The sequence below is a fragment of the Cololabis saira genome, chromosome 18, assembly GCF_033807715.1.
Source record: "Cololabis saira isolate AMF1-May2022 chromosome 18, fColSai1.1, whole genome shotgun sequence".
Lineage (NCBI taxonomy): Eukaryota > Metazoa > Chordata > Actinopteri > Beloniformes > Belonidae > Cololabis > Cololabis saira.
The window spans coordinates 9,248,545-9,392,723 of record NC_084604.1 but is presented as its reverse complement, the minus strand read 5'-3'; the positions used below and the strand labels follow the sequence as shown (position 1 = coordinate 9,392,723).

At 41.7% G+C, this 144,179-nt stretch overlaps 4 protein-coding genes across 5 annotated transcripts; 1 reads left to right on the top strand and 3 right to left on the bottom strand.

Annotated features, from left to right (window-relative positions):
• Positions 1-167: 167 nt before the first annotated feature.
• LOC133418322 (nischarin-like) lies at positions 168-1,740 on the bottom strand. The gene is made up of 3 exons (XM_061706905.1): positions 1,706-1,740; positions 1,415-1,473; positions 168-1,205 (listed from the first exon to the last, which is right to left on the bottom strand). The coding sequence occupies exon 3, from the start codon at positions 1,179-1,181 to the stop codon at positions 306-308; it is 876 nt and encodes a 291-aa protein (XP_061562889.1). The 5' UTR covers positions 1,182-1,205; positions 1,415-1,473; positions 1,706-1,740; the 3' UTR covers positions 168-305.
• A 3,798-nt stretch (positions 1,741-5,538) lies between these two features.
• On the bottom strand, positions 5,539-18,902 carry LOC133418498 (retinal cone rhodopsin-sensitive cGMP 3',5'-cyclic phosphodiesterase subunit gamma-like). Of its 2 annotated transcripts, XM_061707215.1 has the most exons (6): positions 18,623-18,902; positions 17,201-17,301; positions 13,502-13,635; positions 8,036-8,150; positions 7,922-7,956; positions 5,539-7,828 (listed from the first exon to the last, which is right to left on the bottom strand). In XM_061707215.1, the coding sequence occupies exons 4-6, from the start codon at positions 8,146-8,148 to the stop codon at positions 7,752-7,754; spliced, it is 225 nt and encodes a 74-aa protein (XP_061563199.1). In that variant the 5' UTR covers positions 8,149-8,150; positions 13,502-13,635; positions 17,201-17,301; positions 18,623-18,902; the 3' UTR covers positions 5,539-7,751. The 2 variants fall into 2 exon arrangements, with proteins under 2 accessions (XP_061563199.1, XP_061563200.1); XM_061707216.1 differs by lacking the exon at positions 13,502-13,635.
• A 21,051-nt stretch (positions 18,903-39,953) lies between these two features.
• gtf3c2 (general transcription factor IIIC, polypeptide 2, beta) lies at positions 39,954-108,343 on the top strand. Its single transcript, XM_061706909.1, has 20 exons — positions 39,954-40,217; positions 43,475-43,563; positions 52,002-52,572; positions 54,690-54,817; positions 56,052-56,236; positions 60,082-60,167; positions 61,981-62,058; positions 64,640-64,741; positions 64,919-65,146; positions 66,836-66,947; positions 67,999-68,113; positions 74,671-74,702; positions 84,355-84,484; positions 85,576-85,720; positions 99,840-100,001; positions 100,359-100,437; positions 101,503-101,631; positions 101,886-102,146; positions 103,505-103,612; positions 106,880-108,343. Exons 2-20 carry the CDS (start codon positions 43,539-43,541, stop codon positions 107,078-107,080), a joined length of 2,877 nt encoding a protein of 958 aa, XP_061562893.1. The 5' UTR covers positions 39,954-40,217; positions 43,475-43,538; the 3' UTR covers positions 107,081-108,343.
• A 6,260-nt stretch (positions 108,344-114,603) lies between these two features.
• Positions 114,604-142,447, bottom strand: slc30a2 (solute carrier family 30 member 2). The gene is made up of 8 exons (XM_061747061.1): positions 142,204-142,447; positions 129,263-129,471; positions 127,534-127,680; positions 127,125-127,278; positions 120,267-120,486; positions 117,579-117,684; positions 115,475-115,609; positions 114,604-114,992 (listed from the first exon to the last, which is right to left on the bottom strand). The coding sequence occupies exons 1-8, from the start codon at positions 142,284-142,286 to the stop codon at positions 114,847-114,849; spliced, it is 1,200 nt and encodes a 399-aa protein (XP_061603045.1). The 5' UTR covers positions 142,287-142,447; the 3' UTR covers positions 114,604-114,846.
• Positions 142,448-144,179: the final 1,732 nt, after the last annotated feature.

Genomic DNA, 144,179 nt, shown 5'->3' with positions numbered 1-144,179 from the left:
AAAAAGGCAACAGTCAGTATAACCACTTGCAGTACTGCATCTAATAGCATTAATATTCAGATTGTTACCTCATTAGAATTTCTTGTGCCCTTTAGATCCAGACCCTTTCTGGTCATCAATAGGAATGTGGTCAAAAGTATCTGTGGTATATTTAGCATTAACCTGGACGTCCCTTGCTCTGTGGTAGCCATTGCTGGAGTGAACAGTGTGGGAAGAAGGGTATAGAGGGCGCTTCTCAATGATGCCGAAGGGAACGTGGTCACTGGTCCAGACAAAGTCTGGGAAGGGACGTTTAGGCCCGAGGCTCAGCAGCTCCTCAATGATACTGGAGATCCCTGCATCCTGGTCCCCCTCAAGGTCACTTCCTGCACCGTATCCTGTGCCGGCTCCCGCGCCGCCATAGCCGTCTCCCGCGCTGCCATAGCCGGCTCCCGCGCCGCCATAGCTGGCTCCCGCGCCGCCATAGCCTGCTCCCGCGCCGCCATAGCCTGCTCCCGCGCCGCCATAGCCGGCTCCGTGGCCGCCATAGCCAGCTCCGTGGCCGCCATAGCCAGCTCCCGCGCCGCCAGCGCCCGCGCCAAAGCCAGCGCCGGAGCCAGCGCCGGATCCCGCGCCGCGGCCAGGGCCGGATCCTGCGCCGCCATAGCCGGCTCCCACGCCGCCAGTGCCGGATCCCGCGCCATAGCCGGCTCCCGCGCCGCCAGATCCCGCGCCGCCAGATCCCGCGCCGCCAGATCCCGCGCCGCCAGATCCCGCGCCGGAGCCAGCACCGGATCCCGCGCCGCGGCCAGGGCCGGATCCCGCGCCGCCATAGCCGGCTCCCTTGCCGCCATAGCCGGCTCCCGCGCCGCCAGCGCCGGATCCCGCGCCAAAGCCAGCGCCGGAGCCAGCGCTGGAGCCAGCGCCGCCGCCATAGCCGGCTCCCGCGCCGCCAGCGCCGGATCCCGCGCCGGATCCCGCGCCATAGCCGGCTCCCGCGCCGCCATAGCCGGCTCCCGCGCCGCCAGCGCCAGATCCCGCGCCATAGCCGGCTCCCGCGCCGCCATAGCCGGCTCCCGCGCCGCCAGCGCCGCCAGCGCCAAAGCCAGCTCCCGCGCCGCCAGTGCCGGCTCCCGCGCCGCCAGCGCCAAAGCCAGCTCCCGCGCCGCCAGCTCCTTCACCATGACCCGATCCTGTGCCATAGCCGGATCCCACACCAGTTTGACCTGAATACAGATTTATTAGCACGTCTTTAGTGTGTGCTGCTGTCACAGCCAGCTAAATACATCTGACAAGACTGTTCCTGAATGTGATCAAATATAACCTTATTGCAGTTAAAATGCTGAGAACGTGATCCTTTATCCACTTCCCAGTATTACTTATTTGCCCACCCAATTACATCCTACTGATAAGGTCCAAGGACATATTTACCTACTTTTTTTAGTGGGGAAACAGCCTCCAAAGCCAAAGAGCAGGAAACAGAGCCAGAAAGTCCTGTTCACATGGACAACATCAATCATTTGAAATACCAAAACAAATAAACTTAAAAACTCACCTCAAAACACACCTATACACCATATTTAAATGAAAATTAACAAGCTAAACACAAATAGTTCTGCAAAAGTCATACGAGGAATGACCAAAGCCTTGTGCTTGAAGTATTTAGTCATACCAGATCATTTTATACTGATGCTTCACCTGCTCTAATTTAGGTCATTAATCACACCTGGTGGGCCACATTTTCTCCTCTGCCAGCCTTCTGCCCCACAGCTGAGTTAGTAAATGGTAAATGGCTTACACTTATATAGCACTTTTCTAGCTGTACTCTTACAGCTAGACACACACACATTCACACAGCGGTTGTTGGCAGAGCTGGCCTGATATTACACACGCAGATCACGCTTACAGATCACGCTGACAGATCACGCTGACAGGTCACGCTGACAGGTCACGCGCAGCAGAAAGGACGCCAAACATTTGTCATGTACGCTAAGCTGCGGAGCTCCCGCTGCACCAACAACACCAAAACAAGGCACTTTAGGCTGTCCGTCATCGGCCTAAAGTGGACTTAACTTCCAAGTGTTGGTTAGCTGAGAACCGAGCTACACCAACGATAAGAGCTGAATCACCGCAACCGGGCCCTCTGGGCCCGTTGCCGGTAAGTTTCTGTTTGAAATCATCTTTGAAATTAACAAGCTAAACACAAATAGTTCTGCAAAAGTCATACGAAGAATGACCAAAGCCTTGTGCTTGAAGTATTTAGTCATACCAGATCATTTTATACTGACGCTTCACCTGCTCTAATTTAGGTCATTAATCACACCTGGTGGGCCACATTTTCTCCTCTGCCAGCCTTCTGCACCACAGCTGAGTTAGTAAATGGTAAATGGCTTACACTTATATAGCACTTTTCTAGCTATACTCCTACAGCCCCAAAGCACTTTACACTGTAGACATTCACCCACACACACACACATTCACACAGCGGTTGTTGGCGGAGCTGGCCTGATATTACACACGCAGATCACGCTGACAGATCACACTGACAGATCACGCTGACAGATCACACTGACAGATCACGCTGACCAGGGTCGGCGCCAGAGCAAATATGGGGGGCACAAGGCTTATTAGGGCGGGCACCAAATCAGTCGTGTAGGACAGCATTTTAAGGAAAAAAGTGCATTCTCACTGCCTTCCTATTAATAATCTATCTAAAACATGTGGAGAAATCAAATCACCTAGGTGTAAATAATGCAAGGAAGCGCACATTTTACTTTCACTGAAAACGTTTTACTCGTAACACAGAACGAGGTCACATACATGTTTTCAATATATCAAGTTGATCCGTTCATGCCCCGACAGAGCGGGGGAACGGCAGAGCCGGCTGTCAGAGCTGACAGCCGGCCTGCAGCGCCGGGTGAGGCGCTGGGCGAGGCACAAAGTGGGGCACAGGTTTTTGCGCAGAGCGAAGCGACCGTTGTACAGAGCGAGATGGCAGAGTCTAGAAGTCAGGGCTCTGTTGAAGGGGCTGACTGGACAGACTGCCACCAGGATGGCTGAGTCTGTGTTGGATGGAGAGGAGGATAGTGTAATGGAGGAGGATTTGTTTAAACTTGCTGCAAAGAGGAAAACACCAGAATCCGCAGTTGACAGTGAAAATGTGAACAAAATGTCTAAAAAAGACTCAGTGTTCCCCCTCTGAGTTAGAGGAAAACACACAGGAAACACTCAGCTCACGTTCGCACCTCTCTTTCGTTCGCAAACTCTCCTTCGCAATAGTTCACTTTCGGGAAATTTGTTTACCGCCAAAGAAGAAAAGTGAGGGGGCACAGTGACTGAAGTAAGCGGGCACTGCCCCCTGGTGCCCGCCCATAGCGCCGACACTGACGCTGACATCATCATATCATATATCACACATATCACGCGCAGCAGAAAGGACGCCAAACATTTGTCGTGGATGCTAAGCTGTGGAGCTCCCGCTGCACCAACAACACCAAAACAAGGCACTTTAGGCTGTCCGTCATCGGCCTAAAGTGGACTTAACTTCAAAGTTTTGGTTAGCTGAGAACGAGCTAGACCAACGATAAGAGCTGAATCACCGCAACCGGGCCCTCTGGGCCCGTTGCCGGTAAGTTTCTGTTTGAAATCACCTTGTTTCTACAGTTCCTGCTGTCCCTGGTAGTGAACCACAACACATGTTTATGGTGGTTGTTTCATAACAACACATTCAGCAATAGAACCATCTCGTTCAATTCAACCCTGCTGCCGAAGTTTTCTTTCTGTTTCTCCTACCAGTTCAATCACCAATCACCTCATCTGCTGACTGTGTGCAACACACTACAGCATATCCATCTCTCGCTAACTCACAGTGAACTATACGAACAGTTTACTACTAGAGGTAACAGATATAAACGCTGAGTTAAAATCCATCGAGTCTCTTATCATGGGTCTTCTCCAGCGCCAGGCAGAGCTCTCCTCCCGGCTGGCCAGCTTGGAAAACCCGGAGCATGAAGCTCCCGGTTGCTCCTCCTGGGCATCGGTGGTGAAGGGCAAGAAGAAACTTTCCCTTCCCCGCTACGACCCAGATGGAGAAGGTGTCCAGCTTCAGCTCTTCAACCACTTCGCTCCTCTTACTGCTGACGACCCAACTTCTCCACTGTCTCCTACTCCCGCAGCTACAAGAATTACAGCGTCAACGAAAAGACGCTGGTCTTCGTGTAACTCCAACTCCAGAGAAAGCTCTCCCATCAGCAAACATCCCCGTATCTCGGCTTCATCATCCACAGGTAGTGTTAGCCCCGATGTAAACAATTCTACTGCTCCGGGTCACGCTGCTGATTCAACCAACGCCCCCTCCTCCACACAGCTGACTGGTAACGAAGCCGCCTCCTCTCGCGGTGCTAATGTGGCTAACACCACTAGCCAGGTGAAGTGCCCGTTCCCAGCTAAGCTCTCCATGTTGGGGTGACTTCCATCACCCCAGCATGATCCTAACAACCGCACTATGTTTCCATGTTCACCATTTATGTATAGTGAGGGTTTTGCTGGCTCATCACATCCTTTAACATCTGTTCAGCCTTATCTTTCTTCATCCTCACTTAGTGAGGCTCACTGTAATTCACCTATCCCTACTAGCTCCCCCTGGCGGTCACGTATTCAAAACAGTACCTACAATCATGGGCGTGGTAGTGGGGGGAAAAGTGGACCTGACTACCCAGGCCCGAGTAGAGAGTGGCCCATGAAAATCCAGATTTTTTTTTTTTTTGTGATGTTTTTATTTCGAATGAATTGGGCCCACCAATTAATTGGTGTCATAATTTATTTCAAATATATTGATATCAAATGAGAGAATGAACTTAATGTCACAGTTCTCCCAACATATTAGACATTCTGGGGCCCCCCTCTTGGAGATGCAAAATGGTTTAGTCCACCCAACAGCGACCGGCAACAAAGGTGAGACAGTGCGCCCAGATCAGAGACCTGTGTGCAGGACATCATGCTGCCCAAAAAACATAAATCGGGCTATCAGAAAAAGAAAGAGAGGAAACAAAAAGAAAAACGGCAGAACGAGGGGAGGCAGCTGCTGACTGCTTTCTTTCCCAAAGGTGAACCAAGTTAGCTTGTCATGCAAAGTCATGTCACAGTTGCAGGGGGTGAACGGGCTTTCAGCAAGTTGAAGCTGGTTAAAAACTACCTTAGATCAACAATGGGCCAGGATAGACTGAACAACCTTGCCATTCTGTCGATTGAAAGCCAATTAGCCAAACAATTGGACTTTACAGATCTTATTAATGACTTTGCAAACAAAAAGACCCTTCAGTGGGCATTTAGTGGGACGTAAATTACATCTTTACATGTCATGTCAGCAAGCCTTTATTTCTTTTTCTGCAAGATGAAAAACAATTTGACAGTTGACATTTTGTACTATTGCAGGCTCTATTGATAAGATGACATAGGCCTTTGATGTAAACCAGTCACAACTTTTTTTCCACATTGAAACTTAATATTTTTCTGTTCATTTCTACTGTACCTTCTCATTACAAAAGGAATGTAGCTTATTTGATTTGATTCTGATGCAGTTGTCTCCTGTTCTCCTGTTCAAGAATGAATGTTTTACATAAAAATTTGCACGAGTGTCATGGATCAAAATGTTAGTACACAAACCAGATGTTGTTGTGATTGGTTAGATGAGGACCCAAACGCAGGAGAGAGAGTAGGAGGCCGGAGGCAGGAGTTCTCAACAAAAAGGGTTTATTTACAAAAAACAAGAACTAAAAGCGCTGCAGAGCAGGATCAACAAAAACCAGGATCAGGAAAAACTACGAGGAGACATGTAGGAAGAAACAGTACGGACCGACAGGGAACAAAGGAATGACAAGACAAGATATACACAGGGGATAACGAGACACGACGAGACACAGGTGCAGACACAATCAGGGCAAATGGGAAACAGGAGGGACAGAACTGAAACTCAAAAACTGGGGGGGAAGTGTCAAACCCTGACAGATGTAGCCTAATGTTTTAGGTATTTGAGGTATTTGAGCACAAGTAGGCCAAATGCATCAATTCAGAACCACTCATCAATATAATCTGATCTGATTGTAGTTGATTGTATAAATACTCCTCCTGGCAACACAAACAAACCCTGATATTATTGTTCTATCTGAAACTTGGTTAAACTGTTCTGTGAATGACTCTGAGATTGCCTTGTACGATTTTAATGTTTTTAGATGTGATAGAAACTCTAGGGGAGGTGGTGTGGCTATTTATACAAGAGTTTCTCTTACCTGCACTGTTCTGAATGCTGTCACAATTGAAAAATGTTTTGAATTTCTTGTTTTGAAAGTGACTATTGCACATAACAATGCAATCATTGTGGTTGCTGTGTACAGACCTCCCTCTGCCCCCTACTCAGCTATTGATGAGATAGCTGGGGCCTCATTTAAAATGGACTGCGTAGGAGTCATACTAAAAGTGCGCTGTGGCAAAGTGCGTGCCACGGGGGCCCGACCGAAGGACGGAGAGGACACGGAGTTTCGTTCAGACCCTTTTATTTCTCACCCAAAACGTGCAGAAACACACACAGCTCCTCAGCAGCAGCCCCTCCGACCCCTTTTCTGCTCTCCAGCTCTGCGTTATAAAGGCAGGCCGGTTGGAGGCGTGGCAGCCACTCAGGTGGATGGGACACAGGTGCGTGTCCCGTCAACCTCTCCACCCGGCCACATGCGCGTACACCAAAAAGCCGAAAATGCCGGGCGCAAAAATCTGGATCAATAAAACCATGTGCACGCACACTTGCACGCAATGTTCGCTTTGTAAATCACAGTCCAGCTGGAAGGCTGCGCAGCTGAATACGCCTCATATCCTGCCCTCTACACGCCCACTTTTTACCTTAAAAGCGTAATGCAAAGTAGTATTTGCATATGGATGAGCCTGCTGAGCATGCGCAGCAGCTTCCTGCAGCCTGTTTGGCGTCAGTATGAATGAGAGGGTGACCAGCCACCGTGCCACTAAATTTGACTGAGATCTGAGATCTAGATGTTGTGGATGAGGTGGAGGACAGGAAAACGACATTATTTGGTGGTCACAGTAAAAGTAGAAAGAGTATATAAATAGTATAAAATAATTAAAGCGAGTGAGTGGCAGCACGCCGTTGCTGCACTAAACGCTGTGAGTACCTTGTGTGCATTGAATTCAAAACATTCAGTAGGTGAGGATAAACTTGACCCTTACTTTTTAAACCTGGCCAGCCCAATTATAGCATATTATATAACTTATATTTTTAACCGTTCTATTTTATCAGGTACAGTTCCTAGGGCTTGGAAAACTGCTTTCGTGACCCCATTGCATAAAAATGGTGATAAAACTTTATTAAATAATTATAGGCCCATCTCTAAACTGTCATGTCTGGCAAAAATACTAGAATCACTAGTGAATGCCCAACTTAAATCATTCCTTTCAGCTCATTCTATTTTAAATACCCACCAATCTGGTTTTAGAGAAAAGCACAGCACTATCACTGCCACCACTCTCATTTTAAATGATATTGTTTTAGCTCTGGATAATAAGAAACATTGTGCAGCTCTTTTTATTGATCTTTCAAAGGCATTTGACACTGTTGATCATCCTAGAAATCTATTATGAGTCCATATAGAAAGAGAAAAAGACCATAGGAGTTGGACCAAACTGTCCACAGAAACTGGGCCACACTGGTCCACAAGGCCGCCACTGCTCCCACTTGCCAGAACCAGTGCTTTCTTTTGGCGTAAGATCTAGACGATGCCGAACTGCGCCAAATCACTCAGCTCCATGTCGCCAAACGCCTCCCAGGGGCAGATGACGATCGCATCTGCAGAAAAGCAACCCCCCGTCAATCAGAACTGCTTCTTCCAGGATTTACTGAACATTTACTGAATCATTTAAGGTTTGGGTCGGCAGTCACCTCCGTCTCCGTCCATCCCGGGCACGTCGTCGGATCTGAGGGAGGAACAGAAAAGATGATGAAAGTAAGAGCCAACTGTGAGCCGTGGTTTCCTGATGACTCCTGTAGACTCACCCCTTCTGTCCGGGTTTGGGAGCTTTGCTCTTGAACTGCCGGGTCTCCTTCTGCTTGAACTTGGGGGGAGCCGGCTTTTTGCCTTCGGAAGCCATCGCTGCTGCCATGATCATTTCTATACAAACAACAAACGCTTTCAGATGACATGTTTTGCTACGATGACCCTTGAGTCGGGACTTCTGAAGCCCTCACCCCGCCTCACCTCAGAGCCTCCGCTCCTAGCTGGTCCATACCTCAAGTTTTGGATTTAAAAGTGCGGCCAGCCCAACCCGAGGTCCAGTATCTTACATTTTAATTAAATAACTACCTGTCAACCACTTACAAACTACCATTATGTGCTCAGAATCTGATAGGATGACCTTTGTTGATAATGAGATGCTGTGGACATTCCTATGTATGTAATTCTTATAATAGAGCCTAAATGAAAACACAAAAGGGAATTAAAGCTGCAAGCAGCGATGAACGGGCCCTCGCGCGTAAAATTTTCACCCATAAAAGTCAAGGACTCAAAACTAAAGGCTGAAATATGGTTCTGCGTCAAAACGGCGCCGTGCCTACGCCGTGTGTTTTTGTACACGCAGACCACACGCCGTCATCTGCGCCGTCACTGACGTGCACCTCCTGAAAATTGTAACCACACGCAGCTTGGAACCAACGCATTTCCGGTTTCCTGTTTGAAGCAGTAGTGAACTTTCAGGGCTCTTTTCTTCGTTTATGTGTGATTTTTTTTGTTTTGTTTTTTTGCACAATGGTTGTCCTTATCTCTTTGATTTACTGTGACCGGAAAAAGTCGGATAAACCATTCAGAAAAAGATCGCTAACTAGTGGCCGCGGGGGGTACTGCACCGCGACCAAATGGAGAGACGGAGAGGTCCGAAGGGTTCATGACGGCGTCACGGCTGCGGCGTGTGCTCTGCGTTGGTGTGACGCAGAAGCTTAATTCAGCCTTAAGTCCGATGACACCACCCATGACTCTTTATGTCAAACCATTCAAAAGTTATGGCAGAAAGTAGGAACTATCAAATATGGACCAATCAGATGAAGGGTGGGCGCGCTTTTTGGTGTCTATCGTCGCCACGGTAACGCTTTTGACTGAGAAGTAATGCTCATCGCCGCAGGATCGGGATGCACATTTTGATGTATAACACACGTGAAGAAGCGGCCGAAGAAATGGCATAAATTGCGCCAAATTTACACGATTATTTCAAAATGGCCGACTTCCTGTTCGGTTTCGGCCATGGCGCCAAGAGACTTTTCTTTAAGTTGCGACATGATACAGGTGTGTACCGATTTTCGTGCATGTACGTCAAACCGTATTTTGGGGCTTGAGGCACAAAGTTTTCTAGGGGGCGCTGTTGAGCCATGAGGCCACGCCCATTAATTCAAACCATTAAATATCACATTTTTCGCCAGGTCTGGCTTGCGTGCAAAATTTGGTGACTTTTAGGGCATGTTTAGGGGGGCAAAAAGGCCCTCCTTTCGTCGGAAAAATTTAAATAAAAAAAAAAGAGAAAAAAACCCCGTCTCCTACAGATACAATAGGGCCCTAATTATAGCAGATTTATCCATTTTAAATATTTTCAGTTTGTGTACACATTGATTGTATTCAAGTGAAACATTTACTTTTTTTTTATTTGTCATTTTCACTCATGTGCCTCTCTAGTGCTGCAGACTGACATCGGTCCTTCCCCGTGAGAGACACTAAAATCTTAGTTACACATCTTTCAGAACGGGTATCTGAGCCCCTCCTGCTCCTCTTTAGGAAAGTAAATTCGGTTTCCCATTTTTAGAGATATTTACACGAAGTCTACGCTTTTTTTGGCAGAAATGTCTTCTCTCCTGTTACATCAATCCATCTCCAATTTGTTTTTCCGAGTTTGCTCCCGTTGTCGCCTCTAACTGTAAATTTCCCGTTTTATGATATAATAATTTTTAAACTGCAAACTGAATTGTCATTAATCTCGCGAGAACTGGCCCTAGCTGTAGCCTGGGTGGCAGTTCTCGCGAGATTAGTGACAATTCAGTTTGCTGCTAAAAAATGATTTATGGGAAATTTACGGGAAAATACTAATACGGGAGGACGGCAGGAAAGAGGGGTGAATAGTTTCTCAGCCAAAACAGGAGACTTGACAGGTCTGAGCTGGTCACGATTAGGCAAACACATCTTCTGACCCTCCAGCTACGTCAGTAATGTGATCGGTTCCAGATCAGCAGATCAAGTAACCGCATAAGCGTGGGTTTTTCGTTTCATGAGTGTCATGGCCGACGCCGGATCCATCGAGTCACCGATGCTGTTCTCAGTTGCTCAGTTGCCTTTTGTTACTGATGTCAATGGGAGAGGAAATAAATGGAGATCGCCTCCAAAAGAGTCCTGCTGGTCTGAGTCCCGTATTACATCTTTGGTCTTGCAAGCAACCGACAGAAGAAGATAAAGCAAATGTCTACGTGCAGGACAGATGCTTGGTAGAGCAGTAGCTCTGAACTGCGAACACGCCGGAGAATTAGTGTTACCGTTACCAACTTATCAAAGTTGTTTTGGCGCCAAAACCTCACAGTACCTCAGCCAAATCAAAAAATATAAGGTCAAACTACTAACAGTGAATTTCCCAGGCCTGGAACCGCCCGTTGGTTAAACAATAATATCTGATATACTCAGTACTGGAGTTGAGGGGGGATGAGGGGGGATGAGGGGGGATGGAATCCTCCCTGAAATAAAAACGGTCCAAATCATCCCCCCTGTAAAACTGCCATCCCCCCTTTCCATCCCTTATGTAATTTCATCAATGAATGTGGTTTTACTGCTATTTCAACATTTAGGGCCCGATTTACTAAAGGTTTGCGTGTGTAAAAACGTGTGCAAACTTGACAGCACCCGCAAACCAAAGTGCCAGCTGATCTACTAACAGCGTGCAAAGAGGACTGCGTCTCTCAAATGCGCAAAATAGCACACGCTGTTCATTTAGTACTTTTGCCCTGATGAATAATCAATATGGGGCGTACCCAGCAGAAATCGCTAAATACTGGGAGGGAAAGATGCAAATTGGTCCATTTACCACGCGCAATGAGATTTACCAAGCCTGAAAGTTTTTGCGGGGATTGTGATTGCGTCTGTATTTAATACGTTCGAAAGGAAGGTGCTAATCTCCCTATGCAAAAGGAGAAATATTTTATTTGAATGTTAAATCGAGTATTATTCAGCAAAAGGTTGCCACAGGAGGCACATTCATTTTTTTATTTGTGATAATAAATAAATCATGTGTTTTCATGGAGAAAAAAAGTGTTTCTCATTGTGCGCCTATACTTGTTCTGCAGTCATACCCCGGTGTTGTGTCGTATTCAGCACCCCTGCCGTGAAAAGCACCCCCTCGTCTGACAAAAATTATATTCTCATTCCGTGTTCTGTTCATGTTCTGTTGTCCATGTTCTGTTTAGCGTCCAGTTTTGTGTTAATGATTCATGTTTAAATGCGCTCATGGATTCGGGTAAAAAAAAAAAAATCGGGTAAATGGTTATTGATGTCATTAATTAATAGCCTGCTTACTGTGTTGTCTTCCATAATATTTGTAAATATATATAATATAAACTCCTAAGTATGTGTTTGTGTGAGTGTGTATATATAAATATATTGAAGTGTCATTGTGTTGTTTTTTTTCTTGGTCTACTTATCATTGAATATACGAGGGGGTGCTTTTCACGGCAGGGGTGCTGAATACGGCACAACAATTTGCCTCTTCCACTAATATCTCTAACTCCAACTCGTCAAATTTCATTTTGCGCTTGCAACTATATCCTGCTTTCCATCCACTCTCCATGGCGCAAAGTTTGCGCCACAAACCGTAAGACACGCAACACCTCATTTAAATACTGAGGTTTGCACCTGTTATCAATCTTAGTTGATCACCCGCAAAACACACAACAACAGCACGCGCAAACTTTTTCAGTGCACACGCAATTTAGTACTCTTTATTTAGGATCTTAGTAAATTGGGCCCTTAGAGTCATCACCAGAAAAATAACACCAGAAAAATAACTTATTTGACAATTTTCACCTGTTTCAAGTAAATTTTCACTTGAAATAAGTAGAAAAATCTGCCAGTGGGACAAGATTTATCTTCTTATTGCAAGCAACAAAATCTTGTTCCACTGGCAGATTTTTCTACTTATTTCAAGTGAAAATCTACTTCAAACAGGTGAAAATTGTTGTTTTTTCCAGTGATGAGTCTTGTTTTAAGTGTAATGAAATTTTTTTACTAAAATGAGACATTTTAACTAGAAATAAGATAAATATTCTTGTTAAGATTTTGAGTTTTTGCAGTGATCCATTTTACTTATCCTGTGAAGGACAGAGTCATATTGATAAGTTCAGAAAACTGTTTTTTATTGTTGTGTTTTGATGTATTTGATGTAAGCCCAGTGGATTTTTAAAGCTTACAGAAGGCTGCATTTAACTGCTGCTATGTCATTCCTGCAGTATTTCTGCAGGTGTTTTGGTCACTGCTATTATTTGTAATATATTATATTATTTGTAATCAGCACAAATTATCTGTCCCCATGTGATAAAATCCACCATCCCCCCTGATTTTTTTTTACAACTCGAGTACTGGATATCATCACCAGAACGGCAACTCAGCACCCCTCCAGCAGAAATCGGAGGTCCCAGCAAACATACTGTATGGGTGACATCACAGGGGACTTGTCCGGATCTTCTCGTACGGTCTGTGGTTGTTGATAAGGTACCATTTGGGCCAAGGTCAAATGTGGCTTTAAGCCCAAAACATAACTAAGTCAAACAGCCGACTCTGATGAAACAGCTCCGTCTGACCCCCACGTCGGGTTCATGGTGACAGGTTCATCTGATAAAAGGTTTAGTGAGAGCACACAGTTGTTATCTTCTGTTCATTTGAACCCTTACGCCCTGACTGATCTCAGGTTTATGTTCTTATATGGCATTTCCCCCTGCAGCGGGGGCTTCGGGGTAAAATGAGTTTTAAAGGGACTTCCTGCAGCAGTTTCTCAGGCCCCGCTTAAACAACTCTGCAGAAAAACCGACGGACCTCTCCACTTACATGTCCACCACTGTGCAAAAGTTTTAAAGACAAGTCTTATTCATAAAGATCCAAACGGAAAACGCAGTGATTATATTACAGGTACACGGATCAATTGACTGGTCATTTTAAATAATAAGCATGAGCTGCCAAAAAAAAGCATCCGCACAAGATTCAGAGCAAAATGACGACAGATTTGACTGTTACGGGCGACGTTCCGTGCAAATGTTTGACACGAGTTTATTACTTTTATCAAAAAACAGCCGCTTTCCTGCGGTTTGTGTTTGCATCAAGAACCTGGACGATACTGTAAATGTGGATGTCAGGATAACTTTGATCAAACAGCAAAACTGTTTGTCTTTATAGACTGAGTGACCTTTGAGAGGAGCATCAACAAAACCAACAGTCAGAGAGTTTCTCACCTGCTGGGGTTTGAATCTCCTGAGCAAAGGAAGACGAGCAAAACAAGGAGAAAGTTCTCGATCTTTTTGCAGTCTCTCTGTCGTCTCGTCTCCCCGAGGGCTGGCCTTTATATACCTGCTGGAGGGCCCCAAAGCTGTAGGTGAAGATGCGATTGAGATTGGTTATTTTCAGGGATAATCTTGAGACCCTGACAGCAGTCAGTTGTTACAAGCTGTGCCTTAACGCCAGCTGCAAACGCCAGCTCCTCCGTCTGATAGAGTCATCACAGGTCATTGTGAGAGCTTTAACAAGATTCCTAGTGAAGCCACTGACCACAGACAGCTCTGCTCGGGTCGCTGGCTGGACGAAGGACGGTCTGCAAACAAGCCGAGTCTAACAACAACGAGGTGTGTCGCCTATTGGAATTAGATTGAAATGTTTTCAGCTTTTGCTTTTGTCTCAACGACAGTGACGTTGGGCTAAAGGAAAATATGGGAAAATGCTGCGTGGTGATGCCTTGTGCCTTCTGATTTAATCCAATTTGTCAGGACTGGATCTGCAGTTAGACGAGTCTGCTGTAGATTACGAGACGCGGCTCAACGAGGGACTTACAGCTAGGTGACTGTTTTCCTTATCGATAATGGGCTTAATTGTCTGTCAGACAGGTCATCAGCGCGTAAACAACATGTAAACACCGATCTGTGAAGTGGTGATGACTTTAATAAAAATGTGCTTGCGGAGTCTGTAAGAGACGTGGGCGGGGCCGGTTCCCGGTTCCCGGCATCACCTGGGACTCGGTTCCATTTATTTAACACAAACGTATTCCACAAAATCCTTCTCTCATGAAAGTTCATTCAAATAACTTTTTTTTTACATTTTCGAATAAAGAAAGAGAATTTAAGCGGATAATTGGAACATGCTTCTGTTCACTCAGCAGTAAAGCAGCGTGTGTGATTTGGTGTTTGCACTTTGGGGGGTTTTTGAGGCCAGAGACAAAATCTTGTTAAGGGCCACCAAAGTCCCAGGACCGGCCCTGGGCCTGGGGACCAAAAGGTTTGACCCGTACAAAACGTATATTCTCTAAAGCATCAACGACATGCAATATTTTTATCTGCTCATCAGACGAATAATCTTTTTCTGGTAGAGAAACAACAGCAGTTTTATTTACTTTTATTGCAAATAAGTGAAAATCATGGACCCCTGGCTCCACATGCTCTCCAGTCCCTGCTGCCATCCAGCAGGCGGCACGGGGACCTGAGGGCCAAGACCAGACTGCAAAACAGTTGGGGTTTTTATCCCACAAGCGTTGCAGAACTGTACAACCACAATATATATTATATCTGATTCTTATGTTAGTCTTCTGTGAAGTTTTAACCTGTAATTGTAAGGTTCTTCTGACTTTCTGACCTCAGACGACTATAGAACCCTTGCAACTGGTCTAAATCTGGTCCAGTGTTCCCCGGCCGGGACGGGAACCCTGCTGTTCCTGAATCCAAAGTTTGACCACTGATCTTCTCCAACAACCCTGCTCAGATCTCATCAGTTGAGAAGAGATTCATGTGTAATACACTTGTTCTGTGTTTATAAATGAACAGATTGTTTTTAGGTATACTGTTCATAGTTATAACACTAGAGGTTCCAGTCCGCTCAAATTACCAATTCCAAGGACCATTCATCTTAAGAGATCTTTTATTTATAGATCATAGACTTTTTGGAATAACCTGCCTCAAAACCTCTTCTGCATATACAGCAAATTAACTTTTTAAAAGAATCTTAAAGTCTACTTAACATTGTAAAGTTTTTGTTGTTTGTTTGTTCTTTTTGCACTCTGTATTATTTAATAGTTTTCTTTTCTTTAATGTAATTTTATCTAGTATCAAACTTGTCATTGTGCATTGAGTTAAATGATGTAATCACTTTGTATTTGCAATTGTATAATTCTGTATGTTTCTTTTCTTTTTTTTGTGGACCCCAGGAAGACTAGCTGGTTGCTATGGCACCAGCTACTGGGGATCCTTAATAAAATCATCATTATCAAATCAGGGAGGATCAGGTGTTAGCCTGGTACACCCAGTTCCTTCTTCGGTACTTAAAGGTATAGTCTGTAATCGTATTCAAAAACATTTATTGTTATACTGGGTGAAATGGTCCTTCCATCCTGAGAGTAGCCAGTGAATAATGTGTTCAGAAAAAGGAAAGAAAAAAATCCGACCTCTCTGACAGCTTTAATCCTGTAAAAACTCTGACCAATCTGTTTTTTGTGCACCGAATGAAACGGATTGGTCAGAGCACCAGAGGATTGGCAAGGGGGAAAGAACCAATCAGGTGCCTTCATTTTAAGTCCCGCCCACGCCCCCCCCCCCTGTCCCATGCGCGCACTCGTCACGTCAAAAATCTTGCAGGAAAACTTCACACACTCGAGTCACGTTTGCTGAAGAATGGCGCAGAAAACGAGAAACGAGGGGTCTCCATCCCGGCGAGGGCGGGTGGCGGTGTGCTGCGGTGCCGTGCAGGCTCTGTTGCCACGGCTACGTCGTAAGGTACGGCGTAGCCTATGGCGTAGGGTACGCGGTGACACACACCATTCTGCATTGGTGTAACGCGGAACCATAAATCAGCCTTCAGTGTGTGCTGTTCTGAACTTCTCTGTTGTGAGACACAACTTTTGCGGTATGCGTTCATTGTTGTGTCTAAAAATGATGCGCAGTGCCCACCCAATCAGAAACGGTACAGATATTCTGTGATATTTTTTTATATTTATAAAAAAATAAAATTATAAATAAATAAAGGATCCCCATAACTTTGATTGGGTGGGCAGGACGCAGGTTTGGGTGGGCACAGCCCACCCCTACCCCCCCTAAAACCGGCCTCACTTACAGGTGAATGAGACAGGGGGTAGTTTTGTTGAAAATGTGCTGTCCAAAATGTCCTGGAAAACTCGACTCCTGCAAATGCGCGTTCCGCAAAGTTTGTGGGGCTTTGGACGGAGCGCTGACGGGAGGGGGAGGAGGGGGCGGGGCTTAGAGGAGGTGCCACTTTCAAATCTTGCTAGCTCTCCAACATTACAGACTATACCTTTAATTGTGGTAAAAGTGTCAGGTTTTAGTTGTTCGTGTGCTCCACTGGCAGGATGTCTGCCGTCAGATATGGTCCGCTGATGTTTCCACAAGATCTCTCGTTGCATATTTGAATATCTGATACTGAATGATGAGTCTAGAGCATTAAGGCCATGCAGGAGAATGCAGGAGAAAAAATATTTGAGAGGGGAAGATTTTTTTTATTGTGCACTTCGAGAAAAAAGTCGAAATGTCGAGAAAAAAGTTGAAATGTCGAGATTAATGTTGAAATACAATTTCAAGAATAAAGTCGAAATTTCGTGAATAAAGTTGAAATACAATTTGGTGAATAAAGTGGAAATGTCTCCTCTGGCCCATCAAATCCAGTTAGCAGAGCGACTGACAGCAATGCAGCAGCAGCTGTAACTAAATAACTAACTTACATCCTTGGAGTGGAATGTTAAGGCTATGTTTCTGAAGTTATGCAACTGCATATGAGTGATATGTGTTTCAAATCAATATCGTCATCAAATTTGGACTTTTTTCTCAACATTTCGACTTTTTTCTTGAAGTGCATAATGAAATGAAAATATTATTTGTATTTTTCTCCTGCCTGGTCCTAATACTCTTCCGTATTAAAGTCACTGAGCCTGGTAAACAAACCTTTTTAGGTGGACGACTCTGCAGGCAGTAGCCCCGTGAACTGTGCACCCGAGTGTAATGAGGAGCCCCAGCAGCCCGGCATACGAGGCCCCAGCTCAGACCTGAGGAGAGAGACATTATCAACGTTACAGTCTTTGACTCATCTCGTTTATTTAGCCATGACATTTCTTCTTCAAAAAGATATCGAGTTTACAGTTTAAAAGCACACTTTTCAACCGCAGCTTTACGTTTCTGTTCAGAGCATGGTGTGAATGACATTTCTACAAACAGAATACTATTTATACATTGTTTGCTCTTAAATCAGCACAACGCTGACTATAATCTTCAGAAACGCTGTTGGAGGGAAAAAAGTCCATCTTGTGTTGAAGAGTGAACATGGCGCGTTGATACCAGCCTCATGTTGCACGTGGAAGATATCGTGTGGTGCTTTTTAAATTTTTTATATCTCTAAAGCTATAAAGATTATATTCACATATCTTAATTTACCTTATTAATGTAGAAAGATATTTTTTTTCCTTTTATTAAAATACAGTACAAACAACAACAAAAGATGACATCGAGTCACAATGATATGTATGTGTGTAATGATATGTGTATGTGTGTATATATATATATATATATATATATATATATATATATATATATACATATATATATATATATACACATATAAGTATGTATGGGTGTATGTATATATATATATATATATATATATATATATATATATATATATATATATATATATATATATATATAGGTATATATGGGTGTATGCGTATAAGTATATATATATGTGCGTGTGTGAGTAAGTATATTTATATAAATATTAACATGGGCATGTGTGTACAAATATATAGAAATATTCAACTATGTGTTTGTATGTATAGGTATGTGTGTGAGTATAATTACAGTATATAATAATATAATAATAATAATAATACTGTTATTTAGCAATGTGAGTACAGTGTGTGAGTATTTATAAATACGGGTTAAATGATTAGTGAATGGGGGTAGGATTAAATAAATTTACACTTCTTCCTACTCCTTTTTGCACATGTAAATTAAGATATCAAGTGGTAAAGTATGAAATTCTTTGTTTTGTTTTCTCATCATCTCTTGAATTGTTGTTTTTTACATGTACAAAATAAATCAAATCAAATAAAAAAAGTCCTTAATCAGTGTTTCTGGGTTGTGATGGGTGTTTAGTCTCGCATGCTTCTGGTTCATGTGCAGTTTGGTTTCTCTCATCTTTATGGTTTCTTTCATGACCAAGTCCGTGTTTTCTTCTGTTTTGACGGAGGTTTTAGGGAGTTGTTTGCTCTAACTTCTGGATGTAGTTGTGGGGTAATCCAGGCTTCTTTTATTTCCTCATGAAGTGTTAGCAGTAAGTCCAGTGTTGTGTTTATAATGCAGTAAACTGACCTCGACTTCTGTCATGATTCCAGATCATCTGTGTGTGTGGATGAAGGTTTTTCTCCGTGTGTTTGGGTCGGTGATTCCTGCGGGTTGTTGTCCATATTCAGCTGTTGTAGGAGTGATCGATATATTCCTCTAGGTCTGCTAACTGCTCCAGTATGTGGGGAAACCATTCCGGTTAGTGATCCACGTATGGGGTTGGAGTTTGTGTTAGAAAAAAGTCAAAACAAAAGTCAAAACAATAGTTTTCCTCAGTGACCGGGCGCCGCCATGATGGATCTCCCCGTCCGCGTGACGTCATCACATCCGCATGCGTCACGTTGACGTATTTAGATCAGCGAGATCAAAGGTTACCATGACAACCACAACCACAACATTCTATTGTGACGTTAATGGACCGTTGCCTATAAATTCCCTGAAACTCCGCACAGAATCATAGTGTATTGAACCTTCAACACGCTACCTGTTGCAAGACTCTCTGGTGGAAACCCCGTCTACGACTCGGAAAAAACCTCAGAAAACGCTTCAGAACTTCAAACCTACAGTACATTACCTGACACCTTTTAAAACCGTAGTATATCAAAACACGACCTGTTGCAAGACTCTCTGGTGGAAACCAAGTCTACGACTTGGAAAAAACCTCAGAAAACGTTTCAGAACTTCAAACCTACATTACCTGACACATTTTAAAACCGTAGTATCTTGAATCCTTCAAGACACGACCTGTTGCGAGCCTCTCTGGTGGAAACCACGTCTACGACTCGGAAAACACCTCAGAAAACGCTTCAGAACTTCAAACCTACATTTACTGACACATTTTAAAACCGTAGTATCTTGAATCCTTCAAGACACAACCTGTTGCGAGCCTCTCTGGTGGAAACCACGTCTACGACTCGGAAAACACCTCAGAAAACGCTTCAGAACTTCAAACCTACATTTACTGACACATTAGCTACCGTGTTGATCGTAGAAATGCCTTCTAGACGACGTCCAAGGCCCAGACAGGGATTTGTGAGCTCTCCCAGGGATGGAGCTCCTAATGAACATCCAAGACCCAGACAGGGATTTGTGAGCTCTCCCAGGGATGGAGCTCCTAACGGAGGTCCAAAACCCAGACAAGGACTTGTGAGCTCTCCCAGCGATGGAGCTCCTAACGGAGGTCCAAGCCCCACACAGGGATCTGTGAGCTCTCCCAGGGATGGAGCTCCTAACGGAGGTCCAAAACCCAGACAAGGACTTGTGAGCTCTCCCAGGGATGGAGCTCCTGACGAAGGTCCAAGCCCCACACAGGGATCTGTGAGCTCTCCCAGCGATGCAGCTCCTAACAGAGGTCCAAGCCCCACACAGGGATCTGTGAGCTCTCCCAGCGATGGAGCTCAGTCCCGGGTCTCAGATGATTTCCGCCAACTCCAAATGGAGATTGAAGACTGCAAAAAAAAAAATGCTTTCCTGACCGACTGCAGCGATAAACTGGAGTGGGAAATAGTAGATCGTGAAGAGGAAATGGAAAGAATGATGTTGATCCACAAGAACTTGGACTCAAACAGAGCTGAACTGAGAGAGCAACTCCAGCAGCAGCGGAAGGAGAATAAAGCCCTCTTAGAGAAAAAACAAAAACTGGAAGAGAACAAGATGGAGATCCATCTCCAGCAAAAGCAGGAACAGGAAAAATCCTGGTTCCGGCTGAAGGAGGCTGTAACCGAACTGAAAAATGAAAAGCAAAGGTTCAAGGAAAGAGAGATCGAAGTTGCAAATGAGAAAATGATCCTGGAAGAGCTCAAAAGACAGACTGAAGAAATAAAACAAGAAAACCAGAAGGAAAAGAGGGATCCTAAAGAGCAGAAGGAAAGCTTGCAAAGAGAAGAAAAGATAGTGATGAAGGGCAAGAAAAAACAGGAGATGGAGATGGAAGTGTTGCAAGCAGGAAAGGAACTGCAACTGTTGCAGTGCAACATTGATGTGGAGAAAGCTGAGATGACGCAAATGAAGGTACGAGAAGAGGAACATGTTGCAAACCTCCAGAATGAGAAGAACACACTGCAGGGAGAGATCAAGATTTTAATGGAGAACAAGAAAGAAGGAGTGGAAAGAGGTCGGAAGGACCTGGAAATGGAAAAGACACAAATCTGTGATACCGAACTAGAAACAGACAAAGACTGTGCAGGACTCAAGAGAGAGGTGGAAAGTGTGGAGGAAAAGGAAGATGAGGCAGCACAGGAGAAAGAATTGGAAGAGGAGGATGAAAAACTGCAGCTGGAGACACAATTAGAAGAGAAAGAGAGAATCCTGGAGGAGGAGGAGATTGTTGATTGTAACTGTTGTGAAAAAAAGGAGAAAAAGAAGAGATGGTTCTCAAAGATCTTCAAGAAACAAAGGGGAGATGAGGAAAGAAGAGGTGAAAAAGTACAAAACGAATTGAATGACATCAAAGAAAAAGATGAAGAGCATCCTAAAGAAATAGAAAGGGGAGAGAACAAAAATAAGGAAACGGTGGTGAAAAAGAAAAGTTGGTTCAGCCGGATTTTCAAAAAGTCCAGCAGAGAGAAGGCTGCTGGGAACCAGTAGCTCAGCGACTTCACCTTCTCTCCTCCTCCTCCCCAAACTCTTCTCCCCAACATCTCTTCTATTCCCCTCTTCATCCTCTCTTTTCCAGAGCATCTCAGCTGCAGGAGAACAATAAAGCACTCCAGGAGAAAAAACAAGTCAACAGACAAGAAAGGGAGCAGCTGAACTTCACCTTCAGAGGCTTTTCTGATGCTCGTCGTCGCATTTGGTGACGAAGCTTCAGCTGCAAGATGCAAGAAAAAGCACGACAAGTGCATAGAGCAACAGCAGAGCTATGTCCGGATGCTCTTCGTGGACTACAGTTCTGCATTTAAGACAATAATCCCAGACATCCTCATTACAAAACTGACCGCCATCGGCCTGCCCCCTCTCACATGTGCCTGGATTTAAAACTTTCCAACCGACCCCAGACTGTGAGACATGGCCCCCACCTGTCCTCCACCCGCATGCTGAGCACTGGCTCTCCACAGGGCCGTGTGCTGAGCCCCCTCCTGTACAGCCTCTACACCAATGACTGCAGTCCGACCCACAACAACAACCTCATAGTGAAGTTCGCTGACGACACGACGAGGAGCCTACAGAGAGGAGGTCCTGAAGTTAACGACCTGGTGCTCAGAGAACAATCTCACTCTGAACACCGGAAAAACCAAGGAAATCATCGTCAACTTCAGGAAACAGAACACCGACCCAGCCCCCCTCTACATCAACGGCCAGCGAGTGGAAAGGGTCCACACCTTCCGGTTTCTTGGCCTCCTCATCTCCGACAGCATCTCCTGGTCGGAGAACGTCGCCGCCATCACCAAAAAGGCTCAGCAGCAGCTGCACTTCCTGAGAGTCCTCAGGAGATACAAGCTGGACTCCAACCTGCTGCTGGCCTTCTACCGTTCTGCTATCAGGCACCATTACTATGGAACCAACTTCCAATCTGGGATAAGGAGGCTGACACCACCTCCACCTTTAAAACCAAACTTTCTGATTAGTAAAGCCTATAGTTAGTGTTAAATAAACCTCTAGTTGGTGTAAACTCTAGTGTATTAGAGTCAGTAGTCATAGCTGCAGCTATGTGTGGATGTCTGCTGCGTGGTTGCTGACGTCCCCAACCACCCCAGTCTGGCCTTCGGCAGGAGGGTCCCCCCTTATGAGCCAGGTCCTGCTCAAGGTTTCTTCCCTCCTAAAGGGGAGTTTTTCCTTGCCACTGTTCGGCTTAAGGTTTTTCTCCCACTATGGGAGTTTTTACCTGCCATTGTTTATGTAATAATTGCTCGGGGGTCATGTTCTGGGTCTCTGGAAACTTTTGTTGTATTAGACGCTATACAAATACCGTGTGAATGTCTTCAATGACTGTTTTTACCGTGCAATTTTTTGCACATGTAAATTAAGATATCAAGTGTTAAAGTATGAAATTCTTTGTTTTGTTGTTTTGTTTGAATTCTGTTGTTGTTTTGTTTGAATTCTGTTTGACTTTGTTTGAATTCTGTTTGACTTTGTTTGAATTCTGTTTGAATTTGTTTGAATTCTGTTTGACTTTGAATTCTGTTTGAATTTGTTTGAATTCTGTTGTTGTTTTGTTTGAATTCTGTTTGACTTTATTTGAATTGTTATTTTTTTGTTTTTTACATCCATCCATCCATCCATCGTCCGTTGCTTATCCGTTCCCGGGTCATGGGGGCAGCAGCCTCAGCAGAGATGCCCAGACTTCCTTCACCCCAGACACTTCCTCCAGCTCTTCCGAGGGGAGTCCGAGGCGTTCCCAGGCCAGCCGAGAGACATAATCTCTCCAGCGTGTCCTGGGTCTTCCCCGGGGTCTCCTCCCGGTGGGACATGTCTGGAACACCTCCCTAGGGAGGCGTCCAGGAGGCATCCGGTACAGATGCCCAAGCCACCTCAGCTGACTTTTACATGTACAAAATAAATCAAATCAAATTTTTTTTAAATCAAATACTTTTTCCCGGCCTATCTGTGCAATATTCCACCACATGTGTAGTTATATGTTATTATCTGTAGATAGGATCTCAGGTCTTGATTTGACTATTTAAAAATGCACCATAACCTTTTTATATTATTTATATTTCTTGTATCTGTTTGCACTGTCTTGCAGTGGAAAGGCGATGCTGCTTTTAATCTCACTGTACCCATGTATAATGACAATACACACTGATGCTTAAGGTGTGTTTAAGAGAAGCACTGAGTGGCTTCAGTGGATAAGAGACAGACAAAAAAATAAAGAAATGCCTGCAAAAAAATAAAAATCGGTTGAATTACCATATTGTTATAAATGTATTACATGAATCTTAAAGCTGCCTTGCATTGTTTTTCTAGTGCAGGAACACTAATTACATTCACATACATTATATCAGGCAGTATTTAAAAAAAAAAACTCCACCATGTATAATCATAAAAAACAAATCCCACTCCAGGGAAAAAAGGAAGATAACTCTGAAATTAATTTGTTCACAGGTATTGTTGGAGTCACAATAAAAGTGCTCTACTCTCAATATGCAAGGTGATGGTGCCTAACACACAGTTGCAAGAAAAATATGTCAAACGTTTGGAATGAACTGGTTTTCTTCACTAATTTATAATCAAATGTAATCTGTTTTTCATCTGAGTCTCAATATTAGACAATCACAATGTGCATTACATGATAGCACACAAAAACAATTGAGCACCCGTTAAACATTCACAGTGCTGTTGGAAAAAGTAAGCGAACCCTTTGAGGCAGAAACCTGTGGTCACTGCACAGCAGTAACAGGGAAAAACACTTAAAGGAGCATGAGGCTCCTTTTAAGAAATGAGACTCTCTAGCGCCACCCTTCGCCACGACCGTCGGGGGTACTGCAGGCAACAGCGAAGCCGGCACGGGAGAACGGGGAGAACGCGCATGCAGCGTCATGTGACGTCACATCCGCAGGACAGCGCGGGAAATTCCGGTCACAATTGCAGCACATTTTGCAGCACACAGCCTGTTCAAGGCAACGGAGAGATACACTAGAGGGCTCATTCTTTTTGGTTTGGAACGCTTCATCTGACATTATTATTAGAAAACTTAAAGAGCATATTGCAGGTTGGAGACCCCTGTGAATCAATGTGTAGGAAAATAATGTAGGAACTGAATTTTCATTGAAATACGCATAAATATATACTACAGTGACCTCCGGAGTTGTTTTTGTGAGAGTATTTTACTTCCGCATCTGAAAAAGTTGAACCGGAAGTGACGTGGCACCAGGGAGCGTGGTGAATTCAACAATAGGAAAAATAGTGGATCTTAATGTTATTTGTGACACTGAAGAGGTTGTGAATGTGTATTCACACCAATATGATGGGCCACAGCCTTATAATTATGAACCCGTTAGGCCCCCCACGTTCTTTTGATTGACAGCTGAAACTCGCTTTTTAAAAGGCTGATTTATGGGTCCGCGTTACACCAACGCAGACCCTACGGCGTAGGTTACGCGGCGACGACCATAAATCCGCCTTTATTCACTGCAGCACCCGTGCTCCTGAAAGAAACTCCGAAAATAACTCCTTAAAAACGGGTGAGTACTTGTAATCTGTCTATGTTTGTACTTTCTAAACAGAAAACAGGCTTATTATCTTCTCTTTTTTTTTAAAAGCATCCGAAATAGCCGGGTATTTTTAAAACCGAATACTTCCCCCCCTTCGTTTATAAAATAATTTGTATCCACATTACATCGTTGTTAAAAAAAAAAAAACCTTCCACACAGAACCGAAGATCTGCGTTTTCGACCACTTTCATAAGCACAGACCTGTAGATCATCTGGTCTTCCGGACTCCGGGCCGCCTCCGCGGCGCAGTTACCCCGGGATCCGCGCCTCCTCCTCGGATAACGAGCTGGAGTTTCCCCGTGTCCGCCACGGAGCTGCCGCGTTAATCGACGCAGCCCTGCTGCAGCCCTGCTGCGCAGCTTTCCCGGGAGCCGCGTCTCATTCTCGGGTAACGAGCTTGACTCCCCCCGTGTCAGATCCATGGTCCCACCACGGAGCTGCCGCGTTAATCGACGCAGCCCAGCTGCAGCCCTGCTGCGCGTCGCCGCGTACCCTACGGCGTAGGCTCCGCGTCGGTGTAACGGTGTCAAGAGCAGAGACCATTTATTTAATAAATAGCTTGAAGAACAGATAGTGGATCATCTGCAGTTCTGTAGTAAACAAAGGTTGCACGTTAAACGTCAGACTCAGAGCAGATTTGTTGTTGTTTTGGAGCATAATGTGACGTTCGAAAACGCTAAACTCCGGTTGTCTCTGTTTACACCAGGTCTACACGCATCTACATAAACTGAGTTTTCAAAAATCTTCCCTTTGCCCGGAGTTTTTTTAAACATTCGTTTATTTGTGTTTTCATGTGGATGACAGGTCCAAACGTAGGAAAATATCTTGGGTTTAGCAGATACCCGGCTACGTGTGTACGGGGTCTGGGCATACAGATGGGGCAGAGCTGTGGAGACTGTTCCCTGGTGTGACGTCATATGACGCTGTGTTCGAAAAAAGAAGCGTTTGTACGAGCTTGGCTGAAATCAGCCACTTTTTCCTCTGAATAAGTGCCCTTATGTCTTGTAAAACATATTAAATCCTACATTAACTTCTCACATAGTCATTTTCACATAAGGTCAGGTATCATTTTTTTTTTAATTCAAGATCTTTTTATTAAAATTTTCACAAAGTAAAAAAGGTGAAATGCTGCATGTCAATTACAAACATTTTGATTAGGCATGGGCATGTTAATCATAGCATACACCAGTGTACAGAATATAAAAAACAATTAAACAGTATGAAAAAATATAAAATAGTAACAAAAACAAACTACAGACCAAACTAATCCCTCCCCTGTCACTGCCAGATTACTAATCACAATATGAGGTCACTCTAACATCAAAAGCCTGCACTAGGAATATAAAAGAAATATGAAGTATAGTTCACAGGGTCTGGAATGCTTCTAGAAAAGGTCCCCACACTTTCTGGAACTTATTTGATTGCTGAAGCGAGTATCTAATTTTCTCCAGTTTTAAGCAGGACATGATGTCTTCCAGCCATTGCGCACGAGTAGGAGGGAAGGGATCCTTCCACCTGAACAGAATTGCCCGACGAGCCAAAAGGGAGGCAAAAGACAAAGTGTGCCCCTGTGCAGTGGTTAACTTCCTTCCTCCCTCCATGACCCCAAACAGGGCAGTCAGTGGGTTTGGTTCTAATCTGATTTTAAGCACCAGAGAGAGAGTATGAAATACTTCCATCCAGTACTTGTTTAGACATGGGCAGGACCAGTACATGTGGATGAGAGAGGCTTCTGCTACTTTACATCTTACACAGTATGGACTAATATCTGGGTACATGGAGGATAACTTTGCTTTGGAAATATGAGCCCTGTGTACCACTTTAAACTGAATTAAGCAGTGACGTGCGCACAGGGAGGTTGTATTAACCAGTTTGAGTATGGACTCCCAGGTATCCTCTGATAAGGGAAGCCCTAAGTCCTGCTCCCATGCTGCTTTGAGTTTATCTGTAGGGGCACTCTTAAGATCCAGCAACATGCCATAGAAAGACGAAATGAGCCCCTTTTTGAATGGGTCTGTGGCAAGAACTTTGTCAACTGTGGTCGAGCCTATCGATGCACCAGGGCTGGGTGTCTGGGAAAGAACAAAATGTCTAGCCTGAAGATACCTAAAGAAATGTGATTTTGGAAGGCTGAATTTACTACTTAACTGCTCAAAAGATGCCACGGTGCCGTCTATGAACATATCTCTAAAACGAATCATACCCCTCCTGTGCCATTCCTGGAAGGTGGGGTCCTCAAGGGATGGTTTGAAAGAGTGATTTGATGCGATGGGGCTAAGAAGAGAGAAGCTGTGAAAACCAAAAAACTTCCTAAATTGGGCCCAAATTCTAAGAGAATGTTTAACCACTGGGTTTTTGATTGATTTAAGTGAAGGAAGTGGAAGTGAGGAGCCGAGTAGGGCAGGAATTGACAGGTCATCAGTTGGATGTAACTCCATCGCCACCCAGTCAGGGCGGTCAGCGCCGTCGCAGTAGAAGGACCAGAATGCAAGGCAGCGCAGGTTAGCAGCCCAATAATAATAACGAAAGTTTGGGAGGGCCAGACCACCTGCAGACTTAATTTTTTGAAGGTGAGTTTTGTTCAAACGTGGCCGTTTACCCCGCCATAGGTATGAAGATATAACTGAGTCAAGGGACTGAAAAAAAGAACCAGGAATAAAGAGTGGTAAGGTCTGGAAAAGGTACAAAAATTTAGGTAAAATGGTGATTTTAACTGAATTGATGCGACCCACAAGAGACATTGACAGGGGTGACCATTGTGTAAGGGTTTGTTTGGTCTCATTTAACAATGAGATAAGATTCTCTTGGAGCAGGTCTTTGTGTTTCCTTGTCACAGATATGCCTAAATAGGAGAATTTGTCATTTGCGATTTTAAAGGGAAAATTGGAAAGGTCTAAAGCATGCGATTCGAGATTGGTAGGGAAAAGCTCACTTTTGCTGAGATTCAGTTTATAGCCTGAGAGTTTCCCAAACTGACTGAGAAGTGACAGCGCAGGGGGTAATGAGGCCAGAGGGTGAGAGATGAAAAGCAAGAGGTCATCGGCATAAAGCGAGACCTTATGTTCCCTGCCACCTCTCCAGATACCGGACACATCCTCACAAGATCGGAGCGCTGTGGCAAGCGGTTCGATAGCCATGTCAAAAAGCATGGGACTAAGGGGGCACCCCTGACGGGTTCCACGATGCAGATTAAATGGTTTTGACCGTTGAGAGTTAGTACGAATTGAGGCTGTTGGGTGTAAATAGAGAAGTTTAATCCACAGAGCAAAGTTCAGACCAAAACCAAACCTGTCCAGCACAGCAAAGAGATAATCCCATTGGACGCGATCAAATGCTTTCTCCGCATCCAGAGAGACAACGCATTCAGGGATAGCCTCAGAGGCAGAGTAGATAATATTGAACAGTCGCCTTGTGTTGAAGTAAGACTGCCTACCTTTAATGAAGCCAGTTTGGTCTTCAGATATAATTGTGGGGAGGGCATTCTCCAGCCTATGGGCTAGGACTTTAGCTAGGATTTTAGCATCTGTGTTTAAGAGGGAGATGGGCCTGTAGGAGGCGCATTCAGTAGGATCCTTCCCTTTTTTAGCTATGAGGGTGATGCAGGCCTCCGAAAAAGAAGGAGGGAGGGAACCGTGGCTGAAGGATTCTGAAAGAACTGTAGATAGCAGTGGGGAAAGCAGAGTAGAAAATTTCTTTAGAAATTCCGCCGGGAAGCCATCAGGGCCAGGACATTTACCCGACTGCAGTGAAGAAATGGCTCGAGTAATTTCCATCAGGGATATCGGTTCTTCTAATGTCTTCCTTAGATCTGGTGAAAGACTGGGAATACTAAGACTATTTAAAAAGTCCGCAATCTCATCTCGATCAGTCTGAGATTCCGAGGTGTATAGCTGGGTATAAAAGTCCCTGAATGCTTCATTTATGAGTAAGTGGTCTGTAGTTACATGGCCATTTGGTAATCGAATCTTAGAAATATTTTGTTTAGCCTTAGAGCCTTTAAGTTGGTTGGCTAATAATTTGTCAGATTTGTCTCCATAAACATAAAACCTGGTTTTACTTTTCAGAAGTGACTGTTCAATTGGGTGAGTGGTAAGCAGGTCAAATTTAGTTTTAAGTTCTAGCCGCTTTTTGTAAAGATCTGGGGATTTAGTCCGAGAATATTCTTCATCGACCTCTTTGATTTGGCGGGCAAGGTCTGATCGCTCCCTATAAGATTTTTGCCTCACCCTAGCAGTGTAGGATATAATCTGTCCCCGGAGATAAGCCTTGAGGGAGTCCCAGACAGTTAGACTAGACATTCCTGGAGTCATATTCGTGGATAGGAAAAAGGCTATTTCCGTTTCCATAGATTTAACAAAATTTGTGTCCGACAGCAGAGTTGAATTGAATCGCCACTGTCTGTCTCTCTGAGGTAGGTCAGGAAGGGACATGGTTAGAACCACAGGAGCGTGGTCGGAAATGACAATGCTCTGATAAGCACAGGAATGAACCAGGGGAATCAGTTGATTATCAATAAAAAAATAATCAATCCTCGAGTATGTGTGGTGCACTTGTGAGAAAAAGGAGTATTCTCTGTCACATGGATGTAAAGAACGCCACACATCACAAACACCGTAGTCAGAAAGGAACGCCTGAATAAGACGGGCTGACTTACTTGCTGTGCCGGGGTTGGTAGAGGATCGGTCTAGGACTGGGTCGAGCCAGCAATTAAAATCACCACCCAGTATGAGAGAATATGTATTAAGGTCAGGGAGCAGTGAAAACAGTCGTTCAAAAAAGACTGCATCATCTGAATTAGGGGCATAAACGTTCACAAGTACGACCAATGTATTGAATAATTTCCCAGAAACGATCACGTAGCGACCAAACTTGTCAGAAATCACATTGTGCTGCTCAAATGAAACATCCTGACTGATCAGAACTGAAACTCCTCGGGCCTTAGCTTGAAAGGAGGAGTGAAATCTCTGCCCTGACCACCTCGGGAACAGGCGGCTATTATCAGAACTGCGAATATGAGTTTCTTGTAGAAAGGCTATTTCTGTTTTAAGGTGTTTTAGATGTGAGAAGATCCTCTTCCTTTTAACAGGGTGATTCAGACCCTTAACATTCCAGCTCACCAACTTCAAGTATCTACTCATAATATCTAAGAAGAAAAATTAGGTGTGCACAATGACCTAGGCAGAAAAAAAGAAAACGGAAAGGAGGTTGAATGTGACCCACATTAAGTAATGAGTTGAAAAGAGTTAATGCAAAGTTTCTGGCAGTGACATATCCCCCCGACCCACCCCCCCCAACTAAGACAGCTGCTATAGAAAAATAAAAAAAAAGCAGCAAGCTCTTCAAAACAAACAAAGTGCAATAACGCATCTTCCAATCCTACACACTAATAGCTTTTGCTCCCGTATCATGGGTGTATACATATTAGCACCTTAAAACGTGTAGATATAAATAAAAAAAAGAAATACCCTCTCAAATCTTGACCTGGAAGTCCCGATATGAGCCCAGAAATATTTGTACAAAAATATAAAATATAAAACGTCCGACTTAAGCAGCGTAAAAGTAAGGTTAACAGCTTACAATTATTACAAAACTTATAGGTAAATCGGAAAAGCTTTTTTTTTTTTTTTTTTTTTTTCTTTTTTTTTTTTTTTTCTTCTCTCCCTCTTCACCACTTATTTTCCCCCTTCCCTCAAATAGCCAAAAAGAACTGCAAATTAATAATATTTGCAAAAGGGCAGTCAAACTAACAACAGAGAAAATACTGGTTGTCGCGGGGTTACTCACCCTCCCCTCAGGAATGATGTGGCTCACGTAAAAAAAAAAACAAAAAGAGAGAGAAAAAAAAAGTCAGTCCGTGAGCGTCAGTGAGCCGCACCGGGCTGCAGGCGGAGCCGTGACAGCCTCCAACGGTCCCGTTACGGCGGGTTTGAAGTTTTGCTGCGACTCGTGATGAATTTGCGCGCCTCATCCACGGAGCCGATCCACTTCCTGGCCCCCCCGGACAGCGTGAGCCGGAGCCGGGCGGGGAAGAGCAGAGCCGGCCTCAGACCCAGCTGGTAGAGCTCCGACATGACTCCGCTGTATTCCGCTCGTTGGCTGGCAACTTCGGGGCTGTAATCCTCCACTATCCGGATGGGGTGGCCGCGATATTCCACTTTTCCTCTCCGGCGCGCCTCCCTGATGAGGATATCTTTCGTCTGGTACCGGTGAAGGCGGAGGATGACCGGACGCGGTCTCTGTCCCGGGGCCGGCTTGGCGGCGAGCGAGCGGTGCGCTCTGTCTATCTCTGGCGGTGACGGCAGCGTATCGTTCCCGAACACCTCACACAGCAGCTTGGAGAAGAAAGCCGTTGGAGACCCGCTCTCGGTAGACTCCGGTAAGCCCAGGATACGGATGTTCTGCCTTCTGCTTCGGCTTTCCAAATCCACCACCTTAGCCTTCAGCCGAGCATTATCATCCCGTAGAGTCGAGCAGATGCCTTCAAGGTCCGTAACTCGCTGGCTGAGGTCTTCTGTGGCGAGTTCAAGGGACGAAACCCGTTGGCCATGGTCCTCGACCGCGAGCCGCGTTTGGTCGAGTTTGGAGTCGAGCTGACTGAAAGTATTTTTGAACTCGGCGGCCAGGGCAGCGCGGTGTTCCTCCAGCAACGTGGTAATGGCCGCCAGGGTTAAGACAGCGCCAGCCTCGTCCTTTTTTCCCGACTTGCCGCTCTTCGAAGCCATCTCGGAGGTAAGTGGGCTCGTTCGAGACAAAAAAAAAGAAAAACAGCAACAGGGAATCCCTTTTAAAGGAAAAAGTTTGAAAGTTTGAGGGCTTGGTGGTTTAAAAAGTTTGGCACTCACGGGAGCACTCACGAAACACGTCTACTCCATCTGCTCACCAACCGGAAGCCCAGGTATCATTTTTGAAAAAATTCTAACCTGCAATATGCTCTTTAAAATGTATACACATTTTTTTCATAAATCCTGCCTCAAGCTCCTTTAACGCATTTAGCAGCTAGTTGTAGGGGGTGGAGTTAACATCCTAAACCCACCCCCTTCTCCTGCTGGGTGTCCCTCATTTGAAATTTGTGTTACAGCTTTGTGTTAACTTAAACCCTTAAAGTAAAATGCTTTGAATGACGTGTGTGTTTTCATATGTCACCTTTAAAGAGCTCATCTTACCTCAGTTTCGTTGGATCTGCTTTGTTGTGTAAAAATGCTGAAGTCACCGTGTTTATATATAAACAATAACCAGCCACGTCTGATATTCCTGTTGGAGGAGAAATACAACATACAGGAACCACTACTGGTGCTTTCACACTAGTACCTACTCAGCGCGACTCGACTCGTCTTGCCTCCACTCGCCATCCATCCATCTCTGATTTGTTGTTCCGAGTTTGCTCCCGTTGTCGCCTCTAACCTCGTGAGAACACACCTGCTGAGCCTGGGTGGCAGATATCACGACGCCAGTAACAATTCAGTTAGGAGAGGCGCAGGAATGCTTTTTAAAAATTATTAGATTATAAAACGGGAAATTTATGGGAAAATATTAATAGGGGAGGACGGCGGGAAAGAGGGGTAAAATACGATAGTTTCCCGGCCAAAACGGCAGACTTGCCAGGTAATGGGACGGTGACGTCACCATAGGCGCAGAATCTAAACGGCTCGTAGAAATCACATGACACTGGAAGATTCAGGAGGCCGGGGGGTACAGACCTTGCAGATTTTCATGGGATTTCATCTTCCCTGTGTTGGCAGGGTGAGGGGAGACCACTTTATATATGTTAAAACAAGAAAAAACTTGTTTTTCATAATAGGTCCCCTTTAAGTGACATTTTCAAAGAACTTTTACTTGGAGAATTTTCACAGTGGGGTTATACCCATTTTACAAAAGTAGGGGTTGTGAATACTTCTCCCACCTCTTAGGCAGATCCACCAAGGCAAGGTTTGATAATACATTACAGAAATTTAAATATTTTCAAGTATCTCATTTCTTAGTAGTGAATACAGTTCTGCTGCAGCATCTGCATCCAAAGGAGCATCCCAGCCATTTTCATCCATAAGGAGAACACAAAGCTCAAAAACAGTTTCATCACAGGGGTACTGCCCTTTTGGGGTGCATTCCTCCTTGCAAACATACAGCTGCATACAGCTGTGGCATGCAGAACATGAGAACAGGGCGTCCTCCACGCATCCCATGTGCAGGCCTTGGTCTGATTTGGTGGGTATTCCATGTTCTTACAGCCTCATCCAGTTCATCCTGCATGACAATAAATATTCAATTAAAACTCCAATTAAAAAGGATAGTATATTTTAACAATCTAGACTGGTATGCACTGGAGAAGCCAGCCTTATATCACAGTGGGTTTTTGGACTTTTACATCAACAATATGTTTGAAGACACTGCTAGTGGAAACTTTTTGTGCACACCTAAATAGTGTGATGGGCCTCTAACTGTGTAGGCATAGATGATCTGACAAGCAGTAGGTGTCGCTGATAAGACCGGTGTGTACACATTGCCATGACAATACAAAATAGTTTAATTTTCTTTTTCTGTTTTGTTCATGTTTGTTCTTTTTTTATGATGTTGCTGCTGAACGAAATAAACAATCATTCAAAACAATTTTGATTTTCAGCAGCATGCGGATTTTCTGATTGTATGAATGTTTGTTATTTTGATTCATAAACAGAATACCTAAAATAATCATGTCTTTTATTTAGCAATTACCTGGATTGAGGTTGAGGAAGCAGAACCGCATCAAGTTTTTGTCCAATAAGTCACCTGTGAAATATCCATCATCTCTGAGGGCCTGAAAAATGTCCATCCAAAATTGCACACTCTGTTTACGCAAGATCACCCACCATGACTCTATCCGCTGATTGGCCGTGCTGCATCCGTAAATAAAGCTTCCTTCTCCCGCATAATGGTCTTGGTGATTCCTCCGCAGGAACAGCTGCATTTCTCTGACATGCCCATTTTCCGTACCTGGTTCCGCTCGCACCCTCTGTGGACAGCCTCCAATGTGTGTCACTGTGTTTATAAAGTAGTCTGCTATTACGTTTGGGTCACTGTTTGTGTAATATGCTTCCATCCACATTATGTGACGGCTAAATCCGTCAATGCAGCCATTAATTGCAATGCCATACGGCTTCAGTTTATCGTAAGAATCCATATGCCACAGTGCGTTGGGCCCCCTGCTGTTGTACTGCCGACGTCGGAGACGCCGTGCTGGCCGGAGCTCCACTCCCTCTGGATCCAAAATCTTCATGATCATCCTCATTGTTTCATGAGAAACAACAAAACCTCTTTGAATGGCACGCAGATGTAACCACCGAAAGCCTTGCAGCAGTGTCGGCGCCATGGGCGGGCACCAGGGGGCAGTGCCCGCTTACTTCAGTCACTGTGCCCCCTCACTTTTCTTCTTTGGCGGTAAACAAATTTCCCGAAAGCGCTCCTCCATTACACTATCCTCCTCTCCAGCCAACACAGACTCAGCCATCCTGGTGGCAGTCTGTCCAGTCAGCCCCTTCAACAGAGCCTGACTTCTAGACTCTGCCATCTCGCTCTGTACACCGGTCGCTTCGCTCTGCGCAAAAACCTGCGCCCCACTTTGCGCCTCGCCTCGTTTCACATAGAACACGGCAACAGCGCCGGGGTGGCGCAGAGTCGTCGCAGAGCCTGGCGCGCCTGCGCGGATGGGTCTCCAACTCAGGTCCTGGAGAGCACCTATCCAGCAGGTTTTAGATCTTTCCCTGCTTCAGCACACCATGATACAAGGAGCTGTGTCCACAACAGAGTTGTCCAGACCTTGATGACAAGTTAATGACGACCATTGATTAGAATCAGGTGTGTTCATGCAGGGAGACACCTAAAACATGCTGGATAGGTGGATCCAGGAGCAGGGTTGGAGACCCCTGTACATATTTGTTGCAGGTTGCTTGGCAACCGAAAAAAAAGTTTCATAACCATATATTGATAAATGATTCAATTGATCCTGATATGAGGCATGGAAATGCTATATTTTATTTTAAATTAACATTTTATTGTTAAAAGAGCAAAAGAATATCACATTTTTACCACTTTTAAACACACAGGTATGTCCACATTCTAGGAGATTTCTCTCCACTTTTGTCCCTTTTTATTGATGTCCCGATAGGCCTGCAGTCTCGCATCCCACAGCTCCTCACAGAGACTCACAGAGACGCCCATCCCGGCGTGCGCGGCGCAAACCTCGTTCTAGGTGAAAGCCGCTTTGCGCCTTGCTGCCGCGGCAACCCAGCGGCGTGCGTCCACTTGCGCCCTTTGCCGCTGCGTAAACTCAGCGGCGTGCGCCGTGATGCGCGCCGCCGACCTCGGCTGCAGACCCTGCGCCCTTGCGCGGAGCCGCAGCACATACACAAAGCCAGAAAGGGCTCAAAACGTTTTCAGTCAAAGTAAAATGTGCGCTTCCTTGCATTATTTCCACCTAAGTGATTTGATTTCTCCAAATGTTTTAGACAGATTATTAATAGGAAAGTAGTGAGAATGCACTTTTTTCCTTAAAATGCTGTCCTACACCACTGATTTGGTGCCCGCCCTAATAAGCCTCGTGCCCCCTCTGAATATTTGCTCTGGCGCCGACCCTGCCTTGCAGTCGACCACTACCAGACAGCTCCTCTTCCACAAAAGACGCAATTCCTTATTTGTGAAACCGATACCAAAATATAACTTCACAAGATGCTCAATATTCCTCATTTTAACACAGGGAGAAGAAGCTCTTCCTGTTAGAGTTCTCATAAATTACGACTTTATTCTCGTAATATTACGGCTTTATTCTCGTAATTTTACGACTTTTTCCCGTAATTTTACGACTTTATTCTCGTAATATTACGACTTTATTCTCGTAATTTTACGACTTTATTCTCGTAATATTACGACTTTACGACTTTATTCTCGTAATTTTACGACTTTATTCTCGTAATATTACGACTTCATCCCATGTGCAGGCCTTGGTCTGACTTGGTGGGTATTCCATGTTCTTACAGCCTCATCCAGTTCATCCTGCATGACAATAAATATTCAATTAAAAGGATAGTATATTTTAACAATCTAGACTGGTATGCACTTGAGAAGCCAGCCTTTTTTCACAGTGGGTTTTTGGACTGCTCTTTTTAGAATTCTCAAAAATTACGACTTTATTCTCGTAATATTACGACTTTACATCATAATATTACGACTTTATTCTCGTAATATTACGACTTTATTCTCGTAATTTTACGACTTTATTCTCGTAATATTACGACTTTATTCTCGTAATTTCCAATTGTTTTTGTCTTAGTTTGGCCCTAATACTCATCCTGCATGACAATAAATATTCAATTAAAACTCCACTTAAAAAGGATAGTATATTTTAACAATCTAGACTGGTATGCACTGGAGAAGCCAGCCTTATGTCACCAAAGAAGAAATCAAAGCAAATGCAGTTTGTGTCATGAATCACTTTTTTTTTCATTTTATTTCTATTTTTTTAATTTTTTTTAATCTGATATTTTTGATAACAAATGTGATGAAGTTCAAATCTTATAAAAAATATTTTACACTGACTAATTTGGTGTCACCAAATCATGTTTTTGGGTCGGAGTCGGAGGAAGCCCGGAGTGACCGGAAGCAACCCACGCAGACGCAGCAAGACTCCAGCCCTGAACTCAGGCCACGTTTACTAAAAAAACGTCAAGGCACCCAGAGCGCTTTACAGAGATCATTATTCATTCATACATATTCTCACCGGTGGTGGTAGCTACGTTTGTAGCCACAGCTGCCCTGGGGCAGACTGATGTCATATTGTGCCAAATGGCCACTCTGACCACCACCAAACATTCATACACATTCACAAGGGGCAAGGTGATGGTGCCGGTGTCTTGCCCAAGGACACTACGACAGCAAACTGGGACGGAGCGGGATATATATGAAAAGAAGCTAAATGATTTTGAATGATGTAATGTATTGACCATATGAGGGAGGGAAGGGGAGAGGGGTGTGTTGTTGTATTTATTTATTTATATATACGGTATTTCTTTTTTTTTTTCTTATTCTTATTATTATTTATTTATTTTTATTGTTATGAAAAGTTTTTAAAAAAAGGGGAAAATATTGATATTTCTATAGTTATTATAAATCTTTTTTCTTTTTATTGCCCTCAATAAATATATCTAAAAAAAAAAAAAAGATTGAATTCAACAGGTAAATTAAACACTTTTGTTTAATTTACACACAGGGCTACTAGACTAGTAGTGCTAGACTAGTGCCAGGTTACTGGTAGTCAGAGGTGTATAGTAATGAAGTAGATGTACTTCGTTACACTACTTAAGTAGTTTTTTTGAGGATTTGTACTTTACTTTTGTTTTGTTTTTTATCAGGACTTTTACTTTTACTTCACTACATTTAAAAGTTAAAAAATATACTTTTACTTCGTTACTTTGACATTTTCCACATCGTTACTCGTTACAAATTAAAATAATCAAAGAATTATATTTTGCAAGAAAGAGTTTATTTTTGGTGTTGTATTCTATACCACATTCCATTCACCTGAAAGTAAAATTAAAAAAAAAAACAAGGGAAGGATAATTTTTGGTTGTGTTGCTTCTTTTCATGCGTACTATAAAATACTTGTACTTTTACTTTTGATACTTGAGAATATTTTTTCACAAGATACTTTTGATACTTTGATACTTTGATACTCAACACTTTTACTCAAGTAATTTTCTTATGGGTGACTTTAACTTTTACCAAAGTCTTTTTCAGTTAAGCCGGAGTACCCGGAGAGACAGTCCCACAGTCCAAAAACATGCATATTAGGTTAATTGGTGATTCTAAAATTGCCCATAGGTGTGAGCGTGAGTGTGCATGTGTGCATGGTTTGTGTGTTTATATGTGGCCCTGTGATGGACTGGTGACCTGTCCAGGGTGTAACCCCTGCCTCTCACCTGGAATGAGCTGGGATAGACTCCAGCAGACCGTGACCCTGCAAAGGATAAAGCGGGTATAGATAATGGATGGATGGATTTTTCAGTTAAGGTATTTCTACTTTTACTTAGTTACTTTTTTCAAGTACTTTATAAACCTCTGATGGTAGTTGGGAAAACTCTGGTATTAAGATTATGGAGAGAAAAAAACGTTTGAACGGCTTGCCATACAAAAATGCAAGTGAAAAAAATGCACAATCAATTGTCGTGGATGAGAGTCGGTGAGAGACTAGTTTGTAGCATTATTATATTTTTGAAAAACATTTATATGTCACGTAAACCTACTAGTCTCTCTTCTCAGCTGTTGCTCGCTAGTGATAGTCACAACTATGGCACTAAACAAGCCTTGAGAGGTGTTTTCACCTCGCCTAAACCTAAAACTGATGCCTTCAAAGAAACTGTGATGGACAGGGCGATCACATACTGGAATAGACTTCCACAACATTTAGTTTTAATTTCCAATACAGTTGATTTTCAGAAAATACTTAGAAGAGCTGTAATGCAGAAAGAGGTTGTTGTAGAATGTGACTAATGTTTTTGTCAGTTAATTGTAATCTGTTAGCAGTTATGAATGTTAGATTTTCTTTATACTTTTTTTGGTTTAATCAAATTAGTGTGCTCAGTGAGGTTATCATTACTATATTCAGAGGTGTCTTCAGTATTCACATTCATTACTCAGGTAGAAGTATAGATACTAGAGTTTAAAAATACTCCTGTAGAAGTTGAAGTATCAACTCAAGTTTTTTACTCAAGTAAAAGTATAAAAATATTGGTTTCAAAACTACTTAAAGTATAAAAGTAAAAGTAATGTAAGGGGGGAAAAAGCCATTAAGGACAAAAGCCATTGAAATGAATGCATCTTAGTATAATGCAAATATATTAAAGAACCATATATGTGTACTACAAGTCATCTGATCACATCACCCCCGTCCTCATCCAACTCCACTGGCTCCCAGTCCAATACCGTATCATTTACAAAAACCTCCTCCTCACCCACAAAGCCCTTCACAACCTAGCCCCCACTTACCTCTGTGACCTATTGCAAGATTACACCCCCTCCCGCACCCTCCGCTCAACCTCTGCTGGACTTCTTTTCACTCCCACCTCACACCTTAGCACCATGGGTGCCCGAGCTTTCAGCTGCTCGGCACCCAGACTCTGGAACTCCCTCCCCCCACACATAAAACAAATAGACTCCATCACCACATTCAAAACACAACTCAAAACCCACCTGTTCAAACTTGCCCATTCACTATAACCGGACATCACGCACTACTTCCCACCAGTTTGTTTGTCTACTGTTATATTATTTGTCTTGTTGCTTGTATGGATGTTTATTGTATTTTTAATTGTATTTCTTGTGTTTTTATTCTGTAAGGTGACCTTGGGTGTCGTGAAAGGCGCCTCCAAATAAAATGAATTATTATTATTATTATTACTATTGAGCATTAACATGTGTTTCAGAGAGCAGGAGATATGATGACTAGTTGCCTATAAGTATTGTAATGGTGCAAAAAGTCAAACTTCAGAGGCATGTTATCATTTATCCTAACCTTTATTGGAATGTACATCCAAGTTTAGTTGCAGGAATCTGAGGGAACGGATGTAAGAACAAAACTGGACAAGAACATCTGAAACAACCACAACCAAATTCACTCTATCCGGATGGAGCAATTTAACTGGATAGTTTTTATTTAAAGGCCGAAATGAAATAGAGTAACGTGGCTGTTTTTAAAATGTAAGGAGTAAAAAGTAAAGATAATTGCGTGAAAATGTAAGGAGTAAAAGTAAAAAGTCGTCTGAAAAATAATTACTCCAGTGAAGTATAGATAACCAAAATTTCTACTTAAGTAAGGTAACGAAGTATTTGTACTTCGTTACTTGACACCTCTGACTATATTGATATACGTTTTATCTTTGTTTACTTTTGTATGTATTTTGTCTGTTATATTTTAATTTATCATTATTTGTCATGTAGGATAGTTCTGTTTTTCCTTTTCCTTTGGTAGATGTGTGAATGTATATATTATATTTGTTCTTTAATAGTTTTTTTTTTTGTATTTTTTAATTGCATTGTAATCTTTAATTGGCCCCAGGAAGAATAGTCGCTGCTGAGACAGTAACTAATGGGCATCTACAATAAATAAATAAATAAAATACAGGAGGTGGGCGTTACACTATTAAACCGCTAGGGGGCGATGTAGACCACGGGAACTACACGGCAACATGGCGGTCCGGGGAAGCGCTATGTTACTTTAAACTCCCAGAATCAGCGGAAACAATAATGGCTGTTTGGAGGTTTTCATCTCTATAAGCAGGCAAGCGAGTGGATTTATATTGCTGTCCTGGCTCAACGCGACCTGAGAGTTTTTAAAGAATCCTATTGAGCGGGTGTGATCGGGACTCGATCCCTGCTCTCCGCGTCGAGGACGAGGTGGTTCAACCGTCGCCACCAGGGAAGGAGGTCCAGCCGCTGCATTAGTGAGGGTATAATGCTGGCCGCCGCTCAGACAAGGCTGATTTATGGTTCCGCGTTACACCAACCCACAGCCTACGCCGTAGGATACGCGGCGATACACACCGCAACACCGTAGATTTAACGCAGAACCATAAATCAGCCTTAACACGACACATTACTGCCACTGTAGCACTTAGCCTAGCCGTGTGTGCTAGCCACAGGCTTTGCTAGGAAGTGGGGAGACACTCCAGTACAGTAGAATTCTGTCTCTGTATGTATGTATGTATATATGTACATACATATATATATATATATATATATATATGTGTGTACACACACACACACACAGACAGAATTCTACTGTACTCATTGGTTTCATACATGCATCAAAGCCATTTGATCGCATAAATACTTCTAAATTGTTTTTAAAGTTACATCAGAGAGGAGTGCCTGACACTTTTCTAAGGATCCTGTCCTATTGGTTCTCCAACCAGAGCTCTAACCAGCTCTAACTCTAACCAGAGCATGCAGATCAAATGGGGAAATGCTGTCTCTGCTACATTTGGGACAAGTAATGGCTTTAGACAGGGGGGGGGGGGGCTTTTATCACCGTGCCTTTTTAATATTTACATGAATGATCTCTCAGACCAGTTAAGAAACTGTAAAACAGGTTACATAGTTGGCAATGAACTTATTAATCATTTTATGTACAGGACTGTCTCAGAAAATTAGAATATTGTGATAAAGTTCTTTATTTTCTGTAATGCAATTTAAAAAAAAAAAAAAAAAAAAAAAAAAAAAAAAATGTTATACATTCTGCATTCATTACAAATCAACTGAAATATTGCAAGCCTTTTATTATTTTAATATTGCTGATTATGGCTTACAGATTAAGATTCACAGAATATGCAAATTTTTTGAGATATTTGAGTTTTCTTAAGCTGTAAACCATGATCGGCAATATTAAAATAATAAAAGGCTTGCAATATTTCAGTTGATTTGTAATGAATCCAGAACGTATGACATTTTAGTTTTTGTAATTGCATTACAGAAAATCCCAACATTCTAATTTTCTGAGACAGTCCTGTATGCCGATGATCTGGCAATTGTGTCACCTAGCAGTGCTGGGTTTCAAGAGCTTCTCAATATATGTTCTAATTATGGTGTAAAATGTGATGTGAATTATAATGCTTAAAAAGAGTTCTGTTCTTATTTGCAAAGTAAAAGTAGATAAGGACCTCACTTTTCCATAATTTTACCTGTCAGGAGAACTGCTTCCTGCTTGCTCTAAAACTAAATACCTGGGACACATCATCACTGATGACATGACAGATGATCAGAATCAGAATCATCTTTATTGGCCAGGTTCAAACAGTGTCCGACAAGGAATTTGACTCCGGTAATTTCGCTCTTTAGGCAGTAAATAAACAAATAAACAAATGTGGTATTTCTTGACATATGTACAGAATAAACATCTGAAGTGCAGAAGTTTGAGGTAGAGAAAAAGAAAGAAAAAGGACAGCTCTGAATAAAATAAAATAACCTATTTACAATTTTACAATTTTACAAAACAAATGATACAAAAAATTATACAAAAGAAATACAAAAAGTGAGAGGTGCAGCAGAGTGAGGCAGACATGATTATTACCGAAGGTCCTAATGATTATTATTGCACGTGATTGGTTACTCTGAGACTGTTATTTGTGGGAGTTCATCAGAGCAACCGCTTGCGGGAAGAAACTGTCCCTGTCCCTGATGAAGATATGAATAGACAGCGTCGTATTTTATATATGCAGGCTAATTTGTTGACCAGAAGATTTTCCTGGTGTTCAGAGAGGGTGAAAGTGGGTCTTTTTAGGGCTTACTGTACCCCTTTTTATACTTCACCCTTATGGATTAAATTTAAGAAGGCCAGCATCCATAAATTACAGGTTGCGTACAACGATTGTCTGCGTATTTTGCTTGGGAAACCAAGAGGGTCTAGTGCAAGTGAACTCTTTTGTAAAGTACAAGTTATCACTTTTCATGCTCTTTTGAGGCGATTGATGTTCAAATTCATATGTCGACTTAATAGCTCTTGTAATGCCATTATTATGATGTTAACCAACCCAGTCCTCAGTGCTGTAAGATACCAGTCTGCTATGTGGAAACACTGGTATGACTGTCTTTTTTAAATATTGTTGTATGTTTGTTTGTCTTTTTTAATGGACCTGAGTCTAAATAATATAATATACACACACACATAAGTGTGTGTGTGTGTGTGTGTGTGTGTGTGTGTGTGTGTGTGTGTGTGTGTGTGTGTGTGTGTGTGTGTGTGTGTGTGTGTGTGTGTGTGTGTGTGTGTGTGTGTGTGTGTGTGTGTGTGTGTGTGTGTGTGTGAGAAGGTATCAAACTACCTAGTATCCAACATGCAGCTTAATTTGTTTCAATCTAAGAAACTACTTGTGAAGCAAATTATGGATGTAAAATAGTAAAGACATCCTTTCGTTTTATTTTCCGTCCTCAGGATTTTGCCACTAGTGTTGCCAACCGTCCCTTGAAAAACGTAATCGTCCCTTATTTTTAAACTAAAGTACGTCCCTATATTAAGCTGAAAAAGGACGCACTTTGTCCAGTATTACTGTGAGTCAGAAAATAGTCATAAAATGCCAATGGAAAATGGCATTGAGTTGTTGAGTTTTTTTCAGTTATGTTTTTCTGTTTTACTACAACTGTATTCTACAGTCATGGCATTTGACGCACAAATATGTTTACAAGTTTTCTTCAGACTTTCTGTTTGCACTTTTGTTATTGCACTAACAATGTGCACTATTACAGAATGGATGTTCTGCTTTCTTTCTATTGTTTTATATTAATTGATACAATTTTAACTTAAGCAGGACAGATTTCTGTTTAAGAGAGATACTTGATTTATTCAGTTCATTTTGTTATTTTGTATTAAAGTGAATTGCTGGATAATTTGTTTTCCATGTATTCATGGCATTCAAAAATATGCATCTAATTCAATTCAGGTTCGAGTCAAATAGTTAAAAAATCGTTTCACTCACAAAAAAAAGGGGCTAAAAAAATTCACCACGCCAGGAAGGGTGAAGGCAGTCAGGTTGGCCGGCCCTGCAGATGAGGTGGCCCTTATTTATTTTACAGCCCTAGTTGCCACAATGGGACAACATTATCGGGAAATGAAATATGACAGTGTTCACATTTTTTTCAATTCTACATATTTTATATAACCTGTATAAGACTATATTTTTATATCATGAAAATGTTTATGAATTGTGTGTTTCAGATATAAGTGAACTCTGCACACGAAGAGGCGTTTTACAGGACAACTTTAACCCTAACGCCGAGATATGGATCCCAGTGACTCTTTGCAAGGTTTGAAGGCACTTTTCTTGCTCTTGTGGCGCGACTTTTGTGTCTACTTTCCTTCGTTCGTTCGTTCGTTAGTTTTTGTTTATTTTGAACATGTATAGAAAAACAACAAAAAAGATAAGAAAACAAATACAGGTGGGCATTCCACCACATAGAGGAAAAAAACATCATCATCAAAACACATATTTTGAGTTATGCGGCGTTCCATTTACCTCGGAAATCGGAACTGGGAACTGGGAATGGCAGCCATCTTGGAATGGTAACTCGGGGGCGGTGAAGCTTCTCCCACTTTCCCAGTAGGAAATTCCACTTCGAGGGGCGTTCCAGTTGAAAATTCCGACTGGGAACTGGGAAATTCTGACTTCCGAGGACAAATGGAACGCAGCATTACATGTTCGAAAAGGAGTGGGGGGAAGTATACATTTATTTAATCCCACCCTCTTTCCACAACTAAACATAAATTATATGTCTCTATTTATTTTTTATACTATACACTAATTTGCATAAATATATCATTTTTACAAAAATAACTGTTTTTAATACAAGATGTAAGCTCTATCATAAATATAATATAACTATGATATAAATATAATACATATATCTAAGTATATAAACATACAAAGACAACATGACAAAATAGCAGAACACACAGAGCTGGTGATCTTTAAACACAGTCTTCACTTTTTACCTCAATTAAACCATTTCTTTATATTTCTTCTTAAATTGTTTTATGTTTGTACATTCTTTTAACTCTTTCAACCTCACAGTTCTACCAGCTGACTGCATCCTAAGGATCTCAGAGCCCTCATTGGTCTACAAGATCAGATATGCATTCTGGCCTCATACTGTTTGTTTATTTGTAAACTAACAACACTACTTTAAATCTATTCTATTCAGAAGGTAACTTGTGGCCCATCTAAGGATTTCAAAACAGGAGGAATATGTTCATATTTCCTGGTTCTTGTTAGAACCCTTGGAGCACTGTTTTGGATGAGTGGAAGTTGTCTAATTGTTCTGTTTGGGAATACCTGGCAGAAGAATGTTACAGTCAAGTCTGCTAGAGATGAAGGGAGACCCTCCTGCCAAAGCCCAGCCAGGTAGAGCTGAGAAAGAGAGAATGAAGAACTGAGAGAGAGGAGACACAGACACACTGTCAAAGGTACAAAAGACAAGATTAACTACCTGTGAGACGGAGAACCAAGAGTTCTATGTACATATGACTGATACATGGTTAGTTGGTGTAGTACAGGAATGACTATATAAACAGGTGTAGCCAGCAGGTCAGCGTGCAGCTCCTGAAACTCTGGCCTGCAAACATGCACAGTAGAGAAAAGGAGGGGGGGTTGCAGACCAGCACAGCCAACTACAAGAACAATGGAGAACAATTATGGTGATGAGATACTTATTAATAACTGACAAAGGAAAGAGAAGGAGAGGTTATGGGCACCGCTCAGTGGATCATGTTGGAGTCCCCCTGCAGCGTAGCTCTATAGCAGCATATCTAGGATGAAGCTGTGTTTCAGACCAGCTGCTCTAGTCTCGTTCTGCAGCTGCAGCTATTGGCCCTTTTGCACTAGTACTTACTCGGTCCGACTCGGCTCATCACGCCTCCACCCGTTTTGTCCCCGTTTGTTTTTCCACAGCCAGGTGAGAAGTGGGCAGGTTGGGGTGAAGCTGCTGTGACGTACTCGATTGCGCAACACCTTTGTTTGTGTCGGCGCTGATCAGAAATCAGCTGGAGCCGCGAGCGGCTGAGAAGAAAACAGCCCGTCTACATCCCTTTTTTAATTTTCTCGACAGCCACCAGGTTTATGAACATCTGCACCTCAGAGTTGGATCACCAAACAGACGTTTGCGCTGTATAATAAAATCGCCGCGAGCCGTGGGTCGCTCTCGCGCTGACTCCCGCTTCCTGATTCAAACATCTGCCGGCCCCGCCCCCCGACCAATCAGTGGCGAGGAGGGTGATGACGCCCCCGCCCCCCGACCAATCAGCTGCCTGTAATGTGATGACGTCGGAAATAGTCCCGGCTCAGCCCGGTTAGAACCTAGGTAGAATGGTTACAGAAAAAGTATCTGCTTGGAGCGGCTCTACCCGCCTCAGCCCCTAGTGCAAAAGCGCAAGACGGGGCCGTGGCGGGTAGAACCGAGCTGAGGTGGGACTAGTGCAAAAGGGCCATATGACTACTGGCCCTAACACACTAGAGTTTACACTAACTAGAGGCTTTACTAAACAGAAACGTTTGGCATTTGGTTTTAAAGATGGAGGTGGTGTCACCCTCCTTAACCCAGATTGGATACTCTAGGAACTACGAGTAAACCTGCCCTCTGAGAACAGAGAGCTCTGTTAGGAACATAAGGAACTATCGGGTCTTGCAAATATCGCGGAGCTAGGCCATTGTGGGCTTTAAATAATGATCTTTTGATTTGGTGAACCCTCTTTCCATCGGCAAATGATTACCGTATTTTCGCGACCATAAGGCGCAACTTTTTTTTTTTTTTTTTTTTTTAAATGTGCCGGGCGCCTTAAGAAACGGTGCGCCGTGTCTATTACCTGAATTACGGTAATGTAAGGCCTTCCATGAGAACGGTAAAGGGAGAAGGGGGCGGGTGAAGCTGAATGAGACCATCCACTGAGCTGTTTAATGCGAAACAGAAGATGAAAACTTTTAAGGATTTGCTTGATGTGTAAAGTGAAATAAAATACAATCAAACTAAGTTTTGCTCCCGCTCTATTTAAATAAGCACACTTGTTCTGCAGCGCGCGTGTGTTTTGCATGTCGGAAGCGGTCACTTTCCCCGGTTAAAGCAGCGGCTGGAGCAGCGCGGTGATGGGCGCTGCTGCAACCCGACTTCCTGGTTCCCCAAGCGGTCCAATCGACCTGGTTCCCGGCCGCTTTGCGAGCAGAGATTTCTGGGGTCTGTCTCAGGTCTGATCAGCTTCACCCTCCGAAATTTGCAGCCAAATCTGTCGGTTACAAACCCGGTACCGGACCCCGACATGCGCGGGTGTGTATTCGCGGCGCGACACACAGATTCTCATTTATGTAGCGCTTGACTGGCGCAGCTGATGGACAGAAACCTATGGTGATTTTTAAAAGAAAAACTTTGCATAAGACGTTTCCAGCCGGAGTCATTATAAGGACGAATGGAAAGGGGGGGGGGGCTGGATGAAGGGATGATGATGATCAGGTGGCTGAGACAGGTCTGGAAATTCGGACTGGAGCTCCTGTCGGATACAAACCCCGGTACCGGCTCCCCGACAGCGCGTGTGTGAGCGGGTCCAGCGCGGGGGAGCAGACGGGGAGCGGACCCGGGACCAGCGCGGAGCGGGACCCGGGACGCGGGACCCGGGACGCGGGACCCGGGACGCGGGACCCGGGACGCGGGACCCGGGACGCGGGACGCGGGACGCGGGACCCGGGACGCGGGACCCGGGACGCGGGACCCGGGACGCGGGACGCGGGACCCGGGACCGCCGCGGTCGAGATCCGCAGCACAACGCAGCACAACGGGGTATGAAATGTTTATTTTCTTACCTTTATTTATTCAGGGGTCTGTCCCAGGTCGGAACAACTTCACCCTGCGAGATTTTCAGGCAAATCTGTCGGTTTGATCTCTGGTAGCCTAACCAAGATGCAGAGGATGCGCTCAGGAGCCGCCAGGCTCCCGCCGCGGGTTTGCCGGGCCAGGGCGCACCATCCCCGGGGCAGATCCGGCCGAAATGCCGCTGGTCTTTCCCCGGGAGCCCCTACTCCCATACAGGTGGGTGGCTTCGGTCCCAGCCGGTCCGAACAGGTCACATTCCCGGTTAAAGCCGCTGTGACGCGCGCTGCTCCACCCCGCTGGGGAGAGACGGGCTCTGCGCGGTGGAGGATCCGCACAACGGGGTATGAAAAGTTTATTTACTGTTGTGCAGAAAGTGACTGACACCGAGGAAATTCGGACTGGCGCAGCTGAATTAGCGGAGCTCTTTAATGCAGAAACAGAGGTTTTTCTCCCGCTCTATTTTTTAAATAAGCGCTTGTGTGCTTGTGTGTGCGTTCTGCATGTGTGTGCGTTCTGCAGCGGGTGTGTGTGTTTTCCGGCCGGCGTGTTTTGCGGCACGCGTGTGTGCAGTTCTGCTCTGTAGACTGCGCCTTTTGGGTCGGTGCGCCATATGTTTGTTTTAAATCTAAAAATGACACACAAAAATGAGGGTGCGCCCAGGGCTCCAGACTAACTTTTTCACAGGTAGCACTGGTGCCACCTAGCTTTTCATTTAGTAGCACCAAAACAAATTAGGTAGCACCATATTTTTCATTGCTAACATTAGTTACATTATTAAGCATTAATTAACTGTTTACAGATTAACAATCATTATGTATAGGAAACACATATAGCCTACAGTTAGGCTAATTAATGTTTACTAGTCAGAGTTAGTTAATAAATTAAAAGTTGGATAATATAATTTATATAAATGCTTAGTAATGTTAATGTACTAACTAATGTTAGGCTAATTAAGGTGACTATGGTAAAGTGTTACCTCTGTGTTTTTATAAGATACCTGATCATTTACCTACAGAAATGAAAATGCTACATTTAGTCTGGGCTATCTCGCCCATCAGACAATCTAGCAACAGAAAATAAAACAGCAACAAAAATAAATATTACCATAAATATACAGGACTGTCTCAGAAAATTAGAATATTGTGATAAAGTCCTTTATTTTCTGTAATGCAAAAAAGTCATAAATTCTGGATTCATTACAAATCAACTGAAATATTGCAAGCCTTTTATTATTTTAATATTGCTGATCATGGTTTACAGTTTAAGAAAACTCAAATATCCTATCTCAAAAAATTTGAATATTCTGGGAATCTTAATCTTAAACTGTGAGCCATAATCAGCAATATTAAAATAATAAAAGGCTTGCAATATTTCAGTTGATTTGTAATGAATCCAGAATGTATGACTTTTTTGTTTTTTTAAATTGCATTACAGAAAATAAAGAACTTTATCACAATATTCTAATTTTCTGAGACAGTCCTGTAAACTTGTTTGCGTCGTTGTGCTTGAACCACTTCTGAATATCCATGTTACTTTGTGTTAACGGAGCAGCAGAGAGCAGCGTCTTGCAGATCAGTGACGTACACTGGCTGATTTATGGTTCCGCGTTGCACCAACGCAGATCTTACGGCGTAGGATACGCGGGGACGTGAACGTACGGTGCGCGTCGCCGCGTACCCTACACCGTAGGCTACGCCGTCGATTTAACGCGGAACCATAAATGAGGCTTAACGCGGGCGCATTTATCAGTTTTCTTTTCGTTTTTTCAACTGAGCAAACACATAAACTGAGGGTGCAATGCTTATGCACCCTCGTAGAACCGGGCCTGGGCCTGTCCCTCGTATCTTAATCACGGGAACCGTGCCATTGTTGTTGAAAGCTGTACTTTTTTTTCTTCTCCCCACTCTCCCCCGCCTCTTTCGCCAACCTGTCACTCGCTTCATCAGAAGAAGAATCCATGATTATTGTCGCTCCCTCTGCTGACCCTTCTTCTCCTCCTCCTCCACCACCAGCCCATTTTTCTTCTTAAAATAATCGACTATAGACCGCTTCATACTGCATCTGCTTTGTTTACCTTTTTGAGCGCGCTGCGTGTACGCGCGCGTGCACTGCTGTGCACGTAACGTGCGCAGACCAGTCAGACAGAGAGAGAGGAGAAATAGGACTCGCAGGAATGAGCCAGAAAGTAAGATTGTATTATCAACCACTCCATTAATGCACTAACACAGCCGAGTGAAAAAAAATAAAATATTTTTTTTTTCCACTAGTCCTCTTGCAAGTCGCACCGGAGCGACCTCATTAAATTTTAACTCGCACCTTAATAAATTAGGTCGCATATGCGACCTAATAGGTCGCACTCTGGAGCCCTGGGTGCGCCTTTCCACACGGTGCGCCGAATGGTCGCGAAAATACGGTACCCCTCCATTTAAGCGACAAACTCTCATCCCGTTATCAGCTTTCCTTGGCTCATCGCTCTCCTGTCGGTGAAGGACCAGAGCCAGTAAGGGACAAACACACCATAGAGTAACAGTAACTGGGTTACTTTAGTTAAAGAGTAAAGCCTTAAGATATTACTTACTCACAAAAGTAACGGCATTACAGTAATGCACTACTACCGACCTATGCCCACCACTCCCAGGTGCCACCACTTTCCCACACCTTTCTGCTAAGTCAAATATGCCTGAACTACATTTATTAGGTCCTATGAAAACGCCATGACAGCCATGCCCCTAAATGTTACCTCTCAAAATACTTGACATGTCTGATCATTCTGAGAGGTACGGCACATCTTACAGTTAAGCAACTTTCCTCCTTTCACCACATGATGGCACTATGACTTTGAGCAAATGTGAGCGTATGAATCTGTTCAAAGTTTCCTGTTGCCAACAGGTGGCGCTACAACCTTTCCTAAATATAACACAGTAGATGTGTTCCATAGAGTATCTTCAGTCAGAGGCGTCTTCAAATCTGCTGCAACACAGACCTTTTACGGGAGATCCTTCTTGCCCACAGCAATAACCATCTAATCTTAGAAGAGACTTAAACCGTGACTAATGCAACAATTAATTTCACTTCGAGGATAAATGAAGTATTTTTAAAATTTAATTGAATAACACGGACACCATTGGACAGCCACACAAAAAAACTCAATGTGGTGTATGAAAAATAGTTGTGATTATTTTATGTGTGAATTCCGGCCTGATTTGATAAAGCACAAAGTAAATACAAGACATCTGCAGCGTCTTGCTGGTGTATCAGCTCATCATTTGGATCAGGGGTGCATAATAGAAAACATAACATTTCCTGCTGCCAACAGGTGGTGCTACAACTGTTTTTGAATATTGTCATGTAGACGTGTTCAGGCTCAGACCACAATCATAAACATCAATTCTACACTAGATTGAGCAACAGGCAACTTCTCTCTGGTCTGGTTTCTCTGGTCTGAAACTCTTCATTTTGGATACTCTTCTCAGGACGGTGAATTGTCAAAACTGTTCCTAGCAGGGATGCATTTATTGACTGGCCAGGACCTGTATTTACAATTTTCAGTGTGTCTGGCGCAACCGTTAACCAGCAGGTCGACCTCACTTATTACTGATTCCACCCCACTCTGTCTTGCCTGGGTGTCGTATGCACGGCAGTAAAGTGTTGGTGTATTGTGAGTGATTCATAGCCTGAAACATAATTGGACGGATGAACTACAACAAGGTTTCTAAAGAGTGGTTTTGTAGCATCTTGTGGCAATGTTTGTTGCCATGTTGTAAATTAGTTAAAAGGCCTGGGAAGCCAGCTGCAAACATGTCCACTTCAACTCAGTCAACCCACTGCAGCTACCAGCTCTTTCAGCTGATCAACACTGAAATAGCTGTGGTGCTTTTGGCTGTTTGCAGTGGAATATCCCAACTCGGATGTTTTTGTGGGGAAATCACAAATGGGGGGCTTTGTTTAGCTGACATTGGGTTAATGCAAACTTGTTAGGATTTTATGAAATTTTTAAAAGTATGAGGGGTTTTTCTATAAGATTGTACTCTGATGGTTGCTCTCATTTAGAACCACCTCCTGTTTTTATGACCAGACTGATTAGCTGAGTTCTTCTTTAGGTGAGAACGGTGAACAGGAACGGATGGTTAAGATTGATGGTTCCCCTCCTGTTTTTCTCTGGGTTTTGGTTGTCGTAGATCTTTGCTGGTTTGGCATGTCGGATTAGAGATAGACTACAGAAAATATATGGCTGAAAGTGTGACATGTTTAAGTTTCTTTCACTGCAGTTGGCCTCCTAGATAAGGTTCAACAGATAAGGTTCAACATCGACTCCTACAACGCGCAAAACACCTCCCTTTTTCAGTATAAATATGACTGGATTGATGACGACAGTGTGCATTTCTCTCCCACCTATGTGGTTTGAGAAAAGTGAACCTCCGGCTGGAAAACATTGTGCATGATATAATAAAAGCTTGTATTAACTTTGATTCTTTTCCCTGGTTTTCTTATGGTACACCAGACAAACGAACACAAGGATCTTTCTAACTGCTGACTGCTTAGCTCAGCTTCATGGCATGATGATGACTGATGAAGAAAAGAAGCAAAACGATTTCCTTTTGGGGATTAATAAAGTAAATGAATTAAAGCAAGGTTCGGTTTTTGGGTGAATAAATGAATTTAGTTTCTTATTTCCCTTCCACAACTGATTACGTTAAAGCACTTAATGGACATCTAAATATTGGTTTCTTGTTTTGAATATGCGCACTAGCATACACAGTTCTTCTTCGGGTGGATTTCTTTTGGCTTTTAAAGATCTTTATATCATCAGTTTTCTTGTCTTTTTTTTAAAGCTTATTTTGTAATGTTGTTTAATGCATTCATATGAAATAACAAAATGACTCTCCTTGCAGGACAAGAGAAGCCATCAGAGCAGTGTCTTTATCTGACACCGAGCCTGAAAGGACGACAACGAAGAAAAAATCCCAAATATCTTATTTATGAAACTGATTATATGGGTATTGGAGAAAATGTCAAAAAGGAAACGGTAAAAACAAGCTCCAAAGGGGGAATAAAATCTTCTCAAAAGAATCTTGTAAAAAGTAAAAAAACAAAGACTGTCAAACGACAGGATTTAAATAAGGAAAAAGAATCAACTGAGAAAACACCTCCGGACTCTGTTGACCAAACTGCAGTGGACATGCCACGAAAGAGAAAAGCCAGGAAAATCCCATCAAAATTGAAAAAAAAAGAGAAAAAAACAGTCTCCACTGATGCAAACTTGTCAGTTGGAAAAGAAAGAGAGAAAGAAGATGCAGAGTCTGTGAAGCAGAAAAATGGGATGCCAAAGCAAAAGCGAAAGTATGTCAGGAAGAAGCCTGAGCCGGAAGAGTCACCGTGTGATGACAGTTCAAAGCAAACTCTGACTCCACCTGAGGAGGACGTCAAGCCTGGTGGCCGTCACAGGCGAGGAGCGGCTAAAGCGTAAGTTACAAAATATTTTATGTCTTGCGTGATTTTAAAGGAGATTCAAACCAGTATAATCAGGCACCACTGATCAGTGGCGGCTTGTCAATAGGGGGCGCTAGGGCGCCGCCCCCATTAAAATTACTGGGAAGAAGAAAAAAAAAGAAATATAGACACAGTACACATAAATTACGTAATAAAAAGTAATTATCACATCTGTGCACTCATAAAATGTGTCTGACTTAATTTTTCAAGCCTTCCCATACTGGGTTTATTCAGAGTTGTTTTTTGTGCAGACCGAAATACATAGGTTTCAATGGCGAGGGGCGCCGGCCAAATGAGTGTGTATTGCATGTTCTTAAACTTTTCTTCCATGTGACTTCATGCTGGTCTCTAATTGGTTACTCAAAGACTCTCCTCAGGGCGCAGCTCTCTGCGCCCGTGGCCAATCAGCGTGTTTTCAGTCATTCTTCATCCAATCTGATTTATTCATGAGCTGTCAATCAAAGTTACACCCCTGACAGCGTAGACGCGCAAATTAATCTGTCACTCGCTACAAACGGAGTCACAGCCATAGACATGTATCCGTATCCGCCCCATGGAGCTGCTGCGATACGTCAACGCCATATTGGATGTGGCAAGACTAAACTAATACAAGTAAATGGACTTATTTTCATAAAGCGCCTTTCTACAAAGAAATGTACATTTTACATCTCATTTATTCATCCAAACACGCACTAATATACTTGGGAAACAGTTAGGCACTGAATATAATATATTTAATTTTCTGAGATGGCAACAATAAGAACTTTATTGATCCCACATAGGAGTAATTCATGTTATATCAGCTATAGAGAACAAGGTAGTGCCGAAAAACGATATATATCCCCCCTCACAAAAATAAGAAAAATAGAGAAACATATTTTCTCATCAACATAACAAATTAAAACATTTTCAAATAACAAAATAACATATTTTAACAATTTTTCAGACAATATCTGTCAATATCTCTATATAATAACTGAACAAATCTGAAAAATGGTTCAAATATGTTATTTTGTTACTTGAAAAATGTAAAATATGTTTATGTAAAATATGCTACATGTATATGTTGTATATGTAGTAGTAATATGTAATAAAAAATAACAAAAAAATGTATGTTCAAGTAGAGTATATAGTTATGTTGTAATCTCCACTCGCCAGTGTGCCCGCCCAAGATTTTTTTATATCCAGCCGCCACTGATTCTGATATATGTAAACCTGAAGTTATACTATACATCTTCTCATACCATTGTTTCCCTTTGCAGTTCAGATTCTACTTTAACTTTGATTATCGACCGATAATGAGTACAGATTTGGTACTAGTATGATGTTATGTTGCAGGTCCAGATATCTGTTATAAAGCAGAACACATTCACTTCTTTTAGCTTGAAAAAGTCCCATACAGTGGGAGAGCAGTTCAGGAGATGCATTGTAAATCCAGCTAACTGTACTGTGACTCCAAGTGGTAAAATCTAACATCTTCAACATCTGAAATGCATTGATACAGGGTACTAAGTTCTGTTATTGCTTTGGTTTAGTGGCCAAATTCTTCATGTTTCTAGACATCAAACTCCATAGTTGGCTGCTGTGGTTCCTCTATCTACTTTGATTTAAACTCCTCGTACCCTTTCCCCTTTTACATTTTGATAGCTCGGTTTTACATTTAGTCACCTTATACCCACCTCCGGAAACTGCAGCCTTACAAAATAAGGAGTCCAGACTAAAATATGCATTTCTGCCAATTCTAGATGGCTAACTCCATCCAATGACTCGCACCCCACTGCCTCTCCCCTGCTAACTCAAAACAGGAATCTGAGGCAGTAAAGTAACTTTCCCTGCTGGCTATTTAGAGCAATGTAAAAGGATTGGTATTCTTTTTGTTAAAATGATAATATGAGACCCTGCATTTGGCAGACTGGGGTTATTTATAATGCTCGCATCAGACTCAGCACAACTTTAGTTATAATGATAAGAATTTATCCTTTCAACAAGTGGAAAATAGCAGCTTTATACATGTTCAAATAATACAAAAAATACATTAAAATGAGAATCTAAGGATCCAACCTTAAAGTAACATAATCAAAATATTCCAGGGCACTGAAGTACCTCACCCTTTTGGCAGAAGAGGTGTTGGATCATCCCAGTGACGAGCCTGGCTCCGAGCCACATGCCAAACGTGATGAAAACATCTCAAAACAGAGAAGTTCCAAGGCAAGAAAAGGTACTCTTTATTTCCTGTAAACATATTTTCCTGTCTATATAATTGCAGCACCTTGTATGCTGGTGCAGATATTATAGCTGTGCTTCTTTGTTTTGGTTTTTCTAGAAATGGAACTACCTAATGTTATCTTGTTAATTAGCCATCCTGTCTGACTCTGAGGTGATTACAGTGATCCCTGGCTATAACGCGGTTCACCTTTCACGTCTCGCTGCTTCACAGATTTGCATTGTGCGTTGTGTACTGCATTCTGATTGGCTAAACAGTCACCCCGCTTCTTCACTTCCTGTGTCAATAACATTGGTTGCTTAGCAACAATGCTAAGAAAGGCCAATGAGCTTCAGCAGCAGCAGCTCAAGAACGAGACCTTTTGATGAATCGTTCATTACAGTTCTCAGATATAATTGATGGTGTCGGTTTATAAGAATCTTTTTGCCCAGAAGAAAAAATAGCAACAACAACTGCCCATAACTATGTTCTTCTCTCTAAAAAACACCCCCCGGCACCGCGGCTTTAGGAGAAAAAGATGCTACAGAGCGCGTCAGGATGTAGCGGCATCAGAAGAGCAGGGAAATACACACCAGTCACAATTTGTCCTACTGTAGCCTACTTACAGTAGTATTTTTTTTTTTTTTCACAATCATTTTTCATTTTCTCCCGTTCAAATCCAATTAATCGGGTCGCGGTGAGGCGGGTTTGAAGCCTTGTATAATAATTGTAAAAAGAAAAAAAAAAGGTTGCTACTTTGCGGATTTCACCTATCGCGGGTTCTTTTTGGAATGTAATCCCCGCGAAAAACCAGGGATTACCGTACACCAATGCTAGACATGGTCACGCCTATAATTGGTTACGGATTTCAAGTTAGATATACCTTAATTTGAAAGAATGGAAGATAACCTTCATTGCACCAACAAATGATAAAACATGAATTCAGCTGCATGTCTGGTCGCAGCAACAAGAGAGGGTGGTTTTGATATACTGCACACACCTTGAGGGTATTCCTGCGATATTTCTGCGTCAGAGACAATTCAAAAACAGGATATACTTATGTGACAGAAAAACCTTTATTTTCATAAAACCTATGGGTCTGTTGAGTTTAACTGATTTTTCTAATATGACTTACATTAAGTTATTGTAATAAATAGTAATGGGCGGACTTTTTTGCTTTTAACTATATATAGTATAGTGTGATACAGCTCTGATATTTTATACTTTTTTTTGCCTGCACTTCATTTAGGCCGAAAGAGGAAATGTCTTGACGGTGATATTTCAGCAGATGAAGACTTTGTCCCGGATACTGCAGAAGAAGAGGCTGATGAGATGGAAGATGATGAAGAAGAAGAAGCAGAGTTCTCCGATCTGGAGTCAGACCTTTCAGCTGATGAAGAGGCTTCAGCACGTTTTCATACCAAGAGAGCTTATGTTAGTGGGTTTTTGTTTTTTTCCGCCATTCTTTTAAAAAAAAATCTTCTTTAAAAGTGGTGTCGCAATGGGACTTGGTTTATGGCTGCACTGAGTTTGACACTTTGATTACAAAAAAGTACAACCATTATTGCCCATCGTTAGAGAAATGAAAGTAGACTGTGTGCAAATATAAACAAAATATATAAGCCTGTTTGAAAAGACAGTTCAGTGTAAATCAGCTGAACAAAGTCAATGTTCAGCTCACAAGGTTATTTTGAATAAAAATACATGGTAAATTATTTAAAAAAGAAAATGATCACCTTTTGGTTTTACTCAATGTTTGTATCAAATTGACACAAATTAGACAAACAATGAATTCACCTGTTGAAAATTAAAAGATTCAGGCATTCTTTATAGTGTATTTCTCAGAATCTCTGCAAACTGAAAATTGTGTGGTTGATTTTTGGGCCCTTAAAGCAGCACAATGTAACTTTCAGCTTTTGTTGAGTTTGGCGGCTCCTTTGGATAAAAGCGGTAATAATGATAATTAAAGCTGCAAGCAGCGATGAACGGGCCCTCGCACTCACGTCCACCGCCCCCCATAAGCATATCAGAAATGACAGCCCCCACGACTCTCTATGTCAAACCCTTAAAAAGTTATAGCAGAAAATAGGGACAACCAATCAGAAGAAGGGGTGGGGCTAATTCAGGCCAATGAAGGTCAAGGACTCCATACAGAATCTTATGACACCACCCACGACTCTCTATGTCAAATCATTCCAAAGTTATAGCAGAAAATCGGGACAACCAATCAGAAGAAGGGGCGGGGCTAATTAAGGCCAACGAAGCTTAAGAACTCATTACAGAGTCCCATGATACCACCCATGACTTCCTATGTCAAACCATTCAAAAGTTATAGCAGAAAAAAGGGACAACCAATCAGAAGAAGGGGCGGGGCTAATTCAGGCCAATGAAGGTCAAGGACTCCATAAAGAATCTGATGACACCACCCACGACTCTCTATGTCAAACCATTCTAAAGTTATAGCAGAAAATCGGGACAACCAATCAGAAGAAGGGGCGGGGCTAATTAAGGCAAACAAAGCTTAAGGACTCATTACAGAGTCCCATGACACCACCCACAACTCTCTATGTCAAACCATTCAAAAGTTATGGCAGAGAAAAGTATTCTAGGGGGCGCTGTTGAACCGTTTGCCACGCCCATTAATGCAAACCATGAAATATCAAATTTATCGCCAGGCCTGGCTTGCATGCAAAATTTGGTGACTTTTGGAGAACTATCAAATATGGACCAATCACATGAAGAGGGGGCGCGCCTTTTGCCGTCTAGCGTCGCCACGGTAACATTTTTGAAAGAGAAAAGTAATGCGTGGTGTCGCAGGATGTAGACGCACATTTTGATGTATAACACACCTGGGTGCACGTTACGGTTCGGGCTGAATTAACTGCCGAAGGAATGGCATAAATTTTGCCAAAATGACACAATTTATTCAAAATGGCCGACATCCTGTTCGGTTTCGGCCATGGCTCCAAGAAGCTTTTCTTTAAGTTGTGCCATGATACAGGTGTGTAGCGATTTTCGTGCATGTACGTCAAACCGTATTGTGGGGCTTGAGGCACAAAGTTTTCCGGGGGGCGCTGTTGAGCCATTTTGCCACGCCCATAAATGCAAACCATGAAATATCAAATTTATCGCCAGGCCTGGCTTGCATGCAAAATTTGGTGCCTTTTGGGGAACTATCAAATATGGACCAATCAGATGAAGGGGCGGTGCGCTTGTTGCCGTCTAGCGTCGCCACGGTAACACTTTTGAAAGAGAAAAGTAATGCGTGTAGTCGCAGGATGGAGACGCACATTTTGATGTATAACACACCTGGGTGCACGTTACGGTTCGGGCTGAATTAACTCTCGAAGGAATGGCATATATTGCTCCAAAATTACGCAATTAATTCAGAATGTTCAAAATGGCCAACTTCCTGTTAGGTTTCGGCCATGGCGCCAAGAGACTTTTCTTTTAGTTGCGACATGATACAGGTGTGTACCGATTTTCGTTCATGTACATCAAACCGTATTATGGGGCTTGAGGCACAAAGTTTTTTCTGTCGAACCAATCAGATGAAGGGTGGGCGCGCTTTTTGGCGTCTAGCGCCGCCACGGTAACGCTTTTGAAAGAGAAAAGTAATGCGTGTTGTCGCAGGATGGAGACGCACATTTTGATGTATAACACACTTGGGGGCACGTTACGGTTCGGGCTGAATTAACTTTCGAAGGAATGGCATAAATTTCGCCATAATGACACGACTAATTCAAAATGGCCGACATCCTGTTCGGTTTCGGGCATGACCCCAAGAGACTTTTGTTTAAGTTGTCCCATGATACAGGTGTGTACCGATTTTCGTGCATGTACGTCAAACCGTATCGTGGGGCTTGAGGCACAAAGTTTTCAAGGGGGCGCTGTTGAGCCATTTTGCCACGCCCATTAATGCAAACCATTAAATATCAAATTTTTCGCTAGGCCTGACTTGGGTGCAAAATTTGGTGACTTTTTGGGCATGTTAAGGGGGGCAAAAAGGCCATCACTTTGTCAGAAGAAAAATAATAATAATAAAAATTCCTGCAAATACAATAGGGCCTTCGCACTGCAAGTGCTCGGGCCCTAATAATGACTTGGATTTATATAGCGCCCTTCTAGGCACCCAGAGCGCTTTACAGAGATCATTATTCATTCATACACATTCTCTCTGGTGGGGGTAGCTACATTTGTAGCCACAGCTGCCCCGGGGCAGACTGACGGAAGCGTGGCTGCCATATCGTGCCTAACGGCCCCTCCGACCACCACCAACATTCAGACACATTCACACACATTCACACGGTAGTGCTTTACCAGAAAGAACAATACATTTCCCATGAGCACCAGCACGTACTGCCGGAAAGATCCTGTCCCCGTCGCATGCATTTGTTTTCCCAGAGGAAATTTCTCGAGCATGCGCAGACTGCAATATCCGATCCCCCGTATACATGGCGTTAACATTCCGACTGCGAACGGGTTATCTAGGTGCTGCAACCCGATTACTAAATGTCCGACATAGGTCCGAAATAGGTCCGAAGTAGATCGGGTTCAGGTTTTTACATACAGTTTAAAAGTCCGAACGATGTCTTATACGATCAGAAACCCGATTGAACATGTAAACGTACTCTAGGTGTTGACAAAAGTGCATACCTGAAGGTGATGAACTTCTTTACATCCTTCAACCATCTCTTGTCCAAGACGACGGCTACAAGGGCTTGTAGGGAGTGAACGCCGGGCCAATGTTTATTCTTGTCCGGGCATTTAGCTTGTTATTTTCCCGCTTTCTTTTTTTCGCCTCCTCCGATAAAACTTTTATTTTCTTCGTTTTTTTCGCTGCCCCGGCCATGATAACAGCTCCGGGTTTAGCTCACCACCAGTTGTCCTGAGTTCTGCGCTCCACGTCCCGCCCAGCTTTCGTCTCGACTACGAATTGGGAAGGAGGGGGAAGTGACGTATGCCGTAAAGCAGTCAAAGCCGTAAGAATGTGTAGTTTTTTAGTGTGGCAGGGTTCCTACCATGCTCCTCAAAGTTACATAGTGCCAGTGAAGGAGATACAGACCCCTCAGACCATGACAGAGGTTCATTAAACCTGTTGGAAGTTGATGTACCATCACAATGACTCTGGAAATATTATATTTAGGTGGAAAAGTTACATAGTGCTGCTTAAAAGCTGAGTTTCTAAATGTTTTAAACCAAATCACGCACCAGTGCACATATTGGCGAGTTTAAAAGACGAATAAAAAACTAATTGAGGTTTTTTTCTTCTTCTGCAGACAATCTCGAATAACAAACATCATAATGGACTGGCTTTCAGTGTCATAAAAAGTGTTTGGGACTCTGCTGAGACAACCAAGAAATTGTAAGTAGTTTTGCTGCTCTAAGTATTTCTTTTTTTTCTTTTTTCAGCAGTTAATATGTGCATGCCAGTAGTGGCAGCCCATATTGCCCTTCAGGCCATTTTGCATAAGCCAAACACAAGCTAGACCAAAAAAATCCAAGACATCGTCCTGAACAAAATTGAAAAAAGAAACATTTTTGATTTGATTTTAAGGGGTTTGTCGTCGTAAACTTCTGCTTTGATCTATTTTGAGAACTCCGATAGGGGCACTATCGGTCGATTTGCGATTGGTTGATCGGCCCCTCTCTAGCATCTGAGTAGTTCTGCAGGTGACCAGCCTCCACCTCTGGCAACATGCCAGAGGTGGAGAGCATGAAGAGGAGTGGTGAGAGTACAGTCCCCTGGGGTGCCCCTGTGCTGCTGAAAACCTGCTCAAACACACAACCAATCAGCCCCCAATTAAATCCCATTTTAAAATGAGTAAGAATTACCATTTAAACACCTAATTCCGAATGAAAATGTCCATTCCAAATTAAACTTAATTCTGAAGTAAGTGGCTGGTTTATTCTGATTTTAAATCCGAATAGAATAATTCTGCGATCATGTATAAACTCATTTCGCATTAAAATAATTCTGGTCTTTCTGCGCTGCTCATTCCCTCGCCCTTCTGTCTCCATGGCGCACGCAGCAAACGGTGGTCAAGAGCAGAGACTATTTATTTAATAAATAGCTTGGAGGACCTGGAAATAATTAAAAGAACAGATGGCAGAAAAATTGTGAGCTTTTCAAAGTTGTAGCGGCTAAGTTTGTTTTTCTTCCAGTAGACGTAAGTTCCGGTCCGCCCCCCTATCCAATCAGAACCTTCCCAACCCCCAGACCTTAGGTAGAATTGGATAAAGCCGATCAAACGTGTTTTCCATGTGAAACTCAATTCGGAATTACTATTTCCATGTAAACTCGAAGGAAAATAGTTTAATTTGGAATGATTTAATTCAGAATAATTAATTCCGAATTAAAAAACATCATGTAACCGTGGCCAATGATAAGCAAACTGCAGTGGGTCCTGGAAGGTGCTTGTCTGCTTATCCAATATAAGTCACTCCAGGACTTTCTTGATGTTAGGGCTACAGGTCTATATTCACTATGAGGTGATGATTGAGATTTTGATGCTACTGGAACCAGGAAGGATGCCTTCCACAGAACTGGAACCTTCTAACTCAGGGTGAGGTTGAAGCGATGCTGCAGAATCCTACACAGCTGGTCCAAACAGGGTTCCAGGAGTCTGGGGCTGACCCCATCTGGACCTTCGGCCTTGTTCTGGTTTAATCTCTCCAGTTGCTTCCTCACCTGACGGCTATATAGAGACAGGTGGGGGGCGGGGGGTCCCAATATATCTTAGCATATCCTGATGAAGTAGGAGACAACAACTGAGCAGCAACAAGATACATGACTGATGTGGAAGATGACACAGCTGAGGTATGACAGGGAAGCTGTGAGTCAAGGAAGTATGGGAAGTCTGCTAGGCTGGGGGCAGGTGAGGAGGATGGGGAGCTTTTTTCCGAATGAACCAGGTGAGAAACGTGTTCATGTCAATGACTCTGTCCAGAATTCCATCTATCTGGCCGCCCGTCTGCTTGAAGCCACTGCAATAAGCTGCCACCAGGAGCGGAGCTCTTCCTGAACAAAACTGACTATCTCATCAAACTTATTAAACAAATTGATTTCAAAGAAACTAATTGGAAAAACAAATGCATAGAAAAACAGAACAGACATGATGCCGAGTATCCTGATGTACAAAACAACTCAACGTTGTGTTTTCTTTGTGTATTTTCAGCCGGGACGAGCACTACAGCAGCTGGGTGTTCCCGGACTGGATTCCCTCCAGCAATGATTGGGACCCTGTTCCGCAAAGGTATTATGTTTACCTTTCCTTTTTTATATTGTAAAAATATAAATGTAGGTTTATATTGTAGGTTACTGATTTATATTGTGTTTAACGGCAGCTGGGATTCAAAAAATTTAAAGAAAACACCATGAGGAGTCGGATTTCATTGTTTGTTTTCGTGTATTGTTGACTGATTTCCGCCTTTTGCATCTCTCTCCAAAAATGCAATTTAAACATTGAAATAAGAGATGCATGGTATCTTCTAGACAGATAAATTGATCAATATGGGAGGAACGTTGGGTTGTTTTTAATGGTTTTATAAATAAAATAAACCCAATGAAAAGCTCCAAAATGCTCATGAAAATTAAACAAATGGCTTGGTGGAAGGTAGCCTTTAAAACAACATTGGCGTTAATACAGCAGTCTATTTTTTTTTGTTTTTTTTGTTTTGTTTTTTATGGCAGCCGATCAAAACACTGCTGCTGATTGTCAAGCATCTTCTTTAGGGATTCTGAGATGGAAGAAGATTGAAGGTTTTCACACAACCAGTCTCACATCTCACCTGAGAGGCCATTATTCTGGCAAAGCTATAAGTTGAATTATAGGAATATTAAGGAGCAGTGCTGAGGTTAAAAACAATAACATGGCGTGTTGATTAGGGCCGGGGATCGATTCAAATGTCAAGAATCGATTTAATTCCGATTCAGAATCGATTATCAGGATTTGGTTCGATCTGATATTGGTTTGGGTTATTGTTATTACAAAGTTTTTTGGAGCTGTTGCCAGAATTATATGACGATGACAGATATGAATAACTGACATATGAATAACTAGTGAAATAATAATTACACAATAATTATTGTGAAATAAATAACTCAAATAGGCCTTTCAATATCCATTTAAAGTGCAAAAGAAAGAAATTGCAATAGCTCATGCAGTAAACAAATAATTTTAACTTGTCTAATTTATTCTGTGACCACACACACATATTGCCATGAAGCACCTGGCATTTTTCAGGAGTGTCATGACAAACTGTTTCCGATAACAGAAGAAACCAAACAAGCTATGATAAAAATATAGATAATATGAACTTCATTGAACTAAAATAACATTTTGAAATTTAAACTGAAATATCCAAAGCACTGAACACTGGTTGTGCACGGTTGGATGAGTGTGTCCATGTCCCTGTGTAACGTGTCCGGCGATTCAATGATCTGCAAGTTTTCCCAGAACACAGTTGACTGGACACAGAAGGATACATTTGAAGAACACTTACAGAGTGAAAAGCATAAACGTTACAACACAAAGATGCTGACAATCATGTACTTTAACGGCGAAGTCTGTAATAGGTGGAATCGTAATTTTTTTATTACAATACGGCGCGCTCTCCTCGCATGGTGCGCGAGCGAGGTCCGTTTCTTAACTTAATCCATGCATCATGTCAGTGCAATCTGTCTACTGTTCTCCTCGAGATACGCTGTGTCCAGGAGTTTAAAAGCCAACACAACATCAGGCAGTGTCATGTCATACTTTTTCATCTGGTTATATCTCTGCTCAAGTCTATTATGTCCATGACACTATTATGTAGTGTTAAAGGCATGGCACTGTCTTTTGATATCGAGTCAAAGTGGGAGTATCCCTTGTAAAGGCAGTTGTTGCAAAAATACTGCAGTGGAAAAACGAAATTAATTGAAAATGGAAAAAAAAAAAAAAATAAGGAAAAGTAAAAAAAAAAAAAAATACTCAACTTACTACGAACACAAAAGGGAAAAAAAACAAACATCCAAACAGGAAGTTCATCAATATCTCACTTTCCACTTTGAGATGCTGCCTTCTACACAGCTGACTCCCACTACGCTTGGAAGATACTTCCGTAATCTTATTTAATCAATGATAGGGAACGCCCTCTGTTTGCTACTCCGACTCATGAATGGGACCCAGCAGGGTGACCACGCGGCGAGTATACATGTATGCAGGAATAAACATAGTACAACTAAGTGTGCACCCTCAGTTGCGCTACTAAACTGGGGAAAAAACCAAAAGGACAATGGTGATCATTACCTGTGCTTAGCACAGAAAGGGAGCGGAGAGAAAGCACAGTGTGAGTGTGTAGTCGTGCGGATCTATGTGTGTGCGCTGCTCGCAGTCCGGGAAGGACTGCACTCAGTGAGGGAGCCGCTCCGTCACATACTAACTTCATTTTTCCACCACTCGAATGGCCTGGCCCTGTTAAATGTGTATTATCTATAATTGAAAATCATCTTCTGCTACCAATTGTAAAAGCCAAAACATGATGTTATACCGAAAGTTTCACCGAAAGTTTACTCCGCTGCCATCTTATCGTCCTGGGAAGAACCCATCCTTCCGCTCTTATAGACACTTACACCCCACATGAAGTTAACAGCTGGCGCATAAACTAGACTCCAAAGTCCTACATTTTTTTTTTTTTAACCATTATTTTATTTTCCTGCCCTTATTATCTGCTGCTGCTATGCTAAAATGTCCATAATGTGGTATCAATTATGTTTTTTTTTTTTTTCAAAATCCCCACTGATTATATCCAGTTCAATAATGATAAAATATTGTCTGTGTTTTCTGTATGAATCAGTGATGTAGAGGAATACCTACCTCAGGAGTTATACTCGGCTACTTTCACTGTGTCCAGAGAAGGTCTCAAACAAAAGGAGGCCCCTCAGCTAAAACTCAGAAGGTAAGGTTGTATCACTTTGTTTTTGGTTTAAAATTGAGATAACCCTGATTGATTTATTTTTTTATTTAATGCATTCTATTAAGCAGAGTTGAATGATTTATATTTTTTCATTTTGGTGATAGCTTAAAAGTAAGATCTGGTGTTGAGCTAATTTGTGCATATTAATTTACCTGGCAGGTTTGAGGCAGTGCCACCTCAACGAGATTACTGGGATATGTTTGTGTTTACTGGCGGTCCACTCTGGGCCATGGAGTGGTGTCCCACGCCAGACGGTGCCGCTGCCAATCAGTACGTTGCTGTGGCCTGTCATCGAGACATGGATGACCTGCACTATGTCAACCAAACTTGCTCAGGACCTGCACTTGTTCAACTGTGGGACTGTGGAAAACTGGACTACAACAGCAGGTACATATGAAATACGTACAGCAGGACTGCACAGATATGTGTAAGCTGATTCTTTTATAAACCTTATTCCATAAAAGTTGGTAAGGCAAGGCAAGTTTATTTATATAGCACAGGGGTCCTCAACCCTGGTCCTCGAGGGCCGGTGTCCCTGCAGGTTTTAGATGTTTCCCTGCTTCATTGCACCGTGATACAAGTGACTGTGTCATCAACAGAATTGCGCAGCCCTGGATGAAAAGCTGATGACGATGATTAATTAGAATCAGGTGTGTTAAAGCAGAGAAACATCTAAAACATGCAGGACACCGGCCCTCGAGGACCAGGGTTGAGGACCCCTGATATAGCACAATTCAACACAAGGTGATTCAAGGTGCTTTACATTGACATTAAAAGCAGCAAGACATAATTGTACAGTAAATCAAATTATGAGAAAAGGAGGTAAAATAATAAATAAAATGATAAAAAAAGAAGTAAAATAATAAAAAGCACAAGCTGTTAAAAATAAAAATAAGGGCAGTAGAGTACAGCAGGTAAGTATTTAATTTAAGAGTACGCTTCAGTAAACAGTAATGTTTTTAGGCCTGATTTAAAGGATCTACAGTTGGAGCAGACCTCAGGTCTACAGGAAGTTTGTTCCACCGGTGAGGAGCAGAATAACTGAACGCTGCCTCACCTTGCTTGGTTCTGGTTCTGGAACCACAACAAACCAGATCCAGATGAACCTCAGGGGTCTGGGAGCTTCATAGGAACTAACAGATCAACCATGTATTTTGGTCCAAGATCATTCAGTGCTTTGTAGACCAGCAGTAAGATTTTAAACTCTATCATTTGACTCACTGGAAGCCAGTGTAGCGATGGTACTCTGCAAAAAATGTAAATAAAAACAAAATGCAATGATTTGGGAATCTCATAATCCATTATTTGTTACAAATAAAACATGTCTGATCTTGAAACAGACATTTTTCCATTTCATGGAAAATATTTTGAATTTGAACACTATCTCTGATGCTGCTACCCCAATAGATGACTGCAGATGAAATTGCACTCTCCACCATAGACTTACAGAAAATGTGCAATATCTTGTTGCAATTACTATATGAGCTAAGCGTCTCAAGAAATACTATCTGCATAGTTAATTTTGTGGACAGCATTCATTTTGCATGTCCATAACACTGCAGGTATGTTTACCCCCTAATGTCCACAATTATCTCATTTGTCTTGTTCACTTTCAAGATGAGAAGATTGTTTGTGCAAGGCTCCCCCATTGACACACCCAAAACAAAAGACAAGAGTCATTCTATTTTTGGAGATGACTGGACTCTTACTTGTTATTGTACTATTGTTTCCCATTTTGATCAAATGAAGAATTTGAAACTCCTTCCTCCTTTTTTTTCTTTGCTCTTCCTCTACATCCTTGACATTTCTAAATTTCTAAATTACATTTCTAAATTTTTCCCGCATGTTAACAACTCATGACAGATGTCAAAAGTATCCAAATTAAAAGCAGAAATAAAGCTGCACAGCATTCAAGCTGGGATTTACAGTCAATGTTTCAAGGAAAAAACAGAAGAAAATCTCAAGGTGATTTATCAATATGATAGTTGTTACAAACTATTAGTGGGGTACTATTCTAGTTTCTTTAAGCTTTGCTTTTGTTATTCATTCATTCATTCATTTTTTTTATCTCTGCAGACCGGAGACCCAGCCAGCGCTGGTCTATGGTTTGGCCCAGGATAAAGGCTTCATCTGGCATATGAAGTGGTGTCCAACAGGGGGCTGGGAACTTCCCCACTGCACCAAAAAGGTATGCTGTTTAACATTTTTATTGTATAGTTTTAACCCTTACCTGCTGGTGTAGGGAACAGAGGAGATGAGGACGTGATGAGAAAGTATGGTGTTAGGAACAAGAATATGGACGGACAGTGGGTGGTGAACTTCTCTAAATGACTGGAAATGACTGAGGTGAGCAGGTGTTTCAAGGAGGAGAACAGGGTAACATGCTGGTAGTAGCACACAGGTGGACGACATTCTTTTGATCTAAAATCTAATCTAAAATAGATTGGAAGCTGCATGTTCAATATTACAGGACTGTCTCAGAAAATTAGAATATTGTGATAAAGTCTTTTATTTTCTGTAATGCCAAAATGTCATACATTCTGGATTCATTACAAATCAACTGACATATTGCAAGCCTTTTATTATTTTAATATTGCTGATCATGGCTTACAGCTTAAGAAAACTCAAATATCTCCAAAAATTTGAATATTCTGGGAATCTTAATCTTAAACTGTAAGCCATAATCAGCAATATTAAAATAATAAAAGGATTACAATATTTCAGTTGATTTGTAATGAATCCAGAATGTATGACATTTTTGTTTTTTTTAATTGCATTACAGAAAATAAAGAACTTTATCACAATATTCTAATTTTCTGAGACAGTCCTGTATATTTTATCTATCCATCCATCAATCCATCCATCCATGTTAAGGGGGAGGTTTTACAGGAATGATGAGACTAGAAGAGAGAGACTTGAAGATGACCCCACTGACCATAAGACAAAAGCACACCTGGAGGTGGAAGAGTTGAAGTTAAGATTTTCTTGGCAGCGACAAGGATGGTTTTGATTTTTTTTAAAAAGCATAAAAGAGGAACAACAGAAGGGTTGGATGCCTCGGAGACCATGTTAAAGAGGCGAGATTTCTTATTTAGATTAGTTTTGACACATGTACAGGAAGATGCAAAATACTTCTTCTTTATTCAGAAAGATGAGATGGGGCCTTAGCCCTTAACTGTGAATATTTTCTGTTGTAAGTTAGTAATTTAATGACATGCATGTCCAACCCCACACCCCAGGCTCCTCTCCTTCCTAGGCTGGGTCTTCTAGCAGTAGCCACCTCCAGTGGCGAGGTAACCATTTACAGCCTTCCTCATCCTGATCATCTGCTCTCCAACAAGCGTGCTACCTCAGGTAAGGCAGTGAATTATTACATTCCCTTTAAAGTTGCTTTTGGTTTATGTGACCGCAGTAGTAATAAAATGGTATTGGCCTCAATTTGGTAGTAGTCCTTCAGAGAAAAACACTATGAATCAGGGTTTAATATCTTTACCTAATGGACTTTGTGTGAAGCTTCACTTCATCACTTAAGAGCATTGAGATATCGTACTCTTTGAAGCAGTAACAAAATCAAAGGTTACATTTAAGTTGCTCCAGGGAACATACAAACCTGAGTGGTAGGTCCATATTATGAAATGTGTTCTGTGTTCATCAGGAGGGATTGTTGACTTTCTGTTAGTTTTCTGGTATAACTTATAAAAATACATACTCATTTACATGGAAGTTTAATTCCTCTTTAATTCAGAATTAAAATGAAATCTGATTTTAAATGATTAAAAATTACCATGTAAACACCTAATTCCGAATGAAAATGTCCATTCCGAATTAAACTTAATTCCGAAGTAATTGGCTGGTTTATTCCGATTTTAAATCCGAATAGAATAATTCCGTGATCATGTAAACACTCATTCTGCTTTAAATTAATTCCGGTCTTTCTGCGCTGCTCGTTCCCTCGCCCGTCTGTCTCCATGACGCTTATATTCCGCCCTGGGCTTGTTTTCCAAACAAAGTTTCAAGATGCAGCACGCAGTAAACGGTGGTCGTGCCAAAGCACGGTCTTCTGCCTCCCTTCTCCGGCACTCTATCTCTCTCCTTCTCAGATCATCGACATGATGTTGTCGTACTGCTGCTTCAAAAATAAAATCAAAACAAATCCAAAAAGGATGCTAATAATGTGGTCCTCCATGTTGTTGCTAATCGAGTACGTTTATTTTCTTCCGGTAGACATAAATATGTAAAGAGGTCCGCCCCCCTATCCAATCAGAACCTTCTCAACCCCCAGACCTTAAGTGGAATTGGATAAAGCCGATCAAATGTGTTTTCCATGTAAACCTCAATTCGGAATTACTATTTCCATGTAAACTCGAAGGAAAATAGTTTAATTCTGAATAATTTAATAATAATTAATTCCAAATGAAAAACATCATGTAACCGTGGCCACTGTCTTAAAGTAGTTATTGTTTTCTTAAATGGCAACAAGAGGACACGCTGAAGGCCTGATCTCACCTTAAATGGATTATTACAAAGACTGCTCTCCAGGTGTGAGTGTATGAGGGTGTTATAGATGGGGGGACCTGTGGTCTGATATATTCACCTCATTGTGCCAGCTGCCTCTGCAGCTTTAGCAATCCGAGGCTGTAAATGAAATTCCGCCGATGTTGTCCCCTCCAACACACACAGAAACACAGTTGTTGCTCCCAGCTCCAGCCAGGGCAGGAGATTTTCACCACCACTCCACATCTAGTCCGCAAATGAATCAAACATCCATGAAGCTGCTAGTTGATCCTGCACTGGCCCAGAGCCCAAGTGCTTGTTTGCTTATCCAATAAAAGTCTTTTTTGGACTTTCGTGATGTTGGGACTACAGGTCTAGTCTTTAGGAGAAGATGGATGAGCTCTTTGTGGTACTGGAACAAGGCAGGATCAGGATGTCTTCCACAGCACCAACCTTCTCTTCGCTCAGGCTGAAGTTGAACAGGGGCTGCAGAAAGCCACATAATTGATCCCAAGAGGCTTTTCAGACTCTGGGACTGACTCCACCTGGACCTGCAGCCCTGTTCCGCTTCAGTCTCTCCAGTGACTGCTAGAGACAGACAGGTGGGAGGGGGAGGTAAAGTGGGGCCCCTCATCCTGATGCCGTAGACGACGCCAATGGCGCAGCAGCAAGATCCATGACTAAGGTAGAAGATGAAGCAGCTTAGGTGTAACAGGGAAGCTTTGGGTCAAGGGAGGATGGGAAGTGTGTTTGGCTGGGGGCAGGAGAGGATGAGGGGATTGTTCTTGAACTGAACCTGTTGAAGAATGTGTTACGTTTATTGGCTCTGCCAAGACTTCCATTTATGTGATCCTCTTTCTGCTTGAAGCCTGTGATCTTCTCCATCGCTGACCCCACATCTCCTATGTTATTTTGCTGGAGCGTGTTCCAGCATTCCTTGTTATCTCTAATATTGACTTTCTGTTGTTTTTGTACTGACTTCTCCCTCCCTGAAAGGCTCTTTTTTTCTTGTTGAACTCATTAAAGTCACTGGTGATTCAGATCCAAACCCTTCTTTGTCATTGGACAGATGTACAATGAAGGCCCAATTCAACTTCACTCGCCCTTCTTTTCTTCACTTGCCCTTCTTTTCTTCACTCGCCCTTCTTTTCTTCCCTAACCCCTAAAAAAGAAGGGGGAGATTTTAGGGCACTTGAGATCTAGGGCACTTGGCCCAGGTGCCTGTCCCATTTCTCCTACTCCCCCTCGTTTTCATCCCTAACCTGATCAGGAAGCTGAGAGCCAAAAGCTGTTTTAATTTCAGCTGTAGCGCTGTTAATATGGCACTTTATTAAGTTTGAATATTTTTTCAGGCTCAAAAGTAACCGTTAAGATCCCCAACCTGGTCTCAGTTTATCCAAATAACGCCTGTTAAGAAATTTGACTCAACGTTTTCGTAGATGAGAAGAGCCCCCGCCCCCGGGGAGCAGCCTCAGCTCACAGCCCGAGAAGAGACGTGTCCGCCGGGTCAAGCTGCTCCGTCGTCCCGGGAGAGAAACCTGCAGCTCTGTTAAGAATTACGCTGGCTGAAATAAATCATTTAGGAAGATAAATGTTGGTTTAATAGATGAAATTTAACAGTTGTAGCTAAGCCTGTTAAGAAATTTGCTCCGAAATTTAGAGATTTCTGTCTGCCGGCTCCGGAGTTTGGGTCCGCGTTAAATCGACGCAGACCTTACGGCGTAGGGTACGTAACCTACGCTGTAGGCTCTGTGTTGGTGTAACGCGGAACCATAAATCCCTTTATTCTGGCGTGATCTTCGGCAACTTTATCTGAAAGTGTGTAAATTACCCAGATAACAGCTGGATTACTTGGTGGTTTCTGAAGACTATTATATCAGAAACATCCAAAACCAATCTGACGAGTCACAGGATTATTTATCTCTATTTCTCACAAAAAAATGCTTGCTCCCTTGGTCACAATCTGAGACGAGTCTGCCTGTTTCTCGGCGGTCGGAGCCTACGGCGTAGTTTACGTAGCATTCTGGGAAATGTTCATAGCCCCTCGCTCGCGAAGTCAGCATGTGAAAACCCTCGATTTGAAGGGGATATTCTCAGCCCCTCGCCCTCGTTATGCCCCCTCCCCCTAGGTGAAAAGAGGAATTGGGACACCACTACCCTCACGGGAACGCGCAAAATTTAGGGGAAGTGAAGAAAACGAGGGGGAGAATTGGGACGCAGCCGAAATATGAATGTATTTCCTACAATCGAATGCAACAACGATAAAAGAAAGAAAACAGGAAAAACAGACCACGAAAAAAAAAAAAAAAACAATCAGACAGCCCAGTATCTTAAAGTGCTAAAGAATATTATTGCTTTAATTCTGTATAAATATACATATTATAATATTTGTATACATATATACAATTGTACAAAATTCAGCGTTTATGATGTTTGATGGAAAATCTTGTTTTTGACTACTCACTACTTCATTGAGGGATGACTCCCCCACACCTAAGTAGATCCATTCCCGAACAGGACTAGAACCTCCTCACAGACATTCTGAACCAACCTGAATACAACCATAACCACCCCAGACAGAACCAGATCCAGTGAAATGTTTCTTCATTCTGCAAGTTTAGACTCAATTCCTCAACTCGTCCTCTCTTCAAAACAGAGTTCCCATCTTTAGGTCATCTTCCTGGTTTCAGCTCTTGAACTGATCTTATTCTTTTGACATTATCTTCTTCTCTTTAGGTCTAGTTACAATTGGTTTACATTTGTTACATTTGATGATTAAATAATCATGTTTACTCAATTAACAACACCATACTAACCCTTGTATAGAAGCAGTTTGTTTTTGGAATTTGAGTTAGTTTTGGTCCAGCCAATAATAAGATGTTGCAATACACCAAGTAGTGTTTCTCTAAGGCCCATTAAGGACCAGATGGGTTTTCAAATTCTTTTTTTTTTTTTTTTTTTATCTGTAAAACCTTACAATTGAAAATGGTGAAAATAAATCTTCCATGGTCTAACCTGTTTGAATTTTTAAAGATAGCTTTTATCTCAAAAGCTAGCTTTTATCTCAGTTATGTTAAAAAAGAGAGGATGGCGAGATGTAAGTGTAAAGGAGAATTGATCCGGCATTTTCTGAGCCCGACGATAAGTACTAATTTAATTCAGGTTTGATATCTTACACAACCATAGACAAGTTGTATTTCTGTGCTGTCCTTATCAGTTTCAAGGGTTAAAGGTGAAATAGCTTTGAACAGGGTGTGTGCGTGTGTGTGTGTGTGTGTGTGTGTGCGTGTGTGTGTGTGCACGCGTGTATGTACATAAGCTGGCCCACAAGCTGTTTGCTACAGATAAATATAAATGGCCTTTGTCCACTCAGTCACCAGAATGAATGAGCAAGTAAATAATGGTAGGACACTGAAAACCGCTGATATAGAGACGGGGGGGGGGGTTGTAACCGCAATCTTGGGAAGGAAAGAAAAGGTAGATAATAGTTAAAATGTAAAATAGGGTAGTGAACTCGCATAATTTATAGTGCAATTCTACTTTAGACAAGGATCTGTAATTAAAGTGACAAAGATGTATTACCAAACTGGTAGGTGGCAGTGGAAGCTATGAATTGTAAGTCATGTAGTCGACGCCTCCTGGTCCCTACTGTGTCAATCACAGGGGCTTCCTGGTGTCGGGCGGGGGTTCGGGCGTAGGGATCCTTTTGAGGATAGGTCAAGAGGCTATAGTGTGCAATGGGTTATACTTTTTAAAAAGCACTCTCTTTTCATTTAGTTAAGGGATTAGGCATGTTATGCTGGTGATTATTTTTTTAATTTTGATCCTTTGTTATACTGAGTCAGCATTCAGCATATTGTGATCCTGTTTCTCTTTACTCAGTCTGTTGTGATCCTGTTTATATTTGTATCTAAACTTTTCCTCAAATCCTGATACTTTTAAGGATATTCAAGCTTTTCCAACACTTTCACTGAAAATTGGGGGTGTGCACTGCACATTCTTTGGCCAGAAGCAGGACCACTTCATACTAAAATTGGAACAACATTGTGAATGTGCTGCCTATCAAACATTTAGATATTAAGGTGTTATATTTATTTGATGTGTTTTTTTTTTCCCCTTCAAAACCTGTTTATTCAGGGTTTTGCTTGCTATGCAGAGTTTTGCTGTTCCCTTCATGTTTTTAAAGTACACTAGTTGTGCAGTCAGCATCGTGTTGCATTGTGTTCAGTATTGGAAATATTTCCCTACAGCAACTTCCTGTATTCAGCTCTTATTCTCATCTTCAGCTAATTTTCTTCTGAAGGTTTTCTTCAGCTCATCTTCTTGTCTTAAGCCCAACATTTTCTCTTTAGCAAATATTCCTCTTTTCAGTGACTCTTCCTGTCATCAACTCCTATTTCTATTTTTCTATTATTTTGTATTTTGTCTATCTTTAAATGTCAGCTGTGTTTTATCATTTTCTTCAAATTATTACCTGATTTTAGCAATTTCTTGTGTGCATATGCATGTATATATATGTATGTATAATATGAATAGATAGATAGATAGATAGATAGATAGATAGATAGATAGATAGATAGATATAGCAATAGATACAATATTATAGATCAGGGGTCTTCAACCTTTTTTAGCCCCGGGACTCCTTGGATGAGAGAAAAACAGAGCAGAGACCCCCGCTTGTAATTCTTATTTTTTCCCTTTTTTTTTTTTTTTTTTTTTTATCTGTCACCTTTTAAGCCTGGCTTATAATAACTTTTGAATGTGTTTTTATTCTGCTTATATCACCTTATTAACCAATTCCTGACTGGGTTATTAGCCTACATGTGTTTACGGTTGATGGAACTTTGGCCTCGTCAGACGTGGAAGGAGAAACGTTACAATCTCCAGCTTTAGGCTTCGTTATTGTCACAAATTTATCCATCAGGTCTAACTAGCGTTAAATATGAAATGGCCAAGTCAGTTTCGCAACAAATTTTCTTTTCTTAAACAGCTAGCTAAATTGTTTTTCCGCTCTAAAGTTGACATTAGTCACATGACTCATGTCATGGGAATCATTTATGTAGAGTTGTAGACTAAATAGTTATTGTCAAAAGTAGAATATTATCTGTTAATGGAGTTTTCTCAATTATTTATTTTTATATATATATATATATATATATATATATATATATATATATATATATATATATATATATATATATATATAAAATATGTGTATATAGCCTATACATTTTTTTTTTAACTCTCATAAAATATTTTGGTTTAAATTTACTTATTATAAGTTGGAGGACTCCCTGCAGTACCTCTGCGGCCCCCTAGGGGTCGCAGCCCCCCCGGTTGAAGACCTCTGTTATAGAGTGATATGTATGATCCCACTTGATTTATATACAAATGATTGTGACTTTGTGTCTCCACAGAAAAAGACAGTGAAAAACCACCAATATACAAGGTATGTTTTTGTCTAGTCTTTTTTTTTTTTTTTTACATTATCAAATTAAGTACTATGTATTTACCTCATTAAAGACATTTGGGGGTTTAAGTACGTCTTAGTAGTTAGAGCGCTAGTGTCTTGTCCATAGTAGATGTTAGCCACAGTCCTCTCCTTTTGTCAGGTAAGAATTGTAGCAGGTGCACAGAATAAGGCCTATAAGTGGAATAAGAAGAGGCATTTTTCACAATCTAAAACAGTCCAAACCCCATCAGTTACCTAGCAATGGGAAGGATTACACCACATCACTTATGCAACAGATAGTTAAACAAACTGGCTGTGTATTAGGCCTGGGCCACACCAACCCGACGGCCGACCGTTGGCAGAAAAGCAGAGTGAAGGTCGTCTCCCGTCTCTACAAGCCGGTCAAAAAAAATACACCTGAACACACCAACCCGACACCAACTGGCGCGTATGTTCTGCACGTGCGCGAAATACGTCCCAATAACTTTAGGCGGCGTTAATCTGTGATGTCGCCCAGAAAGAAAAGGAAAGAAGAACTGGGAATGATGGATTGCTCTAGTCCAGGGTTCTGAACGGAGCCCGCTGTCATCAGTCAGTGACTACGTTTACATGCAGTCAAAATTTTGGTTATTGCTAATATTCCAGTTACTGAAATATTTGGAATATTCCATTTCCATGCGTGAGCAAACAGGGTTATTCCTGTATACATGGTAATTAATCATTTGGGATATCTGGATCAAACCAGCGACGCACGGAGAACATCATAACGCAATTCCCGTCATTTCCGCTTCTTCTTCCTGTATCCAAATCCAAAACAACAACAATAACAGCAGCACGGCGGATAATGAACAGCCCAGTAGAAGTCGTTTTTTTTCTCGGCCCTGTAGTTCTCCTTTTTCAGCGCCTTCCAGCGGTGCTTGATCTGGTCTGGCGTTCCTACAAATCCTGCTTCGTGCAACTTTTCGCTCACCTTTTTCTAAATCTCGCTATCCCGGTACTTTCAACCATCTCTCTGCTGTCACCGTAATGCACGTGATGTCATGAAGGGTGGTGGGCAGAGGGAGGGGGGGCTGAGCCCCTAGTTTCTTCTTCAGGGGTCCTAATTGAAGTTGTTGTGGTATTAGCCCGGGAAGTGCGAGTTCTGGTCTGCTTGTGCTCTTTGTTTTTGGCTGTAACCCTGTTCAATACCTTCCTGGCAATAAACTGGCAAGTGGAAGCGACGAGCCGTCTCCGCCTGGTCTGTCAATCGTTACTATCTTTCATTACATTTATGAAGTGATTAGTCTCCTCCTGGTCTTGCGTTTCGCCATGTTTATAAGAACTTCCTGGACTCAAAAGACCAAGATTCCTTGCGAAAAGAACATGCGCAGAAAACAAATTCCTGTTCCTTTTGATGGGGATATCCCGTTAGGCGTTTACATGACCAAATATTCCGGTTAGAAAAGGAGTAACCCAGGGGTCATATTCAGGTTTTTAAAAACCGGAATATGAGAAAAGGGTTAGAAAAGGGTTATTGACTGCATGGAAACGCAGTCAGTGTTTTAATTTCTGATGGAAGTCAAGAAGGATCGAAAATACAATGCTAATTAAAGCTGCAAGCAGCAATGAACGGGCCCTCGCACTCACGGCCACTGCCCCCCATAAGTATCAGAAATGACACCACCCACGACTTCCTATGTCAAACCATTGAAAAGTTATAGCAGAAAAAAGGGACAACCAATCAGAAGAAGGGGCGGGGCTAATTCAGGTCAATGAAGGTCAAGGACTCATTACAGAGTCCCATGACACCACCCACGACTTCCTATGTCAAACCATTCAAAAGTTATAGCAGAAAAAAGGGACAACCAATCAGAAGAAGGGGCGGGGCTAATTTAAGCCAATGAAGGTCAAGGGCTCCATAAAGAATCTGATGACACCACCCACGACTCTCTATGTCAAACCATTCCAAAGTTATAGCAGAAAATCGGGACAACCAATCAGAAGAAGGGGCGGGGCTAATTAAGGTTTACGAAGCTTGAGGACTCATTACAGAGTCCCATGACACCACCCACGACTTCCTATGTCAAACAATTAAAATGTTATAGCAGAAAAAAGGGACAACCAATGACAAGAAGGGGCGGGGCTAATTCAGGCCAATGAAGGTTAAGGACTCCATACAGAATCTTATGATACCACCCATGACTTCCTATGTCAAACCATTCAAAAGTTATAGCAGAAAAAAGGGACAACCAATCAGAAGAAGGGGCGGGGCTAATTAAGGCCAACGAAGCTTAAGGACTCATTACTGAGTCCCATGACACCACCCACAACTCTCTATGTCAAACCATTCAAAAGTTATGGCAGAGAAAAGTATTCTAGGGGGCGCTGTTGAGCCGTTAGGCCACGCCCATTAATGCAAACCATGAAATATCAAATGTATCGCCAAGTCTGGCTTGCATGCAAAATTTGGTGACTTTTGGAGAACTATCAAATATGGACCAATCACATGAAGGGGGGGCGCGCCTTTTGGCGTCTAGCGTCGCCACGGTAACACTTTTGAAAGAGAAAAGTAATGCGTGGTGTCGCAGGATGTAGACGCACATTTTGATGTATAACACACCTGGGGGCACGTTACGGTTCGGGCTGAATTAACTGCCGAAGGAATGGCATAAATTTCGCCAAAATGACACAATGTATTCAAAATGGCCGACATCCTGTTCGGTTTCGGCCATGGCTCCAAGAGACTTTTCTTTAAGTTGTGCCATGATACAGGTGTGTAGCGATTTTCGTGCATGTACGTCAAACCGTATTGTGGGGCTTGAGGCACAAAGTTTTCCAGGGGGCGCTGTTGAGCCATTTTGCCACGCTCATTAATGCAAACCATGAAATATCAAATTTATCGCAAGGCCTGGCTTGCATGCCAAATTTGGTGCCTTTTGGGGAACTATCAAATATGGACCAATCAGATGAAGGGGGGGTGCGCTTGTTGGCGTCTAGCGTCGCCACGGTAACACTTTCGAAAGAGAAAAGTAATGCGTGTAGTCGCAGGATGGAGACGCACATTTTGATGTATAACACATCTGGGTTCACGATACGGTTCGGGCTGAATTAACTCTCGAAGGAATGGCATATATTGCTCCAAAATTACGCAATTAATTCAGAATGTTCAAAATGGCCGACTTCCTGTTCGGTTTCGGCCATGGCGCCAAGAGACTTTTCTTTTAGTTGCGACATGATACAGGTGTGTACCGATTTTCGTTCATGTACGTCAAACCGTATTATGGGGCTTGAGGCACAAAGTTTTTTCTGTCGAACCAATCTGATGAAGGGGGGGCGCGCTTTTTGGCGTCTAGCGCCGCCACGGTAACGCTTTTGAAAGAGAAAAGTAATGCGTGTTGTCGCAGGATGGAGACGCACATTTTGATGTATAACACACTTGGGGGCACGCTAAGGTTCGGGCTGAATTAACTTTCGAAGGAATGGCATAAATTTCGCCAAAATGACACGACTAATTCAAAATGGCCGACATCCTGTTCGGTTTCGGGCATGACCCCAAGAGACTTTTGTTTAAGTTGTCCCATGATACAGGTGTGTACTGTTTTTCGTGCATGTACGTCAAACCGTATCGTGGGGCTTGAGGCACAAAGTTTTCCGGGGGGCGCTGTTGAGCCATTTTGCCACGCCCATTAATGCAAACCTTTAAATATCAAATTTTTCGCCACGGCTGACTAGGGTGCAAAATTTGGTGACTTTTTGGGCATGTTAAGGGGGGCAAAAAGGCCTTCACTTTGTCAGGAAAATAATAATAATAATTAAAGCTGCAAGCAGCGATGAACGGGCCCTCGCACTCACGTCCACCGCCCCCCATAAGCATATCAGAAATGACACCACCCACGACTCTCTATGTCAAACCATTCAAAAGTTATAGCAGAAAAAAGGAACAACCAATCAGAAGAAGGGGCGGGGCTAATTCAGGCCAATGAAGGTCAAGGACTTAATACCGAGTCCCATGACACCACCCACGACTCTTTATGTCAAACCATTCAAAAGTTATGGCAGAGAAAAGTATTCTAGGGGGCGCTGTTGAGCCGTTAGGCCACGCCCATTAATGCAAACCATTAAATATCAAATTTATCACCAGGCCTGCCTTGCATGCAAATTTTGGTGACTTTTGGAGAACTATCAAATATGGACCAATCAGATGAAGGGGACGAGCGCTTTTTCGCGTCTAGCGTCGCCACGGTAACACATTTGAACGAGAAAAGTAATGTGCGTCGTCGCAGGACAGAGACGAAAATTTTGATGTAAAAAAAACACAAAATTTGCTTACAAAAATTTTAGCATCCTGCCAGGCTCGAACTCCCAACCACCGGGACCAAAGATCGCAATGATCTGGTTGAGCTATATCTCAGCTGATACAACACATTGCCTTACTGGCTTAGTAGAGACCAAGATAGCGATATAATGTCTGGAACTTTTTTTTCCTAATTTTTTAAATATTTGTAAGGTATAAATATTAGTAAAACACTACTATTTTATTATTACTTTTTCTGTAACCGTTCCACCGCGGTTCTAACCGGGCTGAGCACGGGACTATTTCTAACGTCACCACATTACAACAGCTGATTGGTCGGGGGGCGGGGCCGTCGTCACCCTACTCGCCACTGATTGGTCGGGGGGCGGGGCCGTCATCACCCTACTAGCCACTGATTGGTCGGGGGGCGGGGCCGGCAGACGTTTGAATCAGGAAGCGGGAGTCAAACCATTAAAAAGTTATAGCAGAAAAAAGGGACAACCAATCAGAAGAAGGGGCGGGGCTAATTAAGGCCAACGAAGCTTAAGGACTCATTACTGAGTCCCATGACACCACCCACAACTTCCTATGTCAAACCATTCAAAAGTTATGGCAGATAAAAGTATTCTAGGGGGCGCTGTTGAGCCGTTAGGCCACGCCCATTAATGCAAACCATTAAATATCAAATGTATCGCCAAGTCTGACTTGCATGCAAAATTTGATTACTTTTGGAGAACTATCAAATATGGACCAATCAGATGAAGGGGACGAGCGCTTTTTCACGTCTAGCGTCGCCACGGTAACACTTTTGAAAGAGAAAAGTAATGTGCGTCGTCGCAGGAAAGTGACGCACATCTTGATGTAAAAAAAACACAAAATTTGCTTACAAAAATTTCAGCATCCCGCCAGGCTCGAACTCCCAACCACCGGCACCAAAGACCGCAATGATCTGGTTGAGCTATATCTCAGCTGATACCCCACTTTGACTTACTGGCTTAGGACAGACCAAGACAGCGATATATTGTCTGGAACTTTTTTTTCCTAATTTTTTAAATATTTGTAAGGTATAAATATTAGTAAAACACTACTATTTTATTATTACTTTTTCTGTAACCATTCCACCGAGGTTCTAACCGGGCTGAGCACGGGACTATTTCTAACGTCACCACATTACAACAGCTGATTGGTCGGGGGGCGGGGCCGTCATCACCCTACTCGCCACTGATGTGTCGGGGGGCGGGGCCGTCATCACCCTACTAGCCACTGATTGGTCGGGGGGCGGGGCCGTCATCACCCTACTCGCCACTGATGTGTCGGGGGGCGGGGCCGTCATCACCCTACTCGCCACTGATTGGTCGGGGGGCGGGGCCGTCATCACCCTACTCGCCACTGATTGGTCGGGGGGCGGGGCCGGCAGATGTTTGAATCAGGAAGCGGGAGTCAAACCATTAAAAAGTTATAGCAGAAAAAAGGGACAACCAATCAGAAGAAGGGGCGGGGCTAATTAAGGCCAACGAAGCTTAAGGACTCATTACTGAGTCCCATGACACCACCCACAACTTCCTATGTCAAACCATTCAAAAGTTATGGCAGATAAAAGTATTCTAGGGGGCGCTGTTGAGCCGTTAGGCCACGCCCATTAATGCAAACCATGAAATATCAAATGTATCGCCAAGTCTGACTTGCATGCAAAATTTGATTACTTTTGGAGAACTATCAAATATGGACCAATCACATGAAGGGGGGGCGCGCCTTTTGGCGTCTAGCGTCGCCACGGTAACACTTTTGAAAGAGAAAAGTAATGCGTGTAGTCCCAGGATGGAGACGCACATTTTGATGTATAACACACCTGGGTGCACATTACGGTTCGGGCCGTATTAATTGCCGAATGAATGGCATAAATTGCGCCAAAATTACACAATTAATTCAAAATGGCCGACTTCCTGTTCGGTTTCGGCCATGGCTCCAAGAGACTTTTCTTGAAGTTGTGCCATGATACAGGTGTGTAGCGATTTTCGTGCATGTACGTCAAACCGTATCGTGGGGCTTGAGGCACAAAGTTTTCCGGGGGGCGCTGTTGAGCCATTTTGCCACGCCCATTAATGTAAACCATGAAATATCAAATTTACCGCCAGGCCTGGCTTGCATGCCAAATTTGGTGCCTTTTGGGGAACTATCAAATATGGACCAATCAGATGAAGGGGGGGTGCGCTTGTTGGCGTCTAGCGTCGCCACGGTAACACTTTTGAAAGAGAAAAGTAATGCGTGTAGTCGCAGGATGGAGACGCACATTTTGATGTATAACACATCTGGGTGCACGATACGGTTCGGGCCGTATTAATTCTCGAAGGAATGGCATATATTGCTCCAAAATTACGCGATTAATTCAGAATGTTCAAAATGGCCGACTTCCTGTTCGGTTTCGGCCATGGCGCCAAGAGACTTTTCTTTAAGTTGCGACATGATACAGGTGTGTACCGATTTTCGTTCATGTACGTGAAAGCGTATTATGGGGCTTGAGGCGCAAAGTTTTTTCGGTCTGAACCAATCAGATGAAGGGTGGGCGCGCTTTTTGTCATCTAGCGTCGCCACGGTAACGCTTTTGAAAGAGAAAAGTAATGCGTGGTGTCGGAGGATGGAGACGCACATTTTGATGTATAACACACTTGGGGGCACGTTACGGTTCGGCCCGTATTAACTGCCGAAGGAAGGGCATAAATTGCGCCAAAATTACACAATTAATTCAAAATGGCCGACTTCCTGTTCGGTTACGGGCATGGCTCCAAGAGACTTTTCTTGAAGTTGTGCCATGATACAGGTGTGTAGCGATTTTCGTGCATGTACGTCAAACCGTATCGTGGGGCTTGAGGCACAAAGTTTTCAAGGGGGCGCTGTTGAGCCATTTTGCCACGCCCATTAATGCAAACCATTAAATATCAAATTTTTCGCCAGGCCTGCCTTGCATGCAAAATTTGGTGACTTTTTGGGCACGTTTAGGGGGGCAAAAAGGCCCTCCTTTCGTCAGAAAAATAATAAGAATAATAATAAGAATAAAAATTAAAGCTGCAAGCAGCGATGAACGGGCCCTCGCACTCACGGCCACCGCCCCCCATAAGCATATCAGAAATGACACCACCCACGACTTCCTATGTCAAACCATTCAAAAGTTATAGCAGAAAAAAGGGACAACCAATCAGAAGAAGGGGCGGGGCTAATTCAGGCCAATGAAGGTCAAGGACTCCATACAGAATCTGATGACACCACCCACGACTCTCTATGTCAAACCATTCCAAAGTTATAGCAGAAAATCGGGACAACCAATCAGAAGAAGGGGCGGGGCTAATTAAGGCCAACGAAGCTTAAGAACTCATTACAGAGTCCGATGACACCACCCACGACTTCCTATGTCAAACCATTCAAAAGTTATAGCAGAAAAAAGGGACAACCAATCAGAAGAAGGGGCGGGGCTAATTCAGGCCAATGAAGGTCAAGGACTCCATAAAGAATCTGATGACACCAGCGACCACTCTCTTTGTCAAACCATTCCAAAGTTATAGCAGAAAATCGGGACAACCAATCAGAAGAAGGGGCGGGGCTACTTAAGGCCAACGAAGCTCAAGGACTCCATACAGAGTCCCATGACACCACCCACAACTTCCTATGTCAAACCATTCAAAAGTTATGGCAGAGAAAAGTATTCTAGGGGGCGCTGTTGAGCCGTTAGGCCACGCCCATTAATGCAAACCACGAAATATCAAATTTATCGCCAAGTCTGTCTTGCATGCCAAGTTTGGTGACTTTTGGAGAACTATCAAATATGGACCAATCAGATTTCAAAATGGCCGACTTCCTGTTCGGTTTCGGCCATGGCTCCAAGAGACTTTTCTTTAAGTTGGGCCATGATACAGGTGTGTAGCGATTTTCGTGCATGTACATCAAACCGTATTGTGGGGCTTGAGGCACAAAGTTTTCCCGGGGGCGCTGTTGAGCCATTTTGCCACGCCCATTAATGCAAACCATGAACTATTAAATTTATCGCCAGGCCTGGCTTGCATGCCAATTTTGGTGCCTTTTGGGGAACTATAAAATATGGACCAATCAGATGAAGGGGGGGTGCGCTTGTTGGCGTCTAGCGTCGCCACGGTAACACTTTTGAAAGAGAAACGTAATGCGTGTAGTCGCAGAATGTAGACGCACATTTTGATGTATAACACATCTGGGTTCACGATATGGTTCGGGCCGTATTAATTCTCGAAGGAATGGCATATATTGCTCCAAAATTACTCAATTAATTCAGAATGTTCAAAATGGCCGACTTCCTGTTCGGTTTCGGCCACGGCGCCAAGAGACTTTTCCTTAAGTTGCGACATGATACAGGTGTGTACCGATTTTCGTTCATGTACGTCAAACTGTATTATGGGGCTTGAGGCGCAAAGTTTTTTCTGTCTGAACCAATCAGATGAAGGGTGGGCACGCTTTTTGGCGTCTAGCGTCGCCATGGTAACGCTTTTGAAAGAGAAAAGTAATGCGTGGTGTCGGAGGATGGAGACGCACATTTTGATGTATAACACGCTTGGGGGCTCGTTACGGTTCGGGCCGTATTAACTGCCGAAGGAAGGCATAAATTTCGCCAAAATGACACGATTAATTCAAAATGGCCGACATCCTGTTCGGTTTCGGGCATGGCACCAAGAGACTTTTCTTTAAGTTGCGCCATGATACAGGTGTGTACCGATTTTCGTGCATGTACGTCAAACCGTATCGTGGGGCTTGAGGCACAAAGTTTTCAAGGGGGCGCTGTTGAGCCATTTTGCCACGCCCATTAATGGAAACCATTAAATATAAAATTTTTCGCCAGGCCTGGCTTGCATGCCAAATTTGGTGACTTTTTGGGGCCGTTTAGGGGGGCAAAAAGGCCCTCCTTTCGTCAGAAAAATAATAATAATAATAATAACGCGAAGAATTCCTACAGATACAATAGGGCCTTCGCACTGAAGGTGCTCGGGCCCTAAAAATACAAATAATTCCTACAGATACAATAGGGCCTTCGCACTGCAAGTGCTCGGGCCCTAATAATGAAAATATCAAACACCATCCAAATCCACAACGATGCCTTGATAGAGTGTAGTGTAGCGTCTGTGCCGTCGCTGTTTCTCTAGTATGTTAACCATCATCATTTCTGGTTAACTGATGCTCTAACACACCAACCCGACTGTGAATCTTTGTGCAATGAATAGGATTTTAATGCTTTTCGATTGTCAACATTAGCTCCTGCATGGCCCTTATTCTACACAACTTAGAAAAAATATTTTATGTACCCCAATTTCTTATAAAAGAATAATTGCATTGTTGTTTTTTTCCTCATGTTCTGTACAGGCACGAGGTGTGGTGACCTTAAAACTGGGTTCGGTTAAAGCCCCTCGCGATGGAAAAAGTGGACTGGTCCTGTGTATGGATTGGCTGCCGCAAAAACCACACAATATAATGGCTATTGGATTCTATGATGGTATGAAGGGATTTCTCTGTTTTTATCAGCGCGTACCACACTGATGTGTGGAGAAGGTGACTGGGAAGGTTTGAACAGTGTAACATCACGTTTCCATCACCTCTAGGTTTGTGCAAAACCAAATATAAAAAAAAAAAGAAATCCAGTAATGGAAACGACACTAATTCCAAAAAACTCCTGGATATTGAATAAACAGTTTTATGTTTCCAGGAGGTGTTTTTCAGGTGATTCGATAATCCACTTATTCACAAAAATGTAATGGTAATTTCCACATCTCTGGCTGGATGTGACGTCGCTGGTCAATCTAAAGTGTCACTGATTTCAACTTAAAATTTCACTTTAAAAAAAATTAAGGACAATTTTATTACTATTTCACATTCAAGCTCGACGTCTCGGGTACTTAGAAGAATTCTATGGGATAAATCTTGTGCCAGTAGGAAGTGAATTTGAATTCTTTGTATCTGAATGTGAATCATTCAATTTGAACATGACTTTTTTTTTTCTTTTTTTTTAAGATCTTTTTGGGGTCTAGTGGCCCTTTATTCAAGTTGCTGACAGGAAGGGGGTAGAGAGAGAGAATGGGGATGACATGCAGCAACAGTAACGCACTTTACGTCCTATACCTGGCGTAAACACGGATGAGTAATGTCCAGCGACCAACGGCACAGTGCTCATGTTTGTAGACAAATGAATAAAAGAAATGACAACATGTATGACAGGAAGGGTAATGTACAGTATGTATTAAATGGAGTTGCCACGGCAGCTCTTTGTGTGTTGCCTTTGAGCCTCTCAGAAAATGATGTGTGAGATAATGCACCATAAACAGTCTAGACTTAAGCAGCAGCTGATAGTTCGTGTTTCATCCCATACAATCCCATTCTTTTCATCCTGCAGCGTTAGTGGGAAGTTGACTGCAGATACAGATGTGCTGTACCATTACTTGTTTGGGAAAGTACCCACTCGTCTCACAGGAGAGATTGTGTGAGAATGTGCTCATAAAGCTTATTGAGCAAGTGTTGTGCCTTGAATGTTAAAATATTTCTATAAAGTAGGATTATTGTTTGATTGGCTTTCTTGTTCTCTCTCTCTAGGAGTAGTTGGTCTATGGGATCTGTCAACAAAGTCTGCGTTGCTGCGGGTACGGGAGCCAGACGGATCCACGACTCTTATGCCCTATCGATGCATCCTTGCCCACGACCATGCAGTCCGGGCTTTGGCCTTCTGCCCTGTTTCCAGGTGAGAACTCCATGTTAGTTACATTTGTTGTTGGGTTCTCTTCTACGTATGTAGCCTTTTACACACAATCGGGCACATCATATCAGTGCAAAAACATCATTCTATAAGGTGCTACGTTTTACCATTTGGAAATTCACACAAAGCACCTCCTCATTATGTGACACAGCATGCCGGGAGTGTTGCTGGTAGGTGTAGTGTTACGTAGTGCTGCCTCACCTTAGTTTGGCCTCAGTTACTGTTAGAGAGAAAAACACTCAGTGATCTGAAGAAAGAGGCTGAGACATCTTATTTTCTTACATGCATGGGTAGGCGCACGAGCAGCGAACTACAACGGTCCTGCCCCCAGCAAAGTTTATTTAAAGACATGTAAAAATGGGTGTGTATTTACAGAAGAAAAGGGTGTAGATTTTAGAGTACAATCAAGAAGTAGGCGTGCTGTGGGTGTGTTGTGGATCACATCATCGCGCATTGGATTCAGATGAGGCGACCTTGACGCGGTTCACACGATGCAGCAAAGAATGGTGAGAAAAGCAGATAGATAAAAGAAACAATCAAACAGGCCACATCATGAGTAAATATTTTCCCTCTAACAGTTACCATCTTATTACATAGGCAACATGATCTGCACTGGGGGAGGGAGGGTGGCAAGACCTCTACAGCGGAATACCTTATATTCATCAGTGATACCAATGACTAGTTTATCTGTTTTATCCTGGAATGTGCAAGGTCTAAACGGGAGGACTAAAAGGGTGGCCTGTTTAAATTTTATTGAAAAGAATCATATAGATGTGGCACTTATTCAAGAGTCACATCTAACTGATAAATCTGCAAAGAGTTTTAGTAATTCAAAATATGAAGTTGTAGCTTCATCCTCTGCAGATAACAAGACAAAAGGAGTGCTGGTAGTATTCAGACGTTCACTGCACATAAATATCACTGACATCGGCAATGATACTGAAGGTAGAATTGCCTTCATTAAAGTAATACTGTCAAATATGAAAATTGTTTTTGTCAGTGCTTACGCTCCTGCTAATTATGATAAACAATTTTACTCAACACTGTCTAATTTATTAATGAATTTATCAGATTATTATTTAGTTATTGGTGCAGACATGAATACTATAATGGATCCAAAGTTAGATAAATCAAATCCTTTAGTGGGTAGTTCCCAGTTATCTTGTTCTAAGGCTTTACAACAGTGCATGCTGGACTTAAATCTGACAGACATATGGCGATTCTGCAATCCAGGAATAAAGGAGTACACTTTTTTTTCCAACAGACACAAATCATACTCAAGAATAGATTATATTTTTATAGCTAATACATTATGCCCAGCAACACAATCAGCAGATATCACTATAACCTCTTTATCTGATCATCATGCAATTAAGGCTAAATTTGTATTACCAGCTACTAAGAAAAAAGCACCCCGGTGGAGATTCAATACTACTTTATTAGGTAACAATGACTTTTGCTTCCAATTTAAATCCAAGCTACAGGAATTTATATCATTCAATTTGGATACAGTGGAAGACTTTAGGTTTGTCTGGGAAGCCATTAAAGGTTTTATAAAAGACAACGTTACATCATTTGCTTCATTTTCAAACCGCTCTCGTCTTCTAAAAACTGTTGATCTGGAGAGGCAGTTGGCATTCTTGGAAAAAGCTCAACAAAACTCCTTTTGTGCTGTACGAGCAGGTCAGCTTAGCCTGGTAAAAAATGAAATTAACGCACTTCTTAGAGCGGACGCTGAATTTTTGATTCAAAAGTCTAGAGAGCACCATTATTTTAATGGTAGTAGGCCTTCCCACGAGTTAGCCATGCGGCTCCGTTCTAATGAGCGTCAGTCATGTATTTCTGCAATACAATCTGCAGAAGGAACTGTATTTACCACTTCAAATGAAATAAATACAGTCCTTACATGTTTCTATAAAACACTTTATACCTCCGAAATCATATTTAATAGGGATAAGTGCAATACATTTTTGATTGATTTAAACTTGGAAAAACTGCCTAACTCAGAAGCAGTTGACTTAGGAGCAAATATATCTTTAAATGAATTATGGGACGCGATACATGAGATGAACTTGGGTAAGTCTCCAGGTCCAGATGGTATTCCCATTGAAGTCTATGTCAAGTTTTGGTCAGAACTGGGCCCTATGCTTTTAAAAATGATTACTACATCAATCGCAAAGGGTTCGTTTTTAAAACAAACAAACACAGCTTTGATATCACTTTTACTGAAAAAACACAAAGATCCAATATTATGTACCAGTTACCGGCCAGTGTCACTGATTAATGTTGATATGAAAATATATGCTAAAGTTCTGGCAAGTCGTCTTAACAGATATTTGGGGAAACTTATTCACTATGATCAAACCGGGTTTGTGAAAGGCAGGTTTAGTTCAGATAATTTAAGAAGACTTACATATTCTACACTTTAATCCAGATTTTTCCGACCTCTTGACTTCATCTGGAATTTTAACTCTTGACGCCGAAAAGGCATTTGATAGACTTGAATGGGACTACCTCTGGGCCATATTAGATCACATGGGACTTGGCAACTCTTTTATTAGTTATATTAAAGTTCTCTATGTAAATCCAGGTGCAATGGTGTTATCAGGTGATTCTTGCTCTACACATTTTCCAATTTACAGAGGTGCCCGTCAAGGGTGTCCACTGTCTCCTTTATTATTTATTTTATCTCTTGAACCTTTAGCTCAAAAAGTACGTCAGTCCACTAATATCATCCCTATTACAATAAAGTCCACCATTCACCATATCTCTCTCTATGCAGATGATGTGCTCCTTTTTATTAGTGAACTATCACAGTCACTTCCTCATATCTTTAAGTTATTTATAGATTTCAGCAGTATTTCTGGATATAAAATAAATTGGCAAAAATCCGCACTTCTACCTCTAAAAAAAAACAAAGAGGATTTGACTCAATTTAACATTCCAATTGTTAATCAATTCAAATACTTAGGCATTGAAATATTTCCCAATTTAGATATGACTACTGAGAATAATTATATAGCATGTTTAGATAAGATTAAAGCAAATCTAGATAAGTGGATGTCCAAACCTGTATCTTTTGAGGGCAGGATCTCAATCGTAAAAATGATGGTGTTACCCTTAATTAATTTTGTAAGCTCCATGCTTCCTCTGAATCCACCAAAAGGATATTGGGATAGACTTCACAGATTGATAACTGAATTTGTATGGAATAAGAAAAAATCAAGGATCAAACTTACAACCCTGCAGAGAGAGAAATCAGCTGGAGGCTGGGGTGTTCCCGATTTTAAAATTTATCATTGGTCATTTGTATTACGCACTATAAAATCATGGTTGGATCCATTAAATCCTGCGGCTTGGCGTTCCTTGGAAGCAAAGTTAGTACATCCATGTAGATTACAAGATCTTATCTATGCAGACACTCCTACTAGACAGATTAAATTGATGTTTGGTCCCATTATTGAATATGTTTTGGTAATCTGGAAGCTGGTGTCTGACTACACTAATACAAGTAATAAATGGCATTTTCATACTCCAATATTTTATAATCATAATTTACTGTTAGGCGGTCGACCAGCAGCCTATCCAATATGGTCGAATAACGGGATTCATATACTTGGTCAGTTATTTGATACTAATGGCCTCCGCACATTCGAGGATTTAAAAGAACAGTATAATTTAGATCGTCTTTCTCGTTATATTTATTTTCAGCTCCGCTCCGCTATGAAGACCTACGGCGTTCCATGGAACTCTGAGCTTCCTAAACATGACCTGGCAAAACAACTGTACAATACCACCAATACCAGGGGAACAGTATCAATTCTGTATGTACAAATACTGCAGGCATCCTATAAACGAATGTCAAGTCAAACATATTGGCAAAGTGAATTCAATTCTATTACTCCTGAAATAACATGGAAAGTAGTGTGGAATAATATCATTCAAGCCTCAAAAAATCCTAACCATCAAACTATACACCTAAATATTGTTCACAGAGCTTACTTTACTCCCAGACTTAGACATTCAATGAAGCTGGAATCATCTCCCCTCTGCCAATTATGTACACAAGGTTGCTTAGGTACTTTTGTACATATGTTTTGGGAATGCCCTGGAGTACAGTTGTTTTGGTTACAAGTCACCAAATCTTTATCCAAAATCTTAAATAAGGAGGTTCCATGCTGTCCCGTACTTTGTCTGCTGAATGATAATTCTCAATTTGTAATGTCAATACACGAAAAAAGAATTTGGCTTTCCGGCTTAACTGCTGCTAAAAAAATTTTGGTAGTACGGTGGAAACCACCACATAATCTATCACTGGATCACTGGTGGCATCTTCTGATGGATATTTTAACCCTTGAGCTCTCTGTTGCACGGTCTCATGGAGCAAAAGAAAAGACCATAAAATCCTGGTCAGAAGCCATCAGAGCTGTGAAGTCTTGCCTATAAAGGGGGGGAACGGGGAGGGGATGGTGCAGATCACTCACTGGGGTGGGAGGGTTTTTCTTTTTCTTTTTGTTGATTAATTGCCAGTATTGGGATGGGTATGCAAGGGTGTGTGTGTGTGGATGTGAATGTGTGTCTGTGTGAGAGCGTGTATGTATATGTATGTGGGTCAAGGAGGAGACAGACAAGCATAAATATGTACAACATATGAAATATTTTTGTTTTGTTCTAACTATTGTGACAAATTTTTTCCCCTGTTTTTTGTGTTTGTTTTTTTTTTTTCAGATGTACAGTGGGCATGTTGCTACAGCAGAGCGGTGCTTGTGACTGTCTGCTCCTTTTTTCTTTTTAAAAGTTGGCAAAAAATTAATAAAAAATTGTTAACAAAAAAAAAAAAAAACAGGCCACATCATGAGTAAATATTTTCCCTCTAACATTCCCCCCTGTTTATCATTTTAGGATAATGCACATGCAGTATATCAAATCTTGGTAACTTGACAAGCATTTTCTACCAGACCATCATTAATTACACGACATCATCCTGCATCGCCTGTTGGAATTTCGCCTCCAGCAGTGCGAGGTCCGAATCTTCAGCAGTGGACGCAGCATACTGGACCATAGCAGTATATTGAATCATGGAGACGTTGATCATACGCGATATCATACAGCGGACACAGGGTATAATGCAGCAAATGAACACACAGAATAATATGAGAACACTACCAATGGGCATAAGTAGCTTAGTGAGTCTTCCAGACCAGCCTCCGGACCAGATCCAGGACCATATATCCCAGCCGGAGGCGGATTCATAAACATCACCTTTTTTCATTTGCGCAAGCAGATCATTCATATGACTGATGGTGTCAGAAATATTTGCAGCAGCATCAGGAATATAAGTACAACATTTTTCACCAATGACATGACACAAACCTCCTTGTGAGGCTAAGAGCAGATCTAAGGCAAATTGATGTTGCATCAGCATGGTACGAGTGGCGACCATGAAGGGCGGGAGAGATGACATGCCCTTAGTCAGAATTGCTGTTAAGTTTTCCAGTTGAATATGCACTGCATCTACGCCGTGAGCATTCTTAACAGCCCCCCACCACGGAAACACACCGGCGAAGAACTTCTCTCCGGCGGTGGTCTGTACTGGAACATCGCCAGCACGCTTCTGCCTGTAGTGGGGATAATGATGGGTGGAGTATGTCAACTGGTCGTACAGGGTAATAGCAGGTGTGAGTTCAATCAGGGTGCAGGTCCCGATCCAGCCGTAGGGAAGAACCTGATACACATCATAACCACAGAGCCACGCAGCGCTTGTGGGGCTGCTGCATCCTTCATCAGAAGGCCAGGAAACAGCATCTGTGTCAGAAAAGTTACCTGTCAGGTCACTCACAGAAGCGGCGTTAGCGCGGGGACCGAGGCAAACCGACTGATTATAAAGAGGCCCTTCACCACACGTGGCGTTGACTGTCATCCGACAGCCGGAGGTGGAGCCTACTGGAACGCTCGGTTTAGCACCCGCGTATGAACGCCTGAAACAAAGTGGAAAGTTTTCAGGAACTTGTGCAGGTTCAATAGACATCACAGGCTGGTTAAGGTCAGGGTGTTCTCTGGCTTCCGTGCCATTCACTCTGATCAGATTCTGATTCCAGCGAGAACATTCAGAGACATCAGTTAAGTTCAACTTTAACCACTTCGTTCTGACAGGTTTTCCAGACGTATTTGTTGCTTTGAACATACCCTTTAACACACAGATAACATCAGAGACAGTCAATGGTTTAGGTTTTACAAAGGACGAGTCCCGCTGTGAGTGGGGCATGAGGGAACATGCATAACAAGAGGAGTTAACATGTAAGGCGTCAACAATAGACTTCACAGCCGTCCACCAGGAGTTTACTCGTCCTGCAGGATCTCGGTCTCGGTCGGACCATGCATTTGTAATAGGAGCAGACATTGTTTCACCTTTACCATTGATTTGAACATGTTTATCATGTTTACTCTTCACATTTCCATTCCATGTTGTGATTTCAACTTTGGGAGCACTGTCCGTGTAGCAGATCTTGTACTGGTACCGGGGAGGCTTCGCCTCCACCCAAGGAGAGATGAGGAAATCAGCACAAGATGCAGCGTTAGGTGAGCTGCGTTGGTCAGGTCGCAGAGTGATGACGAGGTTTCTTCTGGAGGATGTGAGGCTGAGTTGCTTCCTCCACTGTAGAGCTTTCCGGTCAGTGGTGGAGGACGACCAGTCGGCGTTGGACTCACCTACGAGGTATTTCCAGGACCACGTGTAATAGTCACCAAGAGTCATGTACCAAATCATTACAGGATACGTGCCACCAAACATCCTCATCACCCCACTCCTGTCGAGTCGCCACACGTCGTTGGACTTGGGTCACGTGTGGAAGGGGATGACGAAGGTGGTGGTCTTGGTCCGTGGAGCACATAGAATAGTGGTGTGCGGGTCAGAGGTGGAACATTTCATCACATCAGTCACAGACCTTTTTCTCCTGGCAGCGGTGCGTTGAATGTCCGATGGGGAACGAAGCATCAGCAGGGTACACGCCACGAGGCCCAAAAAGGCCAGGATCACCAGACAGCGCAGAGCCATGTCTTCTTTTCTTCACCGGTTTGAGACGACAGGTCCCTATTGGTTCCTGCCCCCTTTGTAGCCGGGCTTCGTTGCTACTCTATCAGTAGATTCTCACTCTGGCTCGGTGATGATGCGCTTACAGTATGACTGGTGGATCCAAGAGGGCCTTTCCGCAATTTTAATCGCCGTGGGTGTCGTCAGGAGAACTTGATACGGCCCGTCCCACCGTGGTGCCGCCCATTTGTCTCGCCGTAGGACCTTGACGAGGACAAAGTCTCCAGCCTTGAGTGCCTGTAAGATAGGAGCAGAAGACTCTGGGAGATCATTGTGTTCCTTGACAAGCCTGTGGGAAAACATGCTTTTCATCCAGTCCGCCAATGTGTGCTCATTATCACTCTTGGTAAGGGGCGCGTCTGTATTAGGGAGGGGGAACCTTCTCCCATGTACTATTTCGAAGGGAGTTAACCCTCCGTGGCATGCAGTAATACGCATCCACATTTTAACTAGAGACAGACAATCGGGCCAAGGTCTTCTAGTTTCTGCCATAGTTTTTCTGAGCCTCTCTTTAATCGTAGCATTGGTTCTTTCCACTAGTCCTGCACTTTGGAGGTGATATGAGCAATGATTTTTCAGCTCAAACCCCAGGGTGGTGGCACACAATGCTAACACTTCATTTACAAAATGAGTTCCATTATCTGATCTTATGATAAGAGGAATACCATAAGTTGGGAAAAAATGTGAACACAGGTGTTTAGCCACTGTTACAGCATCACAACGCTTTACAGGGTACATTTCTGTACCCTGTAACAACAGTATTTACATCCTTGTGATGGTGAAAAGTTCAATGAAGTCCATGTGAATTACTTCAAATGGATGTTTTGGTTCTGGGAACCTTCCCCTTTTGGGTCTCAGTCTCCCTTGTGCATTATGTTTCATACATATCATGCACCGTCTGCAGAAGTCTCTGGCACAATCCGAAAAATTTAAAGTATGGAATGTTTCATTTACTATGTTTACCATCCCCCCTGTTGAGACATGGGTCAAACCCGTGACTCATCTGTGCTGCCCCTTTAAAAAGTGACTGGGGAAGGATCGGCTTGCCATTGACATACTGAACATAATATTTTATTCCGGGTCTGAATTTTAACCACGTCTTTTGTTCATTCAAAGGTTCTGTCTTTTGAGCATCACTTATGATCATGGAATCGAGTGGAGCTAAGATAAAAAGTAAGTCAGCGTGAGGGTCATTTCGAGTGGCAGCTCGTTTTGCTGCCTGATCTGCAGTACGGCCTTCATAAAACCCTCTGCTGCATCAACCGAAAGATAAAACGGTCTATCGTCATCAGGCAATGCCAGGACGATATTTGTTTGCAACAACTGTTTCAGTGTTATGAATGCCTGAATAGTGGCTGGGTTCCAAATTACCTTGTCTGTGAGAGACAGGCTGTTACCATTGATAATGTTTTGAATAGGCTGGATAACTTTAGCATATTCTGGAATCCAGGTCCTGCAGAAGTTACACAGCTCAGGAATCACAAAGACAGCGATAGTTTTCCCCTTGAATACTGAGGTTTATGAATGGCAATTCATTTTGTCGGGCATGTTTAAGGGCTGCAAAGATGTCTACCACATCGTTTGGACCCTGTTTCGGAGGTTCAGGTACTACTCATTTCTGTTAGGCTGAGTTGGGATTATTTGGGCGTTTATCTTGCTGTGGCTGTTTCTTTTATTTGCAGGATTAGTCTTGCAATCCCTGGAAAAATGTCCAGGTTTCCCGCAATGCCACCAATTTGGATCAGATTTTGGTCTGTTTTCCCAATTTCCTCCTGTATTCCTCATCCCTGACTTTTCTTTCACAGCCAGCGCCCTTTGTGTGTGGGAGGCAAATTCCACGGCCTGTGCTACAGAGCCTGTGGTCTGATGAACCCAGTATTTCGTTACAAAGTGTCGCTGTGGTCCCTCCAGGAACGCTTTTTTAAAATTTTTGCTGGTAAGCTCCATTGTCTGCGGGGTCATAAGGAATGCCAGAATTATGCCGGAAAACCGCTTCTAAACGAACTACGTATTCTTCAGCAGGTTCTGGATCCCTTTGTTTGCATACCGCAATACGGGTGTAGTCTGCTCCCCGACGGAAGGTCGTAATAATGCGATTGTTTAACCGTGTTACTGCTTCGGTCAAGGCCTGAGAGTCAGTAGGTAAAATCACTGGAGGATTTGCTGCATCATGTCCAGTGAAGTCACCTTGTATACGTCCAAGTCTGTGCCCAAGTTTTTTACTGACTACATGAAGCACCTCTAAGCCATTCAGGTGAAAGCTGTTCATCAATTCTACCAAGTCAGTTACGAACTGGTTGGCATCCTGAAATGGGTCTGCAACACCATCAGCAGCTTTCATCATTTCATCTTTGGACCACGCTCGAAAAACCATAATGGTCGGGTTATCATCACCACCTTGACCGTAACGCGGATTGGCCACCTGGATTAATGGACAATTCAGGTCGGTGGGGGGCGCGGCACATCCTGGGTCAGATTCAGAGTCTGGGTCAGAGTCCGTTTTACCATATCCAGGTTTTTGTTTTATTTCTTTAAGGTCGGACACAGGATACAGCTCTTTCTTCTGTTTTGCGAAGTTCAACTTTATGTTTTGTTTTTACGTCTTGGGTTTGTTGAACCCGAGATGGTGCAGGAAAAGCACGTTTCGAGATCTTTTTCAGTTTAACAGAATCCTTACGATTCTTACGGGAGTCACGCGTATTCGTTTTAGCAGTCTCGGGTTCGTTTTGATCAGTTACAGTTGGTCATTAGGGCGTCCCCTATTACCGTTCTCAACATCACAGTTTCTCCGTGAAGAAGTCGTTTCTTCATCTTCTTTTATCATTGTATATATTTTTTCAGCTTTATTTTTCTCCTCCTCCTCTCGTCTCTTACTCTGTCAGCCACTGCTCAGAAAATCCATAATGGACCTTTAATTCTACTTTTCTTTTCTTCTTCAAATTAATCAGAATTTATTTATAAAAGTCTTAAAACAAAACTTAGGATAAATTCTGATGCTTAAACTACACATCAACAACAACTAACTAAACATTAAACACAAACTTGAGATCATCTATGTGTGGGTTTGTGTATCAGTGCGTATGTGTGAATTATTTCTTTTCAAACTAAATTCTTGAGTGAATTTTTCAGAGAGAACTAAAAACACGAGTATTCTTATGCAGTGAAACACCGTCCTGAACACGACTTCACATCTGCAAAAACGTCCTCTCTGAAGCTCACGTGTTGTTTACCAGATAAAAAGTCTCCCTCGTGTGAAACAGATTACATCATCCAAAGAGAGCTGGTTATTCGTATTATTTTAACAAAAATGTCAACAGAGAACCTCATAGGAAATTTAACATTGAACTTATGGACATCTAGTCTTAAAATGACAGGGTATTTCTATTCGCAGGCTTCATTAAGCCTCCAACTTACGCAGCTTCTCGTGAACGCGCATCAGACAGGCAACCTTGGAGCGCGCTTTCACACACACTGCTGCAGCCGTTACATACAGTACACACACACAGCGTGCTCACACATTGGCCACAACGGCTTTGTTTCTCTTTCATATATATATAGCATCCTTAGTCAATACACACTGTTTCGAGTTAGAGGTACCCATGGTTCTGTGTAAAATGTCACTGACACACAAATTGACAGTAAGTTCATGAACAGACTGTATCTAAAATACAGCGGTGCTCATTTTACGGGCTGAAACCCAACCTGTTGAAACCGTCAATTGTCAGTACATGATTTTACGACGGATAAAATAAAAAAAATGACTGATATGTTTCACGCTCGTGTAACAATCAATCCAATCATATACATCTCATTCATACAATGGCATGAATTACGTTTCATTCCGGTCAAAACGTACAAAACCAGGTCAAATACAGCATTACAACAGTAATCTGTGCCAATTCGTGCGGTGAATCAACCCTAATTTAACAATTCTATGCCACAAGTGACGAGAATTACGTTTCTATACGGTCAAAACGTACAAAGACCGGGTCAAATACAGTATTACAACAGTAATCTGTGCCAATTCGTGCGGTGAATCAACCCTAATTTAACAATTCAACGTCACTTCACCTGCAGGGCTTTTTGCAACACAAACTTTTCCAACACTAACTTCGCGCGGTTCCAGTCATACATCTCACCTTTTCCGAGATCACTGGTTTTGAGTTTGTTGATCCCTCAGCCTCCCACCGCCGTCGAGGACCAAGGGCCACCGACCTGGGATGAATTCACATCTCAGGGTTTTGGCACCGCAGATGGCTATTCAGCGATGACTGTCGACAGGTTTCGGTGGCTGTAATCTCGGCGTCGGTGGGAAGTCCGGGATCCGGCTCGAAGGACCAATTTATGTTAGAGAGAAAAACACTCAGTGATCTGAAGAAAGAGGCTGAGACATCTTATTTTCTTACATGCATGGGTAGGCGCACGAGCAGCGAACTACAACGGTCCTGCCCCCAGCAAAGTTTATTTAAAGACATGTAAAAATGGGTGTGTATTTACAGAAGAAAAGGGTGTAGATTTTAGAGTACAATCAAGAAGTAGGCGTGCTGTGGGTGTGTTGTGGATCACATCATCGCGCATTGGATTCAGATGAGGCGACCTTGACGCGGTTCACACGATGCAGCAAAGAATGGTGAGAAAAGCAGATAGATAAAAGAAACAATCAAACAGGCCACATCATGAGTAAATATTTTCCCTCTAACAGTTACCATCTTATTACATAGGCAACATAAATTGCCCACCGTTCTGCCTTGAAGTCGATTTCAAATAAAACAAAGCAGATGTCCCGCCTTGAAAATGATTCCAGAAGACCCTAAGACGTTGTATAGAGTTGAGTGGATGTAGAACATTAACAAATAATGACCTCAGAGCCTGAATGGCCTTGAACCCCCTTCCAGGGAAGGCTGATTCAAACAAATCCAAATAAAACTTTATAGAATTCTTTTTTTTCTTTGCGGATCTATAACTAATTTGATAAAATCGATCCCCGGTTCGACTCCCAGGCCCGGCAGGGGCCTTTCTGTGTGGAGTTTGCATGTTCTCCCCGTGCTTGCGTGGGTTTTCTCTGGGTACTCCGGCTTCCTCCCACAGTCCAAAAACATGCATATTTAGGTTAATCGGTGATTCTAAATTGCCCGTAGGTGTGAGCGTGAGTGTGGTTGTGAGCATGGTTTGTGTGTCTATATGTGGCCCTGTGATGGACTGGTGACCTGTCCAGGGTGTAACCCCTGCCTCTCACCTAAAATAAGCTGGGATAGGCTCCAGCAGACCCCCGTGACCCCGCAAGGGATAAAGCGGGTAAGATAATGGATTGATGGATGGAACTAATTTGATAACCATCAATTTTGGGTTTTTTGGGGTTTTTTTTTTACTTTTTCATCACCAGAATTGTTTTCACTACTATAATTAACAATATTAAGGCTCAGTATAGATTCAACATGTCAAAATATATCCCTCATATAGAGGGAAAGCTCATGCGTAGTCTTGAGGATGTAAACTCACCAGCAACTTTATTAGGTACACCTTGCTACTAGCGGGTTGGGACCCATTTTGTCTTCAGAACCACCTTAATCCTTGTGGCATAGATTCAAGGTTGTGGAAACATTCCTCAGAGTTTGGTCCATACTCAGATGATAGCGTCACACAGTTGCTGCAGATTTGTCGGCTGCACATCCATGATGTGAATCTCCTGTTCCACCACATCTCAAATATTGGACTGAGATCTGGTGACTGTGGAGGCTGTTTGAGTAGTGAACATGCATGTTCAGGAAACCAGTCTGAGATGATTCTTTATGACATGTTTTCCTGCTGGAAGTAACATCAGAAGATGGTCCACTGTGGTCATAAATGGATGGACATGGTCAGCACCAATACTCTGGTAGTCTGTGGTGTTGAGATGATGATCAGCTGGTACTAATGGACCCAAAGTGTGCCAGGAAAATACCCCCCCACACCATTACACCAGCCTGAACCGTTGATACAAGGCAGGATGGATCCATGCTTTCATGTTGTTGACACCAAATTCTGACCCTACCGTCCGACCGTCGTAGCAGAAATAGAGACTCATCAGCCCAGGAAACATTTTTCCTTCTTCTGGTGTAAAATTTTGTTGAGCCTGTGTGAACTGTAGCCTCCATTTCCTGTTCTTAGCTGACCCGGCGTGGTCTTCTGCTGCTGTAGATGCTCTTCTGCAGACCTCGGTTGTAACTAGTGGTTATTATGAGTTACTGTTGCCTTTCTATCAGCTCAAACCAGTCTGGCCATTCTCCTCTGGCCTCTGGCATCAACAAGGCATTTGCGCCCACAGAACTGCAGCTCATTTTCTATTTTTCAGACCGTTCTCTGTAAACCCTAGAGATGGTTGTGGGTGAAAATCCCAGTAGATCAGCAGTTTCTGAAATACTCAGAGCAGCCAGTCTGGCACCAACAACCATGACACGTTCAAAGTCACTTAAATCACCTTTCTTCCCCGTTCTGATGCTGGTTTGAACTGCAGCAGATCGTCTGGACCACGTCTACATGCCTAAATGCATTGAGTTGCTGCCATGTGATTGGCTGATTAGAAATTTGCATTAATGAGCAGTTGGACAGGTGTACCTAACAAAATGGCCGGTGAGTGTATGTGATGCGAGGAAAGCTCATTTTTATTTAAAAAGAATTTGAGATATTAAATACGAGCAATTTTGTTATTTTTCTGTTACTCAGCACTTTTTGTGATACCTGACCTGAAACGTTTATCATCCTTGTGTTTTTCTCTGTTCCTCACATAAAAAACATTGAAATCCCTATCGATTTTATCTGTTTTATGACAAACACTGCCACCACATTCGGCCAGTGTAAGGGCACGGCTGGAATACACTTCAGCATTGCAATAAAAACAAATAAAATCAGTAATTCAGTCATTTTATATGTCCAATAAATGGAAAATAATGCATTGTTTTCCCGATATTTGCATGTAATTAATCAGACGTGTGCTCTGGTAAATGTGTCTCTGTCTCTTTCTCTCTTTCCTCTCAGAGACCTGTTGACAACAGCAGGTGAGGATCGCTTTGTGAAGATGTGGAATCTGAGCAGGGTCTCTGATCCACTTATTGTTCAGAAACGCTGTCTGGTCAATGAAATCTACTGGCCATTGAATGCACCCGGGCTCCTGGTTTCCCAAGATTGTGCCTTTGCAGTGTAAGAAAGCCTTTCTGTCAACACTTACATCTATGTTCACACAATTTGCATGGCAGTGGGCGAGGAACACGTGTTTCCCTTGACTCTCTGCATCACTGTCTGAATCAAATTGTGAGGAACATTAATATGAATATGAACAATGTCTAACTGAACAGTTGATATAAGATTTTAATGATGCATTTTAATATAGCACTTCAAGTTTATCACTTAAAACATTTGGAGCCAGATGACACTGCCAAGACATTAGAAAACTGTGCATGAGTGCATTTTCTTTTTCCTATTTTCTTCCTGTGTGTCCTATTTCCTTATGCTGTTCTTTATTTCCTGCTCTGGACACTTTTTTTTTCTTTCTTTTAGGAAAGGTTCACAGGGAGTCCATTACATTGACCATAACATGAGGTCGTACTTTGCAGTTCCTCGGAGCGCCTCTGTGTGGGTGAGTGCAAGTCACTGACTCCCCCCTTTGTTTCAAACATAGATTTGCTTTTCCCTGATAATGATTGATTCATGTGCAAGACTGTTAACGTCCAAGAGACATTTGACTATTATGACTATAATTACACGTCCTATTCTGTTTTAGGATCTGAATACTAACAATATAGTTGCTGTTCTTGTCAATTTATCTGTGAAGTTCTTGCTGAGATGCATTATATTCACATGTTGGGTAGATGGGGCTTGGTAGGTACTGGAACAGCCAGACAATAAAATATACTGTTATTCTTTGTGTATTTCTGGACAGAAAAGAGAAAAATCCTCTTCAGGCCAAAAGCCATGTCATTGTTTTTAGCTTTTTAGCTTCTATTGATCTACAGTATCTTCTACACTGGCCTCGTCTTATTCAGTGTTACTGGGAGTTGAAACCTTTCTCATTTATTGTATGGAGAAAGGAAGGCTACGCCCTGTACAGGTTAGCAGTCCTTTGACGCATTAAGATCTTATTTATTTCACTCAAGCATCTTGTTCGTATTGGAGATCAGATTTATTACATTTACCTTTGGGGTTTAATAGTATTTTAACTTGAATCGAATGCAAACAAATACAAATTAGACTTTTTTGAAGTAAGTTTTCACAATACTTGAATAGTACTATACGTGCCAGTAGGAGTGTACACCGAGTAGTACGTTGCTGCCACTAAACCTGAACCCTGGGGTGTCATTTCTGCTCATTTGAATAATAACTACATTGTATTTCTACTTAACCTTAGTCAGACACTGAACCCAATTGAAAATCTTTAGAGGGAGCTGTGACTCACGGTTTAAGAGTACCTTTGATAAAATTACAGACTTCTACATGCTTTGCAAGTGGGAAAACCTGCAAAATCAGCAGTATATCGAATAATTGTTCTCCCCACTGTAGCTGTTATTTTTTTCCCAAACTCAGTCATAAATTCATTGTATTTGTCTTTGCATATTTACGTGGAAAAAAGAAAAATCTTACAATCTACATATACTATTCCATCAGTAGTTCTAGATGTGATTGGTCTGTTCATGTGTCATTGCAGTCTATGTCGTACTCGGACTGGTTACACAGCGTGTTGTCATCAGACGTCCTTGGGGAGGTTATTCTCTCCATCTTACCTGCGATGACTTACTCTGCTCCCAACGTCAAACGAACGATAGAGAGACGATTTGTAAGTTTTTCTTTTTCTCTCCAATCTAGAATTTTCCATTTGAAGTTAAAAATACATAAAATGTAACATGATTCAACATTACACTTGACAACATCTATATTTCCTGCACCTCTTATGTGTCCTTGGTAGTTTTTATTTTATTGCCAGAAATGCACATGTTTAAATAAAACCAGCAAATGTAATGAATTGTGTTTTCTGTTGCTACAATAACAGAATCACATGAAGTGTGAACTGACAACTTTATTTCCCTTCAGCCTGTCAGCATCACATCCATGGAACTTTATGATGCAAGTGAAGAAAAAAATAAAGAGGTTGGAGAAGTGGAAGAGGAAGGAGATGTTGTTGGTGGACAGGAAAAAGGAAAGACAGAAAAAGTAGACGCTGCACCTGAAGAAGGGAATGACAACCACAATGAAGGGGAGAGAGAAAGGAACGATGGATGTCCTCGTGTGAAATTTCAGACATACAAGGAGGCTGTAAAGAAATATTACCTGCGTTATCAAGACAGCGATCTGGTGGGTCATACGTATCCATAGAGGAGATGGCAATAATTTAAAGCAATTACAGATTTATGTTTGTTTTATTTATAGAAAAAATGTACAGATTGTGTAAAGCTGTAAGATAGGGATGGGAGATATTTTACCGTTCACGATGTACCGTCAAAAAAATTCCCCACGATAAGAATTTGTCATCTCGCAGTAAAAATGATAAATTCCCGTTGATTTGTTTTTGTGTAAAACTGATTTATGGTTCTGCGTTAAATCCACGGAAGGAAGGAAGGAAGGAAGGAAGGAAGGAAGGAAGGAAGGAAGGAAGGAAGGAAGGAAGGAAGGAAGGAAGGAAGGAAGGAAGGAAGGAAGGAAGGAAGGAAGGAAGGAAGGAAGGAAGGAAGGAAGGAAGGAAGGAAGGAAGGAAGGAAGGAAGGAAGGAAGGAAGGAAGGAAGGAAGGAAGGAAGGAAGGAAGGAAGGAAGGAAGGAAGGAAGGAAGGAAGGAAGGAAGGAAGGAAGGAAGGAAGGAAGGAAGGAAGGAAGGAAGGAAGGAAGGAAGGAAGGAAGGAAGGAAGGAAGGAAGGAAGGAAGGAAGGAAGGAAGGAAGGAAGGAAGGAAGGAAGGAAGGAAGGAAGGAAGGAAGGAAGGAAGGAAGGAAGGAAGGAAGGAAGGAAGGAAGGAAGGAAGGAAGGAAGGAAGGAAGGAAGGAAGGAAGGAAGGAAGGAAGGAAGGAAGGAAGGAAGGAAGGAAGGAAGGAAGGAAGGAAGGAAGGAAGGAAGGAAGGAAGGAAGGAAGGAAGGAAGGAAGGAAGGAAGGAAGGAAGGAAGGAAGGAAGGAAGGAAGGAAGGAAGGAAGGAAGGAAGGAAGGAAGGAAGGAAGGAAGGAAGGAAGGAAGGAAGGAAGGAAGGAAGGAAGGAAGGAAGGAAGGAAGGAAGGAAGGAAGGAAGGAAGGAAGGAAGGAAGGAAGGAAGGAAGGAAGGAAGGAAGGAAGGAAGGAAGGAAGGAAGGAAGGAAGGAAGGAAGGAAGGAAGGAAGGAAGGAAGGAAGGAAGGAAGGAAGGAAAAATTCCTGTTGATGACGTTTTTGTGTTGGTATTTTTTTTATCGGGATAAATGCCAGAAATTATTGTGATAAATCTTTTAGTCCATACCGCCCATCCCTACTGTAAGACATCTGTTCACAATTTTTTGCATTTGCTAGCTAGTATCAGTTTGTAGAGAAACCTATCAGATGATTTGATCAATGACTTAAATCCTCACATATTGACATATTGAAGAAAAGAAAGCTTTTGGTGAAGATGCACGTATGAATATTTTAATGTATTTTATGTGCATGTAAATATTGTACATTTAACTTTGCAATAATTATCCCCTCATAATTCTAGCGGAAACTTGCAGCAAGTGAGAAGCGATCTTTGTGGAAGCACATGAAAGATACAGAAGCAATGGGGAAGATAAACATGGATGACATGTCTTTGGCTGCGATACATAAGGTATGTGTAAACATGTACAGAGTGCAGACATCATCACTCCACCTCTAAATGATGAGGGAACAATAACCACCACAATGAGTTAGAAAGGAACCTGAGGCGAAATATGTTTAGATGGCTTCCCTCCATCATCTGCTCCTTCTTGTGATGGGCAGCAATACAATCAGGCTAAATCTAATGTCTAAGATGAGAAAAATGTCACCCTGAATGGGAGGACAAAGGGGTAGATGGATAGCGGCTATTTTGATGATTTGATGTGTTTCATTTTAAGAGGCTATTGTGAGGGTGTCTCTTCCCTAAGGGATGAAGATAATCAATAGTCTTTGTGGGACTGTTGGGAAATAAAAGGCCCAGGGGGGTTTGACTGGCTTTTTGTCTAAAGGGGATAAATAGAAAGGTAGTATCTCAAGATTTAATATTTTTTTTATATTTTTGTTACTTTATACAACAGTAATTCAAGTAGTTGTAAAAATAATCTTTCAGATACTTTAAAGAAATTAGCAAAGTTCATGTATGTGGAGTCTCCAGGGACCAATAATAGAGCCTTGCTAATCTTCCTGTACATCCTTACGACGCTGCGCTGTCTCATAATTGACAAATGCACAGACCGATTTGCAAATACACACACCGTTTCACAAATGCACAGAACAATTCACACGTGCGTAGGACAAGATATACAAATGTATTTTTGATGCACACACAAATATAACCTGATTTACAAACGTTTTTTTGTTTGTGAGCTGCGCTGGATTTGTGTTTGACTTTTGAGACTCCTCTGACGTGACTCGATCCACAAATAGGTTTTTTTTAACACGGAAGGATCTGCAACCAATCAGATTAAAGGGGCGGATACACCTGCTTTTTGAACTGCGTTCGCTTAGAAAAGTGATTAATATTTCGAGTTGGTGGAGTAAAGATAAATAAACAGCAACAGGAGATAAAAGATAAATAAACAGGATGGAGAGGAGATCACTGTTCTGATTTTCTTGTGATATCGGTAAAGAAAAGCGATCTGAGATGGTTTGTGGGGCCGTTCAACCAGAGCCGTCAGGAGACTGCACTCTGCACTGGTGAAAAGATGCGGCCCGCTCACTCCTCAGGTTAAGGAGGAGACCTGAGCTCAGTGCGGGGTCCTCCCGGGGTTCGTAGAGGATGGTAATGCCCAGGACTGTTAGGTAGGAGCACTGGATGATATTATGGCGGAAAAAACCGGGATAAAAAAAAAAAAGCTTGTTTTTAAGACATTTAAAATAGGTTAAAATAGGTATTACATGCCATAATAGATCCCCTTAATTAATCCTCGAATCCCTTAATTAATCCTCGAAAGGAAATAGAGGGAATGCGCATGACGTCACAGATGCGACTTCACAGCGGGTTACGCCCACTGAGTGGCAGAAAGACTGAGTGGCAGAAAGACTGAGTGGCAGCGTAGACTTTCAGTTTGAGCAACTCAAAAACATCTAAAATGGGAAAGAGCCGTTGTGCGATCAACTGCTTAAGAGAGATGTTGGATTTTTGGGTAGCTAACATTAAACGGTCAAATCATAAAGTTCGGTGTCCTCATCGCTTTAATTTCTACAACAAATCCTGCCTTGAAGTCGGACCAAGCGTCAAGACTTTTGTACGCCTTCAAGCTTTGCTTTGTGTATTTCCCCGGCGTAGAAATTAAGTACACATAAATATCAGGAAACTGGATTCATGGCCAAATATTAATGTCCATGGACCACTGGTTCTTTGGGTAACTGTACGGGTCACTGTAAAGTCCAACTGCCTTTAGCTTTTTTGCCACTCAGTGCGAGTAAGGGGGCTGGTCCAGTGGGAAACTGACATCAATGCATAGTGTACCCTCTATAAATTTTTGCATTTGTCATGATTTCAGTCTGCAGATGTATTGTAGAGGTTTATAGATGTGGGTAAGCAGAACCTCCTGCAGCAGTCTGTGTTGCAGCAGATCTGAAGACGTGAAGAGGATGCTGGGGTTCTTGCTTACCTGTTTTTCCTTTAAGTTCCTCAGTGTTTTCAGCAAGATGTTGCATATTTTCTTTACTTTTATCACATCTGTTTAATATCTGTTGGGGCAATACTATCATAACCAGTAGTCATTAGAGACAGGCTTTTCAGGTCAAACGTGTGCCAATATTCTGCCATGTTTTCAATTCCTGTATCTCTCAAACATGATTGATCCCCAAAGGGAAATGTATTACTTGTTCTTTATGGGAACAACCCTGAGGTGGAACAGTGGGGCGTTTTGGTTACACATCCGTTTTGCTTGGGAAGTAGTAACTGACAGGTATTGCAAGCAATTTACATTTTTTTTATTTTTGTTGTTTATTGACAGTTTAATATTTTCTAGTGAGAGCATCTTTCATACTCGAATGCAAAAAACAAAGATTTCCAATTGAGTGAACGGTAAATTAGGCTCTAAACAGAGACAAAGAAGTGAAACTGAAATGATTAATTAGGGCATTAACTTCTTGCTGAACTGAGAATGCAGTGGAAACATGTTGTAGATGCTGCATCAGGCCCAGGGAACCTCAAAAACCTTCAGGGGGGTTGTGAGAAAACAGTTTGTCTATCAGCTATGCAAAAAAAGCAAGTGAATTATGGCTCTTGTGAGTTTTGGGAATGACCTGATAGTTGCTTATATTGAGATCACAAACAACAAATGTTCTACCATCCATTTCCATTTCCATTTATTCTTTATTTCATTCAAAAAAAATAAAACAATTCAATACAAACACAAATGTTCTTAAATTGTGAATGAAAAGGGAGCAGGAAAGAAGAAGAATCTTATCTGCCCCTTTTTCCAAGAAATAACTTCACAAATAACATAAATTAAAAATGAAAAAAAAAAACACAAAAAAAACAACTAAGTAAATAAAAAAATAAATGAAATTACCGCCGTCTATGGGTATGTTAATCAAACTTAACTAACATATTTCATTATATTTACTTAACATACAGGCTTTAATTGTTCTTTTGAATGAAATGTTTGATTTGGATTCTTTGTTTTCTTTGTTCAGATTGTTCCATAAACTGATTCCTTTCACAGAAACACAACGTTCCATCAGTTTTGTCCTGAATCTTGGTTTTTAAAAAATCTGTTCCTTTTAAGTTATACTTGCTTTCTCTTTTTTCAAATCTTTTCTGAATGTTGATTGGTAAAGTTTTTTTATGAGCTTTAAACATAATTTGCAGAATACTATAGTCTACTAGTTCATGAAATTTCAACAATTTTAACTGAATCAACTCTCTTCCTCCTCTCTCCAGGTGCGTTTCAACCCGAACTTGAGCAGCCACGTCTGGCTCGTGTCCGGGGGCCAGCCAGGATTGCTGCGACTTCACTGCTTAAGGTCGTTGATCAGCCCGTGTATCAATGAGATGATTGACGGTAGCCAGGCCCATTTCAACCGTCTGCACCCTCCACAAGGCCCAAAGGGATGTGATCAGATAGTCACAGGGCAACTATAGCTGACCTTCAAGTTACTACATCTTTAAAAGGGTGGATCACATTAATACATACACATAATGCCCAGGATATGGGCAAATACACCTCCAGCTAACTGAATGAATATCACTTGAGGTCTCTTGCAGTTTGATACAACAAATCCTGGATGTTCAATTGAGAATGTGCAGATTATAACAGCACTGACCTTTACTGGTGAACATGTGAGAAGCAGCAGAGTACTGAGTGCTGCTTGAGTCTGAACAAATGTGTCCCTGAAGATTTTGACATTTTGGTGCTGTTGTATTAAAATGTGATAACTGGTCAAATGTTCATCTCTACACCCCAGAAGCGATGGCATGTGTGTATTTTTGATTAATTTATTTTCTTGTTGTCCCATGAGTGACTTTGTGGCACCAAATATATTTTTTTTTCACTCAAGCTTCCAGTTGGTCTGAGTTCGCTTCAAACTGAGTTATAAAACTGATTTGTGTCTGTGCCACCTCGTAAAGGTTTGCCATTTCTTTGATAGCTATTGGCTTTTCAGTTTGTCCACGTTTGCTAGTAAACTCCATTTGTAAACATTTACTTTGCACCTTAGTTAGAGTTAATTTCTGTTGTCATGCTGTTGTCCAACATCCCGTCATATGTTGACTCTACTTTCAGATTTTCTGATTTCATCATAGCTCAGAATCTTCTTCTTTCAAGCCCACTGACTTGTGACTAGATACTATCCAAGCCCAAGGTTTAGAAATCTGTTGCTGAATAAGCACTCTGTTTTCTAAAGAGTACATAGTCGTTATTTAAGCATGCAGGATTTAAAGAGGTCAAATTTCCTCCCAGATGGACACATAAGTTGTTTGTTGGTGTCAAGTGAGATCTTTTATTTGATTCAGAGATCTCACATTTAATAAAGACAAATAAATAATTGGTACATAGTGTTGCACACATTAAGGTTTAGTGGGAACTTCAGTAAGTACTCTTTCAGATAATGGAAAACATAACAGATTAACAAATAGCTCTATTTTTTTAAGTCTTGTTTACTGGAATAACATGGAAATGTCATTATTTATTTATGTTTTTGTTGTGTGGATCTAATTTTTCTCTTTTTTTTTTAATGGTTTCCATATCCAAACAACTCAGGCTAGAAATGTTGGAAAGTACTTGAATCTTTTCTTTTCCATTTTGTAACTCTCTGAATTTATTTTTATATTTAAATGTTGTTGTTTTTTATCCTCCTTGCTACTAAATCTTTTTTTTCAAATCTTCTCTTTCACTTGGTATTTCTGTTCTCCTTCAATTGTTCATTACATTTTCTACCTAAAAGTTGTTTTTGAAATGTTACAGATAATTGTGAAAATTTATAAAAATGATAGTTGGAAATCTCTCTTTTCAATTTAATAAAGTCTTTTTTTTCATAATTAGCCATGTGTAGATTGTTTTTTGAATTCATATATTTTGAATTCATTGAGTTGAATTCAACACCTTAAAAGTATGCAAGAGTCTCATCTGTTGCAGTGTTTAAAATGCTGTGTGTGTGTGTGTGTGTGTGTGTGTGTGTGTGTGTGTGTGTGTATATTGTGTGTGTGTTTGTATCTACACACACACACACACACACGTTTGCACCTTCAAGAAAAGACTAAAGCCAAAGTGTTTAGGCAAAAACTCTAGTTCAGCTGCTAAGTAGTTCATTTAGTTGACTTTAAAATAATCCAGCCTTTTGTCCATTACTCCCATTTACAAAAACATTTACCACACACAAAAATATCAAAAATCACAAATGTGGCAAATAGTTTAATGTTGCTTCAACAAAACATTTACACAAGTCCATTTACACAAGTGATTTTGCAAATAAATATTTACAAGTATACACAAACTCACACACTAAAAATATGCGGTATTTGACATGTTTACAACAGTCACACATGACAGTTATCACAAACACCAACAGTAACAACAATCTCATATTCAACTTTCATACTGAACAAACAGTTGTTTTTCTGGACTGAAAAGACATTTACAGAAGGTAAAACTTCACCAAAGGAGACATTCACTATTAAAACTAATGAAAACATAGAATTTTAAAGATTTTATTGATTGATTGGTCCTCCACATGGCATGTCAACAGTCTGATTTGCATGTCAACACATAACATTTTTCTTTACACAATGATGAACAGCTAACAACCATGCAAGTGCTTTGATTACACTGGATATCGAGAAGTTTTCATAAAGCACATCTGCCCTTTCCTCCAAAGCAACGATGAACATCAACATACAACAGTGGCCTGGAAACATTACAGCGGTGCGCTCATCTTTTTTTGTGGTTGCAAAAAGGTAACAAAATACATTTTATTAAAAATAAAGGAAATTAATGATACCAAACATTGCTCGTGCGCAACATCAACAAAGAAACAGGCAAACGGAATAATGCTGAGGATGCTCTTATCATCCATTTATCATCGTTATTTATAATATCTCATACTGCACTATTTTTCTTCTGTATATATTTTTTACTTTTTTATCCTATGGGTGTGTACTGCTGCTCAATGTGAATTTCCCCACTGAGGGATGAATAAAGGAATATCTCTAATATGTTTAGGGCCAAACCCAAATATCGTCAAGTTTCATTATCCAATGGCAGTTTGGGGGAAAGGGTGTAAGTTGTGTGTCACGGCCAACCCTCTTTCTGTTTGTTGAACTTTATATAATGCTCACAAATCTTTAGTAATAGTAAGAATGAATGTTTTCTATTTTTTTACTTCTTTTCTTAATTGTCGTCTTGTCTTTCTTGAGTCTTTGTCGTCATGTGATTGACACAACCCACACTTTAAGCAGAGTATGTTGACCAAGGGTTCCCTGATCTCAGGGTTCCCGAGCATTTGCTACCTGTGTAGCAGACGACCAACCTCAGACTTTTATGTCCCAGCAACTCAGAGACATAAAGGCAGCAAAATCACTGCTTACTGTTCCTCGGTCAAAATTACAGGCAATATTCTCTCAAATAATAATAAAGCTTATGTCAATTATTTTTAATAATATTAGCTCTGGATAACTGAAATTAACATATTTTCTAAAACTTCAGTTGTCTGTTGGTAAGAAAAACTATAAATATATCTGACCAAAGGCTCATTTCTCAAAGGTCTTGATACTCGTGCATCTTTGAAATTATTGAAACTGGACACCTTGTCCAAAGTGTATTTTGTAAGTTAGCATCATCTTTTTAATTTTTCCTCACCAATGTCTTTGATTGGCTTAAACATTACAGTCATCACTTATCAACTGCTGTCATAATACTTCCTCAGGATAAATATTTCCCCTTTTTTGGATTCTTGTTTTTGAGGTGTGGTGTGTCCACATATGACTCATAAGTCTGTAACCTTCATAGTGAAGAAATCAGTAGAATGCAGGAGAAAATGAGTAATTAATATGTTGTATGGAAAATGAACATGATTTCATTGTTCATCAGACAATATTTGATGCAAATGTCAAAAAACAAACTAATCAACTCTGTTGATTAAAACAATGTCTTAATTCCCTTGCAAAATCCTTTATCTATAGTGGAGTTGGTTCTGAAACAAATTACATCAAAGACATCCATGTACCTTATAATTCCTTCGTCAGGTGCTCCATGCCAACATATGAAAGATATTCTTTGTTTACTGTCTATAAATTCCTATTGCAAGGCTGTGTCTCGAGTTATCTTACTCAAGCTCTTAAAGAGAGTTTGTTTGGCAATAACCCAGAATCAAGAATGACTCCAAAGCCATTTCCAAGTCCAGTAAGACTCTGCTCATCTTCATGATTTACAATAAATAAAATTTCTTTCAACAAAAAAATCTAGGCAGTTATTTTCAGCCTAAAGAAATAATATGTATAAGTATTTAGAAATCTTTAAAAGCACATGTATATCAAGTTAAAAATATTAACAAAACCCTCCATTGCAGTGATTTTTGGAGCAACTGTGTTCCTTATAACTAGGAAATATTTCAGTATTCAAGACAGACTATACAAGTCTGACAAATTATTGTTATTGACGCAAGGCAGAACCGGGTGGTTCTGAATGTATCTGGGGTGGTTCTGGTTCTCGGTTCTGGTTATCGCCCCCTGTAAAGAAGGTGGTGGCTCTGGTTCTGTCTGAGGTGGTTCTGGTTATACTGCATTCATTCCTCAGTTCCACATAGGAATGAATAGGATTTGTGTCACAGCGGTAACATCGCCCCATAAGAATGAATGGGGTCATCTTGCAGTGTAACCAGTTACGCTCTACCTCAATATTTTAAAAACTGTAATAGCCTCATAATGAGGCTTCAATATGTTGTAGTCCAAAGTGTCCTGAGTCTTTGAATGGTGTCTCTTCAATAATAATAATAATGAATTTAACTTGTAATGCACTTTACATTCAATGAATCTCAAAGTGCTACACTTAGACCATTATTCATTCATACACATTCTCTCCGGTGGTGGTAAACTACGTTTTGTAGCCACAGCTGCCCTGGGGCAGACTGACGGAAGCGTGGCTGCCATTCCGTGCCAAACGGCCCCTCCGACCACCACCAACATTCATACACATTCACACGGGGCAAGGTGGGTAAGGTGTCTTGCCCAAGGACACTACGACAGAAGCTGGGACAGAGCGGGATTTGAACCACCGACCTTCCGATCATTGGACGACCTACTCTACCACCTGAGCTACAGCCGCCCCATAATCTGCTTCCATAATCAGCATGTTAGCATAAAATTAGCGTTCAATTTCTCAAAAACTGTAAATCACAGCCTAATAGGGCTTTAATATGTTGTAGTCCAAAGCGTAGGCCTACCGAGTCTATGAACATTTAAACTATGTCTCTATGATAAAGTGTGACTGAGAACCAGGCCTCCAAAAATCAGCATATTAACGTTTTAGCATCAGGTAATTGAGCATACCTATGTTTACATACGTAAACATAGGCATGTTTACATACGTAAACATAGGCTGCGTCCGAAATCCCATCCTTCCACCCTAATGAGTAGCAAAAACAGTATGTGAGATTTTTTAGTGCGTACGAAACATTAGTATGTACTCAATAGTATGCTCTATCCATACTCATTCCAGAGAAATGTATTAGTATGGATATAACCTATAGGTTAGCATGGAGCCTTAGCATCGGCACTCAGCACACATGAATGATTTTGATGTGTTCTTGCAATGCAACGGTGTTTGGTTGCTAAGTGATACGTATATGTCATAAGTATAATATTAAGTATAATAATATTATTATATAATATTAATATTATTATATTCATATATAAAATAATATTATATAATGTCATCTTGTTTCGGCCAGGATAAACGGGAAACACGGAGCGGTGCTGCTACTGCTACTGTGACACGTCACTTCCTCCCAACGGCAGGAAGTGACGTGTGCGCTCTTAATAGTACGTCCGAATTAATGCGTACTACTGATATTTACTCAAAAGTGTGCCGAACTTAAGTATACTTTTTAGTATATACTGTTTAGTATGGCATTTCGGACTCACCGATAGTAAGCTCATGTTTACGTGATGCAACATTAGCATTTTAGGCTTATCTGTAATATACTAATTATGCTAGCATGTATGCATGATGTTAGCATCTGCTTGTTTTGTCTGAGGTGGTTCTGGTTGTGTTGTGGGTGGTTCTGGTTCTGTCTGAGGTGGGTGTGGTTGTATTGCGTCGCCATGGGTAACAGCCCCCTAGGAATGAATGGGCCATTTTGGGCTGCTTTTTTGCGTCTAGCTGTGTCACGGTAACACTTTCGACAAAAAAAAATAAAGGCTAGCGTTGCGCGATCGATTTAACGGATTAAAAAAATGCTTGGAAGAAGAAGAAGAAAATATATATCTCCTGTCTGAACTGGTTTTAGTCTCGTTTTTTCCGGCCTTTTTTAAATTTTTTTGTGGGGGTGGGTCTTCCATATCATAGCGGAATCATGCCATACACCCCGTGCGAAGCCTTTGGATTTGGGCCATTTTGCCTTCTATTTTTTTCTTTATTTTTTTGGCGTTTTTTTTCTGGATTTTTTTCAGGGGCTCTGAGGGTGTTTTGTTTGGCCCATTTTCTGTTTGGCCCATTTTCTTTTCATCCCAATATGTGCTGCCACTACTGGCATGCACATTATAATAAATGTGTAAATGTTTGACATGGGCATGCCTAACTGCCCATTTGATGCCAATTGCTGCTGCTTAATGAACGTCTTGCTTGCTGCTGCTTATGTTTGGGGTGGTTCTGGTTGTGTTCAGGGTGGTTTTGGGTGTGTTTGAGGTGGATATTGATCTGTCTGATGTGGTTGTGTTAGGGGTGGTTCTGGTTGTATTCGGAGTAGTTGTGGTTCCGTCTGATGTGGTTCTGGTTGTACTGCATTCATTTCTATGCTCCCCTATAGGAATGAATAGGTTTTGTGTCACTATGGTAACAAGCCTCATAAGAATGAATGAGGCCATTTGGCCCTCATTTTGATGTTAAATTTCTGTGAACCATAGCTTCATGAGGTTTTAATTTGTTGTAGTCCCAGGCGTACTGAGTCTTTGAACATTTGAATGATGTCTCAATGATAACCTGTTGCCGAGCAACAAGCGTGCAAAATCAGATTGATTTTTTTCAGAAAATTCAAAACAGTAACACCTAGCACAAAGAAGCTTGCATACGTTTTAGTCCGAAGCAAACCGAGTCAACGTTTGAATGATGTCTCTACGATGAAGTATGGCTGAACAACAGGTGCCATTTTTTACGCTTTTTGGCATCTAGCATTGCCACAGTAACACTTTTGACAGTCAAGGCACGATGGATACGCACGTGTTAATGTATGACATGCCTGGGTGCATGTTACGGTTCAGGTTGCACTAACGGATGAAAAAACGCTTGGAATAAGCGAAATAATAAGCAGAAGAAGAGGGAAACTAATACTAGATACTAATATATCGCCTGCTTTAACAGTTTTCTTTCCATTTTTTTTCTGGTGTTTTCGGTCATGTTTTGCGACTTTAGCTTGCTACCAAAAATGCACGCATTATTATATGCATGCACTATTTTACAAGGCAAAATAGTTTTTTTTCTCTTTTTTTTTCTCTTTTTTTGGGCTCTAGTGGCCCTTTATTCAAGTTGCAGACAGGAAGGGGGTAGAGAGAGAGAGAATGGGGATGACATGCAGTAAAGGTGCGCAGGCCGGGATTGGAACCTGCAACCGCTGCAGGAGGACTGTAGCCTCAGTATATGAGCCGCTGCTTAACCCACTGCGCAACCGGGCAGCCGATGTCTTTTTTTTAACCATTTTTTTCAGTGTAGTGTCTTGGAATACACCCTGTGCTTTGCAGGGGGTGGGTTTTTTTGGCTTGTTTTTGGCTTACGCCAAAACGCATCACAATATGAGCTGCCACTGCTGGCAATCCCATAATAATAATCATAATATGTAGCTTTTACAAAAAGCTCATGATTTGGAAGTCCGATGTCCAGGAGCACTTTATTTTCACTTACATTTCTCACTTACTTGTCACTTTGGAACTTGGAAAAACATCCTTGGAGAGTGTGTGGAATGTAGCATTATTTATAGGATATAACCTATTTATAGGTTAGCATGGAGCCTTAGCATCGGCGCTCAGCACACATGAATGATTTTGTTGTGTAATTCCTTGTGACTTTGTGAAAATGCAACAGTATACCAAAAACCCTTTTTAGTTTTTCACCAGGAAGGTGAAGCTCACGGAGGATCCTGCCCAGCCAAAGAATATATAGTGAGAATGTGTCTGAGCGGGTCCATTTCCTGTTAGGTCAAGTATCAGTCACTAGGGTCCTGGCAGCGAGAGCAGAGGCTCATGTCTTCTGAGTAGATTTCAACCTGGATGGTGACACTGTAGAAATTGAACTTGGTGTGGAGGAGATCCGTGGCCTCCTGCAACACTAGCTGAGGGTCAGCCCCCTCAGCTGATTGAAAAAAGAAAGAAAAAAAAAGGTGATTCCTTTATACTTACTGGATACTATTTCAGTTAGATAATTTCTCTGCAACACTCACACAGACATTTTAGGATAAAGACACGCTCCAGACTGATCCCACAAAGTTACAATATTGCCTTCCAAGGTTTCTTATTAGAGTATTGTATAAAATCATAAATGTCAGTCACTTAAGCTGTTGATAGTTCTATTGTTGTGGCTTGCGCATTTAAAGAAAGGAAACACTGCTATTGTCTGTGCTTATACTGTACATTCTTAATTATTATACTGTAATGGCGATTATTTTACTCAAAGTGTTCTCTAACTTGATGGTCAGTAAAACCCTCTTTCTAAAACCCTGTCATCCTTTATTATTTAGTACAGATTTGAACTCCAGTTCATCCCACTAGCTCTGCTGCAGAGGGGTGTGAATAGATGAGTGTGTAAGTGTGTGTAAGTGTGTGTAAGTGTGTTACCTATGGCCAGATGAACAGAAATCAATGCTTGGCCCAGAGTCAGAGCCCAAAGGTGCAGACAGTGCAAGGACTTCACAGCTTTTACAGACAGCAGCACCTCCTTTACAGCGTTAAATTCAATTGCTCTAGGAGACCCTGAAAGACACCAGACAGTACATTAGCACACATTCAACAAGGCATCCAAACAGTTCCTGTCTATTCATGTCGTCCTGTGAACTTCATTATTGAGTAATATGGCCAGAAGCTATTTTTGAGATGGACATTTTGAGAAGGGTCATTAGTGTACATAAGAAATTTAAAGTACAACACCAACAGGACCATTTATGTTTTTGTCTATGTCCTGCATAAACTCAAAATCTAAAATAGGCAATTGAGTTACGGATAGTGTGATGAATGGTTCAAAAAAGAAATGATATACTGGTACGGAAGCCCAGACTTCCCCCTCCCCGGCCACTTCATTCAGCTCATCCAGGGTGGATCCTAAGGCATTCCCAAGCCCACCAAGAGACATATTCCCTCCAGCATGTCCTGGGTCTTCCCCAGGCTCTCCTCCCAGTGGGACATGCTCGGCTGACCTCAGCTGGCCCCTCTCAAAGCGGAGGAGCAGCGCCTCTACTCTGAGCACCTCCCAGATGACCAAGCTTCTCATCCAGTCTCTAATGGCGCTTTTCCACCAGCACCTACTCAGCCCGACTCGACTCGACTCGACTGGCCCGGTTTTGTGCTTCTCCACTAGGGGTCAACGTGCTGAGTAGATACTTTTCTGTAACTATTCTGCCGAGGTTCTAAGCTGCTGAGTCGGCTGTTACTGACATCATCACACTACAGGCCACCGATTGGTCGGGGGGTTCGAGTCAGACATCTGAGTCAGGAGGAGGAAATCAGCGAAAGAGCGGCTTCTTCGTTTTATTCGACAGGCAATGGCAGCACAAAAATCTGTTTCATGATCCAACTCTGAGGTGCAGATGTTCATAAACCTGGTGCTGAGGAGAGAATTAAAAAGGGATCTAGACGGGCGATAAGGAACGACCAGATCTACCAGGAGCTCTGTCACTTCATAGCTGCTCACGGCTCCAGCTGACTTTTCAGCAGCACCGAGACAAACAAACAAAAAAAAGCGTCGCCACTTGAAGCTTCTCTCACTCTTATTTTTTAACTTGGTATCGAACACAAGCCACAGACCCAGCAGCACATCTATCATCTCCTCCAGGTTCTACATCTTTAGTGTTGTCTTCTTCGTTTAGATACACAATCAAATACGTCACAGCAGCTTCACTCCAACCTCCTACTTCTGATCTGGGTATTGAAAAGAAACGAGGGCAAGTCGAGTCGAGTCGAGTCGGGCTGAGTAGGTACCAGTGTAAAAGTGCCATAAGCGAGAGCCCGGACACCCCTCAGAGGAAACTCACTTTCACTGCTTGTATCCGTGATCTAATCCCTTTTGACACTACTCACAGCTTGTTACCATAGGTGAGGGGTAGGAACGTACACTGACCAGTAGATTGAGAGCTTCGCCTTTTGACTAAACTCCTATTTCACCATGACAGACCAATGCATAGTCTGCATCAACGCAGACGCTGCACCAATCCGCCTATCAATTCTTCCCTCACTTGTGAACAAGACCCCAAGATACTTGAACTCTTCCACTTGGGGCAGTACCTGATCCACAACCCTGAAAGGGCACCATTTTCCAACTTAGATCATGGTCTTGGATTTAGAGGCACTGATTATCATCCCAGCTGCTTCACATTCAGCTGCAAACCTCTCCATCTAAGCCCGATGGAGCCAACAGAACCACAATAAATTCAAAAAGCAGAGACCCAATTCTGAGGTCCCCAAACCAGACCCCTCCACCCCTCAGCTGCACCTAGAAATTCTGTTCATAAAAGTAATAATCAGTGACAAAAAGCAGCCCTGGCGAAGTCCAACCCTCACAGGAAACAGGTCCAAATTACAACCAATAATGTGGAACAAGCTCTGACTCTGGATGTACCGGGACCGGGCAGCCCATACAAGGGCTTCCAGCACTCCCAGAGAATAACACCCTCACCACTCATCTTGTACAACATGAAAAATAGTATGTGGGAATTCCTCTGTCCACTACCTTCCATGAGTATCCTAAAAACATCTCTGAGGATGGTGACCGTGGTGCAAAGGACAAAGACAGAAAACAGGAACGTGCAGATGGGATCAGCAACTTTGCAGTCAGGCTGAAAGACAAAAGAGATACTTTTAAAGGGTGAGTAAATGCACATCAGACACTGTTTTCCATAATAGTATACAGCATCAATACAGATGTATGACCCTTGTTGGGAAAAAAAAAAAGTTGGGACACGGTGTACAATGTAAATAAAAACCGAACTCAGTGTTTTGCAAATCTCATTAACCCGTATTTTATTCCCAGTCGAACATAAACATCATATTAGATGTTGGGACTGAGACGATTTTTGAAAAATACTAGCTCATTTTGATTTTGATGGGAGCAACATAGCTCAAAACATTGGAACAGGGCAACTTTTTGATTCTTGAACAGAATCGGAGGCTAGCTGCGTTTTCAAACTCATTTGCAGAATGGAAAAGACCTTGGAGAAGTTGGAAGCTCGGCTTGGCGGAAACTGATCACAACTTCGACTGCTTGGAGTCGCCATGGAGACGAACCAGAGAGACTTCAATTCAATTCAGTTCAATTTTATTTATATAGCGTCTATTACAACAGAAGTTGTCTCTAGCATCTTTCCAGAGACCCAGAACATGAAAATAAACCCCGGAACAATTATTACATAAACAATGGCAGTAAAAACTCCCCTAGTGGGAGAAAAACCTTAAGCCAAACAGTGGCAGGAGTCGGCTTAAGGCTGAATTAAGCTTCTGCGTCACACCAACGCAGAGCACACGCTGCAGCCGTGACGCCGTCATGAAGCCTTCGGACTTCTCCGTCTTTCCATTTGGTCGCGGTGCAGTACCCCCCGCGACCAGTAGTTAGCGATCTTTTTCTGAATGGTTTATCCGACTTTTTCCGGTCACAGCGAATCAAAGAGATAAGGACAACTATTGTGCAAAAAAACAAAATTAAAAAAATCACACATAAACGAAGAAAAGAGCCCTGAAAGTTCACTACTGGTTCAAACCGGACACCGGAAATGCGTTGCTCCCAAGCAAACCAATCACAGCCCTCTCCGTCTGCGTTTGGTCTGCGTCGCTCGACGCGTAGTTACAATTTTCAGGAAGTGCACGTCAGTGACGGCGCAGGTGACGGCGTGTGGTCTGCGTTGACCCAAACCACACGCCGTAGGCACGCCGCCATTTTGACGCAGAAGCATAATTCAGCCTTTAGTGTTGTTGTCTTCTCCGTTTAGATCACACAATCAAATACGTCACAGCAGCTTCGCTCCAATCCCGCCTACTTCTCATCTGGTTGTCTAGAAACAAACGAGGGCAAGGCGAGTGGAGGCGAGTCGATTCGCGCTGAGTAGGTACTAGTATAAAAGCGCCATTAGAGGTCCTGAGCTGGACTGTGATCACCACTCACATAATTGAGAAAGCCCAGCAGCATCTCTTCTTCTTGAGAACACAGAAGAGGAACAAACTCTGTCCGCCTCTGCTGGAGAACTTTTACTGCTGCGCAATAGAGAGTGTCCCAACTAGGGGATGCACAGTGAGGTAGCCCAGCTGCACCGCAGCAGAGCTAACAGCTGCAGCGGGTCATCAAGGTGGCTCATAGGGTCATTGGCGCCTCACTCCCACACCTAGATGGAAGCCATCTCCTCCAACAGCCCACAAGTTCCAGAGCAACCCCACCCACCCAGAACACTCTCCGTTCACCACCTCCCCTCTGGCAGGTTCAGGGTCATGGACACCCGCACCAACATACTCAAACACTATTTCCTCCCTATGGCTGTGAAGAGACAACTACTGTAGGAAACATGAGCCCCCATCACCCAGCGCAGTAACATGGACTGCTGTCCTGACTGCTCTTTTGCACTCTCAATAATACGGAGCCCCTAAAGGGACACAGATTTTTTTTATATATATAATGAGTTTTATGCGCGCACGTAAAACCTTTAAGCGAGCACGTAAAGTTGTTTACTTGCAAGCAAAGTGGTAATGTCCTTATAATGGAGTCCCAGGTTAAAATATAGCTCAGCTAAATCCTGTAATGTCATTTCTATTCATAAACAGAGCAGGGAGCAACTGGAGGGTCTCCTGTTCCAGCAAAACTCTCATGTACTTGTTTTTACGCGCTCACGTAGAACAACTTTTAGGGGCTCACTTATAAGTTTTGCGAGAGCGCGTGAAAATTTTTAGTGAGTGCATAAACGTTTTACGTGCTCACTTAAAGGTTTCGCGCGTGCGCGTAAAACTCATTATATATATTTAAAAAAATCTGTGTCCCTTTAGGGGCTCCGTACAATAATGTTATACTTTTTCTTTTTTTTTTTTAGAGCTTGCACGTTTACATTTATTGTTGCACAGTGACTTGAATATTTTATACACATGTGGCTGCTGCTTACGGAAGAGTATTAGGGCCATGCAGGAGTAAAAATATTCAACATTCTCGACATTTCGACTTTTTTCTCAAAGTGCATAATAAAAAAAAGGATCTTCCTCCTTTAAAATATTATTTTTATTTTTCTCCTGCTGCTGGATATTGCTACTAAACATAGTTTTGCTGTATTCCATTGTACAATGAAAATAAAGCTTCTATCCTATTCTATAATACCTGTAATAGACACAAGTACCAACATGAGCAAGCAGATGTTTCCACATTGAAACAATATAATTTAAATCTGACCCGAAAGTAGATGATGATTGCTGCCACCATAACGCCAACACTCTGCAGAAGGTCTCCAACCACATGGATGAAGGCAGCGCGGATACTTGCATTACCATGGTCACCGAGGAGCGCGTGGGTGTGACCGTGACCAATGGGGCTCTGACCATTTTCATCAATCTGATGGTAGCCACTGCCGTGAGGGTGGACACTGGTGGAGTGATGGAGAATATAGGCCATACTGCAAAAATACAGGAAGACGTAGTTCAGTAGGGTTTGAATATTTTGCTTTATGGCACTCAGGAAACTACACCACTATTTGAATGTTAACATTCTTAGCTTCTTAAACTTAAATACACATTTTCCTATGAATACTGGAAGAAAAATACAACGGCACAGAGTAATTGGAAACTGAAATGAAGCAGTATGACATTGTTTTCATACAATGATGAGCAAATACATGAAAAACCTAGATATACATCATCAACTGGTTTGTGGACTAAAAATATGGAACCTGAAGTCTGTCCTTTGGCCGTTGTCATCCATGGTTTTGTGAGTGTGATGATGCTGAGTCTGTCTTCGGTCAGTCGTCCTGGATTGATTAGGACCTTCCAAACAAACATCTGTCCAGCTCAAGTACATAAAGTTCCAACTTCCTGCATAACTTGCTCTATTTTTTCCTCACCAGTACAGGCATCTTTTTTCTTTTGATGAACTTTTGTTATTTTTTGGTAACACTTGCAATGGAGTTAGGGTGAACACTGTCATACTTTATTAATCCCTTACAAGGCATTTCATGGAGAATTGACTAAGTCAGTGAGTGGTTTAGTATATACACTTTAAAGAGTAATTTTAGTTTGTTATTGCTGTGTCCAGGAAGAGTATTATCTACAGTCTACAGGACTGTCTCAGAAAATTAGAATATTGTGATTTTTCTGTAATGCAATTACAAAAACAAAAATGTCATACTTTCTGTATTCATTACAAATCAACTGAAATATTGCAAGCCTTTTATTATTTTAATATTGCTGATCATGGCACACAGCTTAAGAAAACTCAAATATCCTATCTCAAAAAATTAGAATATTCTGGGAATCTTAATCTTAAACTGTAAGCCATAATCAGCAATATTAAAATAATAAAAGGCTTGCAATATTTCAGTTGATTTGTAATGAATCCAGAATGTATGACATTTTTGTTTTTTTAATTGCATTACAGAAAATAAAGAACTTTATCACAATATTCTAATTTTCTGAGACAGTCCTGTATATCTGAAAAAAACCCTGATGCTGCATGTGTTGTGACGAAGATGTAGTGTTTTTATAGTTGTGTTTTTTCATTTGAACAATGTTTATCTTTGCTCCAAAACTTCAGCACTGAACCAATTTTTACAGTTTGTTTAAGTCGCTGGCATGGACTTGCTGCCCCATAAAATTCAAGAGTGTGTTTTATTCAGTCAGTACTGAATAAAACACACTGCTGAATAAACACTAGAAATAAATCATGCATGGTTTTTTCCGAATGCCGGCCTCAGTTTTAGAGCCTGGCACAACAAGGAACAACCCATTCTATAGTCGTAAAATGATCATGTTGAGAAAAACCAGAACCCTTCATTTCCTCTCAGGCATTTTCACAACTTTGAGAGAAAACAAACCTTCAATGTGATCTTCTATTCTTTAAATTAAAGTGTATGTCTCCACGATGGTTGAACTATTCTGTTGTTGTTCTTGCCATGTATTTTTAAATGATATCTGGTCCTTTATTAAGTCACAGGACCAATGTAACCAGATGCCTTATGTGTATTTGTTAAGATATAATATGCATGAAAACCATAATAATATGATATGATATAAAAAGCGTCCAAATATGGAAATCATGTTGATGAGCTGAAATCTATGAGGTTGTTTTTTTTCTTTTATTCTATTTTATCCAAACAAAATAGGTGAGGAGGAAACTACGGACTAGAGGTGTTAACTCCATCTCAACAGCTCATGATTGGGTGAAGAGAATACTTGACCCTCCATGGACTCTGACCGCCCCTGGGGACAAAACTAGGGTGCCCAAACAGTTTAGAGGGTGAGAGTTGAGATTTTACTACCTTTCTGACTCCTTAGCTTTGTGTCTTTCCTTTAGTCAATTTTGTCTCTCTGAGTGTTTTATGTTTGATTGGTTCCATTTTTGTCTCCAGAAGCTCTTTCTTCTTTCCTGAAGATTGAAATCCTCCTTTATTTTAGTAGTAAATAATTTTTGATTAACTTTTGTATCATTAAGAAAACCGAGTAATATTCTCTACAGAGAAGCTTTGGTTTTCCTATACTTTTAAGTCAAGTTGGAGTTTTTGCATTTTTGGCTTTCCTTTTGTTTTTCGCGCTCGGGGTCATACTGCAAGAACGACAATACTCGGTCTACTCCTCCATCAATACATTCCATCCAGGAACCTGAGGTCTTCTGATGTCAGACTCCTTTCCATCCCCCGAACCCATTTAAAAACCTTCAGAGACAGGGCTTTCAGCGTGGCTGCCCCCGCCCTCTGGAACTCTCTCCCCCTTGAAATCCACAACTCCCCCACTCTCCACAGTTTCAAACCTCAAAACACACCTCTTTACCTTGGCCTTCCCTGAATAGGCTAAGGTCCCCTCCCTGTTTTTGTTTTGTTTTGTTTGTTTGACCCCCCTTTGTTAAGCGACCTTGGGTATCATGAAAGGCGCTATATAAGGCCCCGTTTACATGGAGCAAAAACGGAGGCGTTTTCATGCGTTTTGGCCGTTCGTTTACACGAAAACGGAGCTCAAAGCCCCCAAAAACGATCATTTCTGAAAACTCCGGCAAAAGTGGAGATTTTCAAAAACTCCGTTTTCACGTTTGCTTGTAAACGGAGGAAAAACGGAGGAAAACGGAGGAAAACGGAGGAAAACGGAGATTTAGGCTCAGAACGTCACATTATGCAACAGAAACGTCACCAGCGTCATGTGTGCGACCTGTGTTTACAATTTGTTTGGCCACCGTCAATATTTTCTTGTATTTTACCTGTTTTATATTCTAACGTCACACTTAAAAGTAACTCCACTTCTCTGTCACTCCAAACGAAAGACTCTCATTCATCTTGGAAGTAACTGGCAGTCAAGGCTGATTTATGGTTCCGCGTTACACCAACGCAGAACCTACGGCGTAGGGTACGCAGCAACGCGCACCATACGTAGGCTACGCCGACGATTTAACGCGGAACCATATTATTCAGGCTTCACAAGAGTCATTTGTTGACGTTTTTTTCCAGGATTCCGATTGGCTAGCATGACTTTACGCTTCTCGTTACACTGCCCCCTGCAGGTTTGGCTGCTCATGTAACAGCGTATTCATGCGGGTTCGTGTAAACGAGGATATTTTTGAAAACGTAGAGGGGAAAATATCCGTTTTTGTAAATACCCGGCTACGTGTAAACGTGGCCTTAAGTTATTATTATTATTATTATTATTATTATTATTATTACTCTAGTTTGGCTAACGAGAATCTCCCAGCATAGTCGCCCATCAACCACGCCAGGCTAATCAATAGCCAAATCAGCCGAGACGAACCCGAGCGCAGTCGACCTGCTGGCAGATCGACCACAACATCCCAGAGCAGCGTCCATCGGGCCCTGGATCATCTCACCGGGACCCGCTGTTCATCTACTTGGCAAACTTCCACTTCAGCTCAACCAGTCTACGGCTCTGTAAGGCAGGTCATCTGGTGTTAGTGTCTCTTACAACCGAACCAAGTAAGTCATTTTATTTTTTCTTTAAACTTAAACATAACATTTTAGGTTCATTACCATCTTTAGTAACTCATTTTATATTTTATTTTTAGTCAGGAAAACTTCCCGTCTCCTCTTCATTTCCAATCCTTTCATCTCTGATGTTAACCTGATTAGTCTAATGTTCTTAGTCATTATCTATTTTCAGTAGTGTTCTCCTACACTCCCACCTATATGCATAGAACCACATTTATATGTCTGTTTATTTGAACTTTTAATAAATTTCCCTTGAATTGATCCGTCGTGTTGTTTATTTGATGCACTCAGACCAATCCAGGTTAGAACCTGCTTTCAGATGAGAGATTTATAAATACAATTTATTTTTCCTTTTTTATCAAAGGTGGTGCCCCAACGAGTTTATTAAATTAAGTAGGATTGCTGCATATTATTAGGATCTCTAAATACCATAAGTGCCTGTAAGACTGCTAGTTTCCTGCTACTAAAGTAAAAAAAGACTGAACTTTGTCACGGTTTTGTCAGTTCCTGTTTTATTTTGAAACCCGTGTCTTTGTATTTCAGTTTTGTCTTCACTTCCCTGTCTTCCATCTGCCCTGATTGTATGCACCTGTGTCTCGTCAACCCTTCTGTGTATATCTGGTCTTGTCTTTTCCTTGATCCCTGCTGGTCCGTACTGTTTCTATCCTCCTTGTGTCCTGTCAGGTTTTTGGTTCTCTAGTGGTAAGCCTTTGTGTTTTTGTCGTCCCTGCTTTGCAGCGCATTTGGTTTTGTTTGAATTAATAAATCACCTTTTTTGGAACTCCTGTCTCCTGCATTTGGGTCCAATCAACAACGCAACATGAAAAACGTGTTGCCTTTGGACCTGAGCACTTCAAAAATAGACTGTCTAGTCCAGGAGTCACCAATCCTGGTCCTCGAGGGCCGGTGTCCCTGCAGGTTTTAGATGTTTCCCTGCTTCATTGCACCATGATACAAGTGACTGTGTCATTAACAGAATTGTGGAGCCCTGGATGACAAGCTGATGACGATGATTAATTAGAATCAGGTGTGTTAAAGGAGGGAAACATCTAAAACATGCAGGACACCGGCCTTCGAGGACCAGGATTGGTGACCCCTGGTCTAGTCATTTAGTGACTGTAGGTGGCGTTGCTTTATCATCTAGTACAGTGTTTCCCAATCCTTGTCCTCGAGGCCCACTGTCCTGCATGTTTTAGATGTTACCCTGTTTCAGTACACCGTGATACAAGTGGCTGTGTCATCAACAGAATTGTGCAGACCTTGATGACAAGCTATTTATTTATTTATTAATTTATTTGCACAATGACAACAGTAAAGTTTTTTTTTTATCATACAAGGACAAATAATTTGTGCAGGAGAGGAAAAGAAGCCCGAAGGGCTTATAAAAAATCCTCCCCCTCAATACAAAATCACCAAAACAAATCAATCAATAGAAAAAGAATAGAAAGGAACAGAAAAGGTAAAAGAAAAATACAATAAAAACCCAAACAAAAATATCTATGAAATGGCAATTTCATTTTGGTATGAATAGCCTGTTAATTTTGTCTATATAAAAGATACCCCATTAAGTTGGTCCTAAACATTTTTAAGGATGACACTAACTTAAGAGATCTATCTAAACAGTTCCAGAGTTGAGGGCCAACTAATTAGGACCATTAATTAGAATCAGGTGTGATGATGAAGGGAAACATCTAAAACATGCAGGACAGTGTGCCCCGAGGACCAGGGTTGGGAAACTCTGATCTAGTCCAGAATCTTGGAGTTATTTTGACCAGGACCCTTTAAATCATAAAATACGTTAATAAAACCTTCTCTCACCTTCATAAAGTAGCAAAAAATAAGAAATTCCTACCTCAGGGCGATGTAGACAAACACATTTGTGGATTAGTTATTTCAAGATTCAATACAATGTCCAAAAATTTCCCATGAAATACCAAAAGGATGCAAAACGAAGTTTAATGAGGATTAGCATGAGAGATCATATTTTTCCAGTGTTTGCTTCCTGCTGGTTTACTTTGAATCCTGAGTCTATGGGAATTGAATTTACTGAATTAAAATGAATTTAACTGAATGAAAATATACTTGAAATTAACTAGATCATCTGATATGTTCAACTGGTTTTAGGTATAAAGTGTTTTTGTTGTGAATTGACACTATACAATTAAAACTGAATTTTAACGAAGCTTAAATAAACGTAATTAAAATGAATAAAATTGAATTTTTCCAAGTTTGTCCAGCGGGTAAAAAATGTAATGAAGCAACTCAGAGTACTAGATAGAATACCATAACATGATTGTGTTACAAAGAAGAAAGAAGATGTTCAATTGATTTTGTTTTCTTAAAAAAAGAAGAGGTGAGTATCAAGTGGGATTTCAGTCTCAATTTGCCTTTCTTCAACAAAGTGAAATGCACACACAACACCAAAGTCATCACAACACCTCAATCATCTCCATCATTTGTTGGGCTGAAGTTTCAAAACAAATTGTTGTGCATAAAAAAAGTTCAGGCAACAAGGTTCCAAACAGTTGCTTATTTTGCGAAAAGGGCTCAAGAGAAGAGGAACGTTTCAATGCATTCTCTACACAGTAGATACATGTGAGGGGTCGTTTCAGACTGTGGACCACCCAGCCCTTGTCCGTACGTGCTGCTGAATCAGTTGATTGTTTTTGAAAATGAGCTGAAGACACGTTTATGTAGACAGGGTTTTAGCTGACTGGGTTAACTGGATTTTATTTTAATTTATCATAGTTTTCTTAATTATGTTATTATTTATTCATGTGTGGTGCCCTTTGTGAAGTATGTAGTTATATTTAACTGTGAGAAGAGCTATATAGATAAGATTAACTTACTTACGTTATTGTGATTTTGAACAGCTCTGCCATCTGCAATAAAAAACCTACAACAAGGTAGGGTTCTTGTCAAATTGACCTTTTTTTATGTTTAACCTTAAGAATCAAATGTTATCATAGATTGTATGTAACCATTTTGCAGTATCATGTATTGTGCAATTTTAAAGAATGTTTTTCTTGCAGTAGTACACCAGTGATTTTGTTTCTGAATATTGTTACAGATATGGTTCAGTATGAACATTCATAAAACTAAGAAGAACTCACACAATATTTACAATGACAGCACATCCGGAGGTGACTAACATTACATGGCCCTCTATCTCATAGTCGTTGCGTACAATCCTCTCAATGGCTAAATATACCAGAGCTCCTGTTACAATCCAGATGGACATCACTGAGATGAGTGCTCCAAGGATCTCTATGGGGAGAAGAAGAAATCATAGTCCCATAATGTACACATACAGTTTGACCCAGGCAGTGCAAAGCAGCACACTGCCATTTCAATATTGCAGTTAGTTACAATTCACCAAATGTCTCGGCCAAACATCAAAATCAAACTCTTCGTCTTTAGGAACCATTTATACAGTACTTGCAAACATTACTAGGAACAATTCGGATCATTCTTTCAATCATCACTGCATTTGCTTAGACAAGCCTGGTCTCGTGTACTAACCTGATCTGTGCCAACCGAAGTTCATGGTTTTGGTGGGAGGCCTGGAGGAAATCCACAGTGAGAACAGGCTCACCATCATGCTGCCGAAGTCTGTCAGGAGGTGGGCTGCATCAGTCATGATGGCAAGACTGTGGGCCATGTAGCCTCCTGAAGTAAAACAACAAATGAATATATATATATATATATATATATATATATATATATATATATATATATGTGTAATATATGTAAAGGATAATGCCCGATAATGCCTGCGTCTTCCATATATTTATGTTAATGATCACCTCGAAGGGCATTATCCCGCTTATACCACGGTCACTTACCAAAAAACATAAATATTAAATCAGTTATTCATGCTTTAATGTGTTTTCAGTTAAAATCATTAGTTTTATATACAAGCCACAGCTGAGCGGCTGAGCGGACTATTTAATCTCTCGTCTGCAGCCGTTGTAAGCTGGCAAGTTACAAAGTTTTTTAACAAGCCAAAACTCTGTTTCCTTGGTAACGGGAGATATTTTAGTCCGCTCAGCTCCGCTCGGCTATTTTCTTTTCTCTCCTCTTCTGCATCCCAGTCATCAAAATTGTTAACTTCACCAAATAAAGTAAAAGAAATTACAAAATCACTCATGCGGTAGCCGGCTCTTCTTCTCTGAATCTCCGTTGCCGTGGTTACCACCTGGCAGTTGATCCAGTAATGATATTAAAGTTATCAGGCAATTTGACCAAACTTGTTTTCCAGGTGTAGGTTATCACTTTTAACCTACACCTGCCAGCCAATCAGAATCGAGTATTCACACAGACCATGGTATAAATGTATATATATAAAGATACTCTTATTTTACAAAAATAATATTCTAATACATCTGAGAAAAGATGCAAATACATTTTTCAGTTTAATTATCAGGACCAGCTGGTATCAGACCGGGACCAGTTGGTATCAGACCGGGACCAGCCGGTATCTGACCGCGTTCAGTGTCTTTTTGAGAACGTGCACGTCGGCGCGTCAAATGAACGCAGGATACGCATGGCGCCCATGATGCGTACGCGGTCTGAACTGCAAGTATATCCCAGGCGTTAGTCAGCATCCTTTGAGAACCAGATGATTATAGACACCAAACACTCTTATCATGCTACGCTGGCCATTGATGGAGGAGCGTTATCACGGCCAATTAGCTGCTCAGAAAAACGAGAATTTTGCTTGTTTTTATTTGAAAAGTTGAAGTAGAAGAGTTGATTTTGAAGCTTGCGTAAAATTGCAAAAATGAAGACAAACATTTAGGAATGCTTTCAGTAAATATAATATTATGTGAAAACATACATTTTTTTTCTATACCCGTTTTATTCTGTGCAGGGTCACGGGGTCTGCTGGAGCCTATCCCAGCTCATTACAGGTGAGAGGCAGGGGTTACACCCTGGACAGGTCGCCAGTCCATCACAGGGCCACATATATAGACAGATAACCAGACACACTCACACTCACCCCTACGGGCAATTTAGAATCACCAATTAACCTACTACGAGTAACCGGAGGGAACCCAGTGAAAACCTCACTCCTGCTTGGCCCAGAAACCGTCTTATGGTGAGGCAGCAGTGCTAACCACCGTGCTGCCCTGTGTGTGAATCAGACTTATTTAAACAAATATATACATCATTGACATCTACCAAAAACTTTGCATGAGCTTCCATCAGACATTTTCTTTATGATGCACGTGAGATTCTCAACTTTTACCTATGACCTCGCCAACCATAAACACAAGGCAGATTGCTGAAGCAATGTAAAGTTTCCTCTTCGCCAACAGCTTGTCCCCTGTTTCCTCGCAGACCGCAGCTTTGGAGCCATGGCAGTGTGTACCAACGCGTCGTTTCAACTCAATGGCACCCGACCCCCCGTTCTTAAAAGGGAAGTCCGCGTATTGCCCTTTTGAGTCTGGACCGGAGCTGTAGGGATATAGAGAGTACGTGTTAATGATGAGTGGAATGAGCCATCTTTTCAGTTAGAGACATCTTTATTTAAAAAATAACATAGCCTACTGCATTCACAAAAGGAAGAAAACTAGCAGATGTATTCAGAATACAATTAAATAAACAAGAATATAATCTATCTCAAAAGTCTCAGCTTTGACGTGTCTCAGACATAAAATACGCAAAGTTTACCAACCTGAAATAGCTGTTTCTGAACAAGCGATTTTCAGTTAAACTGCTTCGGATAGACAATATTGATTTAGTCAATATCGCTCAGATCACTTATTGTATCTTTATCTCTAATAGATAGAGTCCCCAAGAACAAAAGTGCAGGTAACCATGAGCACCCAAAGAGAAGTTAAGCACAGTTTATAAAAGAAAGCATTTGGCTGGTTTTTAAGGCCGCGTTCAGACTGCAGGCAAATATCCGATTTTTAGCCCATCCAGATTGAAACTGGATGACTCTTTTGAAGTCTGAACAGTCCCAAACCGCATGATATCCGATTTTTGCAAACCAGATCAAAACTACCTCCAGGAGGTAGTTTCATATCCGATCCATATCTCATTTGGGCAGATGCGTGTCAGTGTGAACAGCTCCAAACACTCATATCGGATATGACTGTCCCAGACGCTCCAAACCACCCGCCCATTTCCAGTTGTGGAGCTACTCATCCTTTCACAGAGAGCATGTACAATCTCTGATGTCACGTCAAAAACTATTATTTGTAGTTTAAGTGTTGCAAATTCACATTACAAATCATGTTTTAATAGCAGAAAAAAGACCGCATTTCCACGTAGGTGCGGGTCGCCGCGTACCCTACGCCGTAGGTCTGCGTCGGTGTAACGCGGAACCATAAATCAGCCTTCAGTCGCGCTGTGAGCCTGAACCTGCAGCCCGTCAGCCCCTCTCCTCCTAGGAGGAGAGGTTACAGAGCGGGGCTGCCAGTTATTCATTGCTGGTTCGTTTTGTTAACTCTGAGCTTTGTTGGTTGGTTTGTTAGTTTGCTGGTGGTTTTGTTCTGAACACTTTTTTCTGTTTCTTATTTTGCTGGGACGCCGGGTCCCTCCACCGAGACACAACTTTTGCGGTATGCGTTCATTGTTATGTCTAAAAATGATGCGCAGTGCCGACCCAATCAGAAACGGTACAGATATTTTGGGATTTTTTTATATATAAAAAAAATACATGACTTCACACAATACACGCGCTGGGTGACGCCTCCGCTCCGACGTCGTTGCTATGGCAACCCGTCAGATCAGTCAATGATGTGGCCCAGTCTGAACAGAGCCAGATCCGATATGGACACTTGCTAAAAACAGTGTGGACAGTCAGCCCTGAAAATCGGATATGAGAAGGAATCAGATATATATCAGATTTGCCTGCAGTCTGAACGCGGCCTAATTGTAGTTGGACACATGAATAAATAAAATACAATAGAATAACATAAAAGATTGTTAAATGTATTTTGCATATTTTTTATTAATTATATGCCATTTTATTACACTGTCCATCACAAAACAACCAGACAATTATTTTTTAATTTGCTATGAACTAATTAACATTATTTCTCAGAATTAAACTAAACAATCTTGCAACATTATCCCGCCTTTGACTTTGTTTACAACAATCATTTATAGCCACTAAGATAAATATGAATTTGTTATTTTAAATCAAATATACAACTAGAAAAAAAATATTATTCATTATAATCATTATTTTGTTGGCAGTCACAGTTTATATGCTGCATCTTTCCACTCAAACAAGAAACATGTTGAAGTTTATTTCAATGGAATTTGCATGCCTTTTCTGTAGGTCCCTTACTTTTATCTATTAATGATTCATTAAATGAACTAACTGATTAAATTAATTTATGTCTTGCTTGTTGCACACTCCGCATGGGTTACATACTGTACACTAGTGGGTGAATATAATTGTAGGTATCCTAGAAAGTGAGATGTACCGCTAGCAAAATGTTATTTGCTTTGCAAGTACAGCTAGTTACCATGATGGAGTTCATTAAATGTGCCCAAAGGTCTTGAGGAGCCAATCAAGTCTGTCCTTGCAGCGGGAGTCTGTGGGCGGGCCAAGATGAAGACAAAGAGTGAAGTAATCTGGATGTAAACTGCGTAGATGCCTGCGGCTGAGGATTAATGCTCGTTAGAATCGATTTTGGCATTGACAGCCAAAGATTCAGACTTTCTCTTTGAAGATTGAACATAAAACAGCAATCAGATTATTTATTTGCAAGGAAGATGTATTTACCAACAGGCTATGGCAAAATTTTGTAATCTATTTGTCTACACAACACGCTCTTCCCTTGACTCGTTTCAAAAACGAGAATGGCTCTGAACCTGTCGGCTTGTTCATGCTCTGATTAGTTGTAGCAATAACCAACTACGTGCAAAAGCAGTGTGATGGTACCCCTTGGATCAGGAGGCCCTATGGATCATTTTCAGACCCTCCTTTTTAGATGCACATGGATCTATCAGGCTACTTTTTAGGTAATATCAGAAAAGAAAATGTGATAACAGTAGATAACTCAAAAGAAACTTGTACCTAGTCTATGAAAATGAACCATTTTAATTTTTTTCAGGCATTTTTAGTTTCAGATTCATCACTGAATCTTCTCATCTTTCTCTTGAAAAGTGTCTGTTTTGTTTAACTATAGAAAACATGATTTTTCTCAGTATATACTGCACCATAAACCATCGTGTAACCTCTGTGTGAAGTACTTCAGATCGCTGTGATTGCTGGAAGGAACACTTCTCCAGAGAAAAAAGGAGGAGGGCAGTGGTCAGCTGAGGACAGCGTGGCGGTACAAAGAACAAGGATTAAAGAACACAAGCAAGCAAAAATGGAGGGAGACGATGCCAGTTTGCACGGCAAGGAGGACAGATCTCCATCCTTCAAAAGGTTATAGAGGAGAGCAAGGGAATTGAAAAGGAAACAGAACAAAGTATACGCTCGGACAAGAACAAAAAATCTAAAAAAGTATTGCTGAGCTTTTAACTGATGAACAGGATGCCTTGGATTTAGTCAGGCGCTTTAATTGTGTGCAAATTCCAAACTGAAAAAATGTCAGGATATTATAGAGAAGAGCAGAGCAAAGGGAAAAGAGACTTGTTACCCTCTATGAACAGTGGAGCGCTCAAATGCATAAAAAATGTCAAGAATTAAATTCTGAACTAACAGAAAAGCACCTGGCATTCCCTGCACACAAACCAGAAAAAAGGTTTGTTGACATTATGAAAGTTATGGTGAACAGAGGATGCAAGGCACTCCAGAGCTAAGGTGTAAAGTCGATGATAGTGTGGCACTAACATCATTAAAATCCTGAATGAAAGACTGACAGATGCAGTGAACATGATGCAGAAGACAGTGCTTGCGGTAACTGCTTGAATCTGACTCTACACCACCTTCCTCCGCCAGCGTATCCCAGTCGTATGGGCAGAAATATGTGCCACTAGAAACTGAATTTGAATCATTTATATTTGAATTTATTTTGAAATTTTTCTACAAAACGGCAAGATATAAATCTACACTTTTTACACAGAATGGACAAAACACAATAGGTTTCGAAATATCTAGCTCCGATTGGTCGTTTATATCGTTGAAAGAAAATAGATGTTATAGTAGGCTATGTGAAAAGGAGTTCTTTGTATCTGCACTCGATTGCTCTTCCTGTGGAAGACCCGGATGTCTGGTACAGTAAAATTGAAATTGAATTGCAAGAACTGAATTTGAATTGTGAGAACTGAATGTAGATTCAGTTTTTCAATGCAATGATTCAAATTAAACAATACAAATTCAAATTATGTGATTCAGATTCAGTTTTTTAATGCAATTATTCAAGTTGAGCAATTCAAATTCAAATATAAATGATTCAAATTCAGTTTCTAGTGGCACATATTTCTGCCCATACAGTCGAGGTCAACATAAATGTATGGTTCTGCCCCAGACCTGTGCTAGTGCTAGTCATCATTCTAGTGCTGCAGCCAAGCAAGCGAAAGTGGGGGCAGTAGTTGTGAAGGAGGCTGTATATAAATTGTTGCCTGGTGGAAAATAGACAAAATGAGAATATAAGAGCCCTAAAGGAGTAACACTGGCAAGAATCACTAAAACACACAATTGACTTCGAATGCTTGCAAGCATGAGGAAAAGGCCACTCATGCTAGACTTGAAGCCTACGACTGAGACGTTAAAGAATAATCTGTTGCCCAATCTTTTCAGTCTTTTATGACCCTGTGCCACCCAGCTACCTTCCTCTTCCTGCCAACAATGCATACGTGCATCTCCATCAGCCCATTCTCTCCCCTCAACATCTCGTGTCTAGCACACAATGTACAGGACCAAATGGCTATCAACAGTTTTCCAATGCCAGAGCTTGTGATGGTCAAATGGCACCCCATAAATCCCTGAGGCTTTCCCATTGCTTCACCAAATGTTTCACGATTGAAACAGTTAATAGTGCCATCTGCTGTGCATTTAACATAAGATGGGCCATGCCATATTACTATGATCTGAGCTGAAATGTGTTAATAACTTCAGTATGCAGTAACAAAAACCAAACCCATACAAGCACGTGACTTTGTTTTTAATTAAAGGATAAAATCAACACAAGTGTTAGGATATGTAGTATTTTTATACAAAACCCCACGTTTTACCTAACTCACACACAGGTACTGTATAATGTAATAGCTAAAGTTCAAGTACTAAATTGGGATAATATTCCGACACAACTACTTCTACATCTCAAGCTATTCTTCTACACTTTTATTCACTAACTCGGCAACATAATAACTCATCAAATAATGGATAGAAATGTTTTTATGAGAAAGCTATACATTGAATACACCACTGATGTAATCAGGACAAACTGAGGCCTCGTTTGTCATCAGTCATGTGATTTCCTTTTAAGCGTTTTCCATGTGACTCAAGTCCCGAATCAACACTTTGTCTTGCGCTCCTACTTTTGCTCAATATGTGCACTGAAGCCTCAGTTAATTTCTCTCATCTCTTGCCAGGGCCAGTATATTTAACAGCGATTAAATTGACTTTGAATGGAAAGCTTGATTTATGGTGTAAATAATTGGTTGTTGGCCTACGGATTCTGAATCTGAACTGTGGCCAAAGCGTACTTGATTGTGTGATCTAAACGGAGAAGACAACAACACTAAAGGTATAGAACCTGGAGGAGATGATAGATGTGCTGCTGGTTCTGTGGCTTGTGTTCAATATCAAGTTAAAAAATGAGATTGAAAGAAGCTTCACTTGTTTCTCTCGGCGCTGCTGAAAAGTCAGCTGGAGCCGTGAGCAGCTATGAAGTGACAGAGCTCCTGGTAGATCTGGTCGTTCCTTATCGCCCGTCTAGATCCCTTTTTAATTCTCTCCTAAGCACCAGGTTTATGAACATATGCACCTCAGAGTTTGATCATGAAACAGACTTTTATAATAATAATAATAATAATGACTTGGATTTATATAGCGCCCTTCTAGGCACCCAGAGCGCTTTACAGAGATCATTATTCATTCATACACACCCTCACTGGTGGTGGTAGCTACGATTGTAGCCACAGCTGCCCTGGGGCAGACTGACAGAAGCGTGGCTGCCATATTGCGCCAAACGGCCCCTCCAACCACCACCAACATTCATACACACTCACACACATTCACACGGGGCAAGGTGGGTAAGGTGTCTTGCCCAAGGACACTACGACAGCAAACGCGCTGCCATTGACTGTTGAATAAAATGAACAAGAAGCCGCGAGTTGCTCTTTCGCTGATTTCCGCCTCCTGACTCAGACGTCTGACCAATCAGTGATGTGTAGTGTGATGACGTCAGATACAGCCCGACTCAGCCGCTTAGAACCTCGGCAGAATAGATACAGAAAAAGTATCTACTCAGCACGTTAGACCCCTAGTGGAGAAGAACCAAACCGAGTGGAGACGAGTCGAGTCGGGCTGAGTAGGTACTAGTGGAAAAGTGCCATTTGTTTCCACCTGTCTGTATAGATGTCTGGTAGATGCCTGCTGACATCCGGGCCCCCCTTAATATGTTTATATGGCCATCCCAACCCATCTCTGTCTGTTCTCTCTTTCCTGCTCTGCCCAGCTGGCCTCCGGCAGGAGGGTCCCCCTTATGATCCAGGTCCTAGTCCAGGTTTCTCCCCCCCTTATGATCCAGGTCCTAGTCCGGGTTTGTTCCCTCTTAAAGGGGAGTTTTCCTTGCCACTTGTTTGGCTTAAGGTTTTACTAAGGGAGTTTTTATTGCCATTGTTTATGTAATATTGCTCAGGGGTCATGGCTCTCTGGAAAGCGTCAAGAGACAACTTTAAATTAAAATTTAATTTAAAAAATTGAATTGAATTGAACATCATCATCCACACCAGAACAATAAGGGACTTCCCCAATAAAAGTCATGTACACATCAAATTAAATCTGGATGGATATGCCCTCAAGTCCCTCTCAACTTATTGCTACCATTCTGCAATCCTTAGTGGTTCACAATGACACACGAAGAGAAGAATCCTCTGTCTATTGGATACAGTCGGCAGAGAAATCCAACTTGGAGCAAGAATGGACTCAGTGGAAAATCAACACAGTCTCACTCGTCAAAAGCGACAATGAGGCAAGAGAACCATGCCTTCCAACGCAGGTGTTAGTTTATTCTCAGGTTTTCTAGTTGGTCATAACATTATTATCTTCAAAATATACTATTAAGAGACACCTTCATAAATGCAAAAACTGATTGGTTTACAGCAAGTGTAAACTGGTAGTGTTAAGTGTAATCATTCAAGAGCAGAAAAGTCAGATTAAGGCAAAAACCCTCTACACAGCCGACCATGATCTTGGATCAGATTCTATGGACGGATGAAACAGATGAACTTGTGTCAGAATGACAAGAAAAGAACAGTGTGGGGAGGGAAAGGAACAGTTCATGATCTAAAGCAAACCATGTGTCAAACATGATGGAGGCAGTGATATGACATATGGATCAATAGCTGCTAACAGAATGGGCTCACTGGTGTTTATTGATGACATGGCTGCTAGCAAGATAAACTCTGAGGTATGTAAGGCTAAAATCTGTGCTGCATTCAGCCAAATGCTGCAAAACAAATAACATGATGGTCCACAGTGTATATGGATCACAACTCTAAATATATTGACAAGAACTTAAAAAAATGAGGAACGTAAGTTTAAGCTTTATTTACATATATTCAGGGCTTAATTTGTGCCGGATCCTGCCGGAACAAGATCCGGTACTTATTTGATTGGATCCGGCACCTCCTTTTTTTTTTCGCAAATTTCCCCTCTGTGGGACTATTAAAGGATTATCTTATCTTATCTTATCTTATCCATATTCTCTCTGTGTTTTATTTCTCATTGAAGTTACTCATAGATCGCCTGTTTGTCTATTTCGGATGCATTTAATCAGAAAAAAAGAGAAGAGGGCCCCTTTCTTTCTCTGCTCTCTCGTTGATATCCTGCGCTGTGCGTCCCATGACCGTCTCCACCACCAAGCAGTTTCCCAAATCCAACTCTGGATCATTTCTCGTGTCCTCTGCTTTTTGCCCACATCCAAGTAATTATCTGCCATGCTGACATGTTTGCTGCATTTATCACCGCTCCCCCCTCACTCCACACTGTTCGCTGTTTGATTGCGTCACCACACGCAGTTATTAATTGTTAGTTTTTTTCCCCACTTATTCCACCCAACACCAAAAGTGTTTTTTCGGCCGAACAATTTCGGTTACCGAACATTTGGTGCATCACTAACGCTACGCTTTGTTGTGTGTAGTGAGTGTATACGTGTGTGTAGTTCAGCCTACAGGTGCTGCGCGCTCCAGAGAACGCGTCAATCAGAGAACGCATCAATCAGTTTAAGTTTGCTTTTTTGCTTAAGTTTGCTTTTTCTGATTGTAAATAAAACTATCAGCCCTAATTCAAATTTCCCTCCATTGAAGGGAAACAACATGAGTGAGGAGAGACAGAGAGAGAGAGAGCCAAGCGGCTGATCAACGCACATTACATGTGCAGCCTAAAGTACCTCCATGCATGTTCATGATAATAACTGAATAACTGCGAGAAAAGATTACATTGTACAGTATATGGGATGTGAATATTTTAACAGAAACGTAGAAACGTCCCATAGAGCCCATGGAAAAAAAATGTATCCTGCTTTCTGTATATATATATATATATATATATATATATATATATATATATATATATATATATATATATATATATATATATATATATATATATATATATATATAGTATATAAACAATGACAATAGTCACTGGTGCAATTTCACAAATACACCCACCCCTTTATTTGCAAATAAAGAACTTGAACGTGAACTTGTTCATTCTGCAGATCACGAACTGGAATTTTAGCTGTTCAGATTATGTGAGTTTCAGCTTCACTGTTTAGGTCAATTTATTACGGAATAATCCTCCTTCTCATTTCACCAGCGGGCAGCGCGCACATTTAAAATACTTGACGAGACGACAACTTCACACTACATTACCCACAATGCAGTGCACACTAGCATAGCAACGGGCACCATCTCCATGGCAACGGTGGCCCGAGCCTGGTGCATCTTTACATGACCAGTGAAGAGAGAGACGATGCAGACGTAGCGTCAGCGAGACATAGATGATGATCCTTATCATTATCTGCAGGAATTTTACACATCGTCTCCCAACGAGTCCGACGGTAAAAATCTAACCTTTCTGTGCAAATTCTGTCCACCTGCGCTGAGAAAACAAGTCCAAGCGTCTGCTTGTCAACTTCAAATTTGAAACATCATTAAAAGCATCCGTCCAGTGTGAGAAAATATCTGCAAGTCCTTGACAATCAAACAAAGTCATCAGGAAAGACCAAAAAGACCCAACAGGCCCAAATGACCCCAGTCCCAGTGCTGCACCTTCAGGGGGAGGATTTACCTGCAACAGGGAGACAAACTGATAATGGACTACATTGTTGGAGATTTACAGCCTCTGAGGAAAGTTGAAAAGCCACTAGGACAATACATGATTGTTTAGAGCACTCGGGACCCCCGTCCTGCATGCTTTACATGTTTCCTTGCATCATCACACCTGATTCTAATTAATGGTCGTCATCAGCTTGTCATCCAGGTCTGCACAAGTCTGTTAATGACAATCATTTTGATCAGGGTGCTGAAGCATGGAAAATTCTATACCGATTATGACTCAGAAGTCCACAAATTAAGGTGAGAGATACCACCATGCATGGTGGAAAATGTCAGAGCAAAGATCTTTTTTGGACTCTAGTGGAGACAGGAAGGGGGTAGAGAGAGAATGGGGATGACATGCATCAAAGGTGCACAAGGGTGGGATTTGAACCTGCAACCGCTGCAGGAGGACTGTAGCCTCAGTATATGAGCCGGTGATTAACCCACTACGCCACCGAGCAGAGCAAAGATCTTGTGGGACTTCTGGATCTAGACCGATAAACTGGTGATGGCTAACCCACTGCACCATAGCGGTGGTTGACAAACTCCAGGAGAGAGCAGTGGTGATTGATGTGGCGCTCCCAAGAAACAGCAATTTAAAGAAGGAACATGAGAAACTGGAGAAATGGCTGAAAGAAGAGATAGAGGAGATCTGGAAGCTGAAAACAGCATTGCTGCCAGTATTAGTAGTTGGAGCATTTGGAGTTGTGTCCTCCAAGCTGCAAACAACATCAAGGAGAGCGCAGTCCTAGAAGCAAAACAATACTGAGCAGAACCCCAGGCCTCTGGTAGAGGACCTGAGCCTAAAAGGGCAACCATCCACAAAGGAATTGCTGATAGAAGAGTGTTTTTTTCTGTATATATATATATATATATATATATATATATATATATATATATATATATATATATATATATATATATATATATATATATATACAATATATATGTATAAATTTAAATCAATTGTTTATAGTTATTTTGAAGCTGTATTTTGGGATATCAAAAATTAAATGTTATGATTAGAAATTATTCGTTTGACCCAATAATCAATATGTAAATGTCATATTGGAAAATTAACATTTATAATGGAGGCAGTTGTGTTGTTTGCCTGTTTTGATGGCGAATGGACTGTTTAATTTGCAATTTTTTTATTTTAATGACCATTCAAAACACACTGCCACATTCACTCACCCATGCAGCACTTTCTTTAGTGCAATTAAAGAAATATGCAAATATATTGACATATTTCTTTGAAATGCACTCCTAATCATATATAATTACACACCAATCCTGCCGCAGAGACAATGTGGGGTTCAGACTCTTGCTCATGGACACAGGAATCAAACCATTCACTTTCCAATTTGCACGCAATTGCTTCACCTCCTGAAGCACCTGCCCCAGAAACAGGAAGTGGAAATTTAACAGGAAAATTAAATGATTGCAAAAATTTGAATGAAATATAGAAAAGGTGCAATATTAGCTACAAATCTTGAACTCAAACTACAGCACAACCAAATATTTTGTGTCGGTTAAGCTTGTACTGCCATGAGTGACACTGTGCAAATAAGACAATATGAGAATCATTGAAACATTTCTTTGGTTCAATGCAAAACAAAACAAAAAAAGGAAAACTCAACATTATGTGAGTGTGAGCTCGCATTGATTTGATAAGTTATTTCAGTCCACTTTGAGAAAACATAAAGAAAACATAAAGAAAAACAGCAGAGGCCCAAATTTCCAGCCCTGGATTTCTTGCATTGTCCAGAGGAAAAAAATATCCTGATTTAGGGCCCATTGACTAAAATGTATTCTCATACAGCCAGAAGCAGTAACTGAACTGGACTGGAATAAACTGAAAAATACCCTCATTTTTAAACTGTATCTATTTTATTTTATTTATCTAGACTCATTTCTGCCACCATCTGGACTGTGAATATTCAACATGCAGTCAAGTCAGGGAAGGAGCTGGTTTGGAATTGGACACTGATCAGCATGTTTAATCATTAATCAATTTCTTGCATTACAGACCTCCATCTGAACTGAATTACTACCAAGTGCAGTCTTTCCCTGTATGGTTCATTATTAGTCTCAATCTAAATAAGCTCATGTCTGCAAAGTTAAACACACTTTATACCACAGTGTGACCTCAGTATGTTTTTCTTTATTATTAACAGATATCTGAGCGTTCCAATTTATTTATTATTATTATTATTATTATTATGATACCTCAAATAAAATTATCAATTTACTCTGATATATGTTTTGGTCTGAACGTCAACACCAAACTCCCTCAGGCAATTTAATGCCAGAAGAGGAAAATAAATACAAAAATGACTATTATCGTCAGACACGCGCACGAGAACGGCGCAAATGGCGCGTGAAATTCCAAATGCGGCGCCATATGCGCATCTGTGTCTGCGTTTATCACCAGTTTCCCTTTTAACGACAGTTCTCTTTTCCACCAAAGGCCTCCTACGTGTAACAATGTCCACGTTAAAGAATACCTCATATTGTCCTCTCTACTCTCTCGGTTACCTCGTGTACACTTTCTCTCACCTCACTTTAAAAAAAAAATGGCTCATTAATTCTGCACAAGTGAAAAACATGATTCTGAAGCGTGCGGATTAGCAATTAATATTAAGTTTAATAACTTACGAAGGCCTTTTGGTAAAGCACAGGTGAAGAAATATATTTGTTAACTTATTTTGGGCAGAACGATTGTGGGTTTAGTGAATTGACATGAAAAGATTGGCTTTGATCCTCCTAACGTTGTTTCCACCGCGTCAGCAATAATGCGTGAGTCTACTCTGCAGAGAAAATCTTTGTTGTTTTTCTTCTATTTATCTCTATTTTTTTAAATGTTTTTTTATGGATGGATAAAATATAATAACATAGAATTGTAAAAAAAAAAAAAAAAAAAAAAAAGCCTAATGAAGCACTGATAAGGCCTGTCCATTTTTAATATAGCCTACAGTATATATAAGTGTCTGCGTGCGTGTGTGTGTGTTTGTACTTGAATGGAAAACCTAAGATTGAATTTACCCTTGCATTTGCTTTTGCACGTACTTATTTTTCGCTTGTGCTTTTGCACGTACTTATTTTTCGCTTGTGCTTTTGCACGTACTTATTTTTCGCTTGTGCTTTTGCACGTACTTATTTTTGGCTTTCAGCTGCAGTTCTTAAACATCTCGGTGATGTCCGCTGCTGCAGGTTCAAGCGTGCGCGGACACCCCTCTAATGACAGATGAGGACTTCTTAGCACTGCTCAGTGAACATGATCCCAGGGCCATTTGTCACGGGCTGTCCAAAATCAAGCCAAGCATGAAAATGAATTTGTTCATTCACATAAAACAGCCTCCAAGCGCGACCGCCTACTTAACATGCATTGTGCCATGTGCACAAATGTTGTAACAATCTGTACTGGACATCTTTATCATTATTATCATTATAATTATTATTATCAATGTTATTATTATTATTAGGCTATTATTATTATTATCATCATCATCATAATTATTATTATTACATCGTTTTGGCTATTTCCCTAACCAGTATCTAAATGTCACACACTTTAGTTAAATTTATCAGTCATACATCTTTGTTCTAGCCGTTGCAATTAAATGCACGATTAAAGAGACACATTTTGCTCAGGTAACTTGGCTGAACAATATATCCCCTGCATGCACAGTATTTATAATGCAGCATAACCAATAATCTTCCCACCTTTGCAGCTTGAGGGAATACATCTTCGCATTCTTGTCGTCTATCAGATGGGATTTCTCCGAATTTGCAGCATTAATATCCATTTCGTTGGCCTGCCGACGGTCAGTGTCCAAACAATAAAAACGAGTTGATTTTCCCCTTTTTGTTTGAAAAAAAAAGTGATGCTGCAGGTGAATCGACCGGTCCGGTTCCCCCTGACGGCAGTTGACGCCTCTCTTCTGTTCTGCAACACTTCGCAACAATAAATTCCTTTATTGCGGTGCAGAAAGACTGGAGGGGGGAAAAAACGTATGTGGTTTTGTGTGGAAGGTTCTGATCTGGTTGTATTTGTAGTGTCGGAGCTGCAGAAAGGAGCAGCCCACCACTGCAGCTGCTGCTGTTTCTGACCACAAAGTGCAGTGACAGATGATCAAGCAGGACACATTAAGGGAAGCCTTCAGTAGGCTACTATGACCGATTTTTTTATTGTTTTCATTTATTTTTTATTTTATTTCTTTAACAAAGGATTGGTAATTGTAAGGTTGATATGTCTTTTCTTATAGGATATGGCCTACTACACATGACAACGTTCATTAAGAATTTAAAAATATCTTAAAAATGAGTGAAAAACTTTTCACTTTGTTGCACCTAATTTGCATAGATTGGCATATAGAGTGGTGAAAGACACATATAACCTCAGAAATGTATTTATGTCTTTGTTCAAAACCATTAATTACCACTTAAAAAAAAAACAAAAAAAAAACAATTTCCCCTAAATATTTTATAAACTGAAGACTATTCCACTTTATATTTTAGCCTGCATTCTGACTGATGTTCATTCCCTTAAGTTGAATTTTGATTGCTTAACAGTTTTTCTAGATGTTTTTCTTCGTTTGTTTGTTGTATGTTTTTAAGTTATAGAGAACAGGACTGGTTCACTGTCAGTAACGTTTCTCTGTCGTGCCAAATGTTAAAAATGCCCACTTACTGCCAACAGATGGACGGAGATCTTATATTGAAATTAAATATGTTTAATTTTCACATATATCTTCTCATCATTAATATTATTACTGGTTTTCTTTTTTAATTAATCATTAGGTTGTTTTTGGGGTTGGTTGACACATCTGGAAAATCTGGTTGTTACAAAAAATGAACAAGAAAATCCAAACTATTTAACAATTTCATTCACAAGATTACAACCAACAGAATTTTGAACAAAATTCAAAACCAAAAATATCTTAAATTCATGAATATGTGTGTGTGTGTGTGTGTGTGTGTGTGTGTGTGTGTGTGTGTGTGTGTGTGTGTGTGTGTGTGTGTGTGTGTGTGTGTGTGTGTGTGTGTGTGTGTGTGTGTGTGTGTGTGTGTGTGTGTGTGTGTCTGACTCAGACTCCAGACTCAGGAGGTAATCTTGTTTTTCTTTTCCTAACAACTGTTGATGAATGCTTCTGTTGTGGTTGTTCTGTCGGGGATGAGAAGCTTTTTCTTTGTTCCCGCCCTTTACTCCTCCAGCTGTCTTTGACGAGTCTCCTGACAGCACGGCCCACTTTCCGAGGTTGAGCAAGGAAACGGTATCGGGGATGGCAATAAATGGCAGATAGGCAGGTGAGGAGAGCCTGCAGTGCCAGGCTGGTGGTTATGAGAGGCAGTTGCAGTGTCAGGCTGGTGGTTATGAGAGGCAGTTGCAGTGCCAGGCTGGTGGTTATGAGAGGCGGTTGCAGTGTCAGGCTGGTGGTTATGAGAGGCGGTTGCAGTGTCAGGCTGGTGGTTATGAGAGGCGGTTGCAGTGCCAGGCTGGTGGTTATGAGAGGCGGTTGCAGTGTCAGGCTGGTGGTTATGAGAGGCGGTTGCAGTGTCAGGCTGGTGGTTATGAGAGGCGGTTGCAGTGTCAGGCTGGTGGTTATGAGAGGCGGTTGCAGTGCCAGGCTGGTGGTTATGAGAGGCGGTTGCAGTGCCAGGCTGGTGGTTATGAGAGGCGGTTGCAGTGTCAGGCTGGT

Bases quoted from the DNA above. Each gene is read 5' to 3' on its own strand.
- LOC133418322 (XM_061706905.1), bottom strand. From the start codon at position 1,181: ATGGCACAGGATCGGGTCATGGTGAAGGAGCTGGCGGCGCGGGAGCTG.
- LOC133418498 (XM_061707215.1), bottom strand. From the start codon at position 8,148: ATGATCATGGCAGCAGCGATGGCTTCCGAAGGCAAAAAGCCGGCTCCC. The intron at 7,957-8,035 runs GTGAGTCTACAG...TTCCTCCCTCAG, and splicing joins CCCAAACCCGGACAGAAGGG to ATCCGACGACGTGCCCGGGA. The intron at 7,829-7,921 runs GTGACTGCCGAC...GCTTTTCTGCAG, and splicing joins CGGGATGGACGGAGACGGAG to ATGCGATCGTCATCTGCCCC.
- gtf3c2 (XM_061706909.1), top strand. From the start codon at position 43,539: ATGGATCCCAGTGACTCTTTGCAAG. The intron at 62,059-64,639 runs GTATTATGTTTA...TGTATGAATCAG, and splicing joins TGGGACCCTGTTCCGCAAAG to TGATGTAGAGGAATACCTAC. The intron at 84,485-85,575 runs GTATGAAGGGAT...CTCTCTCTCTAG, and splicing joins GGCTATTGGATTCTATGATG to GAGTAGTTGGTCTATGGGAT.
- slc30a2 (XM_061747061.1), bottom strand. From the start codon at position 142,286: ATGGATATTAATGCTGCAAATTCGGAGAAATCCCATCTGATAGACGAC. The intron at 129,472-142,203 runs GTGGGAAGATTA...ATATCCCTACAG, and splicing joins TATTCCCTCAAGCTGCAAAG to CTCCGGTCCAGACTCAAAAG. The intron at 115,610-117,578 runs GTAGTGGACAGA...GGTGTCTTTCAG, and splicing joins TTTTAGGATACTCATGGAAG to GGTCTCCTAGAGCAATTGAA.